Below are 144,179 nucleotides of genomic sequence, written 5' to 3' on the forward strand. Positions count from 1 at the left end.
AAACTTGAGACAATTGAATTTGAACATTGATAATTTATTTGATGATAATGAGAAATTTTATCAAGGCTGGGTGAGATGATATGATTGTTTTATAAAGTGAGGTTCTGTCTAGATTTATACTGAAATATTTACAATTGAAATGTTTTTATCATGTGGGATTTTGTTCAAAATAATCTGGTGGTAGGGGTACAGATGAAACACAATTGACCGAGAGTTGATAACTGTTCTAAGTGGGTAATAGGTACGTGGGGGAACATTATACTACTCTCTTCTTTGGTATATTTTGACATTTTCCACAAGAAAAAAGTTAAAAAATTAAAAATAAATTAATAGATCACATATGGGTCTATTTTTATTTTGCCATCTGTGCCTTTGCCAGAGAATACAAAAGAATTATATGCCACCCAACTTTTACGAGAAGGCCAGTAAATTATATTTATAGTGCGTGGTTTAAAGGACATTTTCATTCATTCTATCAGGCTCTAGGTTTTAGCTCTGGATCAAGACACACTGTCAGAAAACTCTCTACCACTATTACCCCTAGACTTCCCCACTGTATCAGTCAAAATAGGCTAGGTTATGCTGTGGTAACAAATGACTCTGGAATCTCAGTGTCTTACAAGTTTCATTTCTTGCTCATGTTACAAATCTAGCTGCGCCGCTGCTCCATGAAATTTTCAACCTGAGAGTCAGGCTGCAGGAGAAGCCAGATATCTGAAACATTGCCAGGTAAAACAAAAAGAGGGCAGTGTGATGGTAGCTCAGTGGCAGAATTCTTGCCTGCCATGCCAGAGACCCGGGTTCGATTCCCAGTGCCTACCCATGCAAAAAAAAAACACAGGAGGAACCACACACTGGCTCTTGAATCTCTTGTTCACAAATGACCCACATCACTTCTCACATTTTACTGGTGAAAGCAAGTCACGTGGTCAAGTCTGAGATCTGATAGGGAAATATAATTTTGCCCAAGGGGCAAATACTTTTGAACCATATAATTTGCCACACCCATCCTCCCCTCCCCTGGGTGTGGAAACCAATCCCAGCTGCCTCTGATGCAGGTGGTCCTCAGATTTCATTTTGAAATTTCTGCCCTATAGTGATTTTCAGACTCAAGTGCCAGAAAAGCTTTGCTGACTCTAGGAGACTGAGCCATTTTCTTAGGATTCCATATACCTCTAGCTCTTAATTCTAATTGCTGGCAATGCTTTCAGAGAATAATGATTTCAAGTCCTCCTCTACAAACACAGGACCCTGTGGTTAGGTTAACTTGTGATAGGCTATAGACCTGTTGTGATCTGAGGAATTCACTGTGTTCAGTACCTCATTCAAAGGTCTGAGCAATTCTGCAGTAAAGAACACTGATTAAATCTATTTGATTCAGTAGTTCTCAAACTGAATATAGAACCTTTTGAAAAATATGCTTATTAAGTTATATAGATCACATTGAGTTAAAATTTCAAAATGAATTACAATACTTTATCACAGAAGTTTAGGGCTTTAACCTGTGTGTGTTAATGAGGTAAGCTCTTATGTTTTCCATTCACTACTGCATTAACTGCCATTTCTCAAGGTACCCACTCACGCCTCATACTCCAGGCAGAGAAAGAGTCCTACAACAGAGGACTGAACTTAGAATCTAAAAATCCGTCCTTAATTCCTTGTGCTCCTATTTACCAGCCATGTGACCTTAAATATGCTGCTTAATATAAGCCTCAGTTTCCTCATCTGGAAATTGGGACTAACAGCTCTCCAACCTAGATAGCTCCCCATTATCTTATTGTGAGGATCAAAGAAGGCACATTAAGTGCTGTAAATCTGTAAAATGACTCTAAATGTTTAGTAAAATGGCTTAGGCCAGAATTGTTTACAGCTACTAGCCTCCTTACGTCTGCTTCACAGCCAGATGATGGCACGAACCCAGTGAGCAAGCAGGCCCTGAGAAGACAGTCTGGTATACATTTGGAAAACTGCAAGAGTGATCACAATCAAGGTGCTTCAGCATCCTACGTGAGGACAACACCCTGGCCTATTATATATCTCTTTTGCTCTGGCCAGTTCAGGAGGAGGAAACCATCACTTAATTCTCTTCCTTTTGTCTATCCACACAAATTAGAACTAGACAAAAACAGGATTCCACAGCCATACCAATCCTGATTAGCAGGGTGTAGGAACCACTTACATTGCCTACCACAGGACTAGGAATCTGGGATAATTGCCAGTGTCCTCTTTTGCCCCTATTCCAGAATATTAGATTGCTAAATCATTGTCAATACACCCCTCTGATGAAATGGGACCCATGGGGCCACAACAGTTAACACCAGGGCTGAATTCAGGAACAGACTCCAAGGCCTCCAGTGGCAGAGAAGTGGAGATCCATAGTCCTCATCTAAACAGCTCAGCCTTTTACTTTGAAAAAAATAAAACTGAGAGTACATGTAAAGGCCTCCTATTTCTGGCAAGTTTCCTCACTCAAACTATAGTGACAGTAACATCAATATTCATGTTGCTAAGGAAGATGTGCCCCCAGCACCGGCTTTATGTCTCCTCTCTTCTAAATGGGTAGTTTCTCTCCTACAATGTGAATCATCTACGTCTTCCCTACCCCAACACCATGAAAAGTTGCATAAATACTTTTACATGGAGTTATTTGTGATATACTCCTATTGTTAAAGAGAAAGTTGCCAGAGATCAAAACAAATCCTCAAGCAATCACCAAACAAAAGTTGTTTATACAAGTATTTATTTAGTGTTAAGAACACAAATCTTCTAAAGACACAAACAATTAAGAAACAGAATTCTGTTTTTCTAAACAGGATTTTGATCATAAGACTGGTGATTCAAACCTCTAAAACAGAAGAGCACAGATCAAGAAAAATGCAAAACTTATTTTGTCTCATCTAAATTAACCTTATAACACCTAAACATTCTCTTTATGAGATATCAATGTTAAAATTGTGCAAAAAAACTGCACCCGTAGTGATTAAACAATAAAACCAACACCTGGTTTATACATAAAAAAAAGAAAACAGTCTTCTTTTCGTTATGTATAAATAACAAAAATAATGTGCCATTTTTATAGAATTCAAAGAAAGCCAGGATGACTTTATAGAGTTGAAAAGAAGCAATTAGGGACATTTGTAAAAGAAAGCTTTTGATATTGTTTACTGCAAGCCAGGCCAAAATCAGTAGTCTGTGAACACTGCGCAATCACTGATAGGAAGGGTGAAGTGCTATATTTCTAACAGAGAGCAAATTAACTGATGCTCTGGGAAAATTTCCAGAATTAAAGCCCTGGTAGTTTTCAGCAAAGAGTGTTCTCCTTGAGAGCATGGCCAGCATGTGGTTGAGCCGGGACCTGATACCAACAAGGTGAAGCTGCCTCTCTTTATTCAAGTTTCTAAAGGAGTCTCTTAAGCACAGATCTAAGTGGGGGGTGCCCAGGCACTTGGGATACCCAGGGCTGAGGAAGTCGGTGGCTCGGATGGAAGTCTGGGAGCTGATGGAGCTGGCCACAGAGCCTTGGGAAGACAAAGAAGAGGAGGACTTCACACTGGAAGAACTCGATAAAGACATTTTTGATGCTGGTGACCCCTCTTTAGACTGGGTCCCCTGAGGAAAGAGAATATTCTCATCCACGTCAGTCTGGGTGGTGGCCGACTTGGACCAAATCACAGTTTGAGAGCTTGCTACACTGGTGGCAACTGCAGTTTGGGTCGCAGTGCATGCTGTGGAAAGGGTGGTTTGTGTTCCCACTTCACTGACACTCGCGGGCAGCATCTCATCCCCTGGCCCTGTTTGAGTGGCGACATCAATCGCCTTTGGACCCTCTAGCTCATCATCATGATGACACACGCAGTCTGCCTCACTGACTGTGGAGGTCTCGGAGTCATCGTGCTTGGTCTCTGCCTCACCCTCGGTTTCTTCCTCTAACTCCAGGTCAGCCTTCTTAGGAGTACTCGAGAGCCTGTCCAGCCGCATCCTCAACAGCTTGCCCAAGGTGAGTTCCCTGGGTGGTGGTTTTCGGTCAATTAGATGGTCAAACTTGCCACTGATCCGGAAGTTGGACAGAAGTTTGGAGCTGATGGGCTTTGATTGTGCATACAGGATTCGGAACTCCAAATCAAAGTGTTCAACCACTTGGCCAGACAGAATTACCAAGTTACTGCTATTTAATTTGCCATCCGTCCATGTAAAACTTAAGGATAAAAAAACACAAAAAAGCTGATAAGGATAATCAATTTTAATTTATTTATTATCAATCTGAATAACAAAGCCCAGATACCCTGCTAAATAAGAGCCACAACTTTGGTGACGTAATACCTACCATTTAGTGTGAATTCAACTAGCCTTAACATGTGTATATAACATATGTGTGTTAACATATAAGCAAAAAGGACAACTTGTTCAACCAACACACTAAAACGTGTACATCCTCAGCCTCAGAATTTTAAAAACCCAGAAAGAGGATTCTATAATATTTAATGTAGCACCCTCATCTTAGGGTGAGGAAACCACTAGAGAAGGCCCCACTTCTTATGAATTGCTAGTGTAGCACTCCTTGTTACATTTCGTGCTGCCATTTTCACAAAAGGAGACGATATTGTTATTCTAATGGTGATATTATTGCTCAAAACACGTTTAGAATTGATAAGTGGCCATGAACCTGTCTGTCCAGCTTCCCGTTCCTTCCTCTGGTAAGCCCTGCCCAACCCTACCCTTCCACTGACATGCCTTTTCTAACCACTCAGAAGTGGACATATGTCCCAGGCCGGCCAGAGTGCCCTACCATCTCAGATGTGGGGCATTCACCCAGGGTAGTCCCACTAGTATCAAGTAATTTTTCAGAAATTGATACCCAATGTTGAGAAAGACTCTCTTACTTTTGGAGATAGCTACTAAAGGCCATAGAAGCCTGGATCTTTGACTTCAAATCGAGAACCAGGAGTCAAGGCTCTGATAAATGTGTGGCCCCCAGGTCAAGCTGAACTGAAAACTAACTGTGCCTTTCTAGACTTCAAAGGTGTGTGAACTGACAGATTTAATTTTGCACAAAGTGGCTTACATTAGCATGCCGTCGCCCCACTGATACAGAAATCTGAACCAGGAGTAGGGCTTTTTTAATGAGATCATAAAACATAGTATCATCTTGGTTTCTTGTAACCAAGAATCCTGGCTAATGTAAATTCTGCTTTGAAAATTATGCCTTCAAAGCCTGAGAGGGAACATTCTTTTGAAAACCGTCAATGAGATAAAGTTTAAAAAAAAAAAAAAAAGGTACCTATTCAGTACCTGGATGATAAAAGAGCCTCAGCAAATGGAAGCTATCAGCATCAGCTCCGTCAATGGTAGCATATCTTCATTCATAGAGGGCAGCCATTGTATTGTGATATTTTAGAACCACCAAAACTGTTCAGAGCTAAGTTTGATTAATAGAGATAAATCATACATTGGGTCAAAATCTAGTTGTCTCCTGTATTTGTAAGCTTCTTCAGAAAGGAAGTCACAAGAAACAGTGTAAATTTTGTTCTGAGCAATGTTGATAATTGTTTGAAAAGAAAGGCATCATGAATTTCTTGTTAGTACTTCATCTTTCGCAGTTTTTGCATGCCCACCTTTACCCAAGGCCATTACTGCCTCTCAGGGATGTGTTTCTTCAAAAATGTGGGTTTTTTAAAACTCTGCAGACACACCTCATGCATACCATCAGACAATCCAATGTAGAAGTGGCAAAACACACTCATTGAAGCCACGTAAGTAAAAAGGGCACATCTGAACTCCTGAAGATTAAAGATTCATGTTAACCAGGCATTATCTCCACCCTCTGTTCCCCTTCCCTGCACACTACCTTAAGATGCCATTGCCAAGGTGACACCACAAAGGGGAGGTCAGGAACACGGATCAGTGTCTTCTAGACTTAAGTACTAAATTACAAGGCTTGAAGCAAGGTGCAGGATTTAAGTGTAAAGGTGACAGCTTCTGCTCTTCCTTCAACATGGCTGTTAAAACATGACCAGGGGAAGATCTTTCCCTGATCTTCCCCATATGGAAGGCGATATTTTCTGCCTTATAATCTGTATCCCCCAAACCAGCCTCTCATTCCCTAAGGGGAACCTGAACCCAGCTCTAGAGGAGGCGGTAGCCAAGATGTAGGCAGGAGCAGCTTAGACTTGCTTTGATTTAAATGCACTTGTCTTTTTTTTAACATGGGCAGGCACCGGGAATCGAACCCGGGTCCTCTGGCATGGCAGGCAAGCATTCTTGCCTGCTTAGTCACTGTGGCCCGCCCCACTTGTCTTTTTTTGATATTACATTGATTCTGGATCTGCTCTCTGGTCTCAAGGCAAGTTTCAATCTCTACACTTTAGTTTTGTGGACCACAGCAGAGGGGAAGTGGCCCCTATCCCTGACTATCTCCTCAAGAAGGATGTTTTGATTTTGATTGATCAGCTCCCACACACAAACACACATGAAGGAATACTCAGACATAAGGGCTTCACTGAGAGGAGAAAAGAAGCTATCTTAATATAGATTAATAAGCAAAGGATGGGTTAGAAACTTACCTGTAAGAGCCTGTTGCCACTCGAATGCCATCAATCAGTGTGAATTTTTCATGAACCTTCCCAACAATTTTAGTTCCTGATCTTGTGTAGTAGATATTTCCTGTAATAGTCCGAACTGTCATCAGCTGTTGGTAGAGGGATGGCAGATAAAGAAATTAATCTAAAGACACTGACTAGTGAGTAAATGATTGAGACAAGAGGACTTAGGTACAATCCCAAACAGACAAACATATCAGCAGCTGAGTGGCTTAGGGTCACCCACTCAGTAACAACACACATGGTGAACTAGCCAGATGCTTCTCACAACTCAAGGCCATTTGCTCCCCGTGGTGCTACTTTTACATCTGGTCCGTCTTCTCATGTCTTTTTCTTCCATTTATTTTTGAAAATGTGTACATGTGTTCTCAAAGAAGATCCACCATTTTGGGATACCAGACAAGAGAAGCCAAGAAATGATTTTGAAACAAAAGGCAGGGGACAAAAATCACCACAGGAAACATACTAGTGATAAATTACACTTAAACAAAGGCTTAAAGAAGCTAAGCTGATAGTTCTCCTCCTGGACCTAGTGGCTTTACTGATGACTGCTGGCTCACCTTCACCCTAGCAGGCATGGGGGATAGGGACAGAGGCTAAGCTTTCTTTAAACACAGGGTTCTGGAGGCAGAACTGCTCACATCACCTGCAGCTTTGTCAGCAATGTCACATCTCCTACAAGACGTATTTGCTGAAATGGGACAGTGATACTACACTGAGACTACATAATTAATGTGTAGGTATAATTATCCATTTAAAATGATACATGTAAACACACATACAATGACATGCAAATTACTAAGATAATCTGCACTCTTTGGAGCAAACCCATAGCTTTAGAAATCTTAGACATTCACATTAAACGTTAAGATTTTTTGTTTGATTCTCTCATTCGTTCCACAAGCATAAAGAGCCCCATCTATGTGCCAAGCCCTGAACCAATAATATAGGACATGTTTCTCGTCTTCAAGGACTGGGTGACAGAAAAGTAATTGGACTATTAAAAAAAGTACAGCAAGACATATAACATCAGCCAGAAAAATGAAAATCTATGTCCCACGAAAACCTTTACACAAATGTTTAGAGTAGCTTCATTTGTAACAACACAAACCTGGGGCCTAACCAGATGTCCTGTATCGGGTGGACATGACGCTGAGGCATCTCAGTACCGCAGAGTACTTACCAGCAATAAAACGAAACTTACTGTCGATACAGCCAACAACCTGGCTGGATCTCATGGACACTGTGCAGACTGGGGGAAAAAAGCCAATCTCAAAAGGTCACATACTGCATGTTTGATTTATATAACATTGTTTAAATGACAAAACTATGGGGATGGAGAATGAATTATTGGCTGCTAGGGGTTAAGGATGGTGGGGAGAGGAGGCAGTGGAGAGAGGTGGACGTGGTGATAATGGGTGATCTCGATGGTGAGGGAAAAGTTCAACATCTTGATAGCAGTGTTGGTTACAGGAACCTACACATGTGACACAATGGCACAGAGCTCTGCACACACATTGCACCAATGCCAATGCCCTGGTTTGATAGTATACTATATGCTACATAGGAAGGAACCATAGGGGGAGACTGGGTGAGAGGTAATAACCTCTCTGTACTATCTTTGCTACTGCCTGCAAAGCTACCATTATATTAAAATAATGTTAAAAGCAAAAAAAATAGAAAACAAACAAAGAAACCATGACAAAACATAGTATCGCTTCTGTGGAATTCTTACTAAACTGTGTAATACCAGACAAACTTAAATTCTACAGAAAACTAGCTAGCATTCTTCAAAAAGGTCAAGACCCTAAAAGACAAAGAAAGATGGAGGCACAATTCCAGCCTAAAGAAAACTAGAGACCTGACCACAAACACAAGGTACAGTCCAGGATTGGACCCTAGACCAGAAAAATGGAACTGGTGAAATTTATAAGGCATGTAGATTAGATAACTATTTTACATCTAAGTTAATTTTCTTGATTTTGGTATCTGTACTGAGGTTTGTAAGATGTTACCATTTGGAGAATTTGGGCAAAGAATATATGAGATTCCTTATTATTTTTGATACCTCTTTATAAATTTTAAATTATTTCAAAATTAAAGTTAAAAAAAAAAAAATTAACCAGGAAATTTCATAGAGCCATACAGGGAGGATGAAAGGGCTTTCTGGAGAAGGCAATGAGTCCTGAAAGATCAACATATAATAACAAGCACTACAGGCAGATTTAGGCGCAGTTTTGTGTCTTTCCTTTGGGCACATAACAGAATATCGTGCAGGCCTTGGTGACTGTGGCCAAAGCACTCTCGAGTGTCTGGTACGAGCATGCCACTGAGTCCCTTGCAGACTGGACAAGCAGCCACAGAGCCAGGGCATGGGGGGGGGGGGTGGCATTTGATGCACCAGCACAATTGGTGAGAGAAGCATCTGGGGAAGAAAAAACACTGTTTCCCCAAGAAAGAATGACAACTTAAAAATCCGTGAGGCCATCTCTCTCCAGCCAACACAACAAGCAATCTCACCACCCTCCCCCTGTCTACGTGGGACATGACTCCCAGGGGTGTGGACCTTCCTGGCAACGTGGGACAGAAATCCTAGAATGCGCTGAGACTCAGCATCAAGGGATTGAGAAAAACCCTAGAATGAGCTGAAACTCAGCATCAAGGATTGAGAAGACCTTCTCGACCAAAAGCGGGAAGAGTGAAATGAGACAAAGTGTCAATGGCTGAGAGATTCCAAACAGAGTCAAGAGGTTATCCTGGAGGTTATTCTTACGCATTAACGAGATATCACCTTGTTAGTCAAGATGTAATGGAGAGGTTGGAGGGAACTGCCTGAAAATGTAGAGCAGTGTTCCATTAGCCATGTTTCTTGAGGATGATTGAATAATGACATAGCTTTCACAATGAAAAAAAAATCCGTGAGGCCAGAGGCGCAGACCTGCTTTCTGCCTGGCCCACAGGACGTGGACGGCGGCGAAGGCAGCCATCCAGGGTGGTAACCAAGTCAGGCAACACCCCCGGGCTTCTGCCCAGTAGATGAATCAGAGCCAGTCTCTTTGATTGAGGTGGTGGCCAGAAGTATTCTGTGATTTTTCTGCCACTAACACACCAGCCTTAATTATAGAAAGAGTGCCCTGAAATTGAGCACGACAGCCTGCTTCTCCACCTAGCTCTGTATGAGTGCAATCGCAGGCTGACATTTGGTTAGATGATGATGCTTTCTCAGGCCTGACTTGAGTCCAGATGATTTCATTTTTGTTTTTATTTGAGTGTGGGGTCACATGCTAGCTCGTTTAGTTCTGTCTCTGAGCTACAATCCTAGCTCCATCATGAATTTGCTCTGCGGCAATAGTAGCAGGTTAGTAATTACCTAAATTAAACCCAATCTTCAGTTTTCTCACTAGAGGAAACATCCAAAAAGAACACTGTGGAGGAAGACAAAGTTAAAGAGCCTAAATTTTGTGAACCAAACTGCTTGGTAATAACAAGGAGGTTAATCTGCATCCCCCGAGCAGTACCCTGTACTATCACAGCCCCAATTCTCTGTTCCTTTTGCTTACTGCTTTATCTCCAGTGCCTAGGACAGTGCCTGGCTCATAGTAGTGGTTTATAATACATGATGAGTGAATGAAGTTCTGAAGCTCACAAGTTAAACTGGTTAATTTGGTTATATGCTTGTTAAAAGGGTATGACACCAATGAGAAATGAGAAGCAGCATGTGACAATGATTATGATGTGGGAGCTGGAGGCACACAGACCTGGTCCCATTGCTTTCCAAGTGTAGACACTTTGGCTTTCTGTGTCCCATTTCCTGATCTGAAAAACAGTGACAATGCCACTTGCCCGATAGGGTGGCTGCGAGGATTAAGTAACAAAACATGCATCAAAAGCCCCGTGCAGCGCTGGGGGCAGGGTAGTAGCTCACTAACTGGAGGCTGCTATGATTAAGACTGGAGCCTCTTTGGAGCTACCGTCAAAAAAAGCGGCTTCCAAGGCAGCCTCCAGGCACATCCGTAAAGCCGGTTGGTGCTCTTTCTTAGGAAGCAGCATGGTACTGGGGAGAGGCCAAGGTTTTGAATCCAGACTCTGTCGTTTTTTACTGTGGAAATTTTTTTTTTTTTTTGCCCAATGCCTCAGCTCCCTCCCCTTTAACTGGGGATACCATCACCCAGTGCCTTCTAGACCACAGATGTTCAATAATGTGTGCTGATTGTGGTGAAACGAAAACACTGTAGCACAAACCTTTTCCTGTTCAGGCTGAACTTTCAGATTCATGCACATATCCAAAAACTGAGCGAGCAGAGCCTGGTCCAGAAGGATATACACAGCAACCCTCTGTTTCCTGCATATTTCCTGCAGGTCTCTGAAGATGTCAATGTCTGTGAAAACATCCATTACCACTGCAATCACCTACAGGGGGAGGCAGAAGGAAAAGAAGCTGTAAGTACATAAAAACACCACCTACTGTCCTGTAAGAGTAGAAAAGGATCCACATCCTACAAGCATCCTTCCTTCCTTCTTGTTTCCCCTACCATGGCCTCTTTTCCATCTCCACCACATCCCATAAATCTCCACTTGATCCACTTGGCCCTTCCAACAGTCCTCTAGCCACTCTCCTTCTCCACCCTGGCAAATTTCTCAAAAATAGAGAATCTCCCGCCTTACTGTCCTGTGAGCCCATTTCATTCACCTTCTCTTCCTTCGCTGAAGGCTTGGTTCAGATCAGCTAGCTGTGTAGGTTCTGTGGCTAACGCTGTGCCATCTGAGCCAGGCCACCTTCTTTCCCAGGCTTCTGCTTCCTACAGCCTTAAATCAAGTAAATAAGCCTCAGATTCTCTTTGGGGCCCCTTTTGGTTGGGATGTTCTCCAAGTCTCTGATTTTGATCCATAGTCTCTGAGTCCGATTATGATTAGAAAGGGCCAGCCCACCTACCCACCAACTCTGAGCTTGAAAGGATCCAGGCTGGCACAGCCCCCTCGCCTCGTCTGCCTGTAGCTCTGCAGGATTAACCACACAGCTCTTACAGCACCAGCCTCAGCTCTATAAAGGGTGGTCTCGCTGCTCTTTGTCTACAGTGAGCCAGGAGCAGGAGCACAGAAATATTGCCTAGGGATTCTGCCCTAAAGCTCAGACCAGTTCTTTCTTCTCTCCAACAGCATGCCTTAGGTCATGCCTCCTGACTCTCCATATTCAGCATTAGACTGCAGGTAAGAGCTCTTAGCCATGGATGCTTGGGCAAGTTGTAGCTGTTTCAAATGTCCATTTCCTTTGCTGCAGAGTAGGTCTGTAATACATAAGAACTAAATGACTAGGTGAAATAAAGTGCAAGGTAGAAAAGGTCGCTTAAGCATCTGTTCATTTATCCACTTTACCAGGTCAGTGCAGGGAGACAGCCATCAGCTCCCACCTTTCCTTGCTAGAGAGGCTGTCCAGCCACAAAGCCTCCAATCTTTAAACCTTCCTAGGTTTAAAATCATGGCCCTCAGCTAACTCCTGGCAGGGTTATGAGGAGGCCAAACATCCAGGCTTAGCAACAAGTCCTTACAAATCAAGTCAGAAATCGGGGCTGTTAACTAAAGAAACCACTCCCTGCAGACAAGGTCCGGGAGTTCTGCGGTCGGTAGCCGGAAGGGTTGTCTGCCTCCTCCCAACTTCAACAGTAAAAACTTGTGTCTCAGGACTTGACTAACTCCTTCTCAGAACACTGAGGTTTCTTAGTGTTACCTCTTCTTCTGGAGCAGAGGCCCTGCGCGGGAATGGTTCAGCCCTGTGGTCCCTGGTGACTCAGAACACTGACTGACAGTCATGACCCCTTAATTAGTTGGGGGATAAAGAAGAAATTTAGGTATAGACAGGCAATCTTGCCATCTATCTCCAAGACTCAAGAGTCTCATCTATTACAAAGAAGGGCCTTGAAACGCCAGCTCCCGAGAAGTCGTTGCTATGAGTCTGGGAAGATTCATCTACCTCTCTGGCTGCCTTCTCCTCCCTTTCTCATCTGGATGCTGCCCTAGCTGGGTGCTATTCTTGTGAAGGGGATGGCTGAAATCCATTGGACAGAGTAATTCTAATGTTTTTCCTAAATTAGTGGCATCTTCAGGAGTTTTATAACCTCCAGTGTTTTCTGTTGTTTTGTTTTTAATTAGAGAAATTGTACATTTACAGAAAATTCATGCATAATATATAGGATTCCCATATACCACCCTGTTGTTAGGATCCTGCATTGGTGTTGGATGAAAACATTTTTATACTGGTACAATTAACTATAGCTCATGGTTTAACTCAGGGTTCACTGCTAGTATTGTACAGTTCCATGGATTTTATTTTAAATTTTTATTCTAGTAACATATATACAAGCTAAATTTCCTCCTTTAACCACATTGAAATATTGACTCAGTGCTGTTAATTATATTCACAATGTTGTGCTATCACCTCGAACCATTATTAAAACTTTCATTGTTCCAAATAGAAACTCTACAAAATAGGCCTTAACTCCATATTTCCTACACCCACCCCATTCCCTGATAACCTATATTCTATTCTCTGACTCTATGAGTCTTCTTATTTGAATTATTTCATATCAGTGAGATTGCACAATATTTGTCCTTTGATGTCTGGCGCATGTCACTCTACATGGTACCTTCGATGTTCATCCATGTCGTCAAATGTATGTATGAGAACATCACTCATTTTTGGAGTTGAATAATATGCCACTGTGTATATATGCCACATTTTGCTTATCCATTCATCAACCGATGGACATTTGGGTTGTTCCCATCTTTTGGCAATTGTGAATAAAGCTATGAACATTGGTACGCAAAAAGAGTCCCTGCTTTCAATTCTCTTGGGTATATACCTAGAAGTGTGATTGCCAGGTCATATGGTAATTTTATACTTCACATTCTGAGGAACCACTAAATTGTCTTCCACAATGGCTGCACCATTTTACATTGCCACCAACAAGTGATGATTGTTCCTATTTCTCCACATCCTTTTCAACACTTGTAACTTTCCATATTTTTAACAGTAGCCATCCTAGTGGGTGAGTAATGGTATCTCATTGTAGTTTCGAGTTGCTCTTCCTAAGGGCTAATGATGTTGAGCACCTTTTCATTTTCTTTTTGGGCATTTTTGTATCTTCCTTGGAGGAGTGTCTATTCAAGTCTTTTGTCTAATTTTAAATTGGGCTGTTTGTCATTTTGTTAAGCTGAAGAATTTCTTTGTAGATTCTGGATAATAAACCCTTATCAGATATGAAGTTTCCAAACATTTTCTCCCACCGTGTAGGGTGTCCTTTTACTTTCATGATAAAGTCCTTTCAATGCACAAACATTTAAAAATTTGATGGTGTCATTTATCTATTTTTCTTTTGTTGCTTATGCTTTGGGTATAAAGTCTAAGAAACCATTGCTTAACATAAGGTACTAAACATAGTTGCTTCCCTATATTTATATATATTTCTCCCCTATATTTTTCTTCTCCTAGAATATAGTTCTGGTCTTATATTCAGGTCTTTGACTTATTTTGAGTTGATTTTTGTATATGGTGTAAGGTAGAGGTCCACCTTCATTCTCTTGCAAATGGAGATCCAGTTTTCCCAGCACCACTTGTTAAAGAGACTGTTCTTTCCCAGTTGAGTGGTCTTTGCCCCCTTGTCAAAAATTAATTGGCCATACAGCAGTGTTGGTAATGTGCAGTGGAGAGAGTTGGCCTCCGGGTACAACAACTGTGGAATGGAAGGCGGAACTGTGGTGTATACATATAAGGGACTACTGAGTAGTTGCAAGAAGGAAAACTGTGAGGCATGCAACTAGGTGAATGAACCTTGAGAATAGTATATTAAATGAAATGTCAGAAACAAAAAGACAATTATCACACCTCACTAATATGGACTAACAATAATATACAAACTTGGAGAAGACAAGAGCCTGGGTAATCAGGTTGGGGCCTATTGTAAAGAGTCCTAGATTGTAAGTTCTTACAGCAATATCAGGCGCGAATGAGACAGGTCACATGCTCACTGCACAGATATAGCAAAGCTGTCTCTGTGGGAAAAGGCACCTGATGTCCTGAAAAGACCAAAGTGTTGCAAAGCTGTTTGAGTTTGGGGCAGGAGGTCTTGGAAAACATGCCTAACTCTTTGACTCATCCGGTCACAAGGAAGCAGATGGTTCAGCTCGTGCTTCCTCCTCCCACATTCTTTAGTCACATTTTTTACTTTCTTTACCTCCCAGCCCTATAAAATAAACATGCTGAACCTCTTGGGGTCTTTGAGTATCCACCCAAGCTCTGAGTCCCAGCTTTAACTATATCTTTATCTCCTGTGTTTCTTTCTCAATTCCCTGTCGCCTCCCTTCAGTCCCAACACTGAGCCGTGCTGGTCGGGGCACAGCAGTCACATATATTCCAGAGCTGTAACTGTTATTTCTAAATTCTGAGATGCTGAGCTATTTGTGTATAACTCTGTCATTCCCTGGAACTTTGGGTATTTGTGTGACACCTGAGACTCAAGAGTCTGAGCTATGAAAGTCAGCATGCCCCATAAAGCAACTGTTAAAAAAATTGAAAAAATGATCAGACTTCAACTAGAGATAGGAACGAAGCTGATCTGGAGAGGACTAAAGGTAGATCAGAATACAGGGTAAAGGATGACATGGTCTATATTTTGAAATTTCAACTTCTGTGTGAGACTAAAAGGAGAGATGTTTATTTAGTACAAAATTTATATTTTGGGTAGCACACTATCTAATTTAACTTGTATGGCCAGTTTATTGAACATCATAATTACATGTAATCTCGAATAGGGTGTGAGACCTTGTTGGTTTGTACAGGTTAGTGTAATGCCCAAACACATCCCAGAGTAGTTTGGACAGAGAATAAAAAAGTATTTGCCAAGTCCCCTTAAGGGACTGGGGAGAAAGGAGGAAATATTAAACTTCCCCATCTGGGGAATTCCTGATATTCTTGCAAGCACTCAGGACAACCAATTTAATAGACCAAGCTCTCAATCTTGGGACTCACCCATATGAAACTTATTCCCGCAATGAAGAAGCCAAACCTACTTATAAGTAAGCCTAAAAGTCACCCCAAGAGAACCCCTTTCATTCCTTACATATGGCCTCTTTCTAAGCCAACTCAGCAGGTGAACTCACTGCTACCCCCACCCCCACAACAAGGGACATAACTCCCAGGAGTGTAAATCTCCCTGGCAATGGGGAACAGAATTCCCGTGGATGAGCTGGGACCTGGCATCATGGGACTGAAAAAGCCTTCTTGACCAAGAGGGGGATGAGAGAAATGAGACAAAATAAAATTTCAGTGGCTAAGAGATTTCTAATGGAGTCAAGAGCTTATTCTTATGCATTATATAGATATTCCTTTCAAATTTTGGGTATATTGGAATCTCTAGACAGAAATACCTGAAACCGTTGAACTGTTTTCCAGGAGCCTTGAGTCCTGAAGATGATTATATAACTATATAGTGACTCTGACCATGTAATTGTGAAAACTTTTTGGCTGTTGCTGTTTATCCAGGGTATAGACAGATAAATACAGAATAAGGATAAATAAATGAATAATGGTGGGGGTGGAATAAGGGGTCAAAAAATTGGGCAGATTGCAATACGAGTGGTCAATGAGAAGCAGGGGTAAGGGATCTGGGGTGTGTGCTGGTTTGAAACTGTTGTGTACCACACCAAAGCCATGTTCTTTAATCTTCATTCAATATTGCTGGGAGGGACCTTTTTGATTGCTTCCATGGAGATATGACCCACTCGATTATGGGTGGTACCTGTTGATTAGGTGGTCTCCATGGAAATGTGTCTCCACCCATTCAAGGTGGGGTTGCTTACTAGAGTCCTTTAGGAGAGAACCATTTTGGAAAAAGCTTGAGAGCCCACGCAGCCAGAGACCTTCGGAGATGCAGAAGGAAAATATTCCCAGGGAAGCAGTTCAAAGAAGCTGGGAGAGAAAGCTACCAGATGTCACCATGTGACTTCACGTTGAGAGATGTTCCAGACTCAACAGCCTTTCTTAAATCAAGTTATCTTTCTTTGGATGCTGTGGTAGTTAGATTCAGGTGTCAACTTGGCCAGGTTAAGGGGTCTAGTTCTATTGCTATGGACATGAGCCGATGGTACGTGAACCTCTTCTGTTGCTGATTACATCTGCAGTTGGCTAAGAGGCATGCCTGCTGCAATAAATGATGTTTAATTGGCTGGTGCTTAAATGAGAAAGCTTAACATAGCACAGCCCAAGCAGCTCAGCATACCTCATCTCAGCACTCATAGCTCAGGCCTTGGAGATGCAGAAAGGAATCACCCTGGGAGAAAGTGTTGGAACCCAGAGGCCTGGAGAGAAGGCCAGCAGAGATCACCCTGTGCCTTCCCATGTAAGAAAGAACCTCAGTTGAAAGTCAGCTGCCTTTCCTCTGAAGAACTATACATTAACTAAATAAATTCCCTTTTATTGAAAGCCAATCCATCTCTGGTGCATTCCAGCAGCTAGCAAACTAGAACAGATGACTTAATTTGGACATTTTAATGGCCTTAGAACTATAAACCTGCAATTTAATAAAATCCCTTTCTAAAAGCCATTGCATTTCTGCTATCCTGCATTCCGGTCGCTTTAGCAAACCAAAACAGGGTGTATGGGTCTTTTTTTTTTTTCTTTTTATTTCTTTTTCTGGAGTGATACAAATACTGTACAAATGATCATGGTGATGAATACACAACTATGTGATATTGTGAGCCACTGATTGTATATTTTGGATGGATGATATGGTGTGTGAAAATATTGCAATACAATGAAAGCGAGGGGTAAGGGGTATGGTATGTATAATCTTTTTTTTTCTGTTTTCGTTTTATTTCTTTTTCTGAATTGATGCAAATGTTCTAAGAAATGATGAATATGCAACTATGTGATGACATTGTGAAATATTGATTATATATGTGGAACGGAATGATCATAAGTTAATGTTTTTGTTAAATTTTTTTCTAATTAATAAATAAATTAAAACAAAAGATATTGCAATAATATTTTTTTAAAAATCAGTTGGCCATAAATGTAAGGATTGATTTCTGAGCTCTCAATTCAATTCTATTCATTTATATGTCCGTTCTTGTGCCAGTACCATGCTGTTTTGATTTCTATGGCTTTGTAATAAGTTTTAAAACTGGCGGCTGTTGGAAGCCCTAAAGGCTCCCATATAAATTTGTGATTGGTGTGCTGGTTTGAAACAATTATGTGTCCTAGAAAAGTCATGTCTTAATCCTGATCCAATCTTGTGGGAGTAGCCTTTTCTTTGATCCTGATCTTGATTCAATAATGTAGGTTGAAAACTTTGATTAGATCATCTCCATGGAGATGTGGCACACCCAATTGTGGGTATTAACTTTTGATTAGATGGAGATATGGCTCCACCTATTCCAAGTGGGTCTTGATTAATTTACTGGAATCCTTTAAAAGAGAAAACATTTTGGAGAGAGGCACCAGAAGCAGCAGAGCCCCAAGAACCATGAGAACCCATGTAGCCAGACCTTTGGAAACGAAGAAATATGGCCCTAGGGGAGCTTCATGAAACAAAAAGTCTGGAGAAAAAGCTAGTACATATCACAATGTTCACCATGTGCCTTTCCAGTTGAGAGAATAATCCTGAACTTCATCGGCCTTTCTTGAGTGAGGATAAACTCTTGTTGGTGCCTTAATTTGGACATTTTTATAGACTTGCTTTAATTGGAACATTTTCATGGCCTTAGAACTATAAACTAGCAACTTCATAAATTCCCCTTTTAAAAAGTCATTCCACTTCTGGTATATCACATTCCAGCAGCTAGCATACTACAACAATCAGCTTGTCCATTTCTGCAAAGAAGGTTGTTGGAATTTTTATTGGAAATGATTGAATCAGTAAATTACTTTGGATAGAGTTGACATATTAACAATATTTAGTCTTCCAATTCATGAACATAGACTGTCCTTCCATTTATTTAGGTCTTCTTTGTTTCTTTTATCAATGTTTTATAGTTTTCTGTGTGTAAATCTATTACATCCTTGGTTAGATTTATTCCTAGATATTTTATTCTATTAATTGCTATTGTAAATGGATTTTTTCCCCTGACTTCTTCAGATTTTTCATTACTAGTGTATAGAAAAAGCACTGGTTTTTGGGTTGTTAATCTTATACCCTGCCACTGTGTTAAATTCATCTATTAGCTCCAGGAGCTTTCTTGTGGATTTTTAAGGATTTTCTGTGTATAGGATTATGTCATCTGCAAATACTTAAGTTTTATTTCTCCCTTTCCAATTTGGATGCCTCTTAATTCTTTTTCTTGTATAACAGTCTTGTTTGAACTTCCAGTTCAAAGCTGAATAGCAGTGGTGACAGTGGACATCCTTGTCTTATTCCTGATCATGAAGGGAAAGCTTTCAGTCTTTCACCATTAAGTACAGTGTTAGCCATGGGGTTTTTGTATATATGCCTTAATGATATTGAGGAAGTTTCGTTCTATTCCCAGTTTCCTAAGGGTTATTATCAAGAGTCCTGGATTTGTCAAATTCCTTTTCTGATTCACTTGAGATGATAAGATTTTCTCCTTCATTCTGTTAATATATGTTGAACCACGTTTATCTGGGAAAAATCCCACCTGATCCTCGTATAAAATTCTTTTAATGTGCTATTTGGTTTGGTTTGTTAGTATCTTATTGAGAATTTTCAAATATATTCATAAGAGATATTGGCCTATAATTTATTTTTCTTGTAGTATCTTTATCTGGCTTTGCTGTGAGGGTGTTGGTCTCATAGAATGAATTAGGGAGAGTTCCCTCCTCTTCAATTTTTTGGAAGAATTTGAGCAGAATTGTTGTTAATTCTTTTTAGAATGTTCAGTAAAACCCCCCTGGGAAGCTATCCAGTACTGGGCTTTTCTTTGGTGGGAGGTTTTTGATTACCAATTCAATCTCTGATTTGTTGAAGTTTTCTACTTTTTCTTGAGTCAGTGTAGACAGTTTGTTTCTAGAAACGTATCCATTTCATCTAGGTTATCTAATTTGTCAGTATATAGTTGTTCATAGTATCCTCTTAACACCCTTATAGTTCTTTTTATTTCAGTGGGATTGGTAGTAATGTCCCCCTTTTTGTTTCTAATTTAGTTATCTGCACCCTCTTATTTTCCTATGTCAATCTAGCTAAAATTTCACAAATTTATTGATCTTCTCAAAGATCAGTATTGATCAACCCAACTTATGGTTTTGATTTTTCTCTATTGTTTTTTTTTAATTTTAAAATTTCATTTATATCTGCTCTAATCTTCGTTATTTCCTTTCTTCTGCTTACTTTGGGTTGTTTGCTACTGTTTTTCTAGTTCTTATCAGTTTTGAAGTAGGTCTCTGATTTGAAATCTTTCTTCTTTTTTAATGTAAACATTTAGTGTTATAAAGTTCCCTCTCAGGATTGCCTTTGCTGCATCCCATAAGCTTTGGCATATTGTATTTTCATTTTAATTTGCCTCAAGATATTTCCTAATTTCCCTTGTGATTTCCTCTTTAATCCACTTTTTGTTTAAGAGTACCTTGCTTAAAGTTCCACATATTTGTGAATTTCCCAATTCTCCTTCTGATTTCTAGATTCCTTCCATTGTGTCAGAGAAGAAACAATGCATGATTTCAATATTTTTAAATTTCAGACTTGTTTTGTGACCTATCACATCATCTATTCTGGAGAATGGCTCACGTGCACTCAACAGTGTGTTTTCTGTTGTTGTTGAGTGAAGTTTTCTACACGTCTATTAGGTCTAAGTGGTTAAGGGTATCATTCAAGTCTTGAATTTCCTTATTGATCTTGTCTAGATATTCTATCAATTATTGAACGTAATGTATAAAAGCCCCCCTGCCATTAATGTAGAACTATTTGTCTCTTCAAATCTGTCAGCATTTATTTAATGTATTTTCGTGCTCTGCTATCAGTTGCATGTATATTTATAATTGTTACATTTTCTTGTTGGATTGACCCTTTCATTAGTATATAATGACCATATTTGTCCTTTGTAACTGTTTTCGAGTTAAAGTCTCTTTTATCTGATAATATTTCTTGTGGTTACCATGGTGCGAAAACTTAAAATCCTAAATATATAATAATCATATTTGATTTGGCACCAATTTAAGTTAAATAACATCCACATACAATATTCCTATACTGTCCATCCCACATTTTTTTACTTGTTATAAATTATATCTTTGTACATTGTATGTCCAAAATCATAGAATTATCATTAGTTTTAGTGCATCTATTTCAGCCCCTGTGGGGAGTAAGAGTCAACATACCAAAACATACAGCACAACAGTACTGGCATTTATAATTCCCCAAATTTACCAGAGGTCTTTAACCACTTTCTAGTGTCCTTTCCTTTCAGCCTAAAGAAGTCCCTTTAGCATTGCTTATGGGCAGGCCTAGTGGTGATGAACTCCCTCAGCTTATGTTTATCTGAGAATGTCTTAATCTCTCCCTCATTTTTGAAAGAAAGTCTCACTGGATATAAAATTCTTGGTTAGCAGTCATTTTCTTCTAGTACTTCAAGCATTTCAACCCACTATCCTCTTGCCTCCACGTTTCTGATGAGAAGTTGGCACCATCTTATCAGCACTCCCTTCAACTTAACACATTGCTTTTCTCTTATAGCTTTCAGTACTCTCCCCTTGTCCTCTGCATTTGAAAGTTTGATCAGTATGTGATGGGGTATATTTTTCTTCAAGTTTATCCTGTGTGGTATTCTATGGGCTTCTCAGATATGTATATTCACATCATTTGTTAAGTATGGGAAGTTTTCTGTCATTATTTCTTTGAATAATCTTTCTGCCCCTTCCTCTCCACTCATTCTGGGGCTCCCATAAAGCATATATCGGTACACTTGAGATGTCCCAGAGGTCTCAGGCAATTTCCACATTTTATAATTCTTTTTCTTTCTGCTCCTCTTCCCGACTCATTTCTATTTGTCTTATCTTTGATTTCACTAATTCTTTCCTCTGCCAGCTCTGATCTCGTATTGAACCCTCCTGGGAATTTTTCAATTCAGTTATTGTGGCCTTTAACTCCAGTACTCCTGTTTGGTTCATTTTTACAATCTCTATCTCTTATTTTGTTGGTTTGTCCAGAGTGATACCCCAATAGATGCCCCGATAAATCCCAGAGTGATTTGAACAGTGAATTTTAAAATATTTGCAAAGTCCCCTTCAGGGAATGGTGAGAAAGGGGGAAAATTCAACCTCCCCAAGTTGAATTCTTGATATTCTCACAAGCAGTGTGGACAACCAAAGCTATAGGCTGAGCCCCAGTCTTGGGGTTTGTTCATATGAAACTTAACCCCACAAAGGATAGGTCAAACCTACTTAAAATTAGGCCTAAGAGTCACCCCCAAAAGAACCTCTTTTGTTGTTCAGATGTGGCCTCTCTCTCCAGCCAACACAACAAGCAAACTCACCACCCTCCCCCTGTCTACGTGGGACATGACTCCCAGGGGTGTGGACCTTTCTGACAACGTGGGACAGAAATCCTAGAATGAGCTGAGACTCAGCATCAAGGAATTGAGAAAACCTTCTCAACCAAAAGGGGGAAGAGTGAAATGAGACAAAATAAAGTGTCAGTGGCTGAGAGATTCCAAACAGGGTCGAGGGGTTATCCTGGGAGGTTATACTTACGCATTAAATAGATATCACCTTGTTAGTCAAGATGTGATGGAGAGGCTGGAGGGAAATGCCTGAAAATGTGGAGCTGTGTTCCAGTAGCCATGTTTCTTGAAGATGATTATATAATGATATAGCTTTCACAATGTGACTGTGTGATTGTGAAAACCTTGTGTCTGATGCTCCTTTTATCTACCTTATCAATAGACAAGTAAAACACAAGGAATACAAATAAATAATAGGGGGAATAAATGTTAAAATAAAGTTAGTTTGAAATGCTAGTGATTAATGAAAGGGAGGGGTAAGGGGTATGGTATGTATAAATTGTTTTCTTTTTATTTCTTTTTCTGAATTGATACAAATGTTCTAAGAAATGATCATGATGATGAATATGCAACTATGTGATGATATTGTGAATTACTGATTATATATGTAGAATGGAATGATCATATGTTAAGAATGTTTGTGTTTCTTTGTTTTCATATTTTTTTAATTTAAAAATTAATAAAAAATATTTTTTAAAAATCTCTATCTCTTTATTGAGATTCTCAAATTGTTCATTCATTGACTTCCTGGTATCCTCTAGTTCTTTCCCTTTATTTTCCTTCATCTCCTTGAGCATATCGAAGATCATTTTTTAACAGTCTTTATCCATGACATGCAGGAGTGAAAGACTCCCTGATAACATGGGAAATGACTCCCAGGGATGAGCCTGGCACTGGCACCGTGGGATCAACAGTGCCTTCCTGACCAAAAGGGGGTAAAGAATTGTAACAAAATCTCAGTGGCTGAGAGACTTCAAAAAGAGTAGAGAGGCTACTCTTATACAAACTTCAGCTAAGATACTGCTATTCATCATTGTTTGCCAAACTCCAATCAAAGCCATCCCTGTCAACCCTAGAAAACATGCAGGGCTTTATTTGAGATTCAACAAAGGTTCCATGAACTATGATTACTTTCTGGAGACCGTGAACCTCCAGATGGGTTCCTAGGCCAGATAAATCCTGAAAGAGGAGCCAGCCTCTCCAGAACATCAACTAGTTCCATCGCCCATCCCGTATTATCGACAGCCCTTTTCAACACGAAAAAGTTAGAATAGGCATTGCCTAAATATCCCTAGAGATTGAGAGAAAGCTCAAAGGAGAAGGTGGAGTTATAACAGAGAAGATAGGATTTTAAAAAAATGAGTATGGCTGCTGATTCATTGTATTGATATTTCTTTTAGCCTCTAGTATTTCGGAGCAGCCAGAAGGAAAAACCTAAAATTATGGAACTGTAACCCACACCAAACTCTGAAATCTGTTCTATAACCAATTGTTATGGTGTACTTTGAAATTTATTACTTTTATATATATGTTATTTTTCACAATTTAACATTTTTTTAATTTAAAAAAGTCTTTGTCCAGTATGTCCATAATTTGTTCTCCTTTGTTGATGTTTTCTGGAATTTTTATCCTCTTTTTTTGGATGGGCCATCATTTCCTGTTTCTTTGTCTTGCAACCTTTTGTTGCACCCTGTACATTTTAATATTATAAAATGTTAACTCTGGGATTTATTCTTGAGGGTTAGGAGCTAATGAAAATAAGCAAATCTAAGCAAACAACACCTTTCACCATCTTTGCAAACTGGCTATGCATCATCGTCTGGTGCTTTCAGTCAAGCATTAAGCCCTCCAACCAGGAAAGTCTGCCCAAGACAAATGCAAAGTGCACAGCCCTCCCCGTCTTTTCTCAGCCTGTGTCTTTTTCTGGGGTGGTGCTTGCTGGGGGGCCTTAGAAGGTCTACTCTTTACAGGAATTTAAATGCCCCCTCTGCTACTCAGGAAACAGACCTTTCTGTCTCCCTCTCCCAGGTGTGCCACTGTTGGGTATTAAAACAGGGAGGGTTATGCCCCAGGCCACCTGCCTCAACTGCTTAACTGCTCCCCCCAACCCCACCCCCAGCTCAACTGCTTTTGCCTAGAGGGAAAATTCTTGGAGGTGGGGACATGCCATAGTGTTTTCCAAGTTGGCAGCAAGGCCACAGACCCACAAAGGGAGCTCCTTGTTGGCTCAAAACTGCCCTTGGGAGGGTTGAGGGAAGGATAAGGAAGGACACCAGGAGTTCTTCCATGGTTCCCCAAAGCTGTGCCTTCTTGACTTGGCCTCTGCACAGCCAAGGATCAAGTGCAGCATCTTTAAGTCCCTTCGGCCACCTTTCTACAGTTGGGAAAATGACCACCTCAGAGCTGGACCCCCAGGAATCCGAAACAGCTCATCAAAAGCAGTGATCAGCAATCAGCCTGCCCCAGTCCTCTGCGGATCTTGGAGGAAGTGGACTTTATGTCCCTCTTTAGCACCAGCAAGCTACGCCATGGACCAGAGCCCAATGATGCCTACTGCAAAAGTCGGGGATGGGGCAGGTCACGGTGGCTCAGCAGGCAAGAATGCTTGCCTGCCATGCCAGAGGACCCGGGTTTGATTCCCGGTGCCCGCCCATGTTAAAAAAAAAAAAAAAAAAAAAAAGTCGGGGATGGGTGCTGGTAACCGCCTCTGCGGAGAGCACAATTTAGTGGTATTTACTGTAATTTACCAGTCTCTTCCTCCTGCCCTTCCCTGGATGCTGTATAGTGCTTTACTGTATTCCGGGGTTTCAAAATAGTTAGTCACATAGTTCTTGATGCTGAACAGTTGATCTAGTGAAGGGACCAATTCCTGGAGATTCCTACTTCCTGGAGCTTCCTACTCCGCCATTTCCCACGATTCTCCAATGCTGGGTTCGTGTACATCTTATTTTTAAAGCCCCCATTCATTCAGTCACATAACCTAGTGGTTAAAAGGCAGAAAGCCTGGGCACAAATCGCGGCTCTGCCATTTACTAGCTGTGTGACCCTGGGCAAGCTGCTTAATCTCTCTGAGCTTCAGTTTCTGACTTTGGAAGATATGGATAACAAAAGCATCTACATACATCCAAGGGCTGTGTGAGGATTAAACGTGACATGGAAAGGACTTGGCTGAGGGCAAGGCATAAATTAGGTATTCAATTATCCTGCCAGCACCTCTTCAGAGTCTACTGTGGGCTGAACAGCGTGCTAAGGTACAGTGATAGAGAATGTAATAAAGAGTTTGACATAGATATGACATCCTCAAAGAGAGGACACGGAATGTAGGAAGCAAGATGATAAATACTATAAAAGGCAATTAAATCGGGGGAAAATTTTGTTGGGGGGATGGGGTGGCAGGAGCAGCAGCATTTCTCGTGCAGTGGTGAACTCACTACAGGCGCTCAAATGTTCACCAGATAAGAGCAGAGAAGGCTTCCTGGAGAAGATGGCATTTGAGCTGAATCAAAATTAAGGACAAGATTTGAACACGAGGACACAGGGGAAGTGAAGGGGAAGGAGGTCTGGCATGTGATGACAGAGGAAGGAGTAGGAAATGATAGGTATGTACCAGCTTGGCTGGAATGCAGAGTGACAGGACATACCCGGGAACGACAGATGAATGAAACAAGATCACAGAAGGGCCTGGATGCCAACTAAGGAATTAACCTTAAACAGGCAATGGAGGGGGGTGGGCGGCGGGTAGACAGGTAAGAAGAGTAATGAGTTCAGAGTGATGAATCCCACAGTACAGAAAAGAACCCATGCTGGAAGAGAAGGCGGTATAGACCAGAAACCTGGTCCCACCTCCTCCAACACAGGACCGCGTACCTAAGTACCTGCAGCTTGGAAGGCACTCAGATCTTTTTTAGGTTAATAAACTTCAGCAAACTTAACTGAGTAGCAGGAATTCAGACAACAAAAGAAATTTAGGGAAGTGGCTTTCATGACAGGCCAGGTAAGAGGCAGTAGGGGGAGGGCGGGGAAGGGTCCCCGGGAGAGGCCAAGCAATGGGCGACGTGGTTTGGGAGAATAAAGAGGGGGCAGGAGAGGGGGACTCAGGCCCCCAGAAACCGGAAACACAGCGGAACGATCCTGAGAGACACAAGCTTCAAAGCTGATTTTGAAGTGGCAGCAAAACCTTCACAAAGGCGTTTTTGGACACCCAGGTGTAAAAATGAGACTAGAGCGCACGAGAGAAAGCACCCCCCAGCTTGCCCCTCTGATTTCCCATCACCTGCTCATCCACTCAGCGTGAGCCACCACCATAAGCCGCGTGGCCTGAGGAGCCAGGGCCAAGAAATCCCCGGCCAGATCCAGGTGGCACAGCGGGTCCCTGCCGGTCGCGGGGTGAGAGCCAGGCTGAGGCGGGGACAGAGCCGGGAGCACACAGCAAGGCGCCTGCCAAACTCAGTTTTGATTCAGCACTTAACAAGAGAATGGAACAAACAGCACCTTTGTTGTATAGTGAGTAAGAAACTGCTTTGCTATTAGTTTCATTGTTTTGTTTTAAAGCCTCAACCTTTCCTGTGTGGGTTGAGAACAATTTGGATTTGAAGGCTGGTCACTAACACCCACAGGGTATTAGTTGATAGAGGTTTTTTCTTCTCCTGACTCCCTCAGTACCCACCGGCTCCTCCTCTCCCACTAAAGCAGGAATCTTAACTGACTTGTGTACTCACCCTGCAAGGAGCAAGGAGTAGGAAGGTCTTCTTTCTTCCAGACCCCAGCACAGCCCCTCCAGCCCCCAGGCAAGCAAGCCCTGGCTGCCTGAGCTAGACCCGAGGCTCTCAGATCTCTGAAGGGGATGCCTTCTTCACCCAGCTGAGACCCATCCATCAACCAGCCCAGGGCCTGGTTGCCCAAGGTTGCGCCCGCCTCCCGGGTGTTTACCGCCATGCTATGGACTGCCGGGCCCTAGACCACTCAGACTCAGAAGATGGAGTGGAGGCCAGCCACTGCTCCCACGCCAGAGGCAGGTCATGGGCATGGATGGAGGAGGGCCACAGGAAGGTGGGCACCCCATGACCAGCAGGTGCCCGCCCCGCTATCGAGGGCACTGCCCTCTCCCAGCCCCTACTCTTTCAGGGCGAGAAAGTTAGGCAAGGGGGCACCTCTGAGAGTCTATTCCACGGTCAGTGCCCACGTGCAACTCAGTGCAAATCATCCGAAGCATGATACCTAAGGAGGAAAACGTCCAGGCGGGCGGAAGCCTGGCTGGCTGGCCTACCGCCCAGCACCCACCCCGCTGCCGTACCTCTCCAGCCATAGCTGCAGCTACAGCTCCTGTCGTGTCCCACCTCGTCATCTCAGGTGATGGAAACCCAAGCTTATCCCTTCTGTCACCCCAACTAGCTGTTGCTGATTTGAACCCAGGTACTTGGTGGTCCACACAGAGCTAGGGAGTAGAGACCACTGGCATCTCAGCCTTTGAGATGGTCACGGACCCTGTTTCTGCTACTTCTCACATAGAACTGAACTATTTATTGGGCTGCTTATGCACGTGCTCTAAAGAGACATCTAGAGATCCAAAACCCTATTAACTGTTACCCTCAATTTACAGATGAGGAAAATAAACATGGAGACAATAGACAACTTGTCCAAGGTAACACACCTAAGCAAATACAGGGGCTGGAATTTCAACCCAAGCCTGTGGGACCCCAGAGCCATCCATAAGAAAAGTGCAGAATAAATATTGTTCCAAACACATCTATTGTCCAAACAAACACAAACATGTGATTAAGAACTTGCAATAAATACTGAAAAGATCAACAGAATATTTCATAAAGTACATACAGTCAAATTCACCTCAGAGGTTCGATTAGTTAAAACATGAAATAACTTAGAGACAGACATTAAGGAAAACTGGGACTTTCAGGGTACCAGGTACCTTCTCTGCTGGCAGTACGACCAATTTAGAACAGGATTAAACCAGGAACCCCCGGGGAGCACAGAAGTTAAGTGAACAGGCCGTACAATTAGACCTGAATGTGAGTCCTGCCCCCTGTACTTGCAAGCACCACGTAACCTCCAGCAAGCTACTGAAGTTCTGCTGGCTAACGTGCAAATACTACTACCTCCCTCAAGAGTGTCTGGTGATTTGGTCAGTGAGATAATCCACGCAAACACATGGCAGTTCCTGGGACACAGAAAGTCCTCAAAGGGCAGCTACTATTCTTTGCTCCAACGCTGCCACTATTCCTGGGCAAGTCATTCCGGATGAGCCTCAGTGTCCTCATCTGCAAAAAAACAAGGCTCTTTCCAGCTCTGAAAAAGTCTGTGATTCATGCACACTCAATAGTCTGGGTGGGTCTGAGCTCTGACCAGACACATGTGCAGCCTCAAAGAGGCCACTAAGTCAATCATTATGGTCCTCATTCCTGTGTGAAGCAGGAAGCTTGTGTCAATCACCCCTTCCCACTGGCCTCAGTTTCCCTCCCTTCCCACATGTAGTCATAAAGCAAGGACAGGTGTGCAACATGCTTGGCATTCTACCAAAGGTTTGCACACATTCAAAAATGTGTCAACCTGCTCAGCAATCAAGAATAGCCTGATCTGCTGAATTCCCCAGGCTGACCACACAGCAGCCAGGCTCGGTTTCCTTCAATTCCCTGGTCTTCTTGCCTGCTCGTCTGGAGACCATCTGACTAAAAACAAGCAGAAGATATATTCTCTGCCCATTTCTTATATTTTTAACAGAACAAAACTCTCTCCTTAGGATATCATTAAAAATCTTTTAATAACTATTTTTTGATAGCTAAATCATCTTCAGGGTTTATAGACAAAAATACAAATTTTGGGCGGGCCACGGTGGCTCAGCAGGCAATAATATTCACCTGCCATGCCAGAGGACCCGGGTTCGATTCCCGGTGCCTGCCCATGTGAAAAATAATAATAATAAAATACAAATTTCCACAGTAAAACCTAAAATTGCATATGTGTGTTGTTTCCCTTGATGTAATGAGGTTGTTATAAAATTAACAACATAAGCATCAGATTAAGGTGCTACCTGAGTGTCTGAGGAGTGGGGTGCAGGGGCTCCCTGAAGGCAGAGGCCAGGGTGGGGGCAGAGAGGGGTGGCTGGCCAATTTGCTGGCCTAGATTGAGAATGAGTTTCTCCATCTCTCCAGCCTGAAGCACACAGGGGCCTAAGCTCTTAAAGGAGAGGGAGGTTTGGGGGGTAGGAGGGGGTGGTGATCATTTCAACTTATCTAATCTACAAAATAAGATATGTTCAGAGAAGCCTAACTTTCATCCTTGTCCCCTTCCCCCTCATCATGATAAAAATCTTAACTATTTTGATATAAATATGTCACGCACACACACGTGTTCATCTCCCCCTCCCTTTGGATAAAAAGTCACATACTAGACACACTGTTGCCGACTCGTGCTGTCCACATGAGATGGAGATGTTCCATATCTGCATTGCCCAATACGGCAGCCACTAGCCACTGACGCGACTGAGGATTTGAAATGTAGCTACTGCAACTAAGAAACAGAATTTTAAATCTTGCATAATTTGAATTACTATAAATTTAAACAGCTCTCTGTGTCTAACAGCTACTGCATTAGTCCATGCAATTATAAACAACAGAATTAAGAGCTGCTCCTCATTCCTTTTCAGAGCTGCAGAGTCCACCATTGCGTAGACGGACTCGTTTACTCACTGATCCTCTACCAATTGAAACTTGAGCTGTTTCTGGGCATTTCCTATTACACGACAAATAGCCCCATGTCCATTCATGTTGTTGCCCGCCTACCTTTGGGAGAGATTCAAAGTAAACTCTGAAGGGAAAACGCAACTGAATGTTGACAGATATAGTCAAATTCCCCTCAAGAGAAAGATATCATTTGCATCAGGATTTTAAAAAGTCCACTATAAAAGCTTTATTATTCTTTTTAAAGAACTTATCCTACCCTCATAAAAGGAATAGTCCTGCAGCTTCCTGTCTGATAGATCTCGGTGAACAGAATAAAGAAATTATTCCAAAATCCTTAACCTGACACAGGAAGCCACAAGGAAGGGATAACTGTCACAGGTCAGCTGATGGGGAACACCCTGTAAATGTGCATTTGTGACACCCTCTAGGCCACTGTGTACCCCAGGGGGCCTCTGGCAAAGTCAGAAGACGTTTTTGTCTGTCACGAGCCTGGAGGAGCGTGGGGGGAGTTGTCCTTCCACACCCTACAATGCACAGGACAGCCCCCCAGGACAGAGAATTATCCAGTCCGGAACTGTAAGCGGGGTGGAAGCTGAGAGCCTGCTCAGGGAGGGCACTGCCACTCGGGAGTGGGGGTGATCCCGCCGCACAACGGTCTGTGGTTGTGGCTCAGAGGAGAGCTGAGCAATCGCAGGAGCCTTAAATCGGATCAATCCACACACACTGCAGGGGCCGTGACAGATTCCCCAGCTGCCCCTCCTCCCGCAGGCCTCCTCGCTTCAGGCCATCAAAAGGATGCCCCAGGGTGAGGGCACAACAAAAGAGCCTCTTTAGAACAGCAGCACACAGGGAAAGGGCAGCTGGAGAGAACGAGGGCTCTTAGGTAGGATGAGCTTTGCCAGCAAAAGCCGGACAGTCACACCAATAGCACATGACCCGGCAAGGCCATGGGGACTTCTGTGCAGGGTCCCCAACTCCCCACAGCCCGGCCAAACCCTGATGCACATGGCAACAGAGACAAAGAACTGAAGAATTAATCAACAGACATATCAGTGGAGAGCTACATTCTGGAGTCAGTGTGTAAGGAGAAAACTTGCGTGGCTCAAAAATTATCCTAAGAATTCCCGAGGAAGCAAACACACCGGCTCTCAAAAAGTCCAAGCAGTCAGTATTTCTTCCACCTTCAAAAAGACTCCAATGAGCACCAGATAAGCAAGCGGCCAGCTTGCGCTGAGAAGCTGCGCTTAATAAGTTGTGTTTTTTAAATGCTGCACCTCACTCAGTGTGATGGGACACCCCCACCGTGAAAGGTAGAGGTGGGGTCGAGCCCAGCTCTGGCCCACACTGACCACCTGACCTACAGCAAGTTCCTTCACCCCTGTAAGCCTGGTTTCTTCCTAACTGCAGCCTCGTCCTAGGGTTGGGAGGGTTAAAGCAGATAACCCAGGTGAAAGGGCTTAGCGCAGAAAAGGCCCCGTTGGAAGTCATCACACCATCAAGTGCTCTGGCCAGCGGCCCAGGTGCAGAGCGGCCTCTCCTCTCAGCCCAGCAGCAGCCCGGCCCGCAGCTTCAGGTGGCCGTGGACACCTCGCAGCCGCTGAGGAAGCACGTTTGCTTAGAGCACGCGGCCAGGCAGACATCATCACTCCTGCGTACGCAACACATGCCTCTACCCAGAGGCTGCCCTTGACCAGCCCCTCTCTCCACCTGTAAGTCCCTGTCCCCGTGAGGATGAGCTCCCTGACGTCAGAGGCAGAGCGCAGCAGTGAACAGGGGGTAAGAGAGTCTGTGCCTCAGTTCAAGTCCTGGGCTCCTCATTCCCAGCCGTGTGACCTCGGGCCTCAGTTCCAGCATCTATAAAATGGAGGCACTAACTGCACCTGCCTCAGGTTATATGGATTACAGTAACTGGGAGAGAGAAAGCATTGTTATATATATATATTTTAATTATAAAAGAGATGGCCTCTGGGACCTTAAATTCTGTTTGTATCCAACTCATCTCACTACCCAAGTCTCCTTCCTGTATACCCAACTTAGTAGCACTGCTGTCCATCTAAGCTAAAAAAATTCTCAGTTCTTCCTAAACCTGAGTCTCTCTCTGAGTCCGTTTAATCACCAGTTCCTGTCAATTGTCTAAAACTCTCCCTGCGGCCCTCTCGCCCCAGTCACGGCCTTAACCCAGACCCTCTTCTTGCACATTCCTATGGCCTCCATGTTACAAGTGTTCCCCATACCAGTCACAGCCCTCTCAAACCCATCCTCCCTCACGCTCCCGCCAGAACGACTCAGGAACGCAGTCTCATCGTGCTCCTTTCCTCCCTCTGAACCTGCAGTAGCTCAATCACGGAGAGAATCGGGTCCAAACTTCCATGCAAGGCCCTGACAACCGAGCTCCCGTCTTCCCCTCAGCCTCCTGCTACCACTTTCTGCTCCCGCTGTGGGGAACGTGGCTGGCCCCAAACGTGCCAGGCCCTCCATGCTGTGCACTGGTCTCCGTTCTGGACCCAGCTCCAAGGTGACCACCGCTGCTGAGGCTTTCTTCCTTCAGCCCCCTCCCTCTAGAGATCCTGCAGCCACCTCCCTCATGGCTTCCCACAGGCAGGCAGGTTCTCAAGTGCAGGCAAGGACCCTGCCCCAGGCCCTGGCACGGTGCCTGATGTGGAGGAGGCGGTGAATGAGCAAGTAATTTTGGCAGATGGCACATGCACTGAAAATACTCATTGGATTTCAAGGTAATTGTGGTAGACTGAATGATGAACCCCAACAAACACATGTTCTTAACCTCAATCCTTATCCCTTTGGGTGTGAACCCATTTAAGCAGGACCTTTAGAAGATGTTTTAGTTAAGGTGTGGCCAACTGAACAAGGGTGGGTCTTAATCCAGATCACTGGACGCTTTACAACAGAACCCAGAAGTCACAGAAGCTAGAAAGGAGAGGATGTTGCCATGTGACAGGAGGCAAAGACGAAAGCCAGAGAAACCCAAAGATTGCTGGCAGCCAGCACCAGAATGCCAGAGATTTGGGGCAGAAAGCAAGTATTACTAATATCTTGACTTGGGATTTGTAGCCTCAAAACCATGAGCCAATAAATTCCTGTTGTTTAAGCCAAAACTACCTCGTGGTATTTGTGACATAGCTCTGGCAAACTAAGACAGTAACTTACCACCTTTCTCAGCTAAAATTACCCAGGTTCCAAATGCAGACTGTCGGAGAGTTGAGTACACAACTGGACTAGGGCCACCGGACAGAGGGGCAAGTCATGGGGCAGGTTTTTACCCAGGAATGGAAAGGTCGCAGTGTGTATTACAGAATGCCCACAGCATGAGGGAGGATCTGAGCTCCAGCCTCAATCCCCTTCTAAGGCCAGCACACGAAGTTCCAGAATGGTTCTCCCAGGAGCCTCTAGCTCCAGGGCCCCTTCACTACCAACAAAACAGGGGGCTGGGCCAGAGGTTAGAGTAACCCACCTCTCTCTCTGCCCTGAAGACCCATTCAACACTCTTCTCAAATTTCAAGTGCTCAAGTTCCCCAATTAAAGGTAAGCTTTGGGAATGCACATGTACGCCACAATTCTGCCTTTTTCCATCTTTTTAATGAGCCAGTAAGTAAGGTGTCTATTGCATCAAAAGGGCCTTCAGCACACTCAACAAACCACAAGGCTGGCACTAGCTCACTCCATCCACTACAACTTCTGACTCCACCAACAGGTAACGAACCCTGGTGCAAGTCGGGGCTGGTTCCATAAGACAAGCTGCACAGATGGTTTAACCTGGTGAGCACACTCAGATCCCAGCCCTACCAAGGCTTGCCACGGCCTTGGCACAGGCAGACATCTAGCCAGGGAGCTGCGCAGACCAGTCAGCAAGCAATGTAGCAGCTGACCATGGCCTTGGACTGAGGAGGGGGCCTGCTGTCACCCCCACCTACCCCACTCATCTCATGCACTCCGGTCTTCCTCCCAGATTCCCAGGTGCCCAGCACCCTGCTGCAGCCTCATCCTAGCTGGCAGATAAGTATGATACCTCCCCCCTCAACACACCCCAATACCATACCAAGCTGAGTGATACAACAGGACCAGTCCCCACTGAATAGTGAGGCCCACCCAAAGCAGGGTGTCTACACTCTTCAGACTGGGGCAGCCACACCCCATCCATCCCCCCGAGGTCTGTAGCAGGTGGGAAAAGAACAGGGCTCTCCGCCTTGCCACTTTCCTATTTGTTTGCTTTCTACGATATAAGGCAAGCAGATTCGACTAGCAATTGATTCCTAATGCCTCACCATTGTTTCTGGGGACAGTTACCCTTCCAGAACCTTTCCCTAGGTAATGAACTCCTGTAGGTGGGATCAACCCTGAAAGTTGGCTGACAACCAGAAAAATCGGCGGGCTGACTGGAACTGAAATCTGGAGCTGTGAGCATTTCTGGCCCCTCCTCCAGGCCAGATGGTGCTGGCAGTTGGTGCCTGAGGAGAGGAACACCGGTTGGGGAAGGCGAGGGCGGTGCCGCCGCCAGGCCCAATTCGCATCCCTGGGGAACGAGGCGCCTCCCTTTCCCCGCTGCCACACGGAGCGGCCCGGGAATCTGGGATCCGGGGGGATCACACGCAAGTGGGGAAATCGAGGACTACGGGATCACCCGACCCACGATTAGGGTAGGGTGCAGAGGACGTCGTGGGGCTCGGCCAGCACTCCCAACACATCTCCCTTTCCCATTACTGGGGAAGGTCTCCAGTCCGTCCCGGGGCCCAGAAGGACCCGAGGGGCCTGGCCGGACCAGGCCGCTCACCTCTCGCGCCGAGCGGAGCTGCTGTCGTAGGGCGTCCTTGCAGCCATAGGGGCCGCCGGCGCCGATGCCGCGGGGCTGAAAGTGCGCCTCGACCCGAGTGGCGCCGCGGTAGGCGCCCTGGTAGAAACTGGGCCAGCCGAGCTCCAGCAGCGGCGGCTCCAGGTCCGACTGCTCCGGGAAGTACGTGCCGGACGAACAGTCGTGCGACGAGCCGAAGGAGTCCTCGCCCCCCGCCGCCGCGCCCTGCTCTCCTGGCCGCTCGACCGAGCGCAGGATGGCGTGCACCTCGTCCGGGTTCAGAAAGCGGCCCAGGCACTCGCGACGCAGGAAAGCCGCGAAGGCGTCGGGGCCGCCGGCCACCAGCTCCTCCAGCGCCAGGCGCTGCGCCTCGCTGTACAGCTCGGCCGGGTTGGGCGGCCCGCACGGCGACAGGCAGGCGGCGGGCACCTCGTCCAGGATGTCCAGCAGCATCGCCATAGCGGCGCTCCGAGGGGACCACGCTCCACAAGTTGGAGCAGCGCACGTCCGCTTTTATACGCAGCTTTGAATCAAACTGGCCCGCGCCATTGGCGGCGTGGCCCCGCCCTGGCTTTCCCATTGGCTGCGCGGAGTTGGGGCTGGGCATGCGCCGCCACGGCCCCGCCCCTCGAGGTGCGCCCGGTCGGACCCCGCACCTCTGCATTGGCTACGAGTAGCTGCCACCCCTGCGCTTGTGGCCCGGTTGCTACGCGGGATTTAAATTCGGAAATTGTACATCACCGCGGACCCAGCGGCTCCTACTGGCTTCGCGGGTAGCAGCGCGCATCGCGGGGAGCCAGAGAGAAGGAAGGGTGGAGCCGAGGGGGCCTGGGCGGCAACGAGGGGCGCGAAGACTTCCCTGAGGCCCAAGGACTCGGTCCCCGGCCGCCCCAGCGCGCCCCCTGCCGGCCGCCCCGCAGCCCGGGTCTCCCCGCCCGCGCAGTCAGCTGTCGGCGGGGTGTCTGGGCACGCCGAGGCGCTGCTGCTCCTAGGCCCTCAGAGCTTGCGTGTGACCCACCATGTTGCTCTTGTCCCTTCAGTTGATCATTTATTTATTCGTTCAGAAAAAAGATTGGTCTGGCATAGTACCCATTCCTTTGATTACACCCTCACGTACCTTGTTGGCAAAACCCCAAGCCTGGTCGAGCCCCGCGCTGTGCTTACTTGCCACCTGCACCCGGGCAGCCAGACATTGCCGCACGAAACACAACTGCATTGGAAATTCACGATCCCAAGTGGGCCCTGGAGGCTGCCTGCTAGCCTCCGTTTTCCTCTTCGTTAACTTGGTTCCTCTCCTCCTTCGCACAGGAGCTCCTGCTCCCTGTTTTCCCCAGAAAGTACAAACAGAAGAGAACGGCCACACGCCCCGCCACATATACCTCCCTGTCTGCACCTCCGCCCCCATACTCCTCCCTTGTCACCACCGATGAACTGCTCTCGAGCCCAGGGTCAATCCTTATCCTAGGCACTAGCTTCCAGCCTCTCTGCTACTAACCCATCAGTCTTGCGATTCTCTCCTCTCTCGTGGATCACCAGTGTCCCTCCTTTACTGGCTCATTTCTATCAGCATGCAAACATGCTGAACTATTTTTCATCTTTAAACAACCCTCCTTGTTGTTGAGGGTTAAACAACCTACCTTCCTCTAGAGGTATCTCCCCATTTCCCTGCTCACTTTCACAGCATAAAACTTTAAGAGTTGTCTACATTTGCTGTCTTCAATTTCCCCCCAGTTCTTTCTTAAACTCTCTACAGTCAGCCTATACTCTCAATCACCCTAAACCAAAATTTCTTGTGAAGCTCACCAGTGAGCTCCACGTTGCTAAATCCAATAGTCAATTTGCAGGCCTCATCTTCCTTACGTAAATGAGAGAACATAGGGGAAACTGTAAAGTGCTTTCTATGTGAGAGGTTACCATTTATTACTTAGCAGCCAATAAACTTTTTAAATGAATGAATGTCAGCTGCTGCTAAGACACATCTCCTTCTCTCTCCATCCCCAGCCTGTGTATAAGTTTTTAAAACCCCAGAGTGGGCCCTTCTGTGTGGGCTGCTCAGGCTTCCAGCATCCAGAAGGCTACAAGAGGGCACCATTTCCCTCCTCCCCCAAGACACCAGTAACCTTCTGCTCTTGACAGGGGCTGTGGGCTGGGGCTCTGCAACCACATAGCTAGTCTACGCTTCTATTGCCTCAGGCATAAAATAAGAATAACCTGGATCTTGCCTGCTCTACTGTAGCAAGATGAGGTACTATGCAGTAGTTTACTTCTCTGCTATAAGCCGTATGGGAAGGGCAGGGGGGACAGGACAAGTCAGTGCACTCCAAGAAGGAAACAGAGAAGAGGGTCACCCCAGCTCCATCTAAATATGTCATGAGGCAAACATTTGAGAAGTTGGGGTGTCTATAGGAGTTGTTACCTGGCCCCACATTAACTCCAAGGGGAATATTTGACAAAGTGAAGGTCATTCCCAACCATAGACCTTTTCTTGAATTCATCAGGTTCCACCGTCTCCCAGCCTAGCAAGACATCCGCTCCAGGTCTGAGTCCCCGGAGTCCCCTTTCATCTTCTGGAGGAGCCCTTTGTGTTGGGGGACAGGAACTGGGAGCCCTCACCCACCCTCTGTCTCAGGTACCTCCCCTTTGAGTTCAGGTCAACGCAGTCCAAGTGAGCTCACAATGACCACAGTCACATTCGCAGGTGTTATTAAAAGGAATTTAATAATCTTAATTAAAAACTCTTAACAGCGAATTCGTCACAGGCCTTGGCAGCTGGAGGCTGCCCCGGGGACAAGCCCCTCTGGGATGTGGCTGAACCACGGTCTCGGACACGAGGCTCGCCACTGCCGCGCGGCGAGGAGCTACCCCGAAGTTACTTCAATACAATATCAAAGATCCGCGAGGAGTTTTTTAAAAAAGTTTTTAAATATATTAGACTCTCTTGATTGCCATTTTTTACACAAAGCTGCTGATACAGTATACAGAGTTTTATCTTTTTTTTTTTTTCACATAAAATACATTTTTGTTAAGTGTTCTCTGTACATCAGTGGCTTCTGGTCTGGTGAGTTATTGCGGAGGGCTGGGGGTCTGCAGACTTTTCCTGGGTGTGCAGAGCCAGGCCCCCCCGCTATGGCACTTGCAGTGCCCGTGGGAAGCAGGCCCTCTGGCCAGCAAGAGACTCCTGTTGAGGAGGGGGCCACAGCTTCTGGCAAGGAGGGGGGTCACTTCTGTGGAGTCATCCACTGACCACGGGCCCCTTTTTTCTTCTGAGCCCTGGGAGGGGAGAGGCTGCCCTCATGCTAGGAATAGCAGGAGTTAATGCAAGTCCTTCTGGGCATCTTGTAAGGAGCACCCTTTTGGAAAGTACCCAGGGATCCTGCTCTGGGAAAGCAGGTGGGAGAGAGTGCTCAAGATCAAAAGGTAGCCGACACCAGTAACCAAGATGATCTCATGTTATTACAAAGCTAGAAAATGAGGGTGGGGAAGAGGGCACACCCTTGTTTACTTTTCTAAGCCCCTTGAAGTTGATTAAATGGTGCAGAACAGTTCTATGAGTGCTGCACATGTGATGGACAACCCTGAAGTCCTCAGCAGAGCTGGGCCTAGGGTTCAGTTCAGCTTCCTTGAGCTAGTGGCCAGAAACTTACAATCTGCTGTCAGTCACCAATTTTCAATTGTTTGGGGCATAGGGTAGGAGCAGGAGCCAGAGCACACCAGTCGCTCCAGGTGCGCAATGTGGCACCTGGTTCAGAAGCGGCCTCCTTTAATCTGCCAGGATTTGCCACCAGACCTGGGTCAGCAGGAGCTGGGCATCTGGTCAACCCTGCCAGCCTTCTCCCAGTTCCCTGAGCCACACCTGGCAGGGAGAGAGGCTGATCCAAGAGGAAAAGCTCCAATGCTTAAAAGTGAAGCCCGTTTAACTTCCCAGTTTCTGAGGGACTGAGGAGTGACTAAATAAAACTAGCAAGAGACAAAGGCTTTAAGAACCTGAGATGCATTTGGCAGCAAAGTCCAGCTTCCTGATTCATCCAAATGCCGACCTCACACCCTATCAGGCCATTTCCCCAAAGATGCTGGCCATCCCAAGGTGGACATGGGATGGTGTCTTACCTGGAACCCAAGACCTGGCATCTGCGCTTGGTGGCACATGTCATCCATGAGAGGCCATGGTAGCTGTTTCCCAGCTAAAGGGATTCAAATCTGGGGATTCTAGGAGCTGACAAGTTGAGGGATGTTGGACCAGGATGTGATCATCTGCTAAGATGAATTGAATGGGCTGGTCCTAAGGGACAAACACTGTAAAGAACAGTTCTCCTCACTGTCTTGTTCATCCTTTGTCCCCAGAACCTACTGCAATGCCTGGCACCTCACAGCTACTCAATACATTGCATGAATGAATAAATGAGTGATCACAGCCCCAAGGTTGTGCCCCAGCTTGCCCCCCCCCCCCGCCCCCACCCAATACCTAGGAGACCTACAGGGAGAGCTCCCAGGTACCTGAAGCCCTAAAAGAGAATGCTTTATTCCTGACTCAAAGCACAGCCTGGTGATGTATCTGAAGTTGGCTCAAGCCAGTATTTCCAACCAGCCGGTATTTCCAATCTTCCAGGTGGAAGAAGAACAGCCCAGAAGGCAGGAAGCCAGAGGGGAGGAGGAGTGCCAGAGGGCTCATGGTGAGTTACAAATGCCTTTGGTCGCTGGCATCTGACCGAACAGATCTGAAAACCTGCCCAGCTCTCACCTGAAAACATGTGGCTTCCCTAAGCACACCCACCGTGCAGCCCAGTTGGCTCAAGGGGAATTTCAGTGTCAGCTGGGCTGAATACTGCTTTAAAGCCAAAGGTGTGTGTGTCTTGGATCACCTGACACACAGGATCAGCCATAGGCTGGGGTGATGGGAGCCTGCCCCAGAGCTCAAGGACGTGACAGGCTTCACGCACACCTGTCTGAGGTCTTGTGAGCCGTCCCTCCAACCTAGACTAGATCTGTCCTGAAGTTGGGGTAGGAGTGGGATCCAAGCTATCCCAGGCCCCCAGGACCTGATGCTGGGACCCTCACTGCACCCAGCAGCCACAGGGATGCAGTCAGTACCCAGAGCCCTCTGCTCCCCAGCCCAACTGCTCTGCTCCTGGTAAAGCACTGGCCAGATCCCTTGGGGTCCAGCTCCCTCTCTTGGCTACTGAGACTATGGGGACCACAGTGGAGGACTGGAATGGCAGCCAGCAGACCCCATCACTAGAGTCGTGGCACAGGGGTCTCTTCCAGCTCCCCTGCCCCAGGTGCCCATCAGGGAGAATTTCTCACAGGCTCAGAAAGGTTAAAGAGAGCTCGGATTTGCTCCCCAAACCCCAGAATCTGGACTTAGGGGGCCCCTTCAGAGCTTTAAGGAGGTAGTTTTGGGACAAATAAAAAGCACACGGAGCAGGGAACAGCCTGCAGCTTGTCAGTTACTCCAGGAGGTTTTGGCTAAACCTGTGGATAGTGCCCAACTCATAGGCAATGAATCTCAAAGGGGCTCATGAGAGAATGCAGTCAAAAGGCAGAGGGCTGCTCCCAGCATCAGGAAGACGGGGGCGATGACTGAGACCCAACCCCAACCCCACTGCCGCTCTCAGGCACCTTGGATTTGCAGCCTTGGGGACTCACCAGTCTGGTGGGAACAGGCTGGGAGCCCCTGGGTCAGGCAGGAACTCACAAGGGCCCACTTGGCAACTTGCCTCTCCCAGCATTCTAGAAAAGGCCAAGCCGGACCTGAACATTCATCTGACATCTAAGGTGGGAGGGGAAGGATGGCTGGGATGGCTGGACTGAAAGAGTCCGAATATTCTCAAATATCAGCCAAGGTGCTGGGCTCTCTGATGGTTACCAGAAAAATTTCAGAAGTTCACAACACGGACTCACATCTCTCTCTGCGAAAATCTTTCCATTTGAAAATCCTCCCTACATTTTTCCAACACCAACCAGTAAAATCTAGTATCCTAATGCGATTCATGATGGAAAACAAATTCAATTAACTCCCACCTGGAGTGCTATAGCCTAAAAGAATTTGTTTATCAAATGTACTTTGGAAACACTGACTGTGCCCCACTTTTGACAATTCATCCAAGAGGACAGTGTGACATGGATCATTTCCGGAATGGAGAAGCCTGCTCTCCCACCTCGGCGCCTGGACCATCACGTGCTGGCCCTGGCACGGGCAGGAAGGCAGCTTCCCAATACAGCTGTGGGGAGCCGATCCGTGCCAACTTCATCTAAGCCCTGTGGATTTGTGGCTGCCTCTGAACACAGAGAGGACTTCTTGCACTTGTCAGGTGTGAATGGTAGGACTCTGAGCAGAACCGGGGTCTCAGCTTAACTGGCCCCCTCTCCTGCTAGAGCCACATTGGCAGTGGTGACTGGACTCTGAGTTGGTACCTCAAACCTCTTGGGACTAGCCCCCAAATTCACTCAACCCCACCTGCTTCCCATGAACTCAGGCATGTCATTCCCATACATGTTGTGTGTGTGTGTGTGTGTGTGTGTGTGTGTGTGTGTGTGTGTGTGTGTGTGTGTGTTGATATGTGACTTGTGAGTATTGGTCCAGAGAAGCCTTTACCCGGAACCCCAAACCCACCATCCCAAAATCTGATGGCCGGGCAAGCCAGGAGGCCACTAATGGGCCTTGTTTCAGATGGCGGACAATGCAGCAGAAGCAGAACCATGGGTAATGGCGACACTACGGGCGGTTAAATGAGAGGTGGGGGCGGCATCCCTCTGAAAAGCAGAGCCCACCTCCCGCTGGCTGCCATCTGATGCCTCCCTATCCGGGGCTGCTGGGTTAGCCTGGATTCCAGGAAAACCCCCTCCCAGGCATCTTTCTCCTCCATCACATGGAGACTAGGAGATGCGGCAGCAGCCATGGACCTTCTCCTCCATCTCCTCCATGGGAGCCTTGAACTTCAAGAGTGGGGGATCCCCGCTGGTGACCGTGTAATACACCGAGGTCCCATTGCTGCTGTATGGGGAAGTTCTGCCTCCGATCAAGGGGGCCTTGCCTTCACTGCTGCCCTCGCCCGTCCTGGACATGCCGCTGCCCAGGTGGGAGCTCAGGAAGGGGTGGCTGAGCAGCTTGGCTGCAGCCCGCTGCCGCTTCAGCTCCAGAAGCGTCTGGGGACTCTGCTCCTTGTAGCCACTCCAAGGGGGGGTGGCGTCAGCCACGCCAGGGCTGCCATAGGCCACGCTGTAGTCAGGTACCTCATGCACCTTCCAGACATCCCCATTGGACAGTGCATACTGGTAGGAGCTGACTGGAGCCCGGAGGCCATTCTCAACAGGTACATCCAGATCACCCCGTGGAATCTTGGTGGAAAATTCAGAAAGCAGCACGGGCTTCTCCAGTCTGGGGTTCTGAAAATGACAAGGACAACATTACAAGACAGCTAGAGGAGCTGACCCACTACCCACCTGCCCTCCTTCCATTTTCCCTTCTGGGTCATAGGGACCCCATTTTTCTTTGGGGAAACCACCACTTCTGTGTGCTTTGGTAGAGCTGATCCATCCCCATCCTTGTTCCATGAGCTGGACCTTGATCCCAGGCCTGGCCAATCATTTTTCACGACAGGGATGGGTTCCTGACTGAAGCTGGTGCAATGAAACGCAACTCAACTCTTGATAGAACAATTGGGAAAAAGCAGTTCTATCTCTGTAGAAACTACTGGTGGTAAGAATTGTGTGAGCTGGGGGCTAGGGGGTCATCTTGTCAAGGAGAGTGAAGCTGACCTAAGAAAGACCGAGAGATAGAGACCCTGTTCTGATGATGCATTTTTAAAAAAAATTTTTATTAATTAAAAAAAAAAATTACAAGAAGCACAAACATTCCCAACACATACATTCAGCAATTCACAATATCATCACACAGTTGCATATTCATCTGATGATGCATTTTTGAGCCCCTGGATCCAGCTGGGCCCAGACTTTTCAGTTATGTAAGCCAATAAAGTCCTGTTTTATGCAAGCAAATTTTAGTTGGCTTTTCTGTCCCTGGCAATCCTTCTTCCTCTGTATTCTTAGCATATCTCTACTCCAAGTGGCAGCCATTTCTCACCCAGAATCCTGCATACCCAATAAGCCCTATATAACAAGAGCCTTAGAAATAGCTGCTGTCCAGAAACCACTCATTAAAAGGGAGATACATTTGACAATAAGAACAACCAAAAAGTAAAGCATGGCAAAAATCACCAAGAAACAATCTCAAAGACATAGGGAAAAACTGAAAAAATATTTGCACTGTGCATGACCAAAAAGGGACTAATTTCCCAAATACATAGAGTTCATAAACAGTTAAAACACCAACCACCCAACAACAAAAAAATAGGCAAAGTGCACTCATATGCACGTCACAGTAAAATATGTGGATACATATAACATATAAACATATGAAATAATATTCAACCTCACTAACAACTGACATGAAAGTTAAAATATTTTTACTTATCAAAATATTTTTCCTCATCAAAGTGGAAATATTTTCAGTTTATTACTACCTCCCATTGGCAGCAGATGTGGGGAAACAAATGTGAGTGTGAACTGGCAGAACCCCTCTTGTCTTGTTTTGTTTTTAAGGAGAATGTGTGCTTTGCACCAGCAAACCCATTTCTAGGACTCCTCTCCCCATACACTCGCTCCTGGGAACAAAGCCTAAAAGTAACCTAAGTGTCATCATTAGGCAAGTAGTAAATTAAGCCAAGCATTTATATTGGGAAACTCTGTGAAAGGTAAAAAGAATGAGGGAAATCTGCAAGTGCTGACATGGGAAGATCTCCAAGAAATAAATAATTAGGTTAAAATATGGTAAGGTCAGGAACACTTTCCATTGTAAACTTCTATTTATATGAAGGTGTGTTTTTTTTTTCACGCTCTCTCTTTTTTTTTAAAGCTCCTTTTGAACGATGCAGGTAGATGGATGCCACATCAGGGGCAGAGCCTTGGGGGTCTAAGTCAGTGTAACGTGCAGGTGGGTCACCTGGGGATTTGTTAAGATGTATGTTATGATTCAAAAGGTTTGGGCTGGGGGCCTAAGAATCAGCATTTCTAACATGTTTCTGCCAATGCTGTGTGTAGCAGGGACCAAAGGCTCAAAGGTTCTCAGCAGAGGCTGCACGTCGGAATCATCTGGGGAGTTAAAAATATATATATTTATATGATGCCTGGGTCCCAGCCAGAAGAGATGACGTTTTCATCCATCTGGGTTGCAGCCTGAGCACAGGATTAAAAAAAAAAACAGATGAACAAATGAACAAAAACCATCCCACCACCAGGTGATTTTGTTATTCAGTTGAGCTGGAGAACCACTGGTAGAAGAGACTGGGCTTAGTACCTGGCCTTAATACCAGCGTTAGCTCTGCAAAAGCCGGTCCTGGGGGCTAACAGGGCAGATACTTTGCAGGAAACTGACCTGAGGTCAGGCTGAGCAAATATTCCCCTAGATAAGTGGCTCTCAAATTCTTAGGTGTCTCAGAACCACCTGGAGAACTGGTTTCTGATTCAGGACACCTGGGGTGGGGCCTGAGAATCTGCATTTCTAATAACTTCCCAGGCGGTACTGAGGCTGATGGTCCAGGGACCCACTTTGAGAACCCCTTCCTTAGCAACCAGCACATTTTTGTCAGCACCTAGAGCCTTTTAAGACGTGGGAACGAAAAGGGAGTGAGTTTTGAGCTTGGCGGTTATGTCTTCTGATCTGGTTTTCTCCAGGGCTGAGGCTGGTCTCTGGGGGCCCTGGACCCTGCAAGCTGCCCTGGGACTGGCCTGCTGGGTAACTGGGGAAACTGCTTCCGGCTCTGCCATCTTTATACCCTCTCTTCTCCCAGGGCCTGAAATCCTAACCCCAGTGGCAAAATAACCCATCGGTTTACACTCTCCTAACCCCAAATAAACTGCATCCTTGATGAGGAGCCTATTAAAATTAACAAAAAATCAGGCCCAACAAGGGTGGTTTCCAGCAGCCATATTCCCCCTGCCCTATTCCCTACCAGGTTTAGGGGGTGAGACTACATGTCAAGGGGCATTTCTGGGCGAGTCCTGTGAGATTTGAACACACACAAGGACAAAGCAGGTGTGGAAGAGAAGGGGCTGCTCCCTGCGAGGATTTATTTAAGAATCTGTCTCTTGTACAAATCGATAGGGAAAAGATTAACAACCCAACCAGTAATGGCAGAAGACTTCAACAGACACTGCCCCAAAGACGACAGCCAAATGGCCAGCAAGCACGTGACGAGGTGTTCAACATCATCCATCACTGGGGAAATGTAAATAAAAAATGCAAGCTACCACAACAACCCCATCAGGGTGGCTCAAATGGAAAGGACTGGCTGTGGTAAGGGTGGCCCTGCTGATGGGAGAGCACGCTGGCACAACCACCCTGGAGAACTGCTTGGTAATATCTACGCATGATGTGCGCCCCGGGGCAGGCCTAGGTATATGCCCAACTGAAAACCGTGCTTCTGTCCAGCAAAAGACATGGACGAGAACTCTCACAGCAGCTTTATTCACAGGAGCCCACAACCGGAAACAACTTAAATGCCCACCAACAGGAGAATGGATACACAGATTGTGGAATATTCAAACAATAGAATTCTACAGAGTAATGAAACAGAATGAATTACTGTCACATGCCACACATAGAAGAACTTCACAAACTTAAAAGCCAGACATAAAGGCTACATGCTGCATGGATCCATTCGCCTGCAGTTCAAAAGCTGACAAAACGAACATTTAGAGCTTGATATCAAAAGAGTGGATCCCTTTGGGGTGGGGATGGGACTGACATGGGAGGGGAACAAGGGAGCCCTCTGGGTGATGGAAATGTTCTATCGCTTTATCTGGAGTTACACAGGTGTACACATTTGTAATAATTCAGTGAAGAAATTCATTTAAAGATTTGTGTACTTTACTGTATATAAGCTGTACCTTGATCACAAAGGGAAAAAAAAAAAAAGCTTGGCTGGGAGGCCTCTAAAATGTGGCGTGATTTTAATTTACACCTCTTTTCTCCCAGTCACTCAAGCTTAGGGAACAAAGCTGTGTGCACCATCTCCATTCCAAGCCAGCAGGGATTGCCCTTGGTGGGTGCCTTCACTCCCGCCAGTGGGACCGGCTGCAGGTGACCTCCCTACTGTAGGCAGCAGGGTCCCACTGAGAGATGCAGGCACTCTGGGCAGCTAATCAGTTTGCATCCTGCCTGGGCAAGATTCTCTAGAAATATGTTCAGCTGATCATTAGGTGGTGGAAAAGCCCAAGAGCAGAGCTTTGCTGCTACGGTCAGTCTCTCGCCTCTTATCCTCAGCAATTCTACTCACTCTAAATCTGCTCACTTCACATGGCAGGACAACAGCCATGTGTGGACCTGAGTGTGTCCTCCTAAGAAGGCCATTTAAAGTCCAGGACAACTGGCTGAGACTGCAGTAGGCTTGTGAGAGGCCCTCCCAGCAGTCACTCTCTCCCTGTCAATCACGGGGACCCTACTCTGTGCCAGAACTTCCAGTTCTGACTCTAATTCATTCTCTGCAGGGAAAGGACTTCTCGCAGCACTTCACAGACCACCTGACCACTGACATCAGGCTGCATCCAGCCGGTTTAAAGGCACTGCCCAGCTAACCGCTCTCTGAAGGCTCTGAGATAAAGAGCCAAGACCAGGCTGGGGTCCTGTGCTCCTCCCAAAGCAGCGGCTGACCCTGGGGCAGGGCACAAGGCCACTCACAGGGTCCTTGTTCTCTTGGTCCGTCCTGGTCTCCCTGATGTCCCCATTGTAGGTAGAGGTCCGCTGATCTTCGGCCGCGCTCCGCTGCTGCCATAGTATGGCCTCGCCCTCATACTCCTTCCTGTACAGGTTGGTCCTGTCCGACAGGCTGGCTCGACGCACCACCTTCCTGAGGGGACAGAGGGGACGTGGGGAAGCTGTGCCAAGAAGCCATCGGAACCCGCTTGCATGGGGACCCCTGCCTGCTCTGCCCCCAACTCACCCACGGCTGCCGGCGCTGGACGTCCTCCGGCTCAAGGACGACTTGTGCCTCAGCTGTGACTTCATGATCACATCATGCTTGTGTTTTAGCTCCAGCAGCAGGACCCTGAACTCCTCCTCCTCACACAGGTCTGGGGGAGGGCAGAGGAATCAGTCGAGGGGAGAAGGACAAGGCCTGCAGGCCAAGGGGATGCGCCAGACCAGAGGATCTCCCACCCCACCCCACTGCAAACTTCCAGGTACCACCCCAGCATCCTTTAGGGCATGCGGGGACGGAAGGAAACAACAGCCTTGCTGAGAGGAGGACAGGAAGGAGGAACCCAAGTTCTATGCACAGTCATGACTCCTAAGCTCCCCAGCTATGACCAAGGAACTCCCACACCTTTTATTATTTCCAAGAGGAGTCATCAATTCACCAATGATACAAGATGTATCAAGAAAAACAAGCAGTCACCCCATGTAGCCCCAGAAAGAACTTATGTGAAGATGCTGAGAAATCCACCCATTTAGCCCACCTAATCCTTCCATTCAATTATCCACCTATTTGCTGACCCAGTCATCCATCCATAGATTCATTCTTTACCCACCCATCCACTTATTCATCCATCAATCCATCCATCTACTTATCTGTCCATTTATCCACTACTTACCTCTCCATTTATTTATCATCCATATCTTTATCTTACAACAATCTGTCCATTTATTAATCTACCATCCATTAATTTATCCACCCATCAATACAGCTACCCACACACTAATCCACCAAACTATCCAATCATAGATTCATCCATTTATCCCTCCACCCATCAAAAAATTGTTGGTCTTATGCTGGACTCACCTATTGGCATCTCATCCATGGAGGTCCTAGCACTAAGACTGGCTCCATGGGATACCAACAGCTCTGCCATCTGCATCTGAAACACAGAAGAAGTACATGTTCTGCCTGCCCATAGTTCAGAGAGCCTAGAAGGTGGTGAGAGTGCCTCTTAGGATGGGACCCAAAGAATTGTGGGGCAAAACTGGTGTCCAGGGAAGGACAAGCACCCTAGAGCTATGGTGGGAGTCCTAGCAGATCAAATGGCTCAAGCTAGGCACCTCCTTCCTGGCATGTAGGGGCCAATCCAAGGGCAGATGAAGCAGCCGACTCTGTGACTCTAGAGCTGTCAAGACATCTAGGGAAGGGCTAGGTAGGCTGTAATCAGAAACTACTCAAAGCAGAAATGCTGGGAATTTTCTAATGTGGCAAGTTGGATTATCATCCTGTTAGGACATAACTTAAGTATTTTTGCAAACCCTCTTGGCATTTTCATATTCCATGCACTAGGTATGGTCAGACACATCTTAAGTGGGTCTTGCTTCTTCTGAACTATCTGGCAACCCAAAGGACTTGGTGACATCAAGTTGACCCTGTCATGGCCTCCCCCACAGCTCTGTGGGCGGGAACTACCTGTCCCCAGAAGGCAGCTGCGTGCAGAGGCTCCCAGCCATCCCAGTCCTTCACATCCACACGTACTCCATGGTCCAGGAGGAGCTCGGCTGCCCTCAGGTATCCATTGGCTCCGGCTATGTGCAGCTGAAGGAGAGGGTGTGAGATATGCACTGCCTTACAAGGCTGACCCCATATTTGGAGGGTGGATTTCCCTCTCCCCATCCCAAGCCTGAGAGCCATCTTGGGGCCAGCAGAATGGAATAGAATGAGGTGGGAATATAAGCCACATTTCAGAGGCCCATTAAGTCTAAAATAGGGACCTGCAAGAGAAAGCAGCGAGTGAATTCTCCTCTCCTGGGGGTAGTCATCGAGCCCATGTGGTTAATGTAACAGCATTTACTGAACACTGAGTAAAGGGCGCTAAAGCCCTGGAGGAAGGGGTCATAATCCAATCGGTAGTTTTGAAAGCTGCCTATATAATTCCTCAATTGTATCTTTGAAAGATTGATCCTAATTCCTCTTCCCTTGAATGTAGGCCAGATGGAGTGGCAAGCTTCTAACAAATAGGCTATTGTGGAATTTTGTGTGTGATCAAATGCTCTGCTACAGTTGCTTACACTCTCTTGGACCACTCACTCTAGGAGAAGTCAGCTGCCATGATATGAGGAGACTCAAGCAGCCCTGAGGAGAGGTCCTAAGCAGGCGAAAAGCTGAGACCAGGTGAGGGAGCCCTTTTGCAAGTGGCTCCTCCAGCTCCAGTCGAGCCTTCTGATGACAGAAGGCTTGAACTATCCAGCTAACATCTTGAACTATCCAGCTAAGCCATTCCCAACTCTGTGACCCCCAGAAACTATGTGAGATAGTAAGTGTTTATTGTTGCTGTAAGATACTAAGGTCTGGGGTAGTCTGTTAGGCAGCGACAGATAACTAATAGGCCCAATAAGGAAAGCCCCATGTTGAAGTCCCAACTCTTCTATCTGGCACCAGTCAAGACCTCTAGCAATGGCTGCTCCATTGCAGGCCTCACTAGTCACAACGCCCAGTGTGAAGAATAACAGCCCCAATTTCCCAGAAAACACATGAGGCATTTAGCATATGGTGAGCACTCACCCAGTGACTCATGTTATTACAGAGGGTCAGAGTGAGGACCAGGCACCCCAGGGGGGTGGATGAAGGAGAGAGAATGAGGTGAGGCAAACAGAACCAACTGCTAAACCAAGGTGAGAGGTAGAGGGACGAGCCCATGGAGGCCAGCAGCAGGCTGACTGGAGGTGAGGAAACCGGAGAACCCCAGAGGGGCTGAGATCCAGGGTAGCAGAGCCAATGGGATAGAGAAGGCCTGGCCCCAGGAAGCGACCGTTCAGAACAGAGTCCTGGTGGGAAGATGCTATGTCATCCTTGAGTAAGGGTACTAGGCTGGAAGGCAAATGGAGGTTTTCGGGGTTTTTCGTGTTTTTTTGGGTCAGACTAAATCCAGGGTGTGATGTGGTACACACACACATGCCAGCTAGTACAGTAAGATTAACTGATTCATAAATGGCTGATGCTTGCCAGTTGTGGAGCATGATACCTGGCCAACCAGCCCAGACATTACAAATTGTGGGGCCTCAGCATGTGGCTGGGAATAAAAAGCGATGACTGGGAGATTGATATCGATAACAGTAATAATGATAATTGCTAATATCGATTCAGAATTTATGAACTGTGTGCTAAGCACTTACATGTAGAATCTCATTTAAACCTCACCAAAGCTCTGGGAGGAGGGTACTATAATTATTTCCACTTCTCTGGGAAGACCATGTGGGTGGGCCCCCAAGGCCAGCCCCAGCTCAGGAGGAGAAGGGCCCTGTGTCTGGAGGGCTAAGTCACTGAGCCAGGGGGGCTCCAGCCGGAGTGGGCTGTGCCTGGTACAGCCTGGCCTTGACTCCAGCACTCAGTGTTCAGTCTTACCATCTGGCTCCATCCTTGAGTGCTGGGCCAGTGATCCCAGCACGGATACAGTTAATAGAAACAGAAAAAGAGGGGGTGGGACTCAGGAACCAGGTAGGAGGAGCCCAATTATTTCACCTGGGCCACCAGGTCCAGCCTGAGGGGCAGTGAGGAGAGGACTGAGCACTACCTGGTGAGTCTGAGATCTTACTTGTCCCTGAGTGCCCATAAGCCGCACAGAACTGGGGCCCAGCCACTGGCGGGGAGAGAAGCTTCTACTGCCATATTCTTGTTTTCAGTTTCGAAGCTGCAGACGCTGACTCCCCAATTCTGGGTTGCATTATGCCATGAGAGCCCATGAGGAGAGATCAGGGAAGGCTGCCACTGACATGGGCTGGAACAATGAGTGGAGTTAACTAGGCATATCTGAGAGAGAAGGTTCCACTGGCACAGAGGACATGTTTAATAAATGTTTGTTAACTGGGATGGATGGACAGATGGATGGATGGACTGGGGGTGTCTGGACTCTGAAATCAGAGGGAACCCAGGGGAGGGGCTGTTGCAGCAGAGAACTGATGAGGCAAAACAGCCCCCCACACCACAGCATGTGTGGTGGGAGGTGAGACACTGGGCAGGGAAATGGATAGTACAAAGCAAGATGGCCTGGGTGAGCGGATAAATGATGGTGCCAGTCCTTGAAGGGGGAGGCATGTGAGAAGGAGGAGCCAGGATTAAAGAGCTGGAGCTTGGGGTGAAGGAGGAACTTGGAGGAGGAACAGAGAGACTGTAGACACACATCTCCCGCTCAGTGTTCCTGACTTCTAGCCCCAGTCAGAGGGAACAAGGTTCTTTCCAAAGAGAAGCTGGAGGAGGTCCAAGGCCACAGTCAAGCCCCAGTTGTAAAGGCCTGGCCCCCCCAGCCCAAACCAGCCTGGCCCAGGTCCTCACCAGTGTGGCACCCTGGGCATCCATCCAGTCCAGGTCCTGGCCAGCTGCGATCATGCAGTGGATGTCTGCAATCATCTGCTGCTCGGGGGCCGCCCGCATTTCGTTGATTTTCTCCTGGGTGATGCCTGCAATGGGGCAGGGAACATTTACTCAGCAGTCCCCCACCTAGGCCTAGACCCCAAGGGGAGATGGGGAGGGAGGACAGATGGGGGATGCATGGCTCCTGCTCCCCACGCTCTGCCAGTTGTGGGGGGGAGGCAGTCAGACTCGCCCACAGACCACTGTGCCCGGGGGCCCAGTGAACACAGCCCCAAAGGCTGGGCCGGAACAAGGCACTCAGAATATAGTTCTATTCATACCCGTGACGTCAGCCTGTGCTTCTACCCGGAAGTCCCCAGCATACACCTACCCGCCTCTGTGCGATCTGTGAAGTCATGGCCAGATCACCTCTGCTAACCACCCTAACTGACCAGGGTCTTCGCAGTTTGTACACTTTAATGTTTCCTGTGGACTTGTTTTTCACCTGATGCCCCAGCAGAAAAGGAACTCCAAGAGGGCTGGGAACTCAATGCCTCATTCACAGTTATGTTCCCAGCACCAGGCACAACAGTCAGCAGGTTTTTGTCTCAGGAATGGCTCAAGTAATGGGTATCTTACTTTCAAATAAGTACCTTACTTTCATTTGAAAGTTAACTCATCCCTTTCAAATGAAGGGATGAGTTAACTTGAGGTAGAGGGACTCAGAAAGACACTGTAAAGTCCTACATCCCTGGCTAAGAAGTTTAAGTGTTAATGGCAGTGATGCATCACATTTAAAGAGAGCAGCAGAGTGCCCTTAAAAAGGGTCCACTGGGTCAGGGGTCCTAAAAAAAGGGCCCATTGGGTAGAATTGAGGGGAGATCTGTAAACCTGAAAGGAGAAAAAAGTTGCACATTTGTCTTCACAAACGTTTCAGTGAAATTTAGCATTTCCTTCCATTATGAACTTAGGCAAAACTCAAAGTCATGGTTCCCGTGACTTTGTCATCAGCAAACATTGTAAGTATTTTCATACGACATTACTTTATTAATGAATAATTAGTAGTTTCTATATCACACATTTTAAAAATGTTTTGGTAGCTACGTTTTAATATAATTGGTTCCCTTGATAATCCTTTGATTTTACAACTGCTTTTAATAACACTGTTCTGCAAAGGGGGCCATAGATTCAGCAGATTGGCATGAAAATTGTTAAGAACGCTGCAGACGATGGGGTGGAAAAGCCTGGGTGCAGGAACGAGGAGACCAAGTTAGTGGCTACTGCAGTGACCTGAAGAGAACCCCAGTTTGGGTTTCAGGGTTGAGACCTAAGACTGGGAGAAGCCCCTGAGGTGCACGTGTGGTGGGAGGGGACGGGCAGGCCTCTGATTGCTCCCTTTGCTTCCTCTCTGACCCTCATCTATGAGCTGAGAGCAGACCACATCTTGTTTATCTGGGCCCCTGGCAGCCGGCGTGGTGCCTGCTACAGAGCAGGCAACAGCAAATGTTCTTGACTTTTTATTATTTTCCCAAATGGGAATGCATCCTAATTATAACTGTTTATTGAATTGAATTGTTACAGCTAAGGTGGAGGAGACGAGGCCAGCCGAGGTCTTCTGCACACATGAGAACAACACCTCCAGTCTGCCCGGCACATTCTCCAAGGTCCTTTCGTGTCCTCGTCTTGTTAAGCACACAAATAATGACAGTGAGGATCTATCCCACTAGCACGAGGGAAGCTGACAGACCCTAGGCTCGTAGCCGGCTCATTTGTCCACCTGCGTTAACTTCGGCGATGCCTGCTGCAACACTGCACTGCGCCCACTTTACACAAGGCTGACCCGCCCTTACCCTGGTACGCCATGCAGGTCTCGATGACATCCAGGGTGGGCTCGTCCTCGCAGAGGTCATACGGCATGTTCCCATCAGAGTTGACGGCAAGCAAGTCGGCCCCACTGCAGAGAAAGGGCCGGGTGAGGGCCAGGGAGCTCTGGCTGGGGTCGGTCTGGGCTGCCTCTGCACCCCCATCTCCCACCCACCCTCAGGGTGCACCCCACCCAGGGGATGTTCAGCTCTACCCAGCACACGGCTGGATGGAGGACAATGGCTTCAGCATCCTGGGGGTGCCAGGTGGCAAGGGTCCAAGGTCCCAGGAGAGCTATCCCAGCAGACTTCCCCCAGCTTCCTGCTCTGTTGAACTAGGGGGCAGGCCCTTGAGGACAGATGTCAAAGTCCTCGTTGGTGAAAATAATAAAATATTTTATTATTTTATTAATATAAAATATTAATTAATATTAATATTAAAGGGTGCTGCAGCACCCTTTACCAGACATCTGTTTGGAGCCAGCCCTGAACTAAGTCCTCCACATGCATCATCTTACCATAGTCTCATAAAAAATCCTCCTGGGATGGCATTGTTAGCCCCATCTCACTCAAGGGGAAATAGGCTCCGAGAGGTTCGGTCATTTGTCCAAGGTCACACAGCTAAGACATGGTAGGATCAAGACTCAAACGCGGGTCTCTCGTGTGCCAGTTCTTTTCATTTCTCCATGTCCTATTTCAACCTTTGCCCACGTGTAGCAACATTCTCGGTTATCCTTCACCTCCTTTTCTAAGTCCCTGCTCAACCAGCTCATCAGGACAGAGGCAGGGAAGAGTCTTGGGACTCCCTGGCAGAATTTTCCGTTAGGCTAGTGATTCCCAAGTATGGTGCTGGGAAACCTGCACCGGAATTACCTGGGGCCACTGAAATAAAATGCAGCTTCCTGGACTCCACTCCACATCTTCCAAAACAGAGTCTCTGGGGTGGAGCTCAGGATTATGCATTTTAAATCCATGCCTGGGGTGGTTGTGATACAGATTAGCATTGCTTCCTGCTGTGCCTGGCTGGCACCAATCCCTTTTTTCTCTGGACATCATTGCTGATCTGGCTGTGGCACTTCATGCTCCTGGCAGATTTAGCTGTGCCCAGATTCTCATCAGAGGCGTGGACATGGGCCAACATCCTGTTTTTTGACCTAACATCCCTACACTGTGACCTCCCGAGCTCCTGTGTGCCCTTGGGCAAGTGAATCAACCTCTCTGAGCCAGAGCAGCAGTACTGTCACTCCCTCTTCCCCAGCAGCCACCCAAAGGGCTTCTGTTTCTCTACTGCGACCTCCACAAATAGTGGAGCCTCCATGCAGATGGTCTCCTAGGCCTCTGGAGGCCCCAGCCCGCTGGTCTTGCTCTGACTCAGCTCTGGTACGGAAATCACCAGGTTTCCTGCCTTTCTCCCCAGGGGTCTGGGACTTAAACAACCTGTGAGCCCAGTGCCCTGCCCATGGCCTGGCCCAGCTCAGGGCCCCAATGATTAGTACCCAAATTCAACTGAACACACCTGAAATGGAACGTTGCCTTTTCTGTGTTTACAGAATCTGAGCAGACTACAAAGAATTTCAGGGAAAGATACTCAGTATGGTGAGAGGGAAACAGCCTTATCTGTGGCAAAGATCCTCCTGAAGGTGTGCCCCCAAAACAGGTCTGGCCCAGAGAAAGGAAAAAGTGGACAAGATTAGAGGGACAAGGCCAAGGAAATGAGCTTGCTTTACTTTTCTTTCTTTCTTTTCTTTGTTTTTTGCTAGCAAAACATTAAAAAAAAACATAAAGAAAGTAGAGGAACTAAAGAAAGAGAGACTCAAAGAAATAGGGGAAAAAAGATAATAAAAAGAGAATGAAGAGAGAGAGAAAAGAGCAGAAAAGACAGAGAGAGATAGGAGTGAAGGAGAGAAAGAGATCAAGAGAAAAAGATAGGGAAAGAAAGACACAGAGGTGTAGAGAGAAAAAGGGAATTAGGGGAAGGAGGAGACAGGCAGAAGCAGAGAGACAGAGATGAAAGGAAGGTAGCGAGTGTTTTGGGTTCCTGGCTGCTAAAAAAAAAATACCATACAATGAATGGGTTGGTGTATCAGGGATCTATTGGCTCACAATTTCAGCAGCTAGAAGGCTTGCTTCCCCCCCCCACCCCCACTCTGGGGTCAGTATCTTCTGGCTGTCAGCCAATCTTTGGGTTCCTTGGCTTTTATGTTATATGGCAATGCACATGGTGGCATCTTCTTCCTCCTCCAGGTTCCACTGACTTCCAGCTTCTGGTTACACCCCCTGTCTGTGTCCAATTCCCTCTGCTTCTAAGGACTTCATGTTGCTTATAAGGCATATTGGATCAAGGTCCAGCCTCACTCACTGTGGGCGCCTTAACTAATGCCATCTCCAAAGGCCCTATTACAAATGGGGCCCACAGGACCAGGGGTGAGGACCTGGACATCCTTTTGTGGGGGGGCATGATTCAATCCCCACAGCCCTGTGAACCCCAGAAGGCATGTTCTTCCCACATGCAAAATACATTCATTCCATCACACCATCCCAAAAGCCTTAAGTCATTTCAGCAGCACTGCTAAGTCCAAAGTCTCATAAAAATCTATTACGGGCCTGGTCTAACCTGGGCCAAAATTCCTCCATCTGAAGGTCCTGTAAAATGAAGAAAATAAGTTATCTGCTTCCAATACACAGGGGCAGCATAGAATAAACATCCCCACTTCAGAAGGGAGAAATTCTGGAACGGGGAAAACAGGGGGTCACACGTCCCAAACAATTCCAATACCCAGCAGGTCAAAATTCAGTAGATTTCAAGAGAGTCATCTGCCCATCGAGGTTTTGCCCTCTGGCCCGCGGTGGCCATCCTCTCCCTCAACTCTGGGCCATAGCCCCACCCTCTCCGGGCATCAGAATGGCAGCCAGGCTCTCCGCCTACGCCAGGGCCCACCATCTCTGAGCACTGCAGTGGTGGCGCTCTCCTTGAATAATGGGGCACGTGATCTGCCCCCTCCAAGCCCGGGACAGGCCTGTCCTTCCCGCACATGTGGGTGGGCCTGGTTTCCTGGCCCAAGGAGATCTCTTCAGTCTAGACCTCCGCTTCCATGGTTCTGCCCTTGAAGTCACTCTTCCTTCAATTTATCTCTTCCCTATCCCTTTCAAAACAGGCTGGGAATGGTTCTGCTCATACAAATTTTGTAAAAATCTTGTTGGCTTTGTGTGCAGCTCAAGCAGGCCCCTAGCCATCACATAACAGAACTTTGCAGAGTTGTCCTGGATAACTGCATCTCCAACAATGGCTTCTGCTGAAAGGCTGGCTGGATCCCACGTTCAACTCCTCCCTCTTTAGCAAAGTGTTCTTCAATCAAACCCTCACATGGAGCCCTGTTCCCTGGAGACTCACTTTCCAAAAGCTCGGGGAGGTTCCTGAAAGAGCTCCTTCTATCCCTAGCCTCAGAGCACACTAGGATGAATACACTGAAAATTTTTAGAATCATCAATTTTTGGTTCCTTTGTGCCTAAGAGTTTAATTCTCAGCTTATCTGTTTCTTCTTGCATTTTACTATGAGCTGCAAGGAGAAGCCAGGCTGTGTCTTCGTATTCAGCTTGGAAATCTCCTAAGCTAAACATCCAAGTTCATCACTTACAAGCTCCACTTTCCATCTGACATCAGGACACAATTTTGCCAAGTTCTCTTAACCACTTGATAAGGATCACCTTTCTTCCAATTTCCATTAACACATTCATCATTTCCTTGCAAGGCCTCATCAGAAGGAAATTTAATGTTCATATTTGTAATGACAGTCTCTTCAAACTAATCTAGGCCTTTTCTATCAAGTGCCTCACAATTCTTCCAGCCTCTACCCATTAGCCCATTCCAATGCTCTTTCCATATTTTTAGATATTTGTCATAGCAGTATCCCACTCCTAGTACTGAAAACTGTTTTAGTTTCCCAACTGCTAAAACAAATGCTACACAATGGGCTGGGCTGACAACAGGAATCTATTGGCTTACAGCTTCAGAGGCTAGAAGGCTGCTTTCCCCTGGGGTCAGTATCTCCTGGGTGGCTGGCAAGCCTTCAGGGTCCCTATGTTTTTCCATCACACAGCAATGCACATGGCCGTGTCTCCTTTCTCTTCTGGGTTCCACTGACTTCCAGCTTCTGGTTACTCCCAGTAGCCTCTCCTCCCATATCCAGTTTCCTTTGCTCTCAAGGACTTCAGCCATATGGGACCAAGCCCCCCTCACTCAGTCTGAGCACGGCTTAACTACTAACATCTTCACAGTACCAGGGGTGAGGACCTGAACAGCCTTTTGTGGGGGATATGAGCCAGTCCTAAACAAGGAATAAAAGCAAAAGAGAGACCGGGAAAGGGGAAAGTGAGAGAGAGAGAGTGCAGGAGGTGGGGGAGAGAGAGGAAGAGAGAGAAAGACTTGGGAAAACCCAGGGAGGCAACAGGCAGGGGGTGGAATAAGGTCAAAGTCCTGCCCCTGGGGCTGAGGGGAGGCTGTACAGGGGACCCGGCCAGGGAGGGAGAGGTACCTACTACTGAACGAGGATCTTCACCAGATTGATGTGGCCGCAGGTGGCCGCAGCATGCAGGGGTGTCCACAGCTCGTTGTCCTTGGCATTCACGTTCGCACCATGGGAAAGGAGTAGCTTGACGATTTCCTCAAAGTTGTCAATGCAACACTGTAAGGGGTCAGAGACAGGGTCAGCTCAGGGAAGGTGCCAGGTCCTGGTGGGGGACGGCCATGCTCCCACAAGAGGCCACGGGAAGGACAGCGGAGCCAGCCTGCCTGAGTCTGAATCCAGCCCCACCACTTACATGCTGTGTGACCTTGGGCAAGCCATTTAACCTCTCTGAGCCTGTCTCCTCATGAGTAAAAATGACATTAATGCCATATATAGTAAAAATATAAAGGTCAAAAAGATACTAAGGAATACCTTGTCAGCTATAAAGAACTTTGCAAGTGTTGGTGGGATGGACAGAATTTTGGATGTGGTTTTAAATATTTATTTTTTCATTCTAGAAGGCTTCCTTCTAGCACAGATACCAGTAAACTCACACAGGGCTGCTCAGGTCTAAGCAGGCGAAGGCTGGGGAGTAGAAGGGACTGCCCGAAGGTTGTTCTCCCAGATCAGAGTTTGAAACCTCTGGCTTCGGAAGTTCTGACCTCAAGTAACTGAGCCTCTCCTCAAAGAGCCCGGCTTCACATGGGGGCTCTGGAAGGACCCGAACCAGTACTTGAGAGGAGACAGCCATGTTTGCATTCCTGCCGTGGGGAGCACTAACTACAGACTTGGAGAGGGGAAAAGGCTCGGAACCTGCAGATCCCCGTCCCCCCAACCCTCCCTTCTCCTCCTGCACCATTCCCCACCCTGCACCGCCACCCGGGGAATAGCACAATCAGGCTTGCTTCTTTAAAAAAATCCCTTCTCTGGTTGCGTGTGAACAGATAGGTGTGCTTGCGTGCGTGTGCATGCGTGCATGCGTGTACTTTTCTGGGAGGGAGAGGCAAGGACCTCCTTCGAAGTTACCTACTGAAGAGATGATGCTGGCCTGGGATGGGGAGAAGCGGCCGGACGCCACTTCCCAGCGGAAGGAGCCAGGGCCGCCCGTGTGAGCCCGCGGGTGGCAGTAGGTGCGGGGTTGGGTGGCGCCATAGCCCCCCACCACCAGTGTAGCTAGGGCTCCGGAGGGGCACGTGGGAAGGGAGCAGCCGTTTGCACAGATGGTGCCAGAGACCCGAGCTCTCTTTGTGGCAGGGTCTGACAGCACCTCTCCCGCTGGGCGGGAAGAGACGTGGGGGGAAGGCGCGGCGGTGGGGGGCCGGGTGGGCGCCGCCCCAGGCGCTCGGCAGCAGCACGGCGCGGCCGGCAGAGGGCGCGGAGGCGCCGCAGGGAGAGGGCGGCGGCGGCCGGGAGTCCCGGCTGTCAGCCGGCGGTAGGTCTGGGGAGCCCGGTCCGCAGCGGGAGGGGCAGCCGAGCCCCCGGGATCGGAGGACAGGGGGCCAGAGAGCTGCAGAAAACCTGGGGCAAGGGGAGCCTCAGGTTGAAGGTGGGGGGGGGGGGGGAGGTCTTGTGCACCCGGAATTGCAGAGACTGGTGATAAAACCCCGCAGGGATTGGTCTAGTCCGCACCTAGGAGACCAGACCTGAACAAAAGGTTAGGGTAGGGGCCGAGTACAGGGGCACACCCGGAGAGGGAGGCGGGGTGGGGGGGTGGGGAGGGTCCTGGGGGAGGGGGCAGGCCACCTTCCCAAGGTGGGAAATGGCACTGGGGATGACTCCTCCTGCCCCCTCACTTCCTGCTCCAATCCATCACCTGGCAGGTGGATTCCATCTCCTCAGTCGTCCTCAACGTCCGCCCACTGCCCGGGTTGAGGCGTCATCACTTCTTGCACTGAGCTCCCGGCCTCCCCCGGCCTCCCCCGGCGCCCCCCTTCCAAACACCCTCAGCCAGAGAGAGCTTCCTCATTCATCTAATCGGACTGCCCTCGGTTTGCAAACCTCTGAGGGCTCCCTGTTGCCAAGGGAAGAAAACCCACAGCCCTGCGCCAGGCACGTGGAGCTCTCCTTACCGCGCCATCTCCTGCGTGGTCCTGGAGCAGCAGTAACGCACTACAATAACCATAACCACCTCCACAGCAGCAGCGTGTCCCATCATCAGTTATCCTAGCTAATGCTCGTTGAGGGTTTAGTAAGGCCCATGAGGAACCTATTGTCCCCATTTTATAGATGGGAAGCTGGTTCCAAGAGGGCCGGTAGTACAACGTCATACATAACAAGCTACAGATGTGGATTAAAATCTAAGCAGTCTGACCCTAAAGGGCCTGTTCTCAACCCTCCCCAGTCTTGCATCCTGCCAGTCTCCCCACACTTGAATTATGCCATAGTGAACCCTGACATCCAAACTTGAAATGCTGAGCCCTTTGCTTGTGCCTCTGCAGGCTGTTCCCTCTGCCTTGAAGATCTTCCTTACCCTTTTCTATCTGGCAAGCTCCTACTCATCCTTTAAGACCCAGCTCAGATGCTCCTTCCTCTTGGAAGCCTTTCTCCCTATGAATTAGGGCCATCAGCTCCCTGCTTCAAGCTCCTAAAGTGCCCTCTGCTCACCTCCCACCAAGCGTTGCTTCTGTGGTTATTTATGTCTGTGGCTGTGCAACACTCTGAACTCTGAGAGCAGACGCCCTGCCTAACCTCCTCCTGGGCCTGGCACAGAGCAGGTGCACGAGAAGTATTTGACAAATAGACAAGTGGGAGTCCAAGGCCAGAGGGAAGAAGCAAGAGGAGCTCTCAAAATGGGGCCAGGAGAGCGTGGGGGAAGAGGGGAAGTGGACAGGTTTAGCTGCCATGAGTTTCATGCAGCTAAAGGAGCCTGACAAGTTACCACTTCCTAGACTGTGTACCCTCAGAGGCCTGAGAACCCAGAGGAGGAACTGGCCTTGGGGAACCAATGCTCACCAAGGGCAGAGAAGTGGAGGCATGACAAGGGGCAACAGGAACCCCCAGCTGAAGCCAGGGCACCCCTGTTGAGCCCGCTGCGGCAGGGACAGCAACTGAGAGGGTGGACCTGGACCCGGGGCTCAGAGCACTGCAAGCAGCTGTGCCTGCCCGGCAGTTAAGATGCAGGTTCTGCCACGGATGAACTTCATGGCCTCGGGCAGAGGCGTCACCTCCCCAGCCCACACTGTGAACCGGGAGCCGCTATGTATTTTAATTCATTAATATTAAATACAATGAAAATCTCAGTTCCTCAGTCACACTAGCCACATTTCAAGGGCTCAGTAGCCATATGTGGCTGGGGGGGACCACCCTGGACTGTGCTCCTACAGAACATTTCCAGCGCTGGGCAGCACCGTCCCTGAGCTTCAGTTTCCTTAGCTGAAAAATGGGGATAATCCTATTTCAGAGGGCGGTCTGAGGATCAAACGGAATATACAAACGAGGTGTTTTGCTGAGGAATACGAACATGTGACAAATTTTAATAATGATGACTAATTTTATACAGTGTCAAGTGATGTTTGATGGGTTTCTACATGTAGAAATTCATTTGTTCCTCATGACAACCCTATGAGATGAGTACTTTGTATTCCTTTTTACAGATGAATACATTGGGGCACAGAGAGGTCAAGTAACTTGTCCAAAGTCACACAGCTAATGAGTGGCAATGCTGGGCCTCAGATCAGCCTCTGACCCATGACTGCCTCACTCTTTGGCCCCCAATAGGAAGCAGTCCATCCATTTTATCATCGTGCCCATGGCTGGTGGGGACCACCCAGGGTCAAGAACTCCCATTTGGGTTTCCAGGTTGGAGTGAACTTCAGCACATGTCCGCTCTCCACTCTCCAGTGGAGTCTCAGGCACCCTAGAGTCAATGGAACTGGGAGTTTGAGAGAGTTTCCATGGGGAGGGTCTTGTGGGGGCACTGAGGCAGGTGGCCTAGAGTGGAGTGCCTAGAGTGGCCTAGGCAGTGGCCAGAGCCAAGAAGACATGCAAGAAATGATTGGACTGCACAGCTGAGGGCAGGGACCCACCCTGGGGCTCCTGCATACAGCAGTGGCCAGCCTCTGTCCACCCTGCCCTCATCTGGAGATGGGGGGCCATCCCCTGCCCAGGGTTCCAGTTGCCTGGCTACCCTCCACCCCCACCCCCCCAAGCTGTACTCAAGTCCACCTGTTCAGAAACTTGGGCCAAGATACAGGGAGGCTTCAGTGCATTCATTATTAATTCAGCATATTGAGCACCTACTGAATGCTATTTGTGGGGAAAGGTGCTGGGATCTGGGCACTGCCCCAGGGTGGCTCACAAATGAATAGCAATAATGGCTGAGGTGACTAATTACAAACTGAGGGGTGCTCAGAAGCAAAGACTACAAGTAATGAGAGTACAGCTGTCAGGCTCCTGCTCTAGACCAAGGCTAACCGGGGAATAGGAATGGAAACAGCGTGTACACAAGCTGTGGGAAGTGTGGGTCAGGGGAAGCACAGTGCGTGCAAGGAACTAAAAAGCCAGGTGGCTACAGCCCAGAGAGCTGGGACACATGGTACAAGATGAAGCTGGAGAGGTCTGCAGAGCCAGCCCTGGGGGCCTTGCAAGGAGTAAAGTTTGTTCTCTAACCTCAGCATGATGGGAAGACACCAGGGGGCTTTGAGTGGCAGGTGTAGATTTTTGGCTTGAGCATCCCTGTGGGGAAAGCATTAGGGCAGGGCCAGACTGTCTGCTAGGGACAGTCAGGAGGCTGCAGCAGTATCTAACTGAGAGAGAACAGGCCAGAGCAGCCCCTCCCCAGGCAGGGAGAGCTGTACCCACCGCATCACCCAGGGGAAGGAGATGGGTTCTGGTAGCACAGAGTTCACAGCCACATGACCTTGGACAGGACACGTAAGCCCCTACCAATGCTCCTTTATTGCCACAGTGGGTGGCATGCTCTGGGTGGTGTCAACATGCTTTGTAAACTGTCAAGCTCCAGACAAACTTGCTTTGTGGTTCAAACCCTTGGCTGGGCAGTGAGGATGCAGTGAACAAAGGCTCCCTGTCCTCGGAGCCTGGTGTGTGTGTGTGTGTGTGTGTGTGTGTGTGTGTGCTCACACACGCACATGTGCATGGGGAGTCTGCGGGAGTGTCCGTGACAGACACACACATCTCCAAAGCAGAAAAGAGCTTTTCAGATGGGGCAGCTGGGGCACCCCTTCCCTCCCTCTTCCCTGAGGGCTCTGGTCAGGAAAATGAGGTGCTTGTCTAGGTTGGGGAGCAGGGCTCTGGGGACCCCAACAAGCCCAGCCTTACCTGGTGCAGGGCTGTGAGTCCATCCTCGTTGCACAAATCCGGGCTGACCTTATTCTTCAGGAAATAGCGTACTGCAACAGGAGGGACAGGAGTAAGCTTCCCGGTGCACACGGGGTGTGCAGGTGTGCGGGGCACCCAGGGAAGACCCACAGAACAGAGACAGAGGATAGCAGAAATAGAACATTTCCATCTTCACAAGAAGTTCTATTGTACAGCATTGCTTTGGGGGCAAAAAGGTGCATTAGGCCCATCATAAATTACTTAAAACCCTTCCATGGCTCTGGCATGCAAGGACTTCTGTGATGTGAGCCATGCCTGCAGACCACCATCTTGCACAATTCCAGGGGGGCGCCATTCAAATCATGATTTATGAGACTAGCATTCCCTGGAGCTGTGCAATGTACAACTGGCTCTGCTGTACGCAGTGGTCCTGCCTGCCTACCTCTGCAGCCTCATTTCTTGTTCTCTGAACACCCTCTGCAATGGTCACTGGTCAGTTTACAGAGCCACCACATTTTCTGTGGCTCTGAGCATTTGCATAGGCAGTTCCCACTGCCTGGAAGTCTCAATCATCCATTCGTGTATCCATCCCACTACCTATCCACCTACCCACCCACCCACCCACCCACCATCCACCCATCTAGGCATCTATCCACCTACATATCCATCTCTACTCCCCACCCTCCCCACACAGCCCTCATCCACTAGGTCTCAGCTCAAACATGCCTTGCTTTGGGAAGTCCTCCCACACTCCCCAGATGAGAGCACGCCCCCGTGTCCTGTACACCCACAGCTCCTATATGTTTCATCTTCAGCCTTATCACAGCTATAATTATATAACTATTAGGGTAATTACGGGCTTCAAGTCTGTCTGCCCACTGGACTAAGCCGCAAAAGGGCAGGACAGTTGACCTGGTACTTACTGTTGAACCCCAAGGCCCAGTACACAATAGGTCCTCAAGATCTCTTCCAGGGCCTTGACCTACTCTGCAGCCCCTGAACTCATTCCAAGGACACAACCTCTCCGTCTCTAAGCAAAGCAGGCCACTGCTCCAGAGCTGAGCCATGGATGGCTCATGACCTTAGCATGCAGGGCTGCCAAGAGGCCCCTCTGCGGAGCTGTCCATGACCTGGGAGCTGGGCTCAGCCTCAGGGCCAGGTGAGGAGGTTACGGCAAAGCCACTGATCGCCGAGCCTCAGCCCTTCCGAGGGCCCCTGGTGATGTCCTGGTCCTGGGAGGGAGCCTTGGGAGAGTAGAAAAGCAGCCACCAAGCTCCTGTCCAGGATGGATTTCTAGAAGGTTCTGCTCAGATAAGAGAGGGTTCAAATCCCATGGAGTGGGTGATGGACCAGGCTTCCTGGCCAGGAAACACTCTGTGAAACAGAAAATAAGCATGAGCTGCCAAACACAGCATTTGTGTGCTGTAATTATTGGGGCGCTCTCTGTGCGGTGTGGGAGTCCAAGACATGTAATTACCCCAATGCTGGGCAGTTATTTTCAGCCCAAGAAGTGGGACAGATCATCCCCCTCTCTAAGAAGTCCTTCATATTCATGAGCTAAGGTCCCCTCAGCAGTTCTACTTCCACTGTAGCTGGGAATCCTACGCCTGGCTCTGGACACAGCTCCCTGGAGCGACGACCCCTCTGGCCAGGGCACAACCAGAGCTTCCTGCTTCAGGGTTCAATGAGGAAAATGATTCCTATATCAACAGCGTCTTTTTCCTGAGCCTTCTCTACACATGCAGGTCAATGCAGAACCACTTTCCCCAGAAGGGAATTTATCCCCTTAGGCAGAAGAGGAGACAGAGGATCAGGGTGGGGCATTTATGACCACACATGGCCCAAGAAAGGAGCCAGTATTCAGCACCAGGCCATTCTGATTTCAAAGCCCAGGCTGTGGCCCACTGGGCTGTCCTACTCTTCCCTGGGGACAGGAATGGGGGACAGCTGAGAGTCCAGGCTGTTCTGAGAGTTGGGAGGGGGACCAGAGAATGGACAGCAGTGACCTCTGCTTCTGAGACCACTCAAACATGGGAGGCCCCTTGGAGGCCCAGGCCAAGCCTCTTCCTGCCGACAGAGGGTCTCAGGGATCTGTAAACACGAAAGAAGAAACTCTCCTCCCTGGGGGACACAGTCAGATCCTTCTGGGGCATTTTAAATGCAAATCCACCCTCCTCTTCCTCCCTGCTTAAAACACTCCTGGGGGGGCCACGTCACTCTTAGAATGAAGTTCCAAATCCTTCCATAGCCTACAATGGAGTTGACCAACTATGGTCCGTCGGGCAAATCTGCTTTTACAAATAAAGTTTTACATAAATGAAGCGTACTGACACATATTTCATTTGTTTACATATTGCCGATGGCTGTTTTTGTGCCATAACAACAGAGATGAGTACTTGACAGAGACCCATGTAGCCTGCAGTTTACTATCTGGCCCTTTATAAAGTTTGCCAAGCCCTGGTCTCCAAAGTTTGGCATGGTGTGGTCTCATTTACAGGCCTACCAACTTGCACAATTCCAGGGACATGTTGTCACCAGAGCCTAGGGAGTGCCATCCCCTAACGTTGTGCAGTGTGCAGCCTGCTCAGCCATGCCCAGCAGCCCTGCCCGCCCACCTCTCCAGGCTCAGCTCTGGTTTTCCTGGTCGCCCACACGCAGGTCTGCTCCTCGCCCCCAAGCCAACTCCTAGGTTTGAATATCGCAGGTCAGACTGACCCATCTGTTCCTGCACATTCATTTAGCTCTGGCCTTAGGCAAGCTACTCTTCCTCTCTGCGCCTCTGTGTCCTCATCAGTAAAACGGGGACCGCAGCAGGGCCTCCCTGGTGGGGTCGCTGGGAGGGCCGAGCAGGCCAATGACTGAACGCTATGATTATCATTTATCTAAAAAAGCAATCCCTGAGCCCCTGCCTCTGCCCGCCCGCTGGGATAAGACGATGAAGCCATCCACAGCTTGCATCTAGAGCCAAGAGCTCTAGATCTGGTTCTAAAAGACAGAGGGTGCCTCTGCAGGGAACTCTGAGTATGCCCAGGTTCAAGGACCACGGTGAGGCCACACCCCACGCAGGCAAGTAACAAGTCCCCCTCCTTGCTCCTGTACTGCAGCTCCTGGCGCCGCCCCGCCACCCCGCCCACACCTCCCTGGCAATCTGGCTGGAATCTGGGCCAAGTCGGGCCATCTGCTCCCTCCATCTCCAGCTGTAGCGAATGAGGCTGAACCAGCCCATCTCGGCGGGAGGCTGGTGGCTGCTGCCTTTGCCGGGAGAGATCACCGCCGACAAGCTTGTGTTTTCTTTGGCACCTGACCTACTCCGGCCCCTGGGCCAGACTGCCTGCCCCTGGGCTGGCTGGGGACCTGTGGCCACAGGTGTAGTGTCTGCTCCTGCCCTGGGAGAATAGGGGCAGCAAGACAGAGGCCGTCTGCCTGCTCCTGGGATGGAGCGGCGGCCACTCGCACAGCCCTGTCGGTGGGGTACCCACACGCCAAGCCCTCTCTTCCCATCCCGCTTCCTCCTCCTGCCCAGCACCCAGCAGTGAGGCCTCATCCTTCCCCTGCCTCCAAGGTGCTGCATGACAGAGCGCTACCCCTGCCTGGCCACCCCCAGCCCACCCCCACACCCAGATCTCTCACTGCCTAGCCACACTAGCTTCTTTGATTTTCTACAACAAAACAAGACAAAACAAAAAGTTCCTAGTCTCAAGGCCTTTTGCACACTCTTTCATCTAGAACCCTCTTTCCTCCTGCTCTTAGGCTGGGAAACTCCTCTCCATCCTTTGGATTTCATTCAATGTCACCTCCTCAGGGAAGCCCTCCCTGACCACCCCACTCTCAATCAAGCCGCCCAGTTTCTCCTCCTGCACACTATCCTGCATGTTTGAACATTTATTTTGCAGCAGCAGCTATTGCAATTTGCAGTCAGAGGTTGACGAGTTCGCATATGTCGATTCTAGAGCTGTTTGTTTAGTTGTCTGCAAGGACTGTGTCCGTCTTATGATGCTTACGAGGCCAGGTATGGAGTCTGGTGCGGCAGGTGCTCAACAAATGTGTGAATGAAGGAAGGAGGGGAAAAGCTGCTTGCTGCAGGGCCACGGGACTATCTTCTGGAGTAGCCCCACAGGCACAGGCACCCCAAGGAGGGCCAGTCAAGGCCTGAAAAACAGGGAATGTGGGTTCTGTTCAGAGATGAATGAACAAATGCCCCTCCGCAGCCTCCACCGGCAATGCGGCCATACCTGGTGGCTGAGAGTCGGAGCCCTCCAGCCCCTGCCCACTCTGTCCCCTCCCCCAGGCCGGGCAGGGGACGCCCCTGGCTACCCTCCTGCCCAGGATCCCCAGCCTCACTCTCTGCCCTGTGTCCTTGGGTGTTCCTTCTGCAGCCCAGCACTGACCCCGGGCCAGGCATTGTGCTAAAGTGATTTACGTCCACAAAATCAATTAATCTTCATAATCCGGTTATGAGGATTATTAACTTGCCAGTAGTAATGAAAACTGCCTGCTGTGGTCGCCCCCACTCACAGACGGGACACCTGAGGCTCAGGCTCCAATGCATGAAAGGATTTGCCCCAGGGCACAAGGCTGGGAATGCAGAGCTGAAATTTTCACCCGGGCCTGGCTGCCTCCACAGACTGAATGCTTGGCTAAAATCGTGCCAAACAAGGGGACAGGGAAGGGAACGCGGGCCACAGGGAGATGAGCAGGACAGACACGTACGTACGTTAGCATGAAGAAAGATACACAGATGGCAAAAAGCTAAAAGAAATGGCAAAACTATTGCTAATAAAGTCAGGTGTTCTAAAGGAAACAATTAATATGATAATGGAAGCAACAATAGCTAACAGTCATTGCAGCCACCCTGTACTATTGTAGTTTGCAGATGAGGACACTGAGGTACAGAGAGGGTAACACTTTAGCCTGAGGTCACACAGCCAATAAGTGGCAGCTCACGGCTGACGCTGGAGCCTGAGCCCAAATCCTTATTCTGTTTGTCTTCCTGCAGCATTCCCGTGCTAGCAGACCCCACCCATCCCACCCCTTCCAAGCATCCTGGTGGCCTCCCTGCAGTCGCTATACCCAACCCACTGGGCTGTACCTCCTCCATGGAAAATCCATCCAGTACAATCATCTCTTCTCCTTGGGCCAAGATCGGTACTGTCCAGTGTCTCACACGTCCACCACCTGCAGTCTGGTCAAACCATCTCCTCTGGCCTCCTTCCCTCTCCTCACTCTCAAGGTGCTGCCAGGGTGGCAGCAGGCCTAGCCAGTGCTCTCAGAAAGCAGCATCTTTACTCTTCTCCCAAGTCAAAGTTGCCCTGGCTCCTCAATGCACTGGCTCTAAAATGTCCCATTTTAACTCCACCCCCCACAACCCCCACCGTTCCTCCCTGGAGCAAAAGCAGTCAGAAACAGCTGCTTTCAGGGGAGTCCAGCCATGGGGCTGGGGTTAGGGCTCAGTCAAGTCTAATTAATGGCAGCTTCTGCACTGGCTGCTGCCTGCCGCCCGTCCCGCTGCCAGGCAGTTCACCTCGGAGCCCAGGCAACGATGCAGCTGTGGCGGGAAGGGTGGGCCCGGACGACGTGGGCTTCCCGCAAAGTCACACCCCCAGGCCCAGGTCCCGAAGCCAGCCCAGGCTCTTCCCCAGGAGACTCACCCCGGGGCCCATTCAAGAAGAGGAGGGGTCGGACCATATACCAGGTTTGGCAAGAATGTGGAGCAGCTGGAACCCTCAGACGCTGCAGGCCGGAATGAAAATGGCACAACCACGGTGGAAAACCATTTGGCAGTTCCTTTAAAAATTACACCGAGGGTTACCATATGACTTGCAATTCCCCTCCTAGGTATCTACCCAAGAGAAATGAAGTGCATCCACGCGAAAACCTGTACACAAATGTTTACAGCAACATTAATTCATAATAGCCAAAAAGTGGAAGCTACCCAATGTCCATCAATAAATGAATGGAAAAACAAAACGTGGCATATTCACACAATGGAGTACCATCCAGCCATAAAAAGGAATGATGCTCTGATACATGCTTCAACACAGACAGACCTTGAAAACGTTTTCTGAAGTCAAAGAAGCCAGACACAAAAGGGCAAATATTCTGATTCCATTTATATGACATAAATGTCCAGAATAGGGAAATCCGTAGCGACAGGAAGAGTAGTGGATGCTAGGAGCTGCCTGGAAAGGGAAATGACAAGAGACTTAGGGTTTCTTGTTGGGGTAGTAAAATGTTCTGGAAATAGTTGTGATGATTGTACAACTTCTTCAACACGCTAAAACCCACTGAATTGAACACCTTATAAGGGTGAATTATGATATTGTGAAAAAAATGTAAAAAAAAGTGTTATGACAAAAAAAAAAATAAAGGCATTTTTCTCTTTAAAAAAGCGAATTCTATAGTATGTGAGATCTATCTTAATTAGAAAGAAAAAAAGAGGAGGAGGGTACTCAAGCTATGCTGTGGCTTTCGTCCTAGGCGCTCACTCTCCAGCTAGCCTGAGTTCTGTGGGTCAGACAATGGGTGGCCCACTCGTGACTGTACCCACAGTGCCGGGACCCCGGTACACAGCAGGTGCTTAATCTTTACTTATTGGAAGTCTTCTGGGCCCTGCATGATCTGGCCTTTGCCCACTTCTCTGGGCGCCATCCCCCCTGACGCCCATGGACCCCGCAGGCCCACCCCAGCACCTGCCTCTCTCAGAAACAAAAAGCATGATTCACTCGCATCCGAACACTTTCTTTTCAGGCACCTGTGGGCTTTCTCATGCGCTGCTCCCTCTGCCTGGCTTCCTGCCTTCACTTTACCTGGCCACTTCTTACTCATCCTCCAACTCTTTGCTTAAATGTCACTTACTCTGCAAAGTCTCCCCTGACACCCCCAGGCTGGGCCGAGTTCCTTCCTCTGTGCCCCTTCCCCCAGCGCATGTAACACAGTGGGAGGCAGGGACCACGGCCTTTTTCCTACTTTGTGCACTCCAGGCTCCCGGTCAGCACCTGACCCCTGCTGGCCAAACCTGGCTGCTGGACCCTCCGTTCCTGGCGCTTCCTCCTCTGGATGATAGCACTGCCAGGCAGGACCAGGCTCGCCCATCTCGCTGAGAAGCCTCACCCCTGAGCTTGCACAAGGAACCCAGTTCCCCTCTTACCATCACTGACCCTCTCGCCACCACCAGAACAAGATGGACATGTGGCTATAATCTCTTCCTTTCCAGAAGCTCCATGCCTGGACATGTGGCTGCATTGGACAGGAGATCCTCGAATCAGCTTCCCAGATGCCTCTGCACATGCGGAACTTACATCAAGCATTAGGTGTGCAGGAGAGGTGACTGCACACCCATTAGAAGGTGGGCTCTATGTGGGCAAATCTTGTCTGTTTTCTTTTCTGGATAAATAGCAGCCAGAGTGAAAGCTCACTAAACATTTGTTGAGCAAATGGATAAATAACATTTTTCTTCTAAGAAAACAATTCTAAGGATACCAAGGAAGCTTGTTGTGCAGAGTAAGCTTGCAATTAATCCCCTTGGAAAAATGCAGAAACGGCAGGGGGAGGGGGTCATTTCCCAATCTATAGGGGGACATTTGGGTACTAGATTTCCCCAAAGGGAGGCAGAACAGCATTAACTCAGCTAATGTGGAAAAGATGTGGGTCTGTAAGGTGACTCCAAAGCTGCAAAGACCGTCCACCTGTGCACACTTCTCTCCCTCCCTCCTCACTCCTCGGTCACCGGCTCCCCTTGCCCCCAGCAGTGCTTTATCTCAGGGACTCAAGGCAAGGCTACAGCTTACTCAGAAACATGATCCAGAACTTTTCCATTCCACTCGTGAACACATCGGACCCCCACCGCGCCAGGCCCCTGTTCTTCAGGGATTCCACCTCCAGAATCCTCAGCACCTCCCTGCGACCCAGGAACCTGATCTCTCTCCTGCTCTGGTTAAGTCTGCTGGCCGGCTGAGGCACTGTCCAAGGTATCTCCTCTTACCGCAGTCCCGCTTAGTCTGCCCAGCCCGCTCTGCTCTTCTGAATCCCTGTTGCTTTCCCAATCCTGTTTCCCTCTCTCACTTCTTCCCCCCGCCCCCGAGTTTTAAAAAATCCCAATTATTTGTTTCATATCTCCAGGCAAGTAATATATATCAATATTCCCAGCCCTCCAGGTAGGAGATGCATACACATAAACACTCAAATGGCTTCTGAGCTCTCATAATACAGTGTAACATTGATTGAGTACTCCCCCAAGAATGAGGTAGTGTGTTAAGATGTTGCATGTCTTATGCGGGTTAATCAACCCCAGAATCCTGTGACGTAGGTGCTATTCCACCCCATTCAACAGAGAACTTGCATGATTTGCCCGAGAGCATTTAGCTCAGAAGTGTCGAGAATCAGTTCTAGTCTCGCTGATTCCAGAGATAAACTGGTATGTTTTTAAAGCATAATTAATTGTAAGAGACCCTCACTCAGATATAGCCAGGAATAAAATTCATTCCTACCAGTCGTTAGGCAAAGAAGCAAGTTGCCTATGAAGGAAGAAATTCCTCCAGCCCCCACCATCCACCCCACGACAGCCTCTGAGCCTCCCCACCCCCCACCCCCCAGTCCCATAACCACCCTGTGCCTGGCTCTCAGTTTTTGTTTTTTTCCTAAAGGCTCCATGCCTTGCTTCCCTCCCTCCTGCATCACGTTCCACAGAGCATAGATGTGACCTGCTCTGGACTTCCAGCTGCCTGGCTGGGTAGATTAAACAAGATTTTTGAAACTTTGAAAGGCAGCCACTCCAGCAACAGCAACGGAAATCAGGACTTGTAACTGCCATTTCACAGGAAAAACAAATAAACATAATACTCATTAACATCACAAAATGACAGACATGACAAATATAAATGCCATAAAGCCTGAAACTAGATGACCCCAAACCATAATAAATGCAGATCACTTACTCTCCCTTCTAAAGCACAAAAGATTGGGTGGCAAAAAAAAAAAAACTTTTCAATTGTGTACTGCTTACAAAAGACACATCCCAAACAAGTAACAGAGACTAAAAATATAAGAATGCTCAAATATAAAGCAGGCAAACGCAAATATAAAGAAAGTTGGGAGTGGCAACATTACTATGATATAGAATGGAATTCAAGACAAAAAAGAGGGTAATCCACTTTTGGCTGTTTACAAAAAAGAAACTTATAAATGAGATCATAAACAGAAAGGAGACCAGTGGCTGCCTGGAACTAGCAGTGGGCATGGAAAGGATGAAGTCATGTCCGTTAGGAAATTTATCAATCGCATAATCAGTAAAGCAAAATTCTGTAAAGCAAAAATGATAGCTATCTAAGTCAGAAAAACTATTGTCTTTAGCCAACACAATACCCTAAAGAAAAGAGCAGAAGGGAATAAAGATTTACGGACATGGTTGGCCCCAGAGGCATTGTTTTTATACATTGTTTATAATGCAGAAACCCTGAAAGCACCCCAAATGTCTAGACAACTGAAGACTGGTTAGGTAAGTTACGGAACATCCATATAATTGACTATTCTGCAGCTGGCATCTCTGAGGAATTTTAATGACATGGGAAATTTATTGATAAATATTGGAGAATGGAAAAGGATCAAAACTAAGCACACAATGCAACCTCAATGGAAAGGAAAATGCATTCTACATACATACATCTCATTAGAAAAAAATCAAGATATTAATTGTGGTCATCGGTGATTTTTATTTTATGGCTGCCAGTATCTTCCAAGCACTTTAAAATATGTATGCACTGCCTTTACAATCAGAATTTTAAAAATGCACTAAAAAAAAAAGCAAAAGCAAAACCTTCCACATGATGAGAGCTGAGAGGTAAGAACCATATTTCTGCTTAGAGTTTCTAGTGCAGAAATGAGGCCTCAGGCTGGCTGACCCCAAGAAGGAAATGCTAAAGCTGGAATTCCTGGGTTGGGTGATATAATCTCATCAATATGATAACCCCTACATGTGCATGGTGTACAGGCCAGCTGGCCAAATCCAAACCACCCCTTATTTTTGTGCTGCGCACAAGTTAAATATAAGTTGTCTATTTTTAAAAGGTTGGGGAAAAAATGAGAGTAGAGAAATAATTCATTACAAGGGAAAATTATATGAAATTCCAACACCAGTGTCCATAAATAAAGTTTTACTGGAACCCACACTCATTCACTTACGTTTTGTCTATAGCTGTTTTCGAGCTAAACTGCAGAGTTGCATAGCTGCCACAGAGATGGCATGGCTGGCAAAGGCTAAAATATTTACTATCAGGCCCTTTACCAAAAAAGTTTGCTGATTCCTGATGTAGGGCTTTCTGGCTAACAAAGTACATTCAAAAACCAGGAGCTCAATTCATTCTCACAATAAAAGTGTCTCATCCCAGAAATCTGGGAACCAGCTGACGCAGGTGGAAAAGAAACAGATAAATGAAGGTTCAATCTGGGCGGTGGGATCCTGCCCGAGGGGCGGGGGCACAGCAGGGCCCATCTCTTCCCCTGCCCCCGACAGCCTGCTGTCACTCATCCTCCTTCAGACATCTATACCTCCCACCCCCATGCACCCCCTCCCCTCCCCCAGCGGCCGCATTTCCTGTCCCTGGCAGGAGCTGCAGAAACCTGTATGGTGGAGGCTGCAGCTGCAAACAGCCTGGTATTTTTATCCGGCTTTTACTTCCTGTTTGCTGGCTGGGGGATTTTGTCTGCTGGTGTTTGGTTTTGTCACTTCCGATAGAGGCTGGGCTCCCTTGTCACATCAGAACCGAGAAGGCTGTCTCGTAATAGGTGTGCTGCCTGTGAGCTGGGCCCCCCTGTCCTGGGGCCCTTGTCCTCGCCATCTCCAAAGACAGTGAGCAGAAGGCAGGACACCTAGGTGGGCAGATGTGAGAAAGGGGTGGTTCTGCTGCAGGAGATGGAAACCTCCACTCTCCTATCAGAGAGGATCAGCTAGAAAGCAGCTGGCCAGGGGCGTGATGGGAGCAAGCCGCAGGTGCGCCTGCGTTTCTTAAACCCACTGTTCTCCCCAAGCTATGACTCCGAAGAGCAGGCAAGACGCTGAAGGTAGAACTATGCACAGGACTTGGGAGTCATTTGCTGAGAATATCCTCAGCCCTGGGACTGAGGGAGAGGGGGGCCATTGCTGACCCTCCCAGAAATCAAAGAAAACGTCCCTGTCCTCAATCCTGATATCCCCAAGACTCGGCCAGATGTGGGATGCGAGAACTGCTGTATCAGCGCCTCACAAGCTCACCTTAGCTGAGCACTTACTGTGCCCGCAGCACTCTGCCTCTCACGGCGCAGGAATGGTCCCATCCAATCCTCACAGCAGCCCCCCGCAGGACGGAGGCAGGCCCCAGGATGAGCGCCATGTTACAAATGGGGATACTGAGGCAAAGTGAGTTGGACTTGTCCCAAACAACTCAGCTGGTAAGAGGCAAAGCAAAATCAAAACCCAGGTGTGCCAGCCCCCGTCCCTCCCCAGCCCCCACTTGTATCCCATGTTGGCTCCTTCACAAGGACTTCAGTGCACAGCTTAGAGCCGAACCTGAACACAGGTCCTGAGATGGGGATCTGCCTTCTTGTTTCCCGCCCACCCGGCAAACGCAGCCCCATCTCTGAGCCTGAGGGATGAAAGGGCCAGTCTGACCTTTGCTACAATCACGTCCACCCTGGACAGAGGCCACCAAGATGCACCGTGGGGGACATCCAGTCTACCCAAGCGTTGCAACTGGCATGACACACAATGTGGAGCAGTGACTAAGAACACGGACTCCACAACTTCCCAGCAGTCGGATCTCAGACACATCATCAACTCTATCTGAGCCTCAGTTTCCCTCATCTTAAAAGGGGGAACTATGTCCTCCAAAAGTTATCTGAGAATCTGATTATACAGTGCTGACCACAGTGCCTGGCATAAAGTGGAAACTCAAGAACTACTGTCTAGCCTGCTGGCTCTCCCCCCACAAGGTCTCCCCCATAGGAACGTGGGGCCCAGTCTTCAAACTGCAAGACCTCAAACGGTGGCTCCAGGTGGTGGGCATCTCCAGAGCCCTTGTGGGCTGACCCCAAGGAAGGGTCAAGGGGAAGCGAGTCTCCAAGATGCTGCCTCCTAGGATCTTGTGTCACTCCCTCCCACACTAAGGAGGACTGACTCATGACACCAATAGGATGGAGTGTGACTTCCAAGGCTGGGTCCTAACAGACCTTGCAACTCCCATTTTGCTCCTTGGATCACTCACTCTTGGGGAAGCCAGCTGCCATGTCGTGGGACCACTTAGCCAGCCTATGGAGAGGACCACCCTATGGAGAAGACCACATAGTGAGGCGTGGAGGCCTCCTGCCAACAGTCATGTAAGGGAGTCATCTCAGGACTGGTCGCGCCAGCCCCAGGCAAGCCCTTCGATGGCAGCAGCCCTGGCCAACATGCTGATAACAGCCTCATGTAAGCCCTGAGCCTGACCCACCCAGCTCAGCTGCTCCCAGATTCCTGACCCATAGGAGAGGACAAGTGTTGGCTGTTGTTTTAAATTGCTAGGTTTTTGGGGTAATTTGTTATGCAGCACAGATAACTAATACACTAGAGATAGAGGGTTCCAGCTGAAGACATGACCCTAAGTTGGGCATCACAAAGAACACAGGCCTCGGTGATCCCCATAGCCTCTCCCTCTCCCAAGTCAGACACAGTGCTGTTAACCAGGGAAATTCTTCACTGACCCCTAAGCTGACTGAGGGTTTCTATTTCCACCCACATGGCTGAAAATAGTCCATACACATCACCTGAGTCTCTTTCTTGTCCCCAGACCATGGCTCAGGCTTTTCCGACTGCCTGAGGATGGGTCCAGGCCGTGGGGCCCCCTCCTGAATTAAGGGCAATTCGTCCTGACAAGAGAGAGGTGAGAGAGGAGATTGCAATCCACCCTTCCTGCAGTCACAAGCAATTTTCTAAATCATACACCAGAATACAACTCTCTCCTGCTCAAAAACCTCTCCTGGCTCCCACTGCCTTCTCACTGAGCTAACCCAGAGGTTCTCAAGGTGTGGTCCTGGGGCCAGCAGCATCAGGGAACTTGTTAGAAATGCAAATCCTGTGGCCCCCACCTCAGACCTGGAGAATCAGGAGCTCCAGGGAGGGGCCCAGCTATCCGTGAGTTAATGAATCCTCCAGGGAATTCCAGTGCACTCAAGCTTGAGAACCACGGTGGTGGCATCTTCTCTCACCACCCCACTTCTCTCCCTCCCTCCTCTCCTCCCACAAATATTCAACAAGCACCAATGAGCACCAACCCCATGCCAGGGCCGGGATACAGTTCTGCAGCCCCCCAAGTTTGCAGGCTGCCCTCCCCTCGGTCTGGAATGTCCTTCCCCCCTCCTGCCCAGCCCTCGCACCCCAGGCAGGAGGCATGCAATAAACATTAGTTGAACATTACATGAGCGAATGAATAAATGACGGAGTGCGCCAACCCCCCCCCCCACTTAATGTTTTAGGACCTTGAATTAAGTGCTTATCAGTAGGCCACGTGTACCTCCAAGATGGGCACGGTGCCCCGCCCCCCACGGAGCCCCTGAAATGCATGTAACCCGGATTGAGAGGTGCTGTGAGTGTAAGGAGCATGCCGGATTTCCAAGACTTAGTACAAAGAAAAGATAACGTAAAATATCTCAATGATCATTTTTTTATACAGATTATAAAGGAGATTGTTCAAATTAATTTCACCTGGTTTTTTTTTTTTTACTTTTTTTTTAAGGCAGCTACTAGAAAATTTGAAACTACATATGTGGACCACCGATTACTAGTAAGCGTTTAGTCACGTGACAATGGGTGCAGCTGCGAGGGCTTCTCCGTCCACTTTCCTTCCTTCCTCGCTTGCTCCCTCCAGATAGTGCCCCCTGCCTCCTTCTTTCCAGAAGCACTTATTAAACATCTGTTCTCGCGCCCTGCCTTGAGGCTTGGCACAGAGTAGGTGCCACCGGTTGGCTGGATGAATAAACAAACAGTGCCAGCTGACCTGGACATGACCCAGGGAGTGTTTCCCGCCTAGGTAATCTCCTACCTGCTTATTTGGGTGTGGCCTTCCCATTCCACTTCGAAAAGGAGCCAAATTCCAAGGATGTCCTTATGTAACTCAGGGCTGGGATCAGCTTTCCTCTTGCCCACAGCCTGGGGAGCGCTGGCATCCAGGCGAGCGCTAATTGTGTTCTCCTCTGAGCTGCAGGCTGGGGCGGGGACCTGGGCTTCAAGCTCTCCTACCAAGCTCTGTGGGGAGGGGGCCACCAGGCTGAGCCATACACTGTCCCACACCGAGCCCACTGGCCTGCAGGGCTGGGGAGGATATGGGTGCCTGGGGGTCAGGGAGACTCGGGCACAGCAGAGGTGAGCCAGGGGCCTGATGCGAGTGACTTCTGGGCACTACACGCCTGTGTCCTGGGGGCCACTGAAGCGGCTACGCCCCCCGCCCTCCAACCCTCCAGAGCAGATGGCTGCAAAACACTGGGATGAGCCCCCAAATCCCAGTGGAGCTGCCCCTGGGAACTGAGAAGGAGGCAAGGAGGCTGGCACGGCCAGGCACTTCCCAAACCAGCTCTATTGATGCCAACATGGAGTCGTGGCCCCCGAAAATGGGTCATCCAGCCACCAGTGACATCCTTCACCCCTCCCGCTGGTTTCACAACCCTTCCCAGTTCGGGCAAGCGCCAGGGGCTCCCCTGCCGCAAGTGTGTGCTGTTTTTTCTGCGCAGGACACTGTCCTCTAGCCCAGCCTCCTCCTCTTCCTGCAGGGTTGGCTGCTTCCCATCTTTCAGGTCTCTTAAACGCAGCCTCCTCGGAGGGCCCTTCTCTGACTAACTTTTATCCCCCAGGACCCAGCTTGTTCCATCACAGCCTTCAGTCGTCCTTTTTAAATTACATGTTGTCATGATGTGTTGGGTGCTGGTTGTGTTCCTGTCACTTTCCCGGGTAGATGGGACCATCAACTAGCCTCCAGCATCTAACGCAGGTACTGGTACACAGTAGGCGCTCAATAATTGCTTGCTCAATGAGGGACGGGGAGCCAGGCACATCTACATGCAGGGAGAGGGCCGTGGTGGGTGGGGTGTGAGCTGCCACCTAAGGACTCGTACTGTCCCATCGGCCGCGCAGCTCTCCGGCCCTCAAACCACACGTCCCAGAAATCCTCACGTACTGGCTGAGTGGAGGCCCCCCACCCGTCCACGCCGTGCACACCACCTGGTCCACACCGGGACGTGGCCTGAGGGGCAGGCCGGGGAGTGACTGGGAGGGAGCAAGAGGGAACTTTCCGGAGTGATGTTGAGGTTTTCGACCAAACAGAAATGTAATGTGGGCCATGTAGGTAATCTTAAGTTTTCTATTAAAAAAGCCAAAAGAAACAGGTTGAGTGAATATTAATAATATATTTTCCTTAAAATGCAATAGATCCAAAATATGACCATTTCGTCACAGAATCACTATTTTTAAATTCTGTAGGATCGCAGTAGTGGTCACACAGATGTACAAGTGAGACAAAATGGCATATAACTGGGGGTGCGAGGCTGGTTCAGTGGTAGAATTCTCACCTGCCATGCAGGAGACCTGGGTTTGATTCCTGGCCCATGCACATCCCCCCACCCCCACCCCCCAAATCCAACAAACGGTGCTGCAGTAGCGGGGCAGTCACATGGAAAAAAGAATGAAATGTGACCCCCGCCATACAGCATACCAAAAAATGCGTCTAATTAAACACACACACAAATGAGTGGATGTAAAACTGGTGAAACTTGAATGGGGTGTTGGGTGCCATCGTGGCAACGTCCCCTGGTCGTGATGCTGCCCTTTACTTTCCCAAGATGTTCCCCTGGGGGAGAGTGGGTGGAGGGCACACGGGATGGCTCTCCATATTTTTCTGCAAATGCAAGTGAATCAACAGTTATCTCAAAACGCAAAGGCCTGAGCTCAGCGCAGCCCAGGAGAAACGGCAGAAGGGGTGTGGGTATGAGGATGGGCATCTGGCCTGGACCTGGGGTCTTGACTGTGCCGAGCAAACCCAGACCCAGTGGCCGCCCTGGGGGTGTCCAGAGCCACAGCAGGTAACAAGATAGACAACGACACAAATGGGCACTGGGGAGGAAAAGCACACCAGGTATGACGTGCACAGCACAGACCAGCCCAGGCGGGGGGCTCAGCACGCCCACGAGGCCACAACACTGAGGCCTAAATGTCACCCGACAGAATCAGAGACTCCTCACGGCTGGTGGCTAATATGTGTTGGATCTTTCCTCTGAGCCAAGCACTGTGCTAAAACGAGTCCTTGTTAATCCTCGGCACAACCCTTTTTAGTAGGTGTTAGTATTTCCCTTTAACTCAGGCACAGGGAACTTGGGTGATTTGTCTAAAGGTATCCAGAAAATCGAGTCCAGAATGTCCCGCTCGAGAGCCCAGGGCCTGAACCCTGTACTTTGGTGACTCCCAGACTGGGCTGCACAAGAGGTTGTTCTCCGTCCCTGGTGGATCTTTAACCACCCTGGAGGCGGCCCATCCCCCCTGCCCACCAGCACCAGGCTGAGTGGCTGAGCACTAATGCGCTGAGAGGCCAGGGGAGCTCCCACCTGCGGTGCCCTTTGGAAACAGCACTTTGGCCATATATACGGAGTTGGGTGTGCTCGGGGTACACTACAGCTTGTGCATGGAGGAGGGGTGGGGCCAGGGGCTGGGGGGTCCATCATCACCTGAAATCAGCAGGAGTCATTACCCTGAGCCAGGCCTTGCCCTCTCCCTAACTCTCTTTTAAAAAAAACATTGGTTTCTCCATCAACAAATAAGTAGATAAACAAAACGTGGCCTATCCAGAAAAGGAATGGAGCTCTGATACCTGCTACAACATGGATAAACCTTGAAAACATGATGCCAAATGAAAGAAGGCAAACACAAAAGGACAAATATTGTCTAACTGCATTCAGATGGAATGTCCAGAAGAGGTAGATCTAGACAGACAAGAGCACAGAGCAGTGGTTGCCAGGGGCTGCAGGGAGAGGGGAAAGGGGAGTGGCTGCTTAATGGATCCTGGCTCTCCTTTTGGGTTGACTAAGTGTTCTGGAACTAGATAAAGGTGATGGTTGCACAACATCGTGAATCTACTAAATGCCACTGAACCGCACACTCTGAAATGATATGGTTTGTGAATTCCACCTGAAGAAAACAAAACCAATAAAACAGTAGTTTCCACACGATAGAACAGGACACTTCAGCTCCAAAAATTATGCCCCAATTCCTGACATAATCAGGAAGAGGCTGTTTCTGGGGTCAGAGAGGATGGGCCTCTCTGGAGGGCCGCCTCCAGAGAGGCCCATCCATAGGCTGTCCCCAGTATGCACAGCTGTGCCCCCGGAGCCCCTCTCTGTGGAAAAAGGACATGCTTTGCCTCACACCCCAGACATCCACAGTTAAAGGAGGAAGCAAGCAGACCTCCTTTGGGCCACGTTCTGAGAAGCTAAGAACAAAAAGCGGGCCACGGTGGTTCAGCAGGCAAGGATGCTTGCCTGCCATGCCAGAGGTCCCGGGTTCAATTCCCAGTGCCTGCCCATGTAAAAAAAACCAAAAAGCATACTGGCAAGACAATGACCCAGCATTTATCGGACACCAACTACATGCCAAAGCACTTTATATGTCATCCTATTTAACCCTGATGAAAACTGACAGTGACAGTTTTACTATTATTCCAGTTTTACAGAAGAGGAAAAGAGGTTCAGAGACAGCAAGTCAGTTGCTGAAGGTCACACAGCAACACCCTCTGCCATCAGAGAACAGCACCCCAGGAATTGTGAGGTCCTATATTCCCTAGGGGTCCAGAGCCTGAGGGCTCACCCGCCCTCCAAAACCTGGAGCAGGAATCACACTTCACAATCTTGTGAAGCACAGGTGATGGATGCTGCCTTCAAAATAAAGGCAGGCCAGGCAGCGGCAGGCCCAAGAGTGCACCAGGGGCCAGGAAGCCTGGAGGTAAGGATAGAGGCATTGGATCCCAACACATCTGAATTTAAATCCCGTACGCCACTTACTAGCTGTGGGACCTTTGGGCAACTGACAACCTCTCTGAGCCTCATTCTCTGAAACTGAGCCCACCTTTGCAGGGCTTTGGCAAAGGTACATGGGGTGATGCAGCACTGCGCAGGGCTTGGAGGAGGTGCCTCATGAGAAGACAGGGCTCAGCTGGGGCAGGAAGGGGAGGAGGCTAAGGGGGCCAGGGAGTCAAAGACTTCCATTTCTCCTCCTTCCTTAGGCAGGCCTGTCCCCTCTCACCCTAAGCCCCAAAGCCATTTCACAGCTTGCCTCAATGGAAGCAGACAGTTCCCTGGGCTTGGTGGATAGGATCTGTCTCGCCCTTCAAATCAGCGACTCAGGCCCTTATGAATTCCAGCCTGGCTACGGGGACAGAGCCCAAGAGACAGATGTCTATGTAGGACTGAGGCCACCAGTGTGATTTCAGGCCAAGCCGGCCCGTTTCATAGTGTTTTCCCATTCAGAAGGAGGCCACCTAATTAAGTAGAAACTGCTGGTCTGAAAATTGATTTCTCCAGCTCTGAGAGGGCCCAGGAGCTCCAAACTGGGTCAGAGACACATTAGTTCCCGAGTCCCCAAAACCACCCATGGCCCGCCCGCGTCTCAGAGCCTGGCGACCTGTCAGTGTGTCTCGGCCCCCCCTTCCCTGCGCCGGGGCCTGGCTTCTGGCTCCTGAGCGAGGTCTGCCTCTCCAACTGCCCCAGGATGCGTGTCAGAGGCCCGGGCGAGCTTGAAGCCACACCTGTGCAGGGGCCCGGGGGCTGGGGGGCGGGGGGCACACGTGCAGCGGCCTGGTTTAGGGCCAAGGCCTCCGGGGCTGTGGGTCCAGCTCACGGGTCAGCTCACCAACAGAAACAGAAAGAACCAGCCCAAGCTCAAACGGAAGGCAAAAGTCCGCAGAGGGGAAAGCGTCCTCCGCCTGCATCTTGGCAGCTAAAGATGACCAGGTCCCGGCTGGGAGGGCCAGGCGGAGGGGCAGAGCTCAGACATGCCCCGAGAAAAGGCCCTTCCTTAACAGAAGCCATCAGCCATGGCCCAGTATCCTATAACAATAATAATGGAAGCTATTGTTTGTCAGTATCTACTACTGCTGTGTGCCAGGAAGTTCACCACGCATAGTATGTACATTTCCTTATCTAAACCTCACAGCATCCCATAAATGCCCTGATTGTAGAGATGATGAGACTGAGGCTCAGAGAGACCAATGACTTGCCCAAGACCATTCAGCAGCGAAGGCTGGACCCGAGCCTGGCTGACTCCTGCCCTCGCTCTCTGCCACCTGCAATGTGTCTCCTGCTCATGGGGAAATATTCCAGTGCGCCCTCAGTGCACCAGCCTCCTGGGCCGTCCCCCGCAGCCTAGGGCTCAGAGGAGACTCTGCTTCGGTCAGCGTGGGTCCAGTGGGGACGCTCGGAGGGTGAGCCTGGTGGAGGTGTCGGCCGTCCTGGTGGAGGCCTGTGAGGACGCGAGGGGCTGCGGGGGGCTTCACAAGCCCCAGAACCAGGCTGAAGCTGGGATGCCAGTGAAGGTCCCAGCTTCGTCTTGCTGAGGGTGGGACTGGCTCTCTGGAGACAGCGGGGGAGACTCTGAGAGGCTGGGGTAGGGGTGAGGTGATAACTTATGGAGAAGGCTGGGGAGTGGAGAAGGAAAACCCGTTAAACCAGGGCCCTTTGAGCTGGCATCGCAGTTATGACCCTTTCTTCTGTCTTCCCGCAAAGCCTTCAGTAAAATCTGCCTATCTCCCCAACAGGAAAAGGAAACATCAGCAACAAAATGAGACAGAGCCAAGTGCCACTGGCACTGCCCCAGGGCCACCACCCAACATGGGAATCCCTTTGGGGGGTGTGGTCCTGCCTGCGTTCCAATTCCAGGCCAGCCAGTAACTAGCTGTGTGACCCTGAGCAAGTTCCTTTCTCTCTCTGTGCTTCTGTTTCCACATCTGCAAAAACAGGGTATCAAGAGTGGCTCTCATACAGCTGTCATGAGGGTTAAGAGAGCGCATAAAAAGCACTTCTTGGCACTTCTCTTAACTTCACTTTTTTAAATAGTTTTAAATAGCTTTACTGAGATAAAATTCACATACTACACAATTTACCTATTTAAAGTGTATAAATCAGTGGTTTTTAGTATATTCATAGAGTTGTGCAACCATCACTACCGATCGATTTTAGAGTGTTTTCATCACCCAAAAAGAAACCTCACACCCATTAGCAGTCACCCCCATTCCCTCCCACCCCCCAGCCTGTCTCCATGGATTTGCCTATTCTGGGTATTTAATATAATTTGAAATCATACAAAATGTGGCTTCTGTGACTGGCTTCTTTTACTTGTCGTAATATTTTCAAGGTTCATACATGTTGCAGCATGTACCAGAACTTCATCCTTTTTTATTGCTGAATAAAATTCCAGGGTAGGGCCCAAATACCCCGAAAGAGTGGGAGAAAGATGTTGATGGTGGAGTTATACAGAGAAGGCAGGGTCTAATAAATGAGTATGACTGATGATCATTATATTCTTATTTCTTTTAATCCCTGGTAGTCTAGGAACAGCTAGTAGTAAAAACCTAAAACTGTGGAATTATAACCCATACCAAACTCCGAAATCTGTTCTTCAACTAACTGTTGTGGTGTGCTTTGAAATGTATTGCTTTTTTTGCATTTATGTTATTTTTCACAAAAAAAGAGAAAAAAAGTTGATTGTAATGATAAAAAATAAAAATAAAAATTTCTTAAAATTCCATGGTAGGGATAGGCGACACTTTATTTCTCCATTTATCAGACGATGGACAACCGGGTTACTTTCACTCTTTGGCTAGTCAGAAAAATTCTCCTATGAGCATTCATGTATAAGTTTTTGGGTGGACACTTGTTTGCGTTTCTCTTGGGTATATACCTAGGAGCGGAATTGCTGGGTTACTAAGTACATTTTTGTAAATAAAAACCCTCATCTCATTTAGCTCCTCTCAACAGAAAAGACAGGAATTAAGCTTTATTGAGTGCTTACTATGTGCCAGCTGCCGCCCTAGGCACATTTACATGCACAGCTCCCTTTAATTCTCACAATCTCTGTAGGGTGGCAATTATTATTACTGCCATTGTACAGATGAAGAAACTGAGGTACAAAAAAGCTAAGCGACTTGCCCAGGGCCACAGAGCTAATGTGTAGGGGACGACAACGTGAACCTGGACAGATGGAAACCTGCAAAGTGCTGCAAAGTCCACCTCCCTCACCCCTCCCTGCCCTCAGGCTAGGGGAGCACAACCCTGCTCCCCAGAAGCTTACCACCGTGTAGGGGGTCACATCTGTCAACGGGGACCCATGAGCCGAGGCGGAATGAGACTAGCCTAGTTCATGCTTTACAGTCGGAGGGGAAGTAGAGGTTCTTGGAGACAAATTCCTTAAGAGCTGCATGGGGAAAATGAGGCAGAGCCTACTCATCCAGGTGGCTGGGAGTATTTGGCCCCACTCAGGCATCTTGCAGACAGGGCCTGGGGTAGCAAGATCAAGTCCATCTCTCTAAGTGGGCAGAGATCTGACCCTCTTTTAGGGCCTGCCCAGGTTGGGACTGACTCAAGCACTGCTTGGGCTCTGGTCTGCAACCTGAGCAGAACTGGAAGAGTCAGGGGCCAGCATCCTGCAGTAGCTCTGATAACTCCCAATTTACAGAGGCAGAAACAGGGGCTCAGAAAGGTTGACTGAATTGTCCAAAGTCACACAGCAGGTGAGTAGCAGACTGAAACCCAGACTTGACTTGTTTGCTTCTGAATGGCACGCCTCTCCGTGCATGCTGCCTGTATGCTTATATGGGGGTGGGGGTGTGGAGGGAGCAATGAAGGGCAGAGTAAGCAACTGAGGGAAAGGGTGGGCCAAGGGAATTGTGGAGAGTCAGAGGAGACAGTCGCAGACCCAGAAGAGGATGTGGGCATTCCAGTGTGAAGAATGGCATGAGGGAGATTGTGCAGATAGGCTCTGCAGGGGTCCGCAGAACTGGGACACCGGGAGGCAAACCGGCATGGAAAACTCTGGGTGCCATTCTAAGGGGCAGGAGCTCAAGGGAACTCAAGTCAAGGGAAACCAGTATATAAAGCAAAACATCCTCCCACTGACTCTAAACCTAGACAAGGCCTGCCATGCAGGAGGATTAGCACACAGTGGGTGCACAAAAATTGTCGGCTGCTGGGAGAAAATCTGTTAGGTGTCCACCAAACCCTGTTTCCTTATCCTCCAGGCATGTGGTTACAATTCCTGTCCCGGTCGCCCTTGCAAAGGGGTACTCACAGACTGGGTCCTGCTCAATGGAATGGGGACAGAGCGAAGTTCACCCCTTGTACATCTATCCTGTAGAGTCCCCCTTGCAGCCCCCATGCACTCTCTGTCCCCAGCCTGAATGGAGGGGGCTGACCACACTGCCCAATAGAGTAGCCACAAGCCAGGTGTGGCCACTGATACCTGAAAGGCGGTTAATCTGAACTGATCTATGGATATATCAAATATACACCAGATTTCAAAGACAGAGTCCAAGAAAAAAAAAAAGAGTTCAAAATCTCTCATTAATAAATTTCTATATTGATTGCATGTTAAAATGATAATATATTAGATAGATTTAATGGGTTAAATAAAATATAGGATTAAATTTAATTTCATCTATCTTTTTACTGTTTTTATATGTGGCTACTAGAAAACTTTTTAACTACATCTGTGGCTCGCATTATGTTTCTTTCAGACAGTGCTGATCTAGAGGGCACAGCCACAAGATGGAAGGGGCGGGAGCATCTAGTGGGACCCTGCAACCAGGAACACCTGGTCACAGCAGTTACCTCCTCAAGCAGATGACAGATGGTCCCAAAATCTGATCAGCAAACTTCTGCCACCAGGAGGCGGGGTCTTCATTCCCAGCTGCCACCTTGTAAGTCACCCTAGCTGAGAACCCAGACACTATGGAGCAGAGACAATTTTCTCTGCTGTGCCCTTCCCAAACCCCTGACCTCTGAGAGACAACAACATGGTTGTTGTTTTAAGTCACCAAGCTTTGAAGCGGTTTGTTTTTTTTGGTTTTTTTTTTTGCATGGACAGGCACTGGGAATCGAACCTGGGTCTCCAGCATGGAAGGCGAGAACTCTGCCTGCTGAGCCACCGTGGCCCACCCTTTGGAGTGGTCTTTAATGTGACACTAGAGACCCAAACGATCCCTGACTAATACAGCTCCCCTCCACGACTCTACCTCCTTCAAGCTTCTGGACACCTTCTTAGATGTAGCTTCAAGGATTTGGTAGACAAGCCCATCGCCCTCTCCAAGGTTTGGCTGACCTGAATCATATCCCCCTTGTAGTAGTCAGGTTCAGGTGACAATTTGGCCAAGTGATGGTGCCCAGCTGCTCTGTTGCTCGGGGCTTAAACCATGAGCACGTGAAATCCATCTACGGTGATTACATTTGCAGTGGCTAAGGGGAGTGCCCTCCAAAATAAGTGACGTTTAATTTAATTAACTGGAGACTTAAAAGAGAGAGGTCAGAAGAGAGCTCAGCAGCTCAGACCCAGACGTTTGGAGATGCAGAAAGGAATCGCACCGGGGAAAGCCACTTGAACCCAGAAGCCAGAAGGGAAGTCCAGTAGACATCGCCGTGTGCCTTCCCATGTGACAGAGAAACCCACATGAAAGCCAGCTGCTTTTCTTCTAAGGAACTGTAATTCTGTAACTAAATAAATCCCCTTTATAGAAGCCAGTCCATCTCTGGTGTATTGCATTCTGGCAGCCTTAGCAAACTAAAATATCCCTCCCCAAATCTTATGGCCCCGAGAGAGCATCAACCACCAAAACCACGCATTTACCAGAAAATCAAGTTTGGCCCTTCTCTCTGCCCCCCTTTCCTTCTCTCTTCAACAGAATGCTTTCAAAGTCCAGGATTTTCCCCCTAAAATGAGACATTCTGAGTTCTTCCAGGATCTGGGAACCCCAGAGCTCTCCCCAACAGCTGTGAACTTTCCTTCAGCACAGCCAGCCCTCTGAAATAACCACAGTCTTCTGAAGTCCTTGTATATCTCCTTGGAGAGCCCCCACCAGCTTCTCCGGCATTGCGGGGAGCCCCAGGGGTACTGAAGAAGCCAGCCCTCTGGCCTGAGAACAGAAAGCACCCTAGTGCCTGGCCAAGGTCCCCAAGACACGTCCACTGGGAAAGACAGGTTGGCTCAACCCACTTGGGGGATTTGGGTCCCCACTGACGATGACCCAAGAGGCACCAAGGTCAAGGAAAGATCATTCCTCAGCACCATGAGTCAGAAGCTGTTTATTAGCCAGAGCACACCAGGACCAGAATATCTTTGCCAAAAATGGAGCTTTAAAAAATCTACAGAGTTGTGTGGGCTTTAAGAATATATTTTCAGCTGCAGAGACAAAGCTGGTGTATTTGACATGTCCTCAAACCTACCTAGCTATCTCTATAAAACCCAACCCCCTTCCATTAATTAGTGCCTAACCTTAAGCTTCTTTTAGTAAAAAAAAAAAAAAAAACCATTTTACCCATCTACAGCCTCTTGGAATGAAAGAGCAGCTCCTCTCAGCACCAGCAGTTTATTAAATGGGGCACCACGTCACATGTGGCAATGCGATTACATTATTTTCATGAAACAAGCAGTGCAGTGAGGCTCAAGACCCAGGTATAAATCTTTTTTGAATTAAAAATAATCTAAAGCTTGGAATTATTACCACATAATGCTTTCCAAGAACGAAGCATCAGGAGATGCTTTGAAAATACCATTCCACAAGGGAATGACCCTTAACCCAGAATCTGTCCCAAGTTGTGCTGGGGAGCACAGCTGCCCAAAGGAAGAGGAGAAACTTCCCAAACCAAAGAGCCTTGACTCCACTGTCTCATTCTATACAGATGCTGGAAATTCACCACGGACTACAACTGTCTCAGTGCAAAGGAGGTCTGATTGCCTGGAGTGTGTGCACCTGTGGAAAGCCTGATTCTAAACCATGACTTGATCGGATCGCCCTTGTAGGGACTGAGTCTGGAAGCGGGCTGCCAGGAGGCTGCAGCCACCCATGGGCAAGGGTCACGGCCCTTGGCTTATTTCTCAGGCTCCTTATCTGAAGGACTCTCTATCTAAGCCTATACTCCCGACCCAGTACCTTGCTAAGTGCAGTGAGATGGTGAGTAGAGAGGACTGGGCTTTTAGAGAGGGATAAATGCTCCATATGGGAGCAATTCCTGTGTCACAGGTTCTGAAGTCAGACAGTCCTGATTCAGCCTCTTACATGGACAAGTTACTAGATCTTTCTAGATCTCAGTTTACCCACCTGCAAAATGGGGGTACTAATGCTACTTACTACATAGAGCTGTTGGGAGGCTGAAATAAGACCATGCATGGAAGCTTCAGTACAGTTCCTGGCATTGAAGTGCCCAATAAAAAGTGGTAGAGAGGATGATGAAGGTTCCGATGGAGCAGCAGGGAGCTCAGGTATGAGTTGTGCCAGGACCTGTGGAAGGCGACCTCGCCCATTCTTTCAGAAGCTGACAGAAAAGGGAAGCCCTCCCCAAAGGGGAGAACCTCACACCACAACCTGTCTTAATCATGGAGCACTTCAACCCACTGGTTTACAAAAGCCCAGGCTCCAGCCTAACTAACAAAGTTTCAGACCGAATTTGTTTCTCACCAACAAAAACAGGGAAAAATGGAGATGATTGGAGTAGGGCAGAATGCCCCCTAACCCAGATCTGGGGCTATCTTCTATTTTCTCACTGCATTAACTCCTACTTTGTGCCTTGCTCTCATCATCCAGCAACTCCCACTGCTCCCATCTTCTCCAGTTACTCTCTCAATGCCAGTTGCTCCCTCTCTCCCCAGCTACTTCCCCATTACCTTACCTGCTCCTTCGCTATTCAGCTCCCTGTCACCCTATCTGATCACTCAGCATAGAGCTACTCTGCCACTCCCCAACTTCTCTCTTACCCCCACATTATCTGGAGTTATTATCTTCTAATTTAAAACTAGTTTGGAGCAATCAAGGGAATCCTGGCTTAGTCAGGGCAAGTCTCTCCTGGTTTATATATGAACCTCTGCAGTAAACAGTCTCTTCCTGGCCAGGCAGCTGATGTTTAGAGGTGGCATGTTTCCTATCTGTTATCTTTGAGGTCTTTGGACTGGAGGGAGTAGGAAGACACAGCCCACATGGCAGAAGCCATGGAATGCTTCCAGACAGAGGACCCCAGGGGACTGGATAGCACCACCCTGCAGCAGCTCTCCTGGTTCCAGTGTGATGCTTAGGCAGGAGGCTCCTCCCCCCACCAGGGCCCACCCCTTAAAGTCCCTGCGGTTCAAGATGCTCTCTCCTGAGAGCTGGGAATGCTTCATTATGGATCTGATTAAATCATAAGGAATCTCATCCCAAGCTTGCCAGAAAACAAGTTATTTTCAGCATCCGTGGGCCGCAAATGGAGAAGAAAGTCATGAGCCGGAAGGAATGACTATATAGAAACTGAGCCCATTCAGGGGAAGGTTGGCCACCATGTCTCCTTGACAAAATGTTAGGTGTCAAGTAACTTGGGAAAAGTTTTTTGAAACATCCTAAGGCATTTTTTAAAATTGTTATTATTTTTTATTTCAATAACAAGTAAAGAGGTTCCATTAACTGTGGAAGGTTAGAGGAAGCAATTTATAGAAGCTAATTAGGGTGCCTCCAAAGAGTCTTTGTAATTATAGATGAGTTTTAGACATCCAAATAGCTCAAGTCAAGCAAAATAGATATTTGTGGCTATCTTGAGAGATGGCACATGGGCACCAGGAAATTCTAGGCACCTGATATCCATGTCTCAGTCAACAGTCTGAGACGTCCTGGGTGCAGATGCTGACTTTTATTTCAGGAGACTCTGAAAGGGCTCCCTGATGTCAGCAGACATCTGAGCTTTACATTATGTTGTAATGGTTGGCCAAAGCCTCTCATTTCACCCAGGATTACAATGAAAACAGCTAGGCAAAATTTTTTCCCTCATTCATACTAAGGTGTAAATGACTATCTTCAGATTATTCCTATGTGAATGGCTGAAGGAGGTATCTCTGAGTAATCAGAGATGAAGAAAATGGGACAGTTAGGCAGTGTGGCTAGAGTAGATAAAGATGAGAAATAAAAGGGAAGAGATAATAATGGCAGATGACAGTAACAGCTACATCAACTATGTTCAATGTTCATTCTTTATCTCTATGAATCTCCATAGCCCCCTACCCCCAATTATTTTTCCCAGGTAATAGATGAGGAAGTTGAGTGGCAAAAAGATTAAATAATTCTCCCACGGTCACAAAATATAGATTAAAACTTGGTTTTGTCTAACTCTAAGTTCTTAACCTGGGTTGGGGGGGGGGGTCTACTCTCTGCAAAAGCTTCCCAGCTATCCACCAGTGATGTCTTTTGATTCCTTTCCTCCCATGCCATCCACATTTTGAAAGATTTTATCACTGACCACATTGCTGTGGGAACTAATAATTCATTCCATCTAACTGATGATTATTTTTCGGTTCCTGGTTCTGTTTCAACATTGATCCAGACTTTTAACCCCAATTACTGAAGGTTCAACAAAATATTATGGACTCACATACATCACTGTCACGGCTGTGCAACCAATAAGCATTAAAATTAAATCAGCATTAGCACCATTCCCCAGCACTGAACCCTGACCGCCATGCAGTTTTAGACTTGCTGCCAATCACACACTGCACATGCACGACCCAGGGTCCAGGGCTCCCAAACAGGGGGCATCTGATAACAGTGTCTGGTCCACCCAGAACATCCCAGGCATCCCAGAGATACCAACAACCAATCTCAGCCTTTGATCAACATGACACGTCCAGGGTTATCACGTGGGCTTGATTCAAGTCCAGTCTAAAGCAAAGCAAAGTCTAAAATGTGGGGCAGATTGTAACAATAATGGTCCCCTAGGAATCATGCCTTCCTGTACCCCTGGCTTTGTGTAGAACCTTCCCACGCTGACTGTGAGCTTGTTTATGTGACTGGACTTGGCAAATGGGACAACAGCAAATACGATGCAAGCAGGGCTTCGTAAATACTTGTGCATTGGAGCTTACCCGCTGGGGACCCTGAGACTATCATTCTGGATAACGCCTTCAATGAAAGACCACAAGGACCTCATCCCAGCTGAGCCCAGACCCTGGCTCACCCCACCGGCTGACTGCAGCCTCATGAGGGAGCCCAGGCAAGACAAGCAGAACCGCCCAGTCAATTCACAGAATCATGAGAAACAATAAATTGCTGTTTTAAGCCTCAAAGTCTTTTAGGAGGATTGTTATGAAGCAGTAGGTAAGCGACATGACATGGCACAGCTCTAGATGTTGATTCAGCTGGAGGATAGCCATTACTACCTTTGGAGAGGTCCAGGGAATTTGGAGTCCTTAAGTCAAAAGGCCTGAGTTCTAGGGGTTCTCTTGAAGAACTGGGAACACTGACTCCATAAAGATTTGGGTTTCAATTAGCTTTGCCTGTGTGAATGACAAAGATACCATTTCTCGTTCCCTACTAGCAGGTTTTAGGATTTCATATTTCTCCTTTCTTAGTCTTCACCTCTGCTCTGGATGCAACTTCCGCAGCCCATTATGGTAGACAGAGGATGGGGTGATGGGACCAGCTCTGTTTGTTGGCACATACGATGGATGTGCTGGACAACATAATACTCAGTAGACTGTGGAATGTTCTTCTGTTTTCTAAACCCCAGCCTTCCTTCACAAGGTTCTTTGACAACTTTGGCCTGAGTGAGTGCTGAAAGAAGGTTTAGGGTTAGTGCATTTGAAAGGAGTTTCTCTTTTTTGACAGATAAAATGACTGTTTTCTCACTCCAAAAGAAAGGAAATAGTGGTCTCTAGAAGCCAAGAAAGAATAAGGCATACCAAAACTATCTCATCTGTCTTATCTATAGAGTCACTAGCCTGAGAAATGCCAAAGACAGGGAATCTGTGTGTGCTCTGAAGAGCATTTAACAAGTCACCCATCAAATCTGCTGATGGATACCATGAGGACATGGTGGTTGAGTGTCATGGTGGTTTGAGTCTGGAGAGGTTCCAGGACAGTTCTAGTTGGCTGAATCCCCCAAACCCCTCAGGATGGTGCCACCTCAGCAATTAATGTTAGTTTTCCAGCCCATCAGGAGTGAGTTCTTCTCCTTTCAAGAGTGGTCTCATAATATCCAAATTTATTAGTCTGCTCCATAAAACAACAATGCCAGTTTTACATGAGAAAGAGAACTGCCTTGCATGCCAGAAATTCACTTAAGCATGGTCAACTTGTTCTATGTCTGTAGGCAGACCTGGCTGGGAAGCCAAATTATAATCACAAGGAGATTCACAGTCATTGCGTGTAATGGCTTTACACCAAGGTGGATTGATATCTTCTTTTTCCACAATCAGATTGTCCTTAGCAACAGGATGGTAACCTTCAAAGCTACTGGTCACATTGTACCTTCCCCTGGACAGTATTTAAATAGCATTGCTCATATATGATCTACTAGTCTCCTTCCCCCAAGCATTTGTTCTCAACCAGCTCTCTTTATAATAGTACTATTCACTTCTAAGCATATTCATACCTCTCTTTCTTCAAAGTACTTTGCTAGACTATGAGTGAGATGACGGTCAGGACTCAAGTCTGTCTTACGTACAGCGGAAACCCCCAGGGCCCAGGCTGACGTTGCCCAGGTTGTGCCCCATGAACATCTATGCTCAAATTTCTACACTGCGTTTTGCTGTAATTTAATCCTCAGGGAGCAATCTTTTTCCAAGTTCCTGCAGGAAAGGAAGGATCTTTTGTTTCGTGGCAAAGACTCTTGCTTTGATCCCACACACCAACTACAAATGACAGCGCAGTTAAGTGGTTTTGCTTCAGTTGAACAACCATCCCCAAAGGCTAATGGCAGACTTTGATATATTAACGGGCAGGCAGTTTCTAGGGGTGTGCCCCAAGGCTCTGTCTTTGGCAACAACCTGTGCAACATTTTCACCAAGGACTTGGATATCGTCTAGAACTGTATGGTCTGATACAGTGGTCTCTAGCCTAATCACATCTATTGAGATTCAAATCACTTTAGATTGAATAAATCAAAACTTTCAGTTCCTTGGTCATCCTGGCCACATTTCAAGCGCTCAACAGTCACATGTGGGACAGCATAGTTTCATTATCACAAATGATCTGTCAGTCAACACTGCTCCAGAAGGCAAATGCTCACTGCATTTACAAACAACATGGAGTAGAAATTGTTTATGAATGAGTTTGAGGTAGACCTTTTCAATTACAGTAGACCTTTTCAATTACAGCCTGGCCAGCATCCATTTTCTCTCCCGGTAGCAGCATTCTGGTTTTTCTTGGGTAGGTAAAATACATCCCCACGTGTCAGCCCACGTGATTTGGGAGGAACTGACTACAGACCCGGGCATATAACTCAGATGAGCCCCCTCATTGCATTGCCCCCCCAACTCCAGCCACTGTGACTGGCTCTGAGACAGACAGATAACCAAGCTTAGACAATGAGATTCGATTTGGGGACTTTTTGAAACTGGAACACTGCTGGGAAAAGAAATTCTTTCTATTGGGGTTGCTAAAAGGATAGGATACACGCTTTAAGCTGCTGGCAGTCACCTATTCGGAGACTTCTTTTTCTCAGCTCCCTGGATCCACTGTGCCTAAAGCTGTGAAACCCTCAAACTTTTCATCTATATGAATCCACATGTTTTGCCTGGTTAGTTTGAGTTGCATTTCTGTCACTTACAACCCAAAATCCTAATTTATCATTCAAGAATCCAAAATTATTTGGGCAGATGGATATTGGGGCTTAAAACGCCACCAGACTTAAAAATCAGCTGCGTGGTCAGGAAGACTTCTGGGGTACTGGTAATGTCCGTCTTTTGATTTGTGTCAATGCTGGTTACATGGGTAAGCTCAGCAAATGAAAATGCAACAAATCACATTCTCTTCTCTGCGAAGAGTATACGTCAACAAATGGTTTTGTAAAACTCGATTGCATACAAACAGGATAAGGAAGATGTAGCTTTACTAAGGTGAAGCCAACTTCGCGATTTTACTTTCTTATAAGCTCAGTGTGAGTTAACAGCGGATCCCGAAAAAGTCGATGGAAACTAGGCTATGCTGATGGATATACTCAAGGAGACTGAGGAAGGTGACAGCTCCACTCACCCTAAGGTGAGCCAGATCAGATCTTGGGAAGGACAGAGAGTAGAGCAGGTTCACAAATCCCAAAGCCACATCTCAGGAAAGAATGGTAACATGGTAAAAGGAAGAGAAGAGTTAGCTTGGAGAGAAGAGATTTGGGGCGACAGACTGGGATATGCGCAGGATTAGTTCCCTCAGGTTCTCTGAATCACTGAAATGTTCAGACAACCCTGACATTTACAAATAATGTTGTTGTTTTTTTTTCTACATAGAAAACTCCAAGAGGACTCATTGAAAAAACAGACGGAGGAGAGTTTGGTAACGTGGCTAGCAATAAAATTAATATACAACAATCAAAAGCATCCCTGTACAAGAAAAAAGCAGGACTGCTATGGGGGTGAAAAATCACAGCTTTCCCAAAGGACATAAAAGAACACTTATCCAAAAGCAACAGAGTAACATTTGCCAGCTTGGCAAACTTATTACAATAAAGATATCAGTCTTGCCCCACTTAATTTTATTGGGTTTTACAATGCCAATCAACTTGAAGGAATTTCGTTATGAGTTTGTATGGGGAAAACTTGAACAAATAATCCTAAATTTATGTGAGCAGGTGAAAGCAACTGAGAATATTTCAAGAAAGAAAAGCAATGTGAGGAGGGGCTTGTTCTATCATATATTAAGACAAAATACAATGCTACAAGCATCACAGCCTGTAACTGGCACAAAAACAGACTGCTGGAACAGAATAGACAGCTTGGAAAATTACTCTTCTTTAAAGATGATACTTTAGAGTATGAGAGTGGCACTGCAAACTCGGGGAAGGGGAGGATGGTGGGACAATTAGAAACAAAATAGAGATAACAGATTTTCACTTATTACCTTATACTAAAATGAATTCCAGATGGATCACATATTTAATTTTACTTAAATAAGGCCATGAAATCTAGGAGAAATATATAGGTTAATATACATCTTCCAACTGCAAGATAAGGAAACACTTTAGAGCAAGGGTCCGCAAACTTTTCTATAAAGGACCAGACAGTAAATAGTTTTAGCTGGGCAGGCCATAGGTTTCTGCCGCTACAACTACCGTGATTGTAGCATGAAAGCAGCCACAGACATAAATGAATGGGCGTGGCTGTGTTCCAATAAAACTTTATTTAAAAACAGATGGTAGGCAGCTATGGCCTGCAGACCAGAATTTTCTGACCACTGTTTTGGAGGAATAAAAGCAAAGGACAGGGCAAGCCACGGTGGCTCAGCAGGCAAGAATGCTTGCCTGGAATGCCAGAGGACCTGGGTTCGATTCCTGGTGCCTGCCCACGTATGAAAAAAAAAAAAAAAAAAAAAGCAAAGGACAAAGTATTGAAAAAAATAGGAAATTATTATTAGGTTTGACCACCTGAAAATTAAGAACTCCAAGGCATTAAAAAAAACTCTATGAACAAAATTTCAAAGCAAACACACACACACGCAGCTATGGAAAACATTTACACAGCACATGACAACAAAGGGTTGGAATCTCTCCCTTCATTCTAATTCTCTCTTTTTCCCCCTCTCTCTGTCTTACACAAACACACACATACAAGCATACAATACACAACCACTGAAAACAATAGGAAAATGAAATACGAATAGAAAACATGAAGAAAAAATAGGCAACTCAGAGAGATATGAATGGCCAATGAACTTAATAATAGGTATTCAATCTTATTAACAGGTCAATTTCATGCATATCAAACAGGACTATTCTCCACATACAAAATATATCAGCAAAGGTGACACAGGTGGTCCATGCCACTGCTGAGGGGACAAACTGATCAGATTTTCCGATGACCACATTAGCAATCAGCATACAAACCTGGCAGACGTTTATATCCTCAGATCCAATGAACCTCTAGGCATCTACCTAACTAAATAAACAAAACTGTGGCCAAATGTTTTCATGCAAATGATACTCGCCATGGAATAATTAAAAGTAGCAAAAGTCAGAAACTACCCCAAAGTCCAGTAAGAAGGCAGTGGTCACATAAATTCTGGTACATCCAGACAGTGGCATAGGACGCAGTCGTTAAAAAGCTCTTTACCAAAGACTAGATAAAGATAAGACAAAATATTGGACTTTCTAAGCAGCTGACAGTGCTTCTAGAAACCCTTCCCTCTCTAGGCACCTGAGGCTTCACAGCATCCTAGCCTGCTTTCTACCACCACGGAGACGTTTCTTGGTCTCCTCTGCCAGCCTCTTCTTGGCTCAACATTTAGCTATAACTGTCCTTTGGTTTTCTCTTAGGCCACCCTTTTTGCTCTACCTACTCTTGCTTACGTATGAGATGATCTCATACAGTCTTTGATATTAAACAGACTGCTTTCACACGCTGATGATCCCAGATTCCTACGTCCACTCATGACATCTCCCCTGAGCTCCAGACAGACAGACATATTTGCCTACCTCCAAAGGCTCTCCACTTGGATGTCGAAAAGGCATATCAACGCAGACAGTACTACAGAACTCTTCACTCTCTCCAGATCTCTCTACCCTAATTTCTTCAGGCTCAAACTATGGCAACACCATCCGTCCATACGTTCAAGCCAAAAACCAGCCAGTCATCACTGCGTCCTTCCCTTTTGTTACCTGGAGCACAAGCCCTGTCGGCTCTTCCTCCTCATTTCTCCTTCTGCACACCCAACCCCGTAGACTCTCACCCAGGCTGCTGCAATAGCATCTTACGAGGCTCCCCCTCCTTCCACTCACGTCCCTGACTGTCTGTTCTCCACTCAGTAGCCAGGACAGCTCTTCAGAATGGATTATCACATCTTAGGATTCCCCTCTTGAAACCCACCAGAGACCTTTCATTTCAATCAGATTAAACGTACACTTCTTTCTACAGTCTTCTCTACCTTCCACCCACCATCTTCTTTCTGTCCTCAAGCACACCTAGCTCATGCCACCACAAGCGCCTTCCACAGCTCCCCAGATCTCCATGTGGCTGTCCCCTCCTCTACATTCAGGACTCAGCTCACATCACCTCCTCAGGAATGCCCTCTGACCACCCCAGTCTCCTTTATTCCATCCCCTTAATGTTCTTCAAAGCATGTAAATGCCTAATTGTGTTGAATTGACAAGTGAATTTCATGCTACAAAATTTTTAAAATAGACACAGACTCACTTTGTGTTGTGTGTAGATATAAAAAAATTGAAGACACTTGGGTTGGGTGTCCCCATCAGCCCCTCCAGATGCACCCTTCTCCATGCCCGAGGAAGCCCACCCACCTGGGCTGCATCACAGCCATCCTCAAACTTGGGCTTTCCGATTTGGGGGTTCTGGGTAATGGGGAGCATCATGAGGGGGAAGCCCAGCTCCTGCCAGCTCTCTCCATATCACGCCTTCTCGAGATGCTAATAAACCTGCCTTCTCCTGTTCACTGCAGACCTAGAGATGGTAGTAAGTCCCTGGTTTTGCTAGTCCCAGGGTACTGAACCATTCCTTGTTGGTTCTCATGTGCCAGTGGTTCTCAAAATGGGTCCTCAAAACTCCCTAAGAGAGTCATAATACATGGTATTTGCTTTTGTCACTGTGGTGACATCTGCACTGACAAGGCAAAGACAATGGTGGGTAAAGCAGCTGTCACCTTGGCAAAACCAATGCAGTGGCACCAACTGCACATGTAGTCACTGTGTTCTTCGCCGCTTTGCACGTACAATGAAAATAAAATCAATGCGGTTTCGATTTAAAATGTCCCTGATGAAGCAGTAAAATATATTAACTATATTAAATCTCAACCCTCCAGTGCACATCTTCTGAATATTCTGTGTGACAAAATGAGAAGTCTTTGATGTTGCAATCTGCATCACTCCTGAGATTCAGTTGTGAGCTAAGCAAACTTCTTCTTTCATAACTAACCACTTTTACTCAAAGAACGACCAACAACCAGTGGTTACTCGACCGGAGCATTTAGTAGACATTTCCTCTAAAATGAACAGCAAGACCCTCTCACAACTGACAGTATTTGTTGCTAATGATACAGTTTGAGCTTTCAAATGAAAATTAGAATTTTGGAAAGCTTGCATCGGTCACCACGAGTTTATGGCTTCTCCAGCGCTTGAAGACTTTTCTGGTGAGATTAGCAATTAAATTGCAATTATTTTTTTATATTGTATAATGAATATATTAACATTTGGAAGCTCTGCATAACTCAGGGAAACAAAATTTTCCAGGAGACTAACATGTGATGCTAAAAAATCAGACATGGGGAAAAGTCAGTCAGAATGTAAGACAAACAATGTACTTTAATGTAACAGAGTCAGAAAAGTTAAAATTTGATAAATTTTCAGATTCCACATTGCAATTAACCTCTAATAAACCATCACCTGTTGAGTTTCAGAGGGGATATCAAAGAATATCCATAATTTATCTGAAAAGGTTATTAAAATACTCCTCCCTTTTCCAACTACATATCTGTATGAGATTAAGATTTCCCTTATTTAATCCAATCAAAACATGCTACAATAGACGCAATGCAGAAGCAGATATGAGAACCCAGCTGCCTTTTATTAAACGGCATTTTCAAAGATTTGCAAAATTATAAATAAAACAGCTCTCTCTTGCTGTTATTTTTTATTTTGGAGAGGATGGTGATTTTTAATGAAAACATTTATGTTAATGTACGTGGTGGTTTTACAATGTCCTCCCATCCTTCGCTGCTCCTCCCTTCAAGAGGCTGAGCTTCATTCCCCCTCCCCGGGAGTGGGCAGGACTGAGTGAGTCACTCCTAATGGGGCAGAGTATGGTCCAAGTGACGGTCTGTGACATTACAGCTAAGCCGAGGTCATAAAAGGCACTGTAGTTTCCTCCTTGCTCTCTCCCTCAAGTCGCCCACTAAGAAGGAAGCCAGCTAACATGCTTTGAGGACACTCAAGCAACCCAGTGGAGAGGCCCACGTGGTGAGGAAGTGAAGCCTCTTGCCAACAAAACCAAGTGGTGCGCCATCTTGGAAGTGGGTTTTCCAGGCCCAGTCAAATCTCCAAGAGAGACTAGAACCACCCGGCTAAGCCATTCTTGGATCCCTGATCATAGAAATCGGGGGAGATAGTAAATGTTTATTGTGTTAAGCTGCTAAGTTTCTTGGGTGCATGGGCCAGGAATCAAAAACTGCTAAGTTTGGAGGTAATCGGCAATGCAGCCATAGATAACTAGTACAACAGATAATGGGCTTACTATTTTTCAAATGAATTTATGAATATTAATTCCTAATATGGTAAATGTCAATAGTTATAACCCAATTAAACAAACACTCATAAGCATTTTCAGTTTTATTTAAGAGAATAAAAAGGGACTTGAGACCAAAAGTTTGGGGACTAATGTCCTAAATTCTTTGTAAGTTGCCACTTTATTAAATTCTCCTCAAAACATCTGATTTGAGAGCACCATTTTTTCTCTACCTAGACTCTGACTGATACACCACCACCAAAATATTATCTCTCCTCATTGCTGTTCATTGGAAGTGTGCGTGATTTTATTATTTTATTTTTCTTCTTAATATTTCTCTTTTTCGGTACTTCTAAATTTTTCTACAGGGATGCATTAATTGTATAATCAGAAGAAAAGAAATTTCCCTCTTCAAAATCATCAGAAGCAAGAGTTAGAACTGTTTCCCCGAGGTGAGCCGGCGGCGCCCAATGCGTCCTGCGCGCCCAGGTGTCCGGGAGGCATCTCAGGGCTCGGGGAGGGGTTTAGGGGTGGGTGGGGAGTGAACAGTTTCCAGCACCCCCAGGCCACCCTAGCCAGAATAGCTCTTTGATCTTTTTACATATTGGGTTTCTGTGTATTTCATTTAAAGAAAAGTTTCCACTGCTTTAAAAAAAAAAGTCTGAAAATCCAGAACATCTGGAGAGTTAAATTTAGACTACAGAAGAATCGCAAAAAAATTTTTGACTGTGAATGAGGTTTCCATGAAGAGAACCTTCCACATTCAGAAACCCTGACAAGGTAACAGGCTCAATTGTTCCAGGGGAGGCAAGGGGATGTGGTCTTGGAAAGAAGGGACAACGGCTTATGTAGGGGCCCCCAAAACAAAGGGCCAGAGTCCCCAGGCCCAAAGATACACAAATAGGAACCCCAGCTGAGTGGTTCCCCTGGTTTTCTAGGGAAAACAAGAGTGGGATGTGCAAGAAGGCTTGGAGGTTAAAAGCACGGCCAGCTGGTCTGGGTTCGAGTCCTCCGCCTGACGCTTAAAACTTGCGAGACCTAGGCAAGTGATGGAGCCTCTCTGAGCTCCAATTTCCTCATTAACAAAATGCGGTTTGGGAATGTAAAATGGCGCAGCCGGCTTGGAAAACATTTTAGCAGTTTCTTAAAAAGTTAGACATAAACTTAACATATGATCCAGCAATTCTACTCCTGAGTAACTAATGAAAACATATGTCCACACAAAGACTTGCACACAAATGTTCTTAGAAGGATTATTTATAATAACCAAAGAGTGGAAACAATTCTAACATTCATCCGCTGGTGAATCTGTGCAATGAATACACAGGGCGCTGGGAAGGAAAGAAGCTGACAGAACCAACAACTGGACGCACCTCAGAAACCTCATGCAATGTGAGAGAAGCCGGTCACAAGAGATCACCTACAGTATATGAAATGTCCCCAAAAGATAAATCTAGAAAGGCAGAAAGTAAATGAGTGGTCTGGTTTGGGGGTGGAGGTGGGAAGGAGGGGTGACTGGTGGTAGGTAGAGGGCTCTTTTTTGGGGGTGACTGAAATATTCTAAAACTGGACCATGGTGATGTTTTCACAACCCTGAAAATTTACTTAATGTTATTGCATTGCACACTTAAAATGGGCAAGATTTATGATGTGTAGATTAAACCTCATTAAAGCTATTTTTTAAATGGGGTTTGAATCTCTCCCTGAGAAGGATGCTGTGAGGATTCACTGAGAAAGGCATGTAAAGCAAGCTGCCTGGCACACTCGATAGATAATCATAATCAGGATAATCAGAATAGATACAAATAGATTATGTAAATGTGGAATCATAATGTAGAATAACAGCAACTTGTGTCACTTCAATAGAGCTTACCATTCCACTTTAACATTTATTGACTCAATTTAACCCCCAATGACTTCAGGAGGGAGGTGTCTTAGTATCATCCCCATTTTGACAGATGGGGAGACTAGGGCACTGAGAAGTCAAGTAATTTTCCCAAGGGTGCACAGCCAGTAAATGGTAGAGCTGGGCTTTGAACCCTGGACGATGAGGTCCAGAGTCCAGGCAGGTGCTGAGTTACTACGTGAGCTGGTAATGGTTCTAGGGGATGTGAAGAAAGGATTCAAGGACAGCTCCAAATCCTGCAGGATTGCAAGGCTGGTCAGGAAAGAGCATTCCAGGCAGAGAGAAGTGACTGCCTGTGCCATGGTGGCAAGGTAAGAGGGCACAGGGCACTCTGGGAGAGCCTCCAGGAGCTGGAGTTGGCTGAGTCCAGGGCGATGCCAGGCAGTGGGGAAAGCGAAGGAAGCAAAGGCAGGTGGGAGGCCTAAGAAGGTCACCAGTGCCTGCTGGGCTTTAGCCCGAGGGCACTGGGGAGCCAGAGCAGGAAATTCAGTGAGCTCCCCAGAGCTGCCTTTCTCTGGGAAGGACTCAGATTCCCCAGGCAGGTGGGAAGGTGGGGTGAGGGGCTGACTCAGTGCTGCAGAGAGCGCCCCACGCTCCCACCCCGCTGTGAGCAACCACCCTGCAGCCTCCCAACACCAGCTCCCAAGCAAGCAGAAGCCCTTCCCAGCCATCTGGGAGCAGCGGGCTCTGTCGTGCTGCCAGGAAGCTGAGCGCAGCCTGCAGCGAGATGGCGGGCTGGCTGACGGCGGCCGCACACTCCACCCCCACCTGTGGGCCCCAGGACACCTCCGGGTCCCACCCCACAGCCTGCCACGGAGCACAGGCCACTGGCACCTCACTGGGTGGTGCCAGGGGCCCAGCCTGTGGGATCTGGCACTTTTCTCATTCAAATTTAATACATATACCCTTCCACCCTCCCAGCTCTTTCATTTCTGCACATCTGTTCTAGACAAAAATGTGCATATGTGCCCAAAGGTTCACTGAGGCAAAGACAAAATTACCAAAAAAAAAAAAAAAAAAACAAAAACCCTACATGCCCATCAATAAGGAAACAGTTCAAAACATTCCAGTGAATCCATACTACAGCACACTATGTAACAGTTACAAAGAATGACACAGATCTATCACATTGTACATAGACAGGCATGGAAATTCTCCAAGATATATTGGTGGGTGTCAAAAAGAAAATTGCAGAAAAATCATCCAGGATGTTATCACTTAGGTAAAATCTTAGGGGAAAAAATGAGACGGAGAAAAAAAAAAGAAGAAACCTGGCTCTACGTCTTTCCAAGTAAGCGAATGAGAAAAATGCCTGGAAGGAACGCATCAAACCAACACGGTAATGATCCCAGAAGGATGGCAAGAGAGAGGAGGGGCTCTCTACTCTACACACTTCTCTGTTGTTCAGTTTTTTCATTGTGTTGTTCTTTGTGTATTATTTGGGTTCTTAAAAAGACAAAACAAAATCTGTAAAAAGAAAAAAAAATATATATATATATACACACACACACACACAGAGGGAAAAAACTGTGTGAAAATCATCACCATGCTGGTGCAGAGTCCAGGGTAATTTTTCAAAGAGCTGTCACAGCCAGGCTCTTACATAATTCCTGCACACTGCCTTGAGTGCAAATGTTCCAAGATCCCACTTTACAGATGAAGACTCTGGACCCAGAAGGTGAAATAAGCTGCTCGAGGACACACACACAATGCTGAGTTGCCACTGGTCCTTGGACTCTGAGTTGAGTGCTCTTTCTAACGAGGTACATGGCACACACCGAGGGGTGGGGCCCGGGCAGGGGGCGGGAGGGAGGCCCCATCCCCAGGCAGATGCTCTGGGCCAGCACAGCCAGCTCAGAGTCTCAGGGAAGGAAAGTGGGGCGTTGTCAGGGAAGAAGGGAGTAAAAGATGATGGTAAAAGAAGAGCTGATGAATTGCCGCCCCCGCCAAAAATTAGACATCATGATGTGCCGCCCCCAGAGTGGGATGGGGCTGCCACGTCACTTGGCAAATCACACGTGGGAAGAAGCCTGGCAGGGCCGTGTCCCCTGAGCCTGAGATTTCATGCTTCTTTGTGGGAGCCACTCATCCCAGGCTCTGAGCTGAACCATTTTCAGCTGAGTGGTCCTTAGAACTCCCTCTGTCTGTTTCCCAGAGCTCTCTGTAGCCAGGACAGAAATGGAACTGTGCTTCTGAGAGGGTTCTAGAACCTAAGCAGCAATATGCATAAAACCCAACCCCCTATTCTGCCATATGTGCTAGCACCCCTCAGTTCTTTGATGGACTGCTTCCGTAGTCTAGAGGGTGTGTGGAGCCAAGAGGCCAGAGGGACCTGGAGACAGGGCTAGGCGCCTCCAAGGACAGTCAGAAAGGCCTGGTGTGTGCAGGGGTGCACCAGAGGCTGCAGAGGAGAATGCAGGACACGTGCACAAACCTCAGCTGTGCAATGAGCAGGCATGACCTCCTCAGAGCACACTCACAGGAGTGGTTTGGCCAAATTGGTCCTCCACTCATCCTCACAGCAGGAGGCAAACTCCGAGGGCCATGAGGACACAGGCAAGAGCCTGGCTCCCGGGGACTCTGATCCTGGCTCTGTCGTCTCAGTCGAGGTTCTAAACCTCTCTGAGTCTCAGTTTTCCCATCTGTAAAACGAGTATTATTATATATGCCCTGGGGTATCATGAGACCGGGACATATAACATAATAATAAGTAAACAAAATAGAAGAACTAGAGGGCATCTATAAATCTGGAAACCTAGATTATATGTGTTTGTGTTATCATTATTCATTCATTCTCTTTATAGGTTGAAAATGTCTTCGACAACATAATATATATTCAACTATGTTTCCAGACTTTATGTATACCCTATACTTGAAATAAAATACAGTAGCAAGATAATGATCATGTAATATCAGGGACCATGGCCATGAACTTCAGGTGTATTACCTGATTAATATTTGCAGCAAGCCCTTGCGGTGGATCCGAGTATTATCCTCATTTTCTAGAAGCAGAAGCTAAGGCATTGGGAGCCAAAGTGACCTGCCTACTTGCTGTGGTCACCTGGAGAGTGGCTGACAAGGCCAGATTGAGACTCAGGTGGACTACTGCACCAGTCTCAAAGGATTATGTACCCTAGAAAAGTCATGCTTTAATCCTGATCCATCACGTGGAGGCAGCTGTTTCTTTTAATCCCTATTCTGCATTGTAGGCTGGAAGCTTGATTAGATTATCTCCATGGAGATGTGACACCCAATCGTAGATACTGACCTTCGATTAGAGGAAATGTGACCCCACCCATTCCAGGTGGGTCTTGATTAGTTTACTGAAATCTTTCAAAAAAGGAAACATTTTGGAAAGAGCCACAAGAGCTCATGCAGCCAGAGACCTTTAGAGATGAAGAAGGAAAATGCCCCCAGGGGAGCTTCATGAAACAAGAAGTCTGGAGAGAAAGCCAACAGATGCCTCCGTGTTTGCCACGTGCCTTTCCAGTTGAGAGAGAAACCCGAACATCAACAGACTTCCTGAACCTCTTTTTCTGGATGCCTTAATTTGGACATTTCTATAGCCTTGCTTTAATTTGGACATTTTCACAGCCATAAAACATGTAAATTTGCAACTTAATAAATTCCCCTTTTTAAAAACCATTCCATTTCTGGTATATTGCATCCCAGCAGCTGGCAGACCAGAACAACCACCTTCAGAGCCTCTGCCGGTGACCGACACTCCACTGATACCTGCAGGGACAGCTCTGAGGGCACCACGCTCGGGCTGGCACACAGGAGGGGCTGAAGAAAGGGCCAGCCTCCGAGCACCCAGCTCTCAGAGAAGGGAAAGCAGGTCTGATCAGGTTGCCACTCCATCCCCACATCCAGAGGGTGATGGGCAAGTAGTGGAGTTTCAGTAAATTTTGTGGGAGGGAAGGAAAAGTCTGATCACATTCATTAGCCCAAAGCTGGAATTCTCGTCTCCCATTCCTTCTAGGATGAATCCCGGGACCTCCCCAAGGCCATCCACTTCCTACCACAAGCGGGGCTGCCCAAACTTGGGGGAGGCGCTGCAGTTGCAGCCGGCGGGCCCCGGAGGCCGGACCGGAGAAGAAGGTGCAGGAGACGGGGTAGTACGGCAGGAGACGGGGTGGGACGGCCTACCTTCCTCGGCGTCGTTGCGCAGCGAGGCCTCCAGCAGGGCCACGCTGGCCTCGAACGACACTTTCTTGCGGCGGCCGCCCGCGCTGCGCTTCCGCTCGTGCTTGCGCTTGCGGTGCTGCAGGTCCTGCTCGTACTGCGCCCACTTCTTCAGCTGCTGGGCCCGGCGCTTCTGCGCAGCCCGCAGCCGCTCCAGCGTCGGCACCTTCTCCAGCAGCTGCAGCTCGGTCAGCAGGTCCACGTGGCTGGCCATGGCCACCGCCTCCCCACGCCCCGGCCCGGGGCTAGCACGGCGCGCTGGGGGCCCGCGGAGCGCGGGGGCGCCTGGAGGCCTGGGGCCTCATGGTGGGGCCTGCAGAAGGGAGAAGCACAGGAGGAAAGGCTGTCAGGCTGGGGAACCCGGACCCCCTTTCTGTCACCCCACCCCAGGTGTTCGGATCCCTTCAGACTTTCCAAGGCTGTGCACTTACAGGGTTGCCCGGTGCGGCAGCCAGGAGCGGCTATGCAAATTTAAGTTAAAGTTAAAGAAAATGAGAAATGCAGTTCCTCGGTTGCACCAGCCACATTTAAAGTGCACAAGGGCCACGAGCGCCTAGTGGCTACCATTCTGAACAAAATAGCTAAAGAACATCTCCGTCATTCCAGAAAGTTCTATCGGGCAGCACTGTTTTTCCACTTCTAGCCACAGCCGCCTTAACAGGAGCTCATGCTTCCGCTTTCTTACATAAAACCAGTGGACTCTGACGATTTGGGAATGTGGACGCTGGAGCGAAAAGGGACACAAGCAGGCTTAGAATATGATGGGGAGGCAGGTGGCTGCCACAGAGACCGCAAAGGCTGGGGACACAGCAACGCACAAACAGAGGGTCCTCGGAAATGTGAACATGGAACCCTTCTGCTCAGGCCCCCTTGGTTCTGCTCATTATGGGATGCAAGTTGCTCAGGAGATGGGAGCGACAGCCCTGGGAAGAGACCGGAGGACATAACACACTGTTGCAGTGGTTCCAAAGTGAGGTCGGGAACCCTGGGGGCACTCCCTGAGACCCTTTCAGGGGACCCACAGGGTCAAAGCTATTTTCATAACTATTACCATGACGTTCTTAATCTTTCTGCTCTCATCTCACAAGTGTACAGTGGTTCTCAAAACTATACGTGTGAGATCACACAGATTAAAATATTTAAGTAATGCCATTCTTCTCAGTAAACTCTTTTTTCCTTTGGGAAAAGAGTTATATTTTTTCAAAAAAAATGTTACATACTATGAGATGAATGTTATATTTTATAACATAATTTCATAAAAAATGTTATGCTATAATAACACAATGGGTTTATTGTGATTTTTAAAGGAATTGCTAGTAAATATTTTTTAATTTGCCAGCTGTAATTCCTAATAAGGCACTTTTTTTTTGTATGCAGTATGGTGGGGTCACATTTCATTATTTTTCCATGTGAGTATCCTGTTATTGAAACACCATTTATTGAATTTTTGTTTGCTTGTTTTGGGGAGAAGTGCATGGATAATATGGTAAATATCGATATATATGATCCACAGAAGCAAATATTTTTTTTAACTTTTTTTATTAATTAAAAAAATTAACAAACAAAACATTTAGATATCATTCCATTCTACATATACAATCAGTAGTTCTTAATATCATCACATAGTCGCATATTCATCATTTCTTAGTACATTAGAAGCAAAGCTTTTTGGGGTCCTCAATTTAAGAGTACACAGGATTCACAAGACCAAAAAGTTAAATAATTGCTGAACTACTGTGACCTGGATAATCTTAATTGAAATTGCCCCCCACAGATGATCAAAATCACCCCTCTTGCTCTCACCAGTTCTTGGACAACATGAAGTCAACAAAATTTCAGATGCTACAGACAACTGGTGACCCCCGCGGACTCGCAGACGTGGAGGGAAGAGGTTTAGAACATGGAAGGAGGAGGCTTGAAACAACCACTTAAACGTCTCTAAGCCTCATTTCCCACACCTGTTCAATGTCCTATCTGCTGCCCACCTTTTACAGGATGTCCAGGGAATAAAAAGAGCTGGTCAAAAAATTATATCTTCTAGCAAAGAGACAAGCTTGGAGGAGAGGGAACAAGGAAATATAAATGCAGCGCCTCTGGAGACCAGCAAGCCAGGCTGGTGAAAACTCAGGGGTTGTTGGACAGCAGAGAAAGACTGGCACAATCTCCGTCTGTGCAACGTGGAAATGCCTGCTGTCACGAGGTCAGGATATCCTCGGGCTTCGGGAAGCAACTGTTTATCTCCTGGGTCTCCTGTTTCTCCCCTGCCTGTGGGACTGCCCTTCCTTGGGAGACAGAAGATCAGGGTTCAGCTTTAGCCCGGACCCTCAGAGCTCAAACTGGATCTGATTCTTCCTCAGGTCACCGCTAGCCCTGGGCCTAGAGAGGAAAGCACACCAGGCACAACGGGCAAGGGGCTGGTTTGACCACACTCATGGGGCAAAGTCCCAGGGGTCCAAGAGGGGTAAACTTAAGCCAGGGGTAAGGCTCGGCAGAAACAAGCAAACCATCTGTGGCTGCCTTTTAGTTTAGTTGGGCTTATTTTTTACACTTAAAACAACAGAGAAATTTATTCTCTCACAGTTCAGGAGACTAGAAGTCTGAAATCAAGAGGCCGGCAGGGCAGGTGAACTCACTGCCCTCCCCTCCACGTGGGACATAACCCCAGGGGAGTGAGTCTCCCCAGCAAAGTGGGGCGTGACTCCCAGGGCTAAGTCTGGCCCTGGCACCGTGGGAATGATAAAACCTTCCTGACCAAAAGGGAGAAGAGAAATGAAACAAAACAAAGTTTCAGTGGCCGAGAGGTTTCAAAGAGAGTCAAGAGGTCATCCTGGAGGTTATTCTTATGCAGTATATATATCCCTTTTCAGTTTTTGGTGTGTTGGAGTAGCTAGAAGGATATACCTGAAACTGTTCAACTGCAATCCAATAGCCCTGATTCTTGAAGATGACTGAACAACTATAGAGCTTTTAAGGGGTGACTGTGTGACTGTGAAAATCTTGTGCGGACAGAGGGAGTAAGAAAAAAAAAAAAAGACAAAAAAATAAATGAATAATGGGGGGATGGAATGTTTTGGGTGTTTTTTTTACTCTTATTTTTATTTTTATTTTTGGAGGATTAAAAATGTTCAAACATCGACTGTAAGGACAAATGCAAAGCTATATGATGATACTGTGAAAATTTGTAAAATTTAGATGATTATATGATATGTGAATTTATAATATAGTGCAATAAACTTGCATGAAACAAAGAAAAAGGCCGGCAGGGCCATCCTTTCTCCAAAGGCTCCAGGGGAGAAGAATCCCTCCTTGCCTCTTCCAGCGACTCCTGGTGTTCCTTGGTTTGTGGCCACATCCCTCTAATCTCTACCTCTGTCTTTTTTTTTTTTAATGCAATTTTAGTGGGATATCTTCACATACCATATAATCATCCAAAGTATACAATCAGTGGCCCTCAGTATCATAATAGAATTGTGCATTCATCCCCGCAATCAATTTTTGAACTTTTTCGTTAAGTTTTGCGCTGTGATCTCGGCCTTACCCCCATTCCAGCCTAGTGTCGTGGGTGCTGGTCACTGAGGTCCCCCAAACAGCTGACCCAGATAGTTCCTGGCTGCTTACTAGCTGGCCCTAGAGGACAAACTAAATTCCACACCTCCCTACGCCACTGCCTTGCCCCCTCGTTTGGTTTTGATTTTTTATTTTGAATGCCTTGCAATACTTTTTGAAAAATTTTTATTAGTTAAATTTTTTTTTTCTAATTTTGAGAGAACTATAGATTCACATGTAATTGTAAGAAGTAATATGGGGATCTCATGTACCTTTTACCCAGTTTCTCCCAATGGGAGCCTCTCGAAAACTATAAAACAATATGAAATTGATATTTTAAAATTTGTAAAGAGAATCCTCCCCTCCGTGACTCTCAGTGGTACAGGGACAAGGTTTAATGTAACATGGCCTCATATAGAGAACAAGTTGTATCCTTTTCTTTTAGAATCTTTGAGATTTTCTCCAGCGCTAATAGGCCCTTCAAACCTTATCAACAGGCCACTCTCCCTACAAACAAAGGGACAGCGGTGGGCGTGGGGCTCTGAGCCTTGTCTGCACTAGGGCAGAATGCAATGACACTGTTTTGTTTTCTATGGGTTTGTTTTCACAGTTACTGTTTATTTACCATAATGATATAAAACTTCCTTTTTAAGTAACTCCTATTTCAGCCAAAAACTGGCAACTTGGTAGTAAAGAAAAAGTAAATGATGATGGTATTTAGTGCCGGTAAAAGTTATGAGGGACTGACATTTGGGAAACCCGCCTTGCCAAGGAGCCTCATGACAACATCTGCCAAGAGACGCACTCGTTTTGATAAACATTTACCGGATACCCACCGTCTGCCAGGGCTGCGTCAAGAGCTGGGTATACAGCCGGGCAACAGACAGACCCGGTCCCTGCCCGCTGGATGGATGGCAAAACAGGCATGACGGAGTGGGGGATAACCTAGGAGCACAGAAACTGCGGGCGGTCCCAGGAACCCTGGTGTCCTAACTCCTGGCTCGGTGCTCCCTCCACACACCCCAGGCCAAGAGAAGGAACTTGCCCCAGTGCCCTCCCCAGCTCAGCAGGCTGCTGGGGCAAAAGAATTAAGGGCAGTCGCCCAGCCCCTGGAGAAAGGTGAGGACAACGCCTCCCAAGGGCCGTTAAAAGGGGACAGAGCACATTTTCTCTGACTTTGCCAACCCTGCCAGCCGCCCCCCTTGCCCCTCTGGGTTCCCTGAGCTGGAGCTGGGGCTCGAGGACAGCTCCCTCATGACTGCTGGTTTCCAGGTGACCTAGTTTCCCCCAATAGACCCACACACCTCCTCCCGCCCGCCCCCGTCCGAGAAAGCCCTGCTCGGTCTAATTAAAGAGTCGCCAGGGTTCTGCTAACACAGCAGCTGGGCGGCCTCCATCCCAGGGCACTGGCCTGGATGCTGGGGCTGCCCCACCAAAGCCCTGGCTCCACTAAACTGCGGACTTCCCCCGTGTGACACCTGGGCACACCTGACCACACTTCCAGAGAGAGCCCCAGATGACGATGGAACCCAGCCCAAACCGCCAGGTCCAGGAGAACAAGGCATCACTGTCACTTAAAGGGGGTCCCCAAGGAAGACCTCATTTAGAGGAAAACCAGCCGCATGGAGACACGGAGCCCAGTGCATTGTGAGAATATCCAGCTGGACATCCTACAGCGGACGGGACGTGTGGGACCACAAGTGCAGCCAGCGATCAGGCCAGTGAGGCAGAGGTGGGAGGGTCTGCAGAAGCCAGGATGGGGTGGCCCATTCAGGAAGCACGTGTGATGTCAGAAGAGAAAGTGGTGGCAGGGAAAATAGAGTGGGGTACTTAGTTTTTCCAACAAATACCTGTTTGAGGTCTGAGTGAACCAAAGTAGCTCAAGTGTGGCCAGCACTGGACGCCCGGTGCGGTAGGAACAGGCTGCTGGGGTGCCCTCACCTCTTCCCCCAGGGCCGTGAGCCCACCTCTAGTTGGTGATCGCCCAAATCTGACCTTCATTCCTCTCACCCTGTCCACCAACTCTCACTGGCCCCAAAGGGAGAAACAGAGTCCAGAGTCCCTCACACTGGGGAACAGAGCCTGGTGGGGGGGGAGGCTTGGGAGGGGGGAGGAGCCAGAATCCTTCTCCACCCTTCCATGGGCAGAAGGCTCTTTAGGGGAATGACTTTACCTCTGGGGAAACAAAAAGATAGGGCTAGGAGAGGGGGAAGGAAAATGCGGGGTTGGTGGTGGTCTCTGTAGCTCCCCCATTATCTCTCCATGCTGGGCTCTGACTGGACACAGGGATGGGTCCGGGAGCAGGCACATGTCCCAAACGGACAAATCAAAAGCCTGTGAACTGCCAGCATAGACCCCAGTTGCCACCACGCCCGCAGGAGACTGGCCTTTGGGTGGAACCAAAACTTGGAAGGCAGAGGAGAGAGACGGGACCCTCTGGACTTCCATTCGCACAAACCAACAAAAGCCCCTTCGTTGTTTAAGCCAACCGAACTGGACTTTGTTACTTACAGCCAAAAGCGCCCTACCATGGAGACACTTTTAGGGACGCAAAAATGGGGACACAGGAGAAAGTGTTGCCTGTAGCAAGATAAAGGGCCTCTTGCTGGATCTGTGGCCAGATACCTCCACTTCCCCTCCTGGGGTGGGAGAAGGGGACCCGGGGGTCCTCAGGCCTCGGGGCGCAGCTGGTTGGCACGTTTCTGAACTCGAGCCCAGTGCCTTGAGAAAAACAACACGCAGGAAGGTGGATTCAAATTGAAGAGACTTTAAAGCATGAGTCAGAAAGTGTTTGAAAGTTCACACTGCGCAAAGAAAATGTGAAGTTGCTTTTTTTTTCTCTCTCTTGTTCTTCGGCTATTCTTCTCCACACAATACTGGCAGCATCTGAAGGAAGGCCGTAAGAGCTTTCCCCTCGTGCTTCCTGTACCATTGAGCACGAGGGAAAAAGGAAAACTAAACAAACAGCAGCGGCTTTCCCTCCTCCTTGCAAACCTCGTGGGACCCACTTTCTCTCCTAAAGGATGCACACCCCCGCCCTCCCACAGCAGACTTCTTTGAATAACAGCGTCATTTTTTCTTAGCATAAAGATGGCTTCATCATGAGCAAAGTGACTGCTGAGGCCCTTCGTGCTCCAAATATTGGAATTAGAAACGAGCCTTGTCGGCTGGGCCCCATTCTCATGGGACTCCATGAACTACTGTCCTACCACTGCCAGGATGAACCTTCTAGACGCTGGGTATCTCCAGGTGAGAAATCTCCTGCAGCGCTCGGGCCCCCCCACAAGCTGCTCCCTAACTCTCCTCTCCCCTCGGCTGTGCTCCCTCGTTCAGACCTCCAAGTAACAGCCCTGGGCTTGGCCCTGACCTGTCATTGTCCCCTGAAGTCCATTTACTGCCCACGGTGGCAGAACTTTGGTGCCTGTGTAGGGAGGCAGGATTTAATAACAAGTTCAACAAGAACAAAGAGTGGGCAGGCAGCTAATGCCTGTGAGCTCTCTCAAGAAAAGAACCAAGTCCAGCATCAGGATAACAATGGGCCCGTAGACCTCCGTCTGCACTGGCTGGGCCATCCTGGGATCATAGGACCAAGCCTTGACAAAAGCCATGAGGATCAGCCGTGTTCCCAGCCTCCAGGGGACAGAGTTGGGATCGCTGGCACGGGCAAGAAGGAAAAATGCAATCAGCCTGTCATGAGGAGAAACTACCTAGTGTTGACCAACTCAGCAGAGCCCAGCCAAGGCATGATGCCAGGGTCTCCACTCCCAGGAGCTCCACAGCCACCCACAGAGCTGCCGAGAGAGGAGGTCCATGCTGGGTGGTCACTGGGACTGGCCAGGCAGAAAGATCAGCTGTATCTGGACTAAGCACACTAGCATACATATTTGCAGCCCAGCATATAACAACCACCAGGTTAGACAGCCTACACAGACCATTCCAGGTAGGCACTGATGCTGTTTTGGTTTGGTTCTGCCTGCAAAGGGGAGGAAGCTTTCTCAGGCTCAGCGCCAAGAAAACTTCAACGGAGGCCACAGCTCAAACAGATGAAAGGAAAGCCATGAGCATGTCAGTCTTCCACACTGAGCCCCCACCCCCACCCCCGCTGTGAACTGGAGCCCACGGAGAGGCCCACACTCTTGCGGGTTAGAATGTCAGTGTGGAGAGGCTGCAGGGGAGCAGGAAGGGGCCAAAGAGGGGGGCACACACAAAGTTGACATGATGTCTGCACACACAATGGTTAGTCACAGTCACGGGGCTAAACCCATCAGCCAAGTCTTCTAAAGGAACTTAGGTAATAGCTAAACACAGGGAAATGGGAGTCAAATTATGCATACAGTTCCTCCATGCTTGAGGTGAGTGTGGTCCACCCCCTCCTTCTGCAGGAAGAGCGAAACTCTTTTTTTGCAGCTGGAGGGATCGTTTTCCAAAGGAGGCCACCTTTGGCCGCGGAGCACCCTCCTGGGCTACACACTTATTAAATGGGATGACCATTCATTGGCTTGGCTTGGCCATTCATTGGCTTGGCTTGGCATGGCCTCTATCTCCTCTGCCTCCCTCTGTCTGTGTGACATCCTTAGAGAAGCTTTCCTCTCTCGTGCCAACCTTTAGGTTGGTGGTGGCTGCTTGGAGCACTAACGGGAGAGGGACTATGAGGCCACCTGGGATAGCAGGAGTAAGGAGTGTTGTGATCGATTAGCAATGTCTGCCACAGGTGAAGAAGTGGAGGCAGGTCCACACATCTGAGTATGCAATTCTGTTCTACATCATGCTTGCCTAAACCTGGATTTCAACACTTGCCTTTGCCTCATTGTTCAAAATCTTCATCTCGAACACAAATATCTAGAAAGTTTCCAGAACGAGTGGAAGGGCTCCTTAAACCCCATCATATTATCCACACACCACCACAAACTCACCATAGCCTCCATGGTAGGTAAGAATCAAGAATACCTTAGGTTCCAGTAGGCATGTCCCCAATAACCTGCCCCACGGGGTGGAATGAAGAACCGTAGTCCATCCCCTTGAGCTGACTGGGTCCAGGTGCTAGGAGGCAGTATCCTGAGCAGCTCAAACAAAGATGGCAGCCCCTGTGGCTGACTGTCTCCTTTCCCCACCCTGCTCCCGGAGTGTAGGGAGATAAGCATTCTGTTGGTAACTGGCCACTGCATTCTCGAAGGGAGAAGCCAAGGCATTGCTACCAGCCAACATAATACCCTTCTCCATTCAGACCCAGAACCACCCTCTTGTCCCTTCCAAGCATCTTGGGCTCCCGGCCATCACCAATATGAAGGAGGAAGGGGACTGAGACCCCTCTCCCCATTTCAGAAACCTCAAAAATATCCCTAGCATGCTGCCACCTCTCCTGCATCAGCGGCATTCTTAGCCAGATTAGAAAGCAGCTCAGATGGGATAAAAAGCTTTTCAAAAACAAACACTCAGACAAGTATATGTACACGCACGTTCATAGCAGCACTCTTCACAGCAGCCAAAATGTATAAAGCAGAAAAATGGATAAATAAAATGTGGTCTATCTATACAGCAGAATACTATTCAGCTATAAAAAGGAATGAAGCTGAAATGTAACCAACGTCTTCATCTCAACTCTAAAATGAAGGGCGGAGGGTTCACCATGAGGTTATGGCCAAGTGGCCACGGTGCTGAGGATCTGAGGTTCCACAACTGGAGAACAATTCAGAGGGAATCAACCTGCCTGCTACCACCTTTTCTCTATAGTCAGAGTGGTTCCGTTCAGAAGTCAAGATCTACCTCTAAGGAGACTCCTTTCTCAGCTGCGAGCCTCAGGTTTCCAACCTGCCCCCAACCTTCCAGGACACCACTGCATTCTTTGAAGATAAAATTTTGCAGAATGAAGGATGTGGTGACTGGTCTTCCACCTGCCCCTTTCCAGGGGCGGCCCTGTGCACCTCTCCAGGGGATGCCAGGGTTGACTGCTTCTTTTTGGTTGTTCCAGAGAGATTTCTTGCAACTAGAGGCTAAATATAATATGACACAATTGTCCAAGTAGAAAATACCAAAGAATCTATTTAAAACTTCCTAATAAACTGTAATGAATTACCTTAGCAAGATTGCAGAATAGATTAACACACAAACAAATGTATTTCCAAGAACTATCAATATACAGCTAGAAGCCAAAATTTAGAACAAAACACCTTATACTATAATTCCCAAAACTGAAATATTTGGATATAAATATAAAAAGATATTCAGGATCTGTATGATGAAACCTTCAAAAATCTGATAAAAATGATTAAAGAATTTACAAATTAAAAAAGAAGGAATGAAGTACCAACAAACGCTACGACATGGATGAACCTCGAATATATTATGCTACATGAAAGAAGTCAGACACAAAGGGTCATGTATTGTAAAATTCCATTTATGTGAAGTATCCAGAATAGATAAATCCACAGAGCAGACACAGATTGTAGGTTGTCCAGGGTTGGGGGAAAGGGGTGTGGGGAGCAACTGCCTGATGGGGAAGGGAGTTTACTCTGGAGTGATGAAAAGGTTTAGGTACTAGGTAGAAGCGGTGGTTGCAGAATAGAACATTGTAAATGCACTAAATGCCACTGAATTGTTCACTTTAATCTTATGTTATGTGAACCTCACCTCAATAAATCATTTTTTAAAGCTTTTCATATAGTTTGTTCTCTGAAGATGAAAGAATAATTCCAAAAAGGCAGAGAGTTGAGCTCCAAGAGGGAAGTCCTACTCTGGAGAAAGAAAGAATGAGAAGGGGCCAAGGCAATGCAGAGAACAGACACTAATACATAAAAGGAGAAGAAGGAACTAGGAAAAAAACTTTAAAAGAACCATAAGTGCTTTAAAAGATTCTTCCTCATGAGATGCAAGATGTCCAAAAATCCATGCCATCAGTGATCAGAGAGAAAAGAGGATAAACGTTTTGGCTTAGAAACCACACAGACCAATTTGTAATAGAGCAAATACTTGCTGAAATCACTATAGAGCAATTTACACACAATGAAACCAAAGGTAAAAATCATAGACTCAATATGATATGTAGATGAGAGGAACCTAGAGGTAAAGAATGCAGGGTAATATGGCAGCTTCTGTGCGTATCACATCTTCCATGGGACAAACTCTTTACACATGGCATCTCTTGGAATCATTGTACCAACCCTGCAAGGTGGGTATTGTGCCCATTTCAAAGAAGAGAAAATTGAGACTCAGAGCTGTTAAGGAATGTGTAAACTGGGCTGATATTCTGGCAGTGTGTATCCGACCTCTCTTCCGAGTGACTGGGTATCTGTTTTGATTGGGCAGTGCCTGTGCGATAATAAAGCTTTTTAATATCTCCCCTAAATAAAAGAAATTTTTATTTAGGACCATTTTAGAAGATGGTCTACACAAGCATGACTGAGAGCAAGAAAAGGAGTTCTTGAAGGAGAATAAATGCAATATGCAGAGAAGGCATAACTGATTAAAGTCATAACTTCCCTTACTGTTGGAGCTGTCATCATTTTTAGAGGGTTGGACAAGAAATATATGCATCGTATCCTAAATGTCATAAAATCTGCCTTCCAAATTCCTTTGGGCCGCTTTTTTGTTGGGCACTTTCACATTTTCACTCTGTCCAACAGCTCCCAAACCAGATTCAGGACAGCTACAGCCTCTCTCCTCCACCCTCTGAGAGATGAAATTGTCAGTAAAATAACCCAGGAAGTTTTAAGATGCTCCGCTTTTTGGTGAACGAAGCTTCTGATGGATGGGCAGGTTCGGAAGTCCCTCAGTGCAGGATGTGTGACCCTCCAGATCACCACACAGAGAAGCATGCCGTGGTAGACCACAGCTGCCACGTTCCTGCTGGCAGATCCCCTCTTTGATCTCCAACAAAAGGCCCTTCACTTTGACTGCCCCCTCTGGGGAACACAGCACTCCAAGCAGATTGCTGCTTCCCCTCTGACCAGTTCTGTTTCCTTTGAACATGGTCAGTTCTCTATAAGTGGCGCTCCTAGCACAGTGGAATTTATGTCCCTGTGTTAAAAGCTCGGATTCGCTGTCCATGGCTTTGGTCTACTACTCTCAGATTTCTGAAACCCTAATATTATTTCAACCCTCTTGCTCATTTATCCAGCAAATTACTGAACACCCTCTCTATTTCATACCTGATGCTATCGACCAGAAACTAGTTTTAGGATTTTTTTTTCCTGGCAATTTTCTCCCCTCACCCACTCTCATTTTAAATGCAAACCCTCCTTCATTCAATAAATAAATATTTGTTGTCATATACAATGTGCGAGGCACTAAGGTAAGGGGGCTCTGAGGATCCCTTAATGAGCAGAAGCATTAGTCCAAGAGATTCAGCTTCTAGTGATAGCAGAGTAGCTCTTACTGGACCAACCTTCTCAGATAAAACTATTATAGACTCTGGAGAAAAAGTAAATTGATAGCCTGTCCAAAGGCACTAGATTCGTTTAATCCAAAGCAGGAAGAAACTGGAGGGAAGTCAAAACTTAGAAAAAAAAAGAAATGGCGATTTTTGTGTTTTTATAACTTTTTACCTGAGGGCCAGCTCTAGTCTATGCTGAACGTGCTGGCAGACCTAGTACATGGTGTATTTGGATACACACTTTTGAGGAACTAGAGGACAGGGTTCAGGCAACCAGCTGGGAAAGAAGAGGCCATCTCAGAAAAGAGAGAGTCACAAAATAGTAGCCCCAAATTCTGAGTATAAACTCTGCCTAAATCCCCCTGAATAGTGTGCAGCTCAGCTAAGGCGAAAAGAACTGAAGAAAGATTCCACCTGTTATCCATCCAGGAGTGAAGAGTTTGGAATTTGAATTCAGTCAAGCAAACCATTGATTACAAAAAAAATAATTATGCTGTTCTAAGGAAGATAAGGGTCTAGATTCTCTTAGAGTCTTGGTCACTCGTCCACCATGTTCACATGTGGTCCAAAACTACTAGGCAAAATAAAAAGAACCCGCAGAAAAATGTGACCCCAACTCAACAGAAGAAACAATCAATGGAAACTGACCCCAAGATGAGCCAGATTTTGGAATGAATAGATAAGAATTTAAAAGTAGCTGTTACAACTATGTTCAAGGATATAAAGGAAAAAAATGCTTGTAATAAATGAATAAAACACACAAACTACAAAGAAAATAACCAAAACTATTGGTCAGATCGGCTAACTCGCCACCAATACCTTCTTTGCCTTCCATGTGAGTTGTGCTTCTCATTAGGGCAGTTAAACTGTTCTAACATTTATTTTAATGATCAATTTTTGAGCATCTTCCAAGTGCCAGATATTGGGCAAGCTTCTAGTTAAAAAATACGACACAAATTTAAACTCCAGGCCCAAAGATCAAATATTTTCATCTGACACCTTCATAGACTACTAATCACTTCTTGAGCCCTCCCTTCTCTTTCAGGTCTTAAATTGGAAGAAGAGATTGCTGTCCTGCATTGGCCTCTTTGCAGGGCTTCATCGTTCCTCAAGTTAGCTGCACATTACTCTTGATGGAGCTATTTGCTCCAAATAGAACACTCGAGAATGAGAGGTAGATTGTCAAGTTTGATGTACCTCCACATTCTCCTTCCCCAGTAAAAAACACCTTTCACTGGCTGATTAGCCAAGTCAGGGCTGGATACAGATATTGATGGGGAGACACACACCTCTACAACATCTCTTTCTCCAGTACCACGAACAAGCACTTTGCTTCTTCAAAACTTGTTGGGTAAGTGAGTCTCAAACTCGGCTGCACTAAAAAATCTCTATGCTAAAAGTTGCATGAACAGTACAAATAACTTTTTTTCCCGACCCATTTGAGAGCAGTTGCTGACCTGGTACCCCAGTACCCCCTACTTTAATGATTAATTCCTGCAAATAAGTCCAGGCTCCTACATGGCCACAGGAAAACATTAACACCCAGACCTTACTACCCTCCAATCCTCAAACCTAATATAAGTTTCTTTTCTTGTCCTGATTATGTCCTTAAGAGCAAAAGGCTGCAGTTTAGAATCACACGTTGCATTTAGTTGTCATCTCTCTCTTGTCTCCTACAATCTGGAAAAGTTTGTGGGGTGTTTCTGAAGGCCGGATTTTCTGTTGACGTCCCTCAAATTGGGATTGGCCAATGATTCCTTATGAGTAGGTTCAGATTCTGCAAACTATCAGGCAGTGCATGATTTAGATTTTCTTTACAAGTGATGTGAAGTTTGATCACTTGATTAAAGTGTTGTCAGCCTGATTAAAAGAAAAAACGATGCTGGAATACATATCAAACTCACAAAGCAATACCACTACATACCCACCAGAATGGCCATAAATTTTTTTAAAGACAGGAAAGAACGGGCCATGGTGGCTCAGCAGCAGAGTTCTTGCCTGCCATGCTGGAGACCCGGGTTCGAGTCCCAGTGCCTACCCATGTGAAAAAAAAAAAAAGGATGAAAAAGAAAAGACAGGAAAGACCAACTATTGGTAAGAATCCGTATACACTGAGTGGGAGTATAAATTAGTACAACCAGTTTTAAAAACTGTCATGCAAGATCCTTTAAAGTGAAACCTCTGCATGCCCTATAACCCAGTAATTTAATTCCTAGGTACAGACCCAACTGGAATTTCTTTCTATACACATTCACCAAAAGGCATTTACAAGATTTTCTCAGCACTATTTTTATAGTGATATTTTGTTTATAAATGTCTTTAATACTTTAACAGTATAGAGAACCCAAAATGGCCATTCACCATATTCTAAAAAAGCACATTATGGTATATTCACACAATGGAACATTGTACAGCCATGAGAATGAACAATATATAATCACACTCAAATATGTGGATGAATCCCACAATGTTGGCCAAAAGAAGCCAAACCCAGAAATATATACTAAATATATAAAACATATAGAAATAAACATATATTACATGTAAAATTCAACAACAGGCAAAACTAACCTCTGTTGGTAGCAATCAGGAGAGTGGTTCTGTGGGGGAGAGGGGCAGTGAATGGAAAAGAGCATAAGGAGGGGCTTCTAAAGTGATGGCAATATTCTAAGTCTTGCATAGAGGTATTGGTTACATGGGTGTTTAATTTGTGAAAAATACATTCACTTAAGATTTGTGTGCTTTTCTGTATTTGTTTTACCTTAATAAATCATTACAATTAAAAAATACTTATGCCTGGGTCCCATCTCGAGAGATTCTGGTTAAATTGGCCTGGGGTACAGCCGGGCATTGAAATTTTTAAATTTTTAATTTCAAGTTTTAAGTCTAATGTACATTCAAGAACCACAGCGTTAGAACTTGGCAACCCTCCTTACTACTTCTTGGGGCAGAAAGCATTGCTGCTTCTCCTGAAAGTTAGAGGCAGGATGTTTTCCATAAAACACTATTAGTGCCAGCAGATGTAAATAGATGTTATATGGAAAAAAGGGTCCCATGCTCGAATAAGAACTACATTTATTTATTATTATTAAATAAATATAATAATAAATATTATTATCAATTTTTATTGAGTATTTATTGCACTCCTAGAGATAGCTAGGTGCTTTATCCATACTATCTCAGTTAATTCTCACAACAAACCCATGAGAAAAGTACTATTCACCCCCACCTTACAGAAAGGTAAGCTAAAGCCCAGTGGTGCTAAATAATTGCCCAGAGGTAAGCAAAAACCTAGTGGTGCTGAACAACTGCCCAAAGTAAGCCACAGGGCTAAAACCCAAATCCAGGCCGGCCTTGCCCCCAAAGCCCATGATCATAACCACTGCTTTGAACCGCCTCTCCAGGCCATACTACAGATGCAGGACTTAACAGAGCCTTTACAATGCTAATGCGAACTGTGAGTTGCCACGACAGGAATGTGGAATGCAGCATTTCCCAAGTGGTTCTTTGCCTTCATCTCTTATCTTCCAACCCAACGTCCACACAGCTGCCAGACTTTTCTTTCTTTAACCAAGCCTGAGCTTGCATTTCCCCCCATTGGGAAGCCTTTGATGCCTCCCCACTGCCTGAACAGTGAAGTCTGAACCCCAGCAGTCCAGACCATCACCTGGCTCTGACATTTCAGCCTTATCCCTGGCCATCCTAACTTCCCTCCATACCCCTCACCCACTACACACTCAATACACCAGCCTCACTGAACAGGTGTGATGGGTTCACCCCTCCACAATGATATCAACCTCTTACTGAGGATCTACCGTGTGCCAGGTGCTTTGCATCCATTATCTTTAATCCCCACAATCAGCCTTAAAAACATCCCCACTACACAGATTAGAACAGGGAAGCTCATCTTGAGATACTCGAAATCACAGCTAGTAAGTGGCAGGGCCAGGATTTGAGCCCACTTTTCTCTAACTGCAAAGCCCATGCATTTTCACCACGATGCCGTCCTCATTTTATGCATGCTGCACCAGGCGGGTGGCAATGCCCCTCCACCTGGCAAACTCCCTCTTGTTCTTTGAGAGCTCGCTCAACTGCTGCAGTAACAAACAGCATCTATAATCCTTGAAGTGCTTTCTAGGCACGGTGCTCAGCGCTTCACTAGCCTTGTCTCACTTGGCCATCTCTACACTCATTATATTCCCTCTGAACTGCTCCCGATCTGCCCTGAGCCCTATCTCATCCCCAGTCCCAAGGAATTTTGACCACACCTCTGCTGTCCAGGCGAAAATGCTGTGGTAATTGTTGAGTGCAGAAAATCTGCTTCTCCCAGGGGACTGGATGCCTTTAGAAGTGTGTCCCACACGGTATTCACATTTACACTCCATCACAGAGCCGCCCAGCATACGGGAGGGATTCAATGAACAGGAGAGGGTGGACAGGAGGGGGGGAGACCAACAGACTGAAAATTCACTGAGACCATTCCACTAGTTCTATCACAAGGGAGCGGTCCCTTGGCCTGAAATAAAAGCTGTAGCATCAAACCAGACACAGCAGACCTGTCGATGGGGACAGAGGCTGGGCACCGGGACCAGTGCTAGGAGACTCCTTGCCTTGCCCCTGCCTTGCCCCACACAAAAGGATGGGGAACCGGTCGCCCCTGGCTTCACACTCTTTTCAACTCTACGTGCCTATGTATATGCATCCCTGCTTAGGGGCTTGTTATAAAATGGTGGTTAAGCTCATCCCACAACATGATGCAGATATTTCCAACTGACCTTGCCTTGTACTGTTCTTAAGATGTCCCAAGTGAATGAAGAAGAATCCGAGATAAGTGGGTGCAGAAAAACAAAGTATAGCTTGTCACCCCACAGGTGGGTAGATCCAGTACTTATACTCCTTTCTAAATGGACTATTCTTTTTTGTAATTAATTAATTCATTTTTAAGCATATATTCCCCTTTCCTTCTCCTCCCATGCCCTGGTAATCTCTAATCTCCTGTCTCTGCAAATCTGCTACTTTTAGTCATCTCTTTTAAGTGACATCAGGCAATATCCATCCTTATGTGTCTGATTTATTTCTCTAAGCATATTTCAAGGGTCCTATGTGTTGCTGCATGTCTCAGAACTTCATTCTTTCTTGTCTGTATTTATCACATTTTGCTTATCCATTCATCTTTCAATGGGCACACAGTTTTGTGCATAATGCTGATATAAACATTTGTGAATAAGTATCTCTTTGAGCCCTCTTTTCCCTTTGTTTAGGAATATACCTAGAAGTGGAATTGCCAGGTCATATGGTAATTTTATATTTAATTTTCTGGGGAACCGCCATATTGTCTCCCAGAGTGGCTGTGCCCTTTTACTTTCCCCCCAACGATGCACTAGAGTTCCTATTTCTCTGCATTCTCTCCAACGCTTATTTTTCATTTTTAAAATAATAGCTTGGTGGGCTACTCTTTTTGAGTAGGAGGCCCCTTGACCAGACAGAGACCCAACCCTTTGGTGCTCACCCATTCACGGAACACCTATTCTAGGCATCCTCTCTACAATGGGCTCTGTTAAGAGAAAACCTCCTTGTATCTGCGGGCGGTTAAACAGCCCGTTTTCCACATCCACCCTTCGTGAGTTCCAAGGCTGTGGACTTTTAAAGCTAGCCTTCTGCTGCCTTGCTCTCCCTCTCTTTGGGCTAATGGGCCCAATTTGCAAAACTGTGAGTGATCAGTAGTCGGTGCCAGCTGCAAGCTCAGCTGGACTTACACACAGGCTCCCTCAAAGAAACCCAATTAATAAACACAGAAACCGACTAAGAGAGTATTTCAAATTACCCTTTCCTAACTTCTCACCCCTTCTGCTGCCCCTACTATGGGAAAACTGCAAGATTTTTCTGCCCAATCAAGTCGTTTACTTTTAAGAATTTCAGATGTTCTTCTTTGCTACAGAGAGCCTACTGTGTTTTACAAGTTCATTTGTGATATTCATGAACATAGGTTTATTAGACAAAAGTTGACACAGCTTGAGTCACACAGTTTTGCTCTTATTTTATTTGTCCACGTGTCTGCCTCCTTCAGGAGAGGCTATCACTCTGAGGACAGGGACGTTTTAATTTAATTTTGTATCTGTAATTCCAGGCAGATCAGATAAAATGGACTTCTGGAATATTTAACAATCTTTATGGAGGCGCAATCTAAAGGGTTATAAAATCTGAACTGCTGCAAAATCTGACTCAGAGATGTTCTTTCTATTTTATTCTTATCTGACTGGCAAAAATTAAAGCTATTTAACACTCAGTGTTGGAGAAGGTGGGGAACAGGCACTCGCACGCACTGTTAACGAAATAGAAATTGTTTCAGCCTCTGGGGAGGGCAATCTGGCAGTGTCTATAATCCTGAAGGAGTTTTCCTGATGGATAAACGCATACCAAAGATGTTGCAGCATTATACATTTATAGTAGGAAAAAAAGGAAAGTCTTAACACCAGCCAGAGAAAAGAAAATAAATTCTCATGTAACCAAAAAAACAGAGGTGTTATCTATTGTGCTGACATGTGTTAAGATAAATGAACTGAAAAGGAAGTTTCTGAAGAATATAAATGAATATGGGTTTGTATATGCATAAGAAATTTATGGAGAGATGTATAAAGAAAGGGATTTCTTCTGGGGAAGGGGAATAGCTGCCTAGGAGAGATGGATGGAGAAATTTGATTTTCCATTTTCCACATTCTATACTGTTTGAATTTTTCATGATAAGTTTATATTCTTTTTTATAATTAAAAGCTTAAGCTACAGCAATAAGAAAACAAAAACTTGATTTTATATATTAAAAAAAAACAAGGTTTTTGGTAAAAATCTTCCCCATTTCTTTATAAAGCACAGTTTTCTCTCTGTCCAGTCCGTGGGAGAGCCGATGATAGCAACAGTCTTGGAAAGGAACCTGGAGTCAGGGACAGACACCAGAAGGACAAGGGCCCTGAGCATAATCAAGGGAACAGGTGCCTTTTACCTGCTCGTGGACAAGAAACAAAAGGATGCCCAGGGAAGTTGCGGACATGGGTGAACCTGAGTTATCCAGCCCCAGGGGCCATAAATGACAGTCAGTTCAGGGAAGTGAACAAATGCTCTGTTCAACAATCCCCCCTGCTCTGAAGCCATCTCTGACTTCCAGGGGTTGACTTCAGTGGTGATAATGTAATAATAATAGCTGACGTGTATTGAGCACATCCTACGTGCCATGCAGAAAGCTCGAGACTTAATCATATCCTCTCATATTATTATTATTCCTATTTTATAGATGTAGCAATTGAAGTTTCATGAGGTTAAGCAAGTAACTTACTCAAAGTCACATTAAACTGGTGGAAGTGGGAATCAAACTCAGGTCTGATTTCAAAACCAGCCAAGGTCACTGCTAGCATTCCCCGTCTCTGGGGAGAACTAGAAAAAGTCACTCCCTTAGAGTAGGAACAGCTCCCTGGAGCACAGACAGCCTTTTTGTGCAAAGGAAAGGCAGAGGGTATAATAATTAAGTGTATATGAAGCCAGATATCATGTGTTCGAATCCTGACTCTGCTACTTCCTGGCTGTGTGACCTTCTGCAAGTCATTGAACTTCTCTGTGCCTTACTTTACTCAGCAGTAAAATCAGGGTAGTCATAATGCCACCTCTTAGAGTTGTTAGGAGGACTAAAAGAGTTAAATAGATAGTGCTTGGCTCATAATAAGTACCAGATGTTAACGGTTATTGTTAATGTTAAGAAAAAGGCGCCATTCCCTCCAGACAGATGCAACCCTGCAGGGTACAGAGCTTGGCAAATGGAGCACTGGCTGGGTTTCAGCCCCTCCCTCAGCCCAGTGCCACTGTGCAGTACACAACTCTACAACCTTACACATGTCCTGCTGAGCAAAAAACCTCCACTTGCTGCCAGCTCTCCCCCCAGGTTCCCTTCTACCAACCTGGTTGTGAATCAGAACGTCACTTGGCACATTTTAAAAATATACAAATTCCCAGGGCCCCACCTTGGTCAATTCTGACACAGGAGGGCAGGGCTAGGGTACAAGGATCTGTATTTTTCACAAGTCCCAGGTGACCAGGTGAGCCAGGAACAGTGTGTTCCTGGACAGACATTTATGGAAGCACTAAAAGCCTGTCACACCTTGCACTGGCTATCTGAGCTTACTCCTGGAGAGCAAGCAGCCTTCGTTTTCATTTTTGGTCCCAGGCCTGGCCACACAGGAGCAGCTCAGGATATTCCTGCAACTTTGCAAGCCAGCCGGTAGACCAGATGGCTGTGTGAACAAAAGGGACGAAAGACTTCATTTGCTTTTGTGTTTGAGTGGGTTCTACCAGGGACCCCTCCTCACCTGGAGACCTGGCTCCTCAGACCTCTGCTATTCAAAGTGTGGTTCAGGGACCAAGAGTAGCATCCCCTGGGAGTTTGTTAGAAATGCAGATTCTTAGGTTCCAACCCTGACCTACTGAATCAGACTCTGCATTTCAACAGGAAACCCCGGGTAATTTGCACACACCTTCTAATTTGAGGAGTAGGCCCTACACCCCTCCCCCTATCAGAATAAGTTCTAATCAATGTACACATCTAACCTATTCCCACACCCTTTGGGGCCAAGACCCGGAAAACAGCATGATGCGTTCAACAGCAGTCAGCTTGAGGCTCAGGGTGAACCTTTGCTTTAATGAGTCATTTATTTCAAACTCTGCATTAAAATAAACCTTCCCAATCAACTGACAAAGAGACAAAAACTCTGGCCTCAATAATTCTGGGGTGCAAAACACTCCCCTCTTTTGTACAGAGTCATGACCCCCGTTTCCCTTGTCCAAAACCCATCCATAAAGACATCAAATAGCCCAAAGAAAACAAGCAATTTCTTCCTGTTGGCCAAGCTTCAAGTTATCAGGCAGATTTCACACCGTAGCTTGACCTCATTAATCTAAGGCCTATCACATTGCTGTAAATGTCAGTGGAAAAATAGCCATTCAGTGGGTTTCCTTCATTCCACCAGAAAGCGAAAAAACAGGAAGCTGACAGCAGCTGCGCCCCAGCTCAGCAAATCCCAAGGCCCCAGCAAACAGGGCGTTTCTTGTCAGCACCTACATCCCCCTGGCCCAGCCAACTTGTCCCGATGAAGGTGGGTTTCGTATCTATATGGGCAAAATGCAATACTGATTGCACCAACAATTCAGATATTTTGGTTCCCCAAGCACCTGCTTGGGAGGAAAAATAGACAGGTCGGTCTGAATTTCTCTGGCCTGAATTACCTACTGCTTGTTCATCGTGCAGGCACACCTAAATTTCTTCTACCCCTTCAAATGGTCTACAAATCAAAAACCTCTGGGACTTCAGGGGACAAAAGGCTTTCCAAGTCCTCATTCATCCCTTCAGTGTATATTGATCGTCTCCTGTGTGCTGGGCATCGTGCTGGGCACTGGGACACAGGGACGTAGTGCTGAGTGAATGAGACACTGTCACTGACCTCACAGCGCTCACAGGCCAATGCAGGGTTTCTCAACCTCAGCACTATGGACATTTGGGGCCAGATAATTCTTCGTTGGATGGGGCTATAGCAGCATCCTGGCCTCTACCCACTAGATGCCAGTAGCAGCCCAACCCCAGCTGCGGCAACCGAAAATGTTTCTAGACATTTCCAAATGTCCCTGGGGGGGCAAATTCGCCCCCAATTGAGAAGCACCAGCTTAGCAGGTAAGTAGTGACCACAGAATAACCATGTAATCAAAATTATGATCTGTAGCATGGAAGAAAGTTCAAGGTATTATCTACCACTTGGAAGGCAGACATTTTACATCTTACAAATCCTTAAGGTAAGACTGAATTTTGTATATATATGTATTTCTTTTCTTCCCACATAAAGAAACCGAGTTAAGGAAGTGAAGAAGTTGCCCAAGGCCCCAACACTAGTGGAATACCCTGGTCCTAAACTTTGCCTCTCACAAAAAAAGGAAATTCAAACCTTTGTTTTGAGGTCTTCTATCAACAAGAAGGCTCTGTGGTGATCATCTGAACAGCCATCCTGAAAGACACATTCCCTCCTGGGGCCCCTGGGGATCTTGGCCACCAGCTGCCACATCAATCAAGTTGCAGGCTGCCTGCAGGAAGGCATGTTTGTGGAGCACTTGTGGGCAAGGAATGTAGGCCCCAGCCTCTGAGACACCCACAAATGTCCTCACCCCCCGCCCATAAGCGCTATGCACAGGACCTCCCCCCCAAATCAGGTCAGGGATGGAAAGGGGCAGTGAAGTACCCAGAGCATGACTCAGTGTGACCCCATCTCCAAGTGCCTTCTGCCCAGCACCCAAGGGTACACAGGGTGAAAGCCAGACGTTCTGCAGTCAGTTTTGGACACTGACAAAGAGTACCACAAGGGAGGTGACATAGGATAGCACATAGCCTCTTTGGAGATCCACAGGCATGGGTTGCTGATACTTGTGAGGTGCAAGCCCTTCAGCAAATCACCTCCCCCACTGTGCCTCAATTTCCCCCTCTATGAAATGGGGATAAGTGCACCTACTTCAATGGACTGGGTATGAGGAGTCAATGGCAATGCTAGTAAAGCCTTCAGACAATGACTGTCATCCAGAAAAGCACTTGGTAGAAGATGATGAGTCAGGGAGCCAGGTCAAGGTGCTTTTTCCACCCGCACGCCCTTCCTTCAAATGAGACACTGAGTCCCAGAAGAAAGAAATAGGTGCAGAGGTGGAAAAACCATCTAAGAAAGACAGAGGGGACCTCTGTGATTCTGGGGTGGAAGGAAGAGGGAGAGGGGGTTAATGTATTAGCATGGAGCGCAGGCCAGCCTAACTTTCTCAGATGCTGCAATCAGACAACCATGCTTAGAGAGCTACACTTGACAAGGCTGCAGGGTTGCCTACTTTGGGTCGGTGAGTGTTGAACCATTCGAGCCCCTGGCCTCGGCTTGCCTCCCTGGCCTTGCCTCCAGCCCCTGCCTCAGTCATTCACCACGCGACTCCTGCCCAGTGCTCCCCTAAGACAGCGGCATCTGTCAGCCTCTGTGCTTCTGCCCAAGTTGCTCTCTCTTCCCGGAATGCCTTCCCCTCTATTACCTGCCACCTGGAAAACTGTCCCTGAAGGGCTCAAAGGTACTCCCGTGGCAATTTTTAACCACCTGTTATTGACAATAACAGAACAGTCATAATAGCAACTAACATTTGCAAGCACTTATTAATATTTAGAAGGCCCTGAGCTAAGTTTTTTCCCTATGTTGTCTCATTTTTGTCTTCACAAAACCTCCCCAGGTAGGCAGATTACCTGCCGGAGAAGTAAGGCATTTGTCCATAGTCACCCAGCTGCAAGGTAGCGGTCAGAACTCAAACTTGTCAGGGTCCACCTGTTTAACCACTGCTCCTCACTCCCTCTTCTTGCTATTGATGCTCTCACCACGAAGTGTCCTCGTTATCTGTGCCCAGGCTGTCTCTGCCCCTTAGAATAAGATTCCTTGAGAACCGCCTTATTCATCTCGAAATCCCTTGCTAAGCAGCTCTGGGACACTGTAAGAATCTGCTGAATGAATCAATGTAGCCTGAAAAATGGCAGCCAGCTGAGCAAGGTTAAGCTCACAGCCTCCCTGAGTTCAGGCCCATGCCAGACTCAGATTCCTAGGGGTGAGGCCCCCCAAGCAGAGAGGCTTTCCCTGTCCTGGGAGCCGGGGGAAGACCTGGGATCTGACTCCCCCAAAGTAGGAGCGACCAGCCCGGAGGAGGGGGTGGTGATGACGGTGGTGATAACCGTTTCCTGCATTCCTGCCCACATCAGGGACTGGGCTAGTGCTCGCTACACAGGACGGCCTCCCAGAAGCCTTGCCACCCCATAAAACAGGCATTACTATTACTGCCATTTTACAGGGAGAAAACAGGGCTCAGAGAGGGCAAATAATTTACCCAGGGTCACAGAGCTTTGAAGTGTAGCACTATAATTTGAACAATCATTTTAGCCCGACTCCCTTGCCCTTCATTACTTGTAGGTTTCTGTAAAAGGCAGGCTTGTCCAAGCCTCCTGCAACCCACCCTCCAAAAGTACTTGAAACAAAGAAGGCTGTCCTGGTTTCTGCCCATAGAATACCGGTTGGGACCCGCTGTCCAACAAGGGCTGGCCCAGGGGTGGATGGGGTGTCCTGGGCAGGTGCAGCATGGAGCATGAATCCAGAGATGATTCTTCTGCAATGTGCAAAACCCGGCAGGCTGCAGCCTCCAGGGGTCAGAGAGCATTCACTCTGGATATGGAGCTAGTTTTGAGAAGAGCCTGGGGCCTAAGTTTCCAGGGAGCCCCAACAGGCTCTGCAGAAAGGTTCTTGCCTCAGGTTAAAAACCATCTCCCTGGGTCAGCACCCCTGTGGCTCAGACTCCTGGAGCTAGATTAGAATTTAACCTCTACTGCAACGTCAGTTACCAAAGAACAAAGTCTGAGATGTGCCGGGCCCTTCCTACCAGTGTCCTTCAAGGCCAGGGGCACTCCAGAGAGCATCCGGGATGCACGAAACCCTGAGACATGGATGACTGGGCACGCAGATGGGTGCCGCGGGGAGAAGGCCAAAGGGTGGGTGGTAGGAGGTGAGCTCCGGAAGGAGGACCTTCCAGAGGCTGGGAAGAGCTGGGGTCAGGAAGGCTCCGGGGTCCGGGGACACTGTTAGACAGACCCCAGAGAACAGGAGTAGCAAGGCCTAAGTAGTCTGGGTAACATCTTGCCCCCAGCTCCCTGGGTCTCAGGAAGAGAAGGTGGGATTTGGGTGGCAGGTGGGAGAGAAAGGGATAGGGGATTTGCCCAGGAAGGCCCTAGGAGGGGGCAGAGAGCCAAAAGGATTCACTGGCCCCCACCGGCCTCCTGCAAGCTGCCTCCTGATGACAGAACTGAAGAAAAAAGATGTGGAAACTCCCAGGGCCTTTGCAGAAGCTCCGGGGCCTTCAACTCTTGCTAGCGCCTAAATGAGGAGACCTGGCCCCACTCAAAACCAGTCCTAACGCAGCTGGCAATTTCCTAGGGGCCTCCCTCCTGCCACTGGACTGAACCAAGCACTTGATCTGCGGCCCCTCGGGGAACATGCCCACAGTCCGGGTACCGGCCCCGCGTCTTAGGGAGGCAACTGAGGCTCCCACAGGCCGAGTGCTCGGCCCAAGGGCAGACAACTGGTAAGCGGTTAGGGCAGAAAGCTTCCCTCCCGGCCCGGGAGGCCTCCCAGACGTAGTAGGGTTTTCCTCCAGCCGCAGGAGGTGGGAGGGCACACGGGGAAAGCACCCCCACCCCCACCCCCACATCCGCCGGCTGAGGAGCGAACGCCCGCCCGGCGCCTTCCAGAGAAGGTCCTGCGGGAAAGGGCCCGGGGACTTCAGGGCCCCGCGTTCCCCACAGAGGGCGATTCAGCGGCAGCACCTGGTGCTCGGAGCCGCGGGGAGCTAGTGGGCGCTTCTGACAGCGAGAACAGGGGCCCATTATGTGACATCCAATCACATGGGTGCGCAAGCAGCTTGGCTTTCGGTTCTGAGAAGCGCTTATGCCGCCGCGTCTCTCTGCCTCCGCTCTCGGGGCGTGCGGGAAGCCGCGGGTTCCAGGCCTGGCGCGCAGCGGCGACGCAGCGCTGGGCTCCGGGGAGGACCGGATTCAAAGTTCGGCTTGGCTCAATTATCCGCCCCGGGCTGGGAGCTGCAGCACGGGCAGCTCGGGTGAAGCCGGTGCCGGTGGGGGTGGGGAGGGAGCCGGGGAGGATGTCCGCATCAGGGAAGGAGCCGGCAGCGAGCGCCTCCCCATCCCCGCTCCCCACGCGGCGCGATCAGGGCAGATGAGCCCGGGATCTCCGGGTGACCTTGGGGAGACCCCTCTGCGCGACCTTCTGGGGCAGACTGCACAGCCTGTGCCCATCCCGGGAGTGCCCATCTCCCAGCCGGAGTCCACGAGCGGGGCTCGCGAGGAGGGGAGCGCCACGTAGCGTGGGGCACCCAGCAGCCGGCGCACGGTGGCCCTTTGGGGAGGCCGGACGCACTTCTCCCAGGGAACGACCACGCTCGAGGTCTACCCGGGGCCTGCGGGCACCGTCAGCCCGATCCCGCGGCGGGGCGGGGCTGCACGCGGGGGAGCCTGCCCTGGGGGCCTCTCCAGCTCAGGTAGGAGCGCTCCTTGCACCCGGGAGCTGCCCGCAGGGGCGAAGCGCGGGGAAGGCGCAGCCACGCGAGGGGGCGGCGCCCGCATGCCCCGCAGGGAGACTGGCCGCTGGGGGTGTTTGGTGCTGGCCGCGGCTCCCGCCGCCCGGCGTTGCGCCCCCGGCAGACCTCGGCCCATGAGTCCGGAATCGCCAAGGACCCCCCTACTTCCCGCCCCAACATCGGGCCCCCGAGGCCCCAGCCAACAACCTGCCAATGCGCCCCCTACCCCGGCCGGTTGCTGGCAACCCGAAATCCGGGAGGACGCCCCCACCCCAGCCCGACTTCCCGGCCCTGCACTCTCGGTACCCGCCTTTCCAATGCGCAGCCCCCATCCCCCGCCGCCCCATTATGTGAACTCGAACCGCTGGCGGCTGGCCAAAGCGCCCACAGTGCCCGGCAGGTTACCAGGGGCTGGGACCCCATCTCTCCGCCCTGACCCGCACCCCCCGCCCTGACAAGCCGCAGAAGGCAGGGAAGGCGGTGGCGCGGTCGGGGAACTCACCCGCTCTTCCGAGCCCTGCCCCGGGCGGCTCCCGGCCCTGGCTCCGTCTGTCTGTCCGCGCAGAGCGGGAGCTGCAGGCGAGGCGACAGAAGCCGGGTCTGCTCCGCGGGAGCCTCCGCGCCGCCCTTGGCTCCTCCCCCAGGGCGGGGCCTGCGCTCGCGGGGCGGGGCCGGAGGAGAGCAGCGCGGGGAGAGCGGAAAGGAGCCTGGCCTCGCGGGGGTCTGGGCACCTCTGGGCCGCAGGAAATTGAAGGGGTGTGGGACGTGGCCAGCCTTCCGATTAGTTTTCCTTGCACTCTCCCCGGCACCACCTCCCACCACGGAAAAGGGAAGCCACGGACGGTGTTCTTGCTCTTTTGAGATGGGCTTAGTGAGGCCCGGCGAGGGCCCGCTGTCACCCAGTGGCAGGAGGGCCAGTCTCCCACCTGGGGGCCCGCACAACCTCCCGGCGCACCTTGGAGGCGGGGGGGGGGGGGGGTCTGCCCGAGCAGGTGCCCCGGCTGGAGCGAGCCGGGCAGGTGGGCGCGTGGGGGCCGCGGCCCGCCACGTGGAGTCGCCTCATTTCCTCTTTCTGGAAACCAAGCGAGGTAAAGCGAAGGAGGAAGGAAGTGGTCGTACCTCCGCTGACGTCCGCCACGGTTTCAGACGTGCAGGATCCAGAAAGGGGCTGTTTTCGGTGACTTTTTAGGCTAAAAATAAAAAGCAAAACACACAGTGGTTTCCATCATCCGACTCGATCCCCTTTCCCTAGCCGAAGACCCCTGCACTCTAAGCCCCACCCTTTCTCTCCACCACAGCGGTGTAACCCTCTTTAAGTTGCTGCTGAGAGGGCCCCTCTGCCCCGCCCCCAAGAAGAAAGTTAAAAACAAAGGGAAAAAATCCATCCCAAAACATTCTCTGGAATCCACACTCCCTGAACAATGGGGTTCTCTTCTTCACAAAGGGCCTTGTTTCCTGAGCTCTCCGGTCTCAGATTACAGCACTAAGCACCCCAGAGCCAGCCAGCTGGGGGACGGGAAGTGGGGGTTAAGTTTGGGGGGTTTCAGAATGACACCCAGTTAACCCAATTTCCCTCAGTCTCCTTTGAGAGCTCCTGTGGGTCCTTACTCGCTAGTAATTTTCTCTTGATGCCCACGTGTGGCCTGAGTTTAGTGATTTTCTGTTTGCAAAGGAAACACTGCAGCCCTTCCTGGGGGAATGAAGCATGGAGGGAGGAGCTTGTTCCAGAACCCAGGCCCCCGAGGCCCAGTTTTGAATGACGCTGTTTCAGTAGGAGCAATTAGAGAGCAGAGCAGGTGGGGAAGACTGATGTTTAAAATAACCCAAGGGGAGCATCACTGTGCAGAATGTTTCCAGTGATTTACAATGAAGAGCTGTGTGCTGGGAGGGCGGAAATCCCTCTTTCCAAGCCGAATGTAGAACGTGGACTGCTCCTGAAATGAAGCCCTGGAGTGAGCCTGGGGCTCCCAAATCCCCACCTGGTGCTGTTCACTCACACCCTTCACAGTACAGCTATACTCAGGGTAAGGTGGGACTCGTACTTCCCAATTTCAAAGCTTACTCAAAGCTACAGTAATCCAGGCAGTGTGGCACCGGCATAAGACGAGACATCCAGATCGATGGAATAGAACTGAGAGTCCAGAAACAAGACCTCACATTTACAGTCAGCTGATTTCCAACAAGGGTGCCAAGACAATCCAATAGGGAAGGAATAGTCTTTCTAATAAACAGTGCTGCAACAACTCGACACCCACATGCGGCAGAATGAAGTTGGACCCCTACCTCACACCATACATGAAGATTAACTCAAAACAGAACAAAAACTGAAATGTAAGCGCTGAAACTATAAAACTCTCAGAAGAAAGCATACGCATAAATCTTCGTGACTTTGGATTAGGCAGTGTTTTCTTAGTTGTGACAACTAAAACAGAAGCATCAAAAGAAAAAATAAACTGGACCTCATCAAAATTAAAAATGTTTGTGCTTCAAAGGAGAACATCATGGAATGAAAAGAGAACTCACAGAATGGGAGAAAATATTTGCAAATCACATATCTGATGAGTGACTTGCCTCTAGAGATATAAAGGCCAACTCAGTTTAAAAATGGGCAGAGGATCTGAAGAGAAATTCCTCCAAAGAAGATATAAAAGATTGTCAATAAACACGTGAAAAGATGACATCAGGGAACCACTTATCAAAACCACAATGAGACTCTATTTCAAGCCCGCTAGGATGGCTATAATCAATAAGACAGATAATAACAAATGTTGGCAAGGATGTGGAGAAATTAGAACTCTCATACAGTGTTGGTGAGATTATAAAATGGTCCAGCTCCCTTGTAAAATGGTCTAAAAGTTCCTCAAAATGTCAGACATCGAGTTACCATTTGACCCAGAAATTCCACTGGTAGGTACGTACCTAAGAGAAATAAAAGCATGTGTCCACCACAAAACTTCTGTATAAATGTTCATAGAAGCATTTATTCATAATGGCCAAAAAGTGGAAACAACTCAAATGTCCATCAACTGATGAATATATAAATAAAATTAGTATATCCATACAATGGAGTATTATTTGGCCATAAAAAAGAATGAAGTTCTGAAACATTCTATAACCTTGAAAAGAAGTCATTCACAAAAGACTGCATATTGTATGATTCCATTTATATGAAATAGGAAAATCCACAAAAGGAAAATCTATAGAGACAGAATGTAGATTGGTGGTTGCCTAGAGGCTGGGGGAAGGAGGATGTTGGTGAAAACTTCTAAAATTGATTGTGGTAATGAATGCACAACTATCTGAATATATAAAAACCACTGAATTATGCACTTTAAATTGGTGCATCATGGGTATGAATTATATCTCCATAAGGCTGTTACCAAAAAAAAAAAAAACATTGAATTATACTCTGGTGCTTGAAGGCAGCACTGACCACATTCTCCAACCCTCTCCTGCCTCCAGGTGAGAAAGTCCCTCCCTTTATTTCGAGGTCTTCTATGATCCATTAGACATTACGGCACAGTCCAGTGTCCACAAGCGTTCCAAGAGGCAACAGAAAACATTTGAGGACCTGAAAATAAATGGATTGGCTCCAACATAACAAAATTTGAAAAACTGATGTTCACAAATAAGGAATTACATATCTACATGACTTTAGGTCAAATAGTCAACTACAACCCAAATCAACTCAAAGTTACATATAAATTATATATAAGGGAAAATTTGGGTGAATTATATGGTTGCTATGATGTGGGCCGCAGCCTTTAGAAGTAGGTAGGCCTAGAGACGCCTGAGCCTGTGAAAAATTAGCTAAATCCAGCATCAGAAGGGATTTATTTTAGAGGTTGATCCAGTGGTTGTTAATGCCATCCAGTGGGCAGATGTTGGGCTGGTTTCATCCATCCACCTACCCACCCACCCATCTATCCATCCATCCACCCATCCATCCATCTATCCATCCATCTATCCATCCATCCATCCATCCATCCATCCTTCCATCCATCCATCCATCCACCCATCCATCCATCCATCCTTCCATCCATCCACCCATCCACCCACCCATCCATCCATCCATCCATCCATCCATCTAATAGATACTTAGTCCACTGCCTGGCCCAGAGTAAGTCCATGGCAGGTGGCTTTTGTCTCAAGGCTAATGTTGCTGCTGAGGATGTTGGCTCCAGGTCAGGCCTGGCCCACGGAAGTGCAGCGTGGGCTGAAGTGAAAGCTCGCCAAGTGGGAGAAAGGCATCCTGGGTAAGAACACTACCTCTGCCCTCAACTCACTGGGCGGTCATTTCCCCTTCCCACGTGTCGGTTTCCTGCTCTGCAAAACTACAATTGCACAGTACTGTCTGTGTATGTGTGTGTATGTGTGTGTGTGATTTCCCATGTCCTCACGCTTTTTTTTTTTTTTTTTAAAGAGAGAGGGAGGAAAGGAAGGAAAGAAAGACAGAGAAGGAAGGAAGGATGGAAGGAAGGGAAACATTTTCTTATTTTATTATATTTTGTTTGTTTGTTTGTTTGTTTTTTTACATGGGCTGGGGCCGGGAATCGAACCGGGGTCCTCCGGCATGGCAGGCAAGCACTCTTGCCCGCTGAGCCACCGCGGCCCGCCCTCCTCACGCTTTTGAGGGAAGCAACCTTGCTTCTACCTTTTTTGTAAAGCTTCCCAAAGAGCTTTTTGCACCCAATGGGAGCTAAGTACGTGGAGGGAGCACTGAAGCTTTTTGGCCAGCAGTGGGCTCAGTCCTGAGATGCCGTGAGAATAATGGTAGCTGGGTAGTGGGGCAGACTGGTTTTCACTTTTATATTCAGCTTAGAGAGAATCCTCTGAGCTCGGTGGTTCCCAAGACTGGCTGTATGTCAGAATCACTAGGGAGCTTCAAAAATTGTTTGATGGCCAGGCTGCACCCCTGACCAGTTGAATGAGACTCTCAGGAGGTGGGTCTCAAGTATCACTATTAAACAAACAAAGAAACTCCCCAGAGAAGCGGACTGTGACGTGTGCAGCCAGGGTAAAGGACCATTGCCTTAGCCCATGCTTCTCAAATCTCTGTGAGCACAGAATCACCCATGGGTGTTAAAAGGCTGCTTCCTAGGCCTGCCCCACGCACCTCCTTCTGATTCTTTGGTGTAGGATGGGGCCTAGGAATATGCATTTTAACAAATTCTAATGAATTGTATGTCTTGGCTAATGCCTTCCATCTGCCTTGGAAGCAACACTTCATTCTCCTGTATTCTTTCGCTTGATCTCAACACAGTTTTCCAAATCCCCTGGTAGAGGAATCACCCGGGGCACTTATTAAAAATGCAGATTCCATTTTGCAGTCACCAATATAATCCTCACTTGTAGGTGCTAAAGCCACTGGGTGAAAAGTTGTTGGGTAACAGGATCAAAACAACAGTTCAAAAAAAAATTTTAAATATAAAAAAAAAAAACACAACAGTTCAAAGCAACACACCACAGATGATTTATTAATTAAGAAGGAAGAAATATACCTTTACAACGGAGGTATCCAGGCTTCTCCATCTTAACTGAGTAATCAAACTCAGCATCACCAAGAATGGGACAGCCTGGCACTCAGGCGGCCCCAATGTGATGCAATAAGATGTACCCAACATCTTCTTTGTCATACTTTTGCCAAAAATACTTAACCTGATTTTAATCATGAGGAAAATTTAGACAAATCTAGAATGTGGGGCATTCTACAGACCTGGACTCTTTAAAAAAAAAAAAAAAAGAGTATCATGGGAAGGTAAAAAAAAAGAGTTATTCTAGATTAAAAGAGAAAAAAGGGACATAAAAAAATATATAATGCTTGAATCTTGATTGGATCCTGAATTGAAAAAGTAGACTAATAGCTACAGAAGAAATTTTGTGGACCATTGGAAATTTAAGCGCCATCTGTGTATTAAATGACATAACAATTAATATTATCATCCTTATACATGACATTGGTATTGTGGTTATGGGGGAGAAGGGAACAAGTGTGGCCAAATGTCAGCCATTGCTGAAGTGACGTGACAGGTGTCCAGGTGTTCCTTGGACTATTCTTTCCATTTTTCTGTAAGTTTGAAATTTTTGAAAATAAAAAGTTGGGGGGTAGGGAATTGTTCTAGTATGCTAGCTGCTGGAATGCAATATACCAGAAATGAAATGGCTTCTAAAAAGAGAAATTTAATCGGTTGCTAGTTTACAGTTCCAAGGCCAAGAAAATGTCCCAGTAAAACAAGTCTATAGAAATATCCAATCTAAGGCATCCAGGGAAGGATACCTTGGTTCAAGAAGGCCGATGAAGTTCAGGGTTTCTCTCTCAAGTGGAAGGGCACATGGCGAACACAGTCAGAGTCTCTCTCTCATCTGGAAGGACACATGGTGAGCACAGCGTCATCTGCTAGCTTCTTCTGGCTTCCTGTTTCATGAAGCTCCCTGGGAGACATTTTCCTTCTTCATCTCCAAAGGTCTCTGGCTGGTGGACTCTGCTTCTCGTGGCTATGTGGTTCTACTCTGCTCTCTCTGAATCTTTCACTCTTCAAAATGTTTCCTCTTTTATAGGACTTCAGAAACTAATCAAGACCCACTCAAATGGGTGGAGACATGCCTCTACCTAATCCAACTTAAGAACCACTCTTGATTAAATCACATCTCCAGGGAGATGATCTGATTACGGTTTCAAACATACAGTATTAAATAGGGATTATTCTGCCTTTAAAATGGGATTTTGATTAAAACATGGCTTTTCTAGGGTCCATACATCCTTTCAAACCAGCACAGGAATGCGGATTGCTGAGCCCTCCCCCTGGAGATTCTGACTCAGTAGGCTTGGGGGGAGGCCCAGAATCTGTATGTTTTTAAGAAGTGCCCAAGAGATTTTTATCTAGTATGAGACCTCCCCAGCTCTGGAAGCCCCCCGGCTCTCCGTGCTGCTGACTGCCTCTCTCTTCCTCAAACACGCTCTGCCAGGGGTTACCAATCTCTTGGCACATTCTGTTCCCCCTGCCTGGCCTGCTGTTCCCTCCTTCTCTGCTCAATTCCCATCTATCCTTCTTTCAGGTCTTAGCTCAACTGCCACTTTCTCCAGGATGCCTTCCTGGAAGCCCCTGAGTCCAGCCTCCTGGGACTGGCTCCCACAGAACCAGCAGTCATGGATGTAATTTTACATTTAGTCGTGACCACTGCACGGTGTATCTCCCACCGAACAGCCAGTGCCACTGACCAGAGACTACGTCTGTTTACAACGGAATTTCCAGTGCCCGACAAAGCTCGCACAGGAGAGGGGCATGGTGCAGATTTGGCGAATGATCTTTCTGTTGGATTTGTTGTGGGGTTGATGGAATGTCCAGTGCACCCGTCTCAGCAGGCTGCTGGACGGGTTTTGAGAGAACACTGTATGGATCCTGGCACACACATGGGGCCTCAGTGAACGGTGCCTGAAAATGCAGCAATAATATTTTGGAACTCATAAACTGAATTTTTGGAGTTTCTCTGTGAATTTTCTATTTCATCCTGTCGCTGCTGCTGCTGCTGCTGTCATCCTCAGCCCTCTCCCAGCAGCCTGTGTCACTCTGCGCCTCTGGGGGAGAACAGACTCCGCTGAGAACAAACAAAAGCTGTTCCCCAGTCCTGAGCTGCAGGATCCACGGCCCAGGCAGCAGCCTGAAAGCCAAAGCACTTTTTATTTGCTACTGCCTGGGCCCAGCAAGGAAAATGTCTTGTGGGATTCTAGAAACCTAGGCTCAGAAGGTAGAAGCAAGGCCTAAGGTGAGAAGGCAGACTGTCTGGTGCCCAAACAACAGGTGGGCGGGGAGAGATGCTCAACTTCCGCATGGTCAGAGAAATGCAAATTTTGAAAGCCGAAAGATAAAAGTTCACACCCATCAGAAAAGCAAAGGTCTGTCAATGGGGGGCTGGGGGGTGGCAAGCAGGCTGGTGAAACAGGAACCTCTTGGGGTGGGGAGAACTAAACAGTGGGACAACCCCCTGGTGGAGAAATTTGGCATTATTTAGGAAAGGTGGACACAGAAGTCCCACGACCCAGCCATCCTCCTCTTGGAGATCCCAGGCCTAGAGGAAATCTCCCACCCATGTGGGAGAAGCATGTCCAAGGACACTGTGGCTTTATCTGTAAGGGCAAAAGAATGGCAAAAACCTAAATGCACTCCAATAGCAGAGTGGATAAATGAGTTAAAGTGTATTTTATATGATGGAATTCTAAACAGCAGAGAAAATTAAACTACCTATATCAGCATAGATAATCTCAAAAACAAAATGTGGGTGAAAAAACAAAACCAAGTCACAAATGGATAGCGTGTGATACTTTTAAACTTAAAAAACACAAGATGGGTATGCCACAGTGGCTCAGTGGCAGAGTTCTTGCCTGCCAATGTGGAGACCTGGGTTCAACTCCAGGTGCCTGCCCGTGTAAAATAAAACAAAACAAAACAGAAAACACAAGAGCATCCATTGTCATGATATGCACACATGCAATAGAGATATAAACACATGGGGGGCTAAATATCTTCCCCTGACCCCTCCAGACCCCTGCTCCCTCCATCCCCCTGCTCTACTTCCCTATGGGCGAAACCGGAGGGATTGCCTTGTTTTCTGGCTTCACCTAGGGTCCAGCCAATGGGAGGTGCCAGCAGGACACTGGAGAGCAGGAAAAAGAAGCCCTTCAGGGGAAGGACGTGCAGTTGCACCCGTGGTGCCAGGAAGGTGGTAAACACTCTGCAAAAATTTTGCTTTTATCATCATTAATCCCTCCCTTTCTCCACCCTTACAAAGAACCTCTGCCCCCATTTTTCCAACACGACAGTCGCACAGCTTCTTTTCATGTTACTTAACATTTCAAAATAAAGGTCTTCAATCCCATAACTGAAACCATGAGGACCACGTGTGCTTTGGACTTCAGAACTTTAGGATTTGATAAACATCATGTGGTACGTATTCTCCACGTGAGTAGTTCTCATACTGGGCGTACATCAGAATCACCAGGAGGCCTTGCTAAAGCTCAGAGGACTTGAGCTGCACCCACAGCTTTTTGATTTGGTAGGGTTGGGGTGGGGCTGAGAATTTCCATTTCTAACTAAGTTCCCAGGTCTGCTGCTGCCCGGGAGCATCCTCCGAGAACCGCTGTCCTCTATTATTTGACATCCCCAGAGGAGTCTAGGGCAGCACCCTAGACTAATAATCTAATATTTCTGCTGTACGATGACATTAAATAAAATCAGTTCAGATAGCGTTTAACCACTAAATGAGCTGTGTGAACTGATGAAAAATCTTTCAGTTTCAGAGCTTTGGATTTTGGAAGGAAGGTAAAGGAATTGTGGACCTGTAAGTGAATCTCATGACCAAAAATGAAAACATTAAAAAATAGGAATGTTAGAATATGCTTTGTAAACCCTCAGAGGGCCCTGCATTGTCTCTCTTGGCCACCAGGTGGCAGTATCCGCTCTGCCAAAGTGGGAGAGAGCAATGGACGGAGACCTCCTTGGCCTTTAGTTCTGAGAAAGTCCAGCTGGTGGTGGCTGCTTGTGGAAGAGCCTTTGGGAGTCACTATTGCTGTGTGGTGTAGAACGACCATTTTACCCTGCGTGTCAATTGTGGGGGTATGGGATTTGGGAAGGGCACAGAGACAAACTGTCCCTGCTCCACAACTGCCCCGGCTGAGCCAGCAGGTGGAGCACCTGCAGGCGTCTGCACTCATGCACCTGGCCACAGGTGCGGCCCTGGCTGGGACACCTACCTTCCCTGTGCCTTCCCTCCGCGTGGGCCTGTTCTGGACTCCTCACTGCCCCCAGCCGGATTGCAGAGGGTCTCCTCCAGGCTTCGTGGGGGCAGCCACAGACCCCAGTGCCGGAGGGAATGCCGGGTCACGCTGGGCGGCCACGTGGGACGGGAGACACTGCCGGGCCTTCCTTGAAAAACGCACACGCGCTCAGAAGGCGCCAGCCTTACGCTCACTCCCACCCCCTGCCCCTGGACAGGTCCTCCTCTGCCGCGAAGGCCCCCTTGACCACGGCCGCTGCCCTGCACCCGCCTAGAGCTCACTGCTTAAGTGGAGCACCCTGACCCCCAGAATCTGCAACAACCGCGTCTTTTCCCACCACCCTTGTCCCAAAACCGTGGCCCCTGCATTCAGGCACTGCTGCTGGATGCCAGGCTGTAAGTTCTTCTGCCCTTATTTGATTCTCACACCAACGTAGATATTAGAGATGGAGAAACTGAGGCTCAAAGAGGGGAGTTGCTAGCCCAGGGCCACGGAACAGGTAAGTGGCATAGCCAAGACTTGCAGCCAGTTGACCTGAATCCCCTCCCGCCATGCCAGGCCTCTTACAGCCCTGGCACTAGTTAGTTCCCTTCTCCGTGCCGCCCAGCACCTGTGCAATCCTCTTACCACAGCGAGAGCCACTCATGGCATCAGGGCGCGCTGTCTCTGCTTCCCTCTGCCGGGCTCACCTGTTCCAGGAGAGCTCACCTGTGAATGGAAGGGGCCCACAGCCAGGAGCGGTGGAACCTTGCATTCACTGCCCCAGCGAGCCACGCCTCCCCACACCCGTGTGTCTTAGTGTGCCATGGCTGCTGTAACAAACACCACACCCCGGGGGGGGGGGGTGTGTGTGCTTAAACAGCAGGCATTGATTGTCTCACAGTTTGGGAGGTTAGAAGTTCAAAATCAAGATGTCACTGAGGCTGAGAGATTTCAAACACAGCTGAGAGGCTATTCTGGAGATTATATAAATATCCCTTTTCAGTTTGTAGTGTATTAAACTAGCTAGAAGGAAATACCTGAAACTGTTGAACTGTATTCCAGTAGCCTGGATGCTTGATGCTTAAAGATGATGGTAGAACTATATAGCTTTTCTTTTCTTTCCTTTTTTTTTTGCATGGGCAGGCACCAAGAATCGAACCCGGGTCTCAGACATGGCAGGCGACAATTCTGCCACTGAGCCACCATCGCACCCTAAAGCTATATAGCTTTTACAGTGTGATCGTGTGATTGTGAAAACCTTGTGGCTGACGCTGTCTTTATCCAGAGTATGGACAGATGAGTAAAAATAAGGGCAAAAAATAAATAGTAGGGGGGGATAATGGGTATGGGATATTTTGGGTGTTCTTTTTTATGTTTTTATGCTTTTATACTTATTTTTATTTTGGGGGAGTAATGAAAATGTTCAAAAATCAATTCTGGTAAATTTAAAAATGTTTTGCATGAGGAAGAACAAAGGAATGTCAATAATGCAGGGTGTTGAAAATAGATGGTAATTAATATTTTAAAACTTTAACTTATGTGTGAGACTAAAGAAAAAATATTTATTTGGTACAAAATTTATATTTTGACTAGTGTATTTCCTAATATAACTTATATGGACAGCTTAATTGAACACCACAAGTACATGGAACCTTAAGTAGGGCATGAGATTTTGTAGGTTTGTCCAGAGTGATGCCTCGATAAATCCCGGAAGGATTTGAACAGTGAATAAAAAAGTATTTGCAAAGTCCCCTTGGGGGAAGGGTGAGAAAGGGGGAAAACTCAACTTCCCCAAGTGCAGAACTCTTGATATTCTCACAAGCAGTGGGGACAACCAAAGCAATAGGCTGAGCCCCTAATCCTTTTTTTCTTTTTTATTAATTTTTAAATTTCAAAAAATATATAGCAAACACAAACATTCTTAACTTATGATCATTCCATTCTACATATATAATCAGTAATTCACGCTATCATCACATAGTTGTATATTCATCATCATGATACTTTCTTAGGGCATTTGCATCAATTCAGAAAAAGAAATAAAAAGAAAACAGAAAAAAATTCATACATACCATACCCCTTACCCCTCCCTTTCATTGATCACTAGCATTTCAATTTACTAAATTTATTTTAACATTTGTTCCCCCTATTATTTATTTTTATTCCATACGTTTTACTCATCTGTTGATAAGGTAGATAAAAGGGGCATCAGACACAGGTTTACACAATCACACAGTCACATTGTAAAAGCTATATCATTACACAATCATCTTCAAAGAAACATGGCTACTGGAACACAGCTCTACATTTTCAGGCACTTCCCTCCAGTCTCTCCATTACATCTTGACTAACAAGGTGATATCTACTTAATGCATAAGAATTACCTCCAGGATAACCTCTCGACTGTTTGGAATCTCTCAGCCATTGACACTTTATTTTGTCTCATTTCACTCTTCCCCCTTTTGGTCAAGAAGGTTTTCTCAATCCCTTGATGCTGAGTCTCAGCTCATTCTGGGATTTCTGTCCCACGTTGCCAGGAAGGTCCACACCCCTGGGAGTCATGTCACACATAGACAGGGGGAGGGCAGTGAGTTCACCTGTTGTATTGGCTGGAGAGAGAGGCCACATCTGAAAACAAAAAAGGTTCTCTTGGGGGTGACTCCTAGGCCTAATTTTAACTAGGCTTGACCTAACCTTTGTGGGGTTAAGTTTCATATGAAGAAACCCCAAGATTGGGGGCTCTCCCTATTGCTTTGGTTGTCCCCACTGCTTGTGAGAATATCAAGAATTCAACTTAGGGAAGTTGAATTTTCCCCCTTTCTCACCATTCCCTGAAGGGGACTATGCAAATACTTTTTTATTCACTGTTCAAATCACTCTGGGATTTATCGTGAGCCCCCAATCTTGGGGTTTGTTCATATGAAACTTAACCCCACAAAAGATAGACTAAGTCTACTTAAAATTAGGACTAACTGAGCCCCCAGTCTTGGAGTTTGACATGCTCATACAATGTGGTACTTTACAGCAGTTAAAATGAACAAATTAGTGCTACATGGGCCAGCATAAATAATCTTGAAACAAAGTTGAACAGGAAAAAACTAGTTGAAGAATGGAATGTTCACTATGATAACATTTATATGTATTTTTTCAACTTTTTAAACATTTTTTATTGTGAAATATAACATATATGCAAAAAAAAAGCAATGTATTTCAAAGTACTTTGTAAGAAGCACTTAGGGAACAGATTTCAGAGTATGGTATTGGTTACA

The 144,179-nt window shown here is 47.5% G+C and overlaps 2 protein-coding genes and 1 long non-coding RNA gene across 4 annotated transcripts; 1 reads left to right on the forward strand and 2 right to left on the reverse strand.

The window, feature by feature from the left end:
- Positions 1-2,723: 2,723 nt before the first annotated feature.
- Positions 2,724-35,110, reverse strand: FAM83D (family with sequence similarity 83 member D). Its single transcript, XM_077168691.1, has 4 exons — positions 34,581-35,110; positions 10,839-11,006; positions 6,561-6,685; positions 2,724-4,195 (listed from the first exon to the last, which is right to left on the reverse strand). The coding sequence occupies exons 1-4, from the start codon at positions 35,055-35,057 to the stop codon at positions 3,208-3,210; spliced, it is 1,758 nt and encodes a 585-aa protein (XP_077024806.1). The 5' UTR covers positions 35,058-35,110; the 3' UTR covers positions 2,724-3,207.
- Positions 35,111-39,078: 3,968 nt separating this feature from the next.
- On the reverse strand, positions 39,079-105,298 carry PPP1R16B (protein phosphatase 1 regulatory subunit 16B). Its single transcript, XM_077168701.1, has 10 exons — positions 105,035-105,298; positions 62,562-62,632; positions 57,316-57,461; positions 52,768-52,871; positions 50,900-51,024; positions 48,041-48,166; positions 47,432-47,507; positions 46,595-46,724; positions 46,333-46,501; positions 39,079-41,981 (listed from the first exon to the last, which is right to left on the reverse strand). The coding sequence occupies exons 1-10, from the start codon at positions 105,282-105,284 to the stop codon at positions 41,472-41,474; spliced, it is 1,707 nt and encodes a 568-aa protein (XP_077024816.1). The 5' UTR covers positions 105,285-105,298; the 3' UTR covers positions 39,079-41,471.
- Positions 98,644-100,205, forward strand: LOC143690926 (uncharacterized). Of its 2 annotated transcripts, none has more exons than XR_013179279.1 (4): positions 98,644-98,751; positions 99,348-99,431; positions 99,611-99,759; positions 99,918-100,205. It is a non-coding gene; the product is annotated as an uncharacterized LOC143690926 (long non-coding RNA). The 2 variants fall into 2 exon arrangements; XR_013179280.1 differs by having other exon boundaries at positions 98,654-98,714.
- Positions 105,299-144,179: the final 38,881 nt, after the last annotated feature.

The sequence above is a fragment of the Tamandua tetradactyla genome, chromosome 1 (assembly GCF_023851605.1).
Source record: "Tamandua tetradactyla isolate mTamTet1 chromosome 1, mTamTet1.pri, whole genome shotgun sequence".
NCBI classification, from domain to species: Eukaryota; Metazoa; Chordata; class Mammalia; order Pilosa; family Myrmecophagidae; genus Tamandua; species Tamandua tetradactyla.

Bases quoted from the DNA above. Each gene is read 5' to 3' on its own strand.
- FAM83D (XM_077168691.1), bottom strand. From the start codon at position 35,057: ATGGCGATGCTGCTGGACATCCTGGACGAGGTGCCCGCCGCCTGCCTG. The intron at 11,007-34,580 runs GTGAGCGGCCTG...CTCCCCCTGTAG, and splicing joins AGCTCCGCTCGGCGCGAGAG to GTGATTGCAGTGGTAATGGA. The intron at 6,686-10,838 runs GTTTGTGCTACA...CTCTACCAACAG, and splicing joins TTCAGCCTGAACAGGAAAAG to CTGATGACAGTTCGGACTAT.
- PPP1R16B (XM_077168701.1), bottom strand. From the start codon at position 105,284: ATGGCCAGCCACGTGGACCTGCTGACCGAGCTGCAGCTGCTGGAGAAG. The intron at 52,872-57,315 runs GTAGGTACCTCT...CTTTCTCTGCAG, and splicing joins GTGAAGATCCTCGTTCAGTA to TGGGGCCGACTTGCTTGCCG. The intron at 47,508-48,040 runs GTAGTTCCCGCC...TCTGTGTTTCAG, and splicing joins CAGCTGCCTTCTGGGGACAG to ATGCAGATGGCAGAGCTGTT.